This window comes from Marmota flaviventris, chromosome 10, assembly GCF_047511675.1.
Source record: "Marmota flaviventris isolate mMarFla1 chromosome 10, mMarFla1.hap1, whole genome shotgun sequence".
NCBI lineage: Eukaryota > Metazoa > Chordata > Mammalia > Rodentia > Sciuridae > Marmota > Marmota flaviventris.
This window is the reverse complement of record NC_092507.1, coordinates 114363114-114506091: the sequence shown is the minus strand read 5'-3', so window position 1 is coordinate 114506091 and position 142978 is coordinate 114363114. Positions and strand designations below refer to the sequence as shown.

Sequence of the window (142978 nt, the reverse complement as noted above, 5' to 3'; positions counted from 1 at the left end):
AGAACCAAAATTAGAATTTCTATTAATATGATATTACCCACAAGAAGAAAAAGAATAACTTAAGAGACACTAACAATGTTTTAAGAAAGAAAAACCTAAATAATCGGGAGATGAAAATATACTTACTTATATGAGAAGGAACACCCACCTCAAACCAATAGGCAATATAGGCAACCATTTGTATTTAAAGGAAAACTTTAGAGATATTTGCAGTAAAGGAAGGAGTAAGATACAAATGGTCACTACTACCACTGTTATATAATATTGTCACAATTGTTTTAGTGCTCAACAATAAGACAGAAATGTATAGCTAAGAATATAATAGAAATACAGATGATGTACTCCTATCAGGATAAATGTAAAGCTATCAGGAAAAAAAGTATTAATTGCAATTGATACAATTGCCTATCTTTAAAATCCAAGAATATTGTAAAAATAAACAAAGACCAAAGTAAAGGAAAACAGAACATCCAGTCTGAGCTTGCTAGTAGCAGGGGATCCGCCATCATCACTTGCATTTGGCAGTGTGAGGCAGACAGTGAGTAGGGAAGATTTATAGTGGGGTGTTAGGGTGGGAAAGATTTTACGTGTGCTCTCTGCAATATACTGAATGTTTGTACCCCCTCTCTCCCAATTTCATAGGTTGAGACCCTAATCTCAGTGTGATGGTATTTGAAGTGGAGCCTTTGGGAAGTAATTAGATTATGAGGATGGAGCCCTTGTGAATGATACTGGTGCTCTTATGTGAGGCCCAAGACCTCCCTCACCCTCCTTCTGCCAAGTGAGGATAGGAGAAGTCAGCAGTCCAAAACCAGACAGAGCCCAACTGTGATGGCATCCTGATCTCAGACCTCCTATCTCTGGATGAGAAATAAATTTCTTTTAATTGTGAGCCACCTAGTATGGTACTTTGTTAAAACCCCTGAACAAAAACACTCTGATAGATTGCTGTCATGGGGTAGCTGGAGATGGGCTAACTAGAAGTATCCTATGTGATTGATTTGGGAAACACATCTAGCTTTCTCTGGTTGGTCCTGAATTGGAAGCAGGGGCAAAAATTGGGAACCTGGCCATCATTAACAAAGTCCTGACTTTTCTGGGCTAGTTACCGCAGAAGTACTGGTTTGATTTCCTGGGCTGTTTGCCACAAAGCTTGCTGGTGGTAGCCCTATTGTCACGTATGGTCTAGCATTGCCTATTAGTATATTCAGTCTCTTAATATAACCAGAAATAAAAACAATTACAAAATAAAGTAATGCAATAGAGTTGTAACCCAGATTTCTGTCATCAGAATAGCCTCAAGTCATTTGAGGTGCTGGGGATTGAACTCAGGGCCTTGTGCATGCAAGGCAAGCACTCTACCAACTGAGCTATATCCTCAGCCTGCTTTAAGCCATTTTTTGATGATAGAATGCTTGCCTAGTATGCCTGAGGGTCCTGGGTTCCAACCCACAGGACCACCACCACCAAAAAAAAAAAAACAACCAGAAGATTAAAGAGTTGAATTAAAAAGTAATAATAAATGAACAAGTCAAAAATATAAAATCTTGGGTTTGGAAATCTATTTTAAACTATGACACCAAAAAAGAACACTTAGACTAGCTGGGCATTGTGTATACCTGAAATCCCAGCAATTTGGGGGGCTGAGACAAGAGGATCACAAGTTCAAGGATAGTCTCAGAAACTTAGTGAAAGCCTGTCTCAAAATTTTAAAAAATAATAATAAAACAGGCTAAAGATCTAGCCCAGTAGTAGAAAGACCCTGGATTCAATCCCCAGTTCCTAAAAAAAGGGTGGGGGCAGTGTTCAACCTCACAAGTCAGGACTCAGAAATTAAAATAAAATAATCGAATTCTATTTTTTAAACTGTAAACTGAAAGCTATGAAATGTTTAAATTATCCAGTCTTAGAAAGACATTTGGCTGGTTGATGTGAAATTGCGATCACTTTGGGGAAAGACAATTGATAATGCCGGAGAAATGTTCTAAATGTGTCACTGTCCTTTATAGTCCCATTTGTAGGATTTTAAAGGAGACAATTAGATATACGAGCATCACATGTACAAGGGTCTTTATTGCAGTGCTTATGTATAACCTGGGAGCAGCCCCCTCCTCTCTGCCACCAGAGTCCCTACTCAGGAGGCAGAGAAGCCATAGACACTATTTTACCACTAGCTATGGCCCCTTAATTATTGCTGATTTATTTAATGCTGTCTTGAGTCTTAATCCTTCAGCTGCCCTACTGACACTTTCAGTATTTGAAAAAGTGCTAAAAGGCTGAGTACCATGCTGCTGTGCAGGAACATCTTGTGACATGGGGACATGCCACTGATATTATTTTGCTAAATGAAAACATTCACTACTCAGTTATATGTCCATGGCATATTCTGCTGCTCCCAACTCTACTTCATTCCAAACTTTCTTTCAGCCAGTCCAACAGTAACCCAAGGATGTCGTTAATAGCAAACTCTATTGTGGAAGGGCTGAGGGGTGGAGTGTAATTACAGCACTGGGCAGGAAACCACCTCGCACTTAACATTAGACATCCCCTGCCACCACAGCTCCCTCCTGTTGTGCTCCTCCAGGGACTCGGCCCTTTTCCGTGTCCCGGAAATTCTTCCCCTCTCACCTTCTCACGTCTCACTCCCTGCCTCCTGGCCCTCATCTGCCCCCATCTTTTGAGCAGCCAGCAATTAACCTAAAGTTTCCCCCCTGCTTCTGTGAGGAGTATTTCATTACTATTTTAGTTTTGCCTCCTCTTTCCATGTCCTGGAAAGGGGTAGGAGCAAGAGGTATCCACCATTCATACTTTCTGAGGACCACTAGGAATGTTTCTAAATTCTAATGTCCTCTGAAAGGCAAAAGCAGATACAATCCTGAGGGGCGGGGGGCGGGGAGGGGAGAAAATATAGATCTCTTTTCCTTTATACTTCCTATTTACATATGCATATGATTAGAAAAAAAGGGCTCCAAAATATTAACAACAGTTTATTCTGATTGGATTTCTTTGTGCTGATATGGTTTTTCTCCAAGTCTTTCAAAATAAGTACATATTAATTTTACATTTATGGAAAACTGTTTTTGAAGCTAGGAGGTGTAACAACAACAAAATCATTCTTTGCTACAAAATTTTGCTAGTCAAATGTAAATATCTTTCACTTTATCAGTCTCTTTCACTCCAGTTCTCATTGATAAACTTAGAAGAAAAAGCAGGTTTATAAACAGCTACCATTAAAATCTTAAGTAGTATGTCAAAGATGTCAATGGGAAAAGAATGAAATAAAAAAGCAACTCTTTACTAATGTGCAACACTGAGACTTAGGTTCCAAATGTGGATGAAGTCTATCTTGGATTTACACCATGTATTTCCTAGATTTATACCATGGATAGCTTTTCAGTGGTGTTCAATCAAACTGTTAGACATTTGGCCAGATTCATAGCCCATGAATTTTAACTAGAGATAAAATTTGATAAAACCTATCAATCTCTATGTTTAGTTTTCCAAGAATATTTATGTCAGCCATTTATCTACATAAAATATGAAAAAGGACCACAGACTCTTAGATTGAGATCAAATATGTAGGAGATGTACACACTCTGGCGGAAGAATGTAGGTAGGTTGAATGGTGATCCTCCAAAACTCTTGTCAAGAAGGAACCTCAGAATGTGCCCTAATTTGAAAATAACGTCTTCGCAGATGACATTGGCTAAGTTCTCTATTTATTGTGAATTTAGAGAGAATCTGCCCAAGATATAGCAGAATGAGTGGTTAATTGGCAGGAGAGACTATATTAAGAACGCATAGAAGATGAAGTTCTTTTTGGAGTGCTCCTCCTTAGTGAGACAAGGCTTTGGGAAGCTGTTGGGGGACAAGCGGAGAGAGAAAAAAGGAGACAGTTACATTTTTGTTAGTGTAACTGAACTGGAGAAATGATCACTTAAGCCTAGGTCTGGGAGTCATTTAACTCATTCAGTAGGATATTCCTTTAAAGAGGAGAGCAAGAGAGGCCAACTGCACAGCCTCAGCAGCTCTTCCCCACTGGATGGAAAAGACAGAGGCCTCTGAAATCAGAATTGATGGGTGACTAAGAAGAATCCCACGCACCAAGAAGTAGTCTGGGGGGTGTCAGTGAAGGGAGAGGTGTGCAGATGTTTGAATGGTCTGAACATTGAACTCGCCACTTCCAGTCCAACTAGAACAAGACCATAGTGAGTGTCAACTTGAAATATGAAGCCACGGGTGCATGAATCTGAACCATACATCCCAACCCCAGCCTTGTCTGTCTCTGAAGAAAAATTGCAAATAACTCAGAGCTAGAGCTGTTTTCATATTCAATACAGTCTGCATGGAAAGTATTCAATTCATAAATGATTATAATGCAAAATCTTCTCCACCTTGAGAGAGGCAGACACTGGTGGCCTCAGAAGCAGGCAGACAATGTGCCTAGATTTGTTGAGAAAACTCTCAGCCCAAGGAGAGGTTTACACCAGATTGACCAATTCAGTGAAGCTACCTGACTAAGGATGATTCCAATCAATTCCCAATTAATTCCACTTGATCATGTGGATGACTGCCTTTGTGGATTATTATCAGTCTAGGGGAGAATTTCTCTGTCAGGTAGGCAGAACATTTGTGAAATGACACTGTGTGTAACCACACAATTTAACTAATAGTATAATCCAAGAGGTTGAAAAGAACATTTACTAACCAGGAAACACACACACACACACACACACACACACACAGGAAAATGAAGTATGATAGCAATGATAACACTATCACTTTGTTTTTATCATCGATTTTAATAGCATCATGCTATTTCTAAAGCACTGAGAGAATGTGGGGCAGAAGGAGAGAAGACCTCCAGTTTCTGGGCTGGGCAGCTTCTAGGTACCATTCACTGCTGAAAAGGAGGCAGGAGAAGAAACAATTTTGAGGTCATACTGGGGCATGTGGAGGAAATTGAGGGGAGTTGGGTTTGAAATTTAAGTGACATGGGAAGGAATTAACATTTCTTAAGCATCTACCATAACCCAGATTCTGTGCTTGATACTTTCCATTTATTATCTCAGTGACTTTTTGTTTTGTTTATTTATGATACTGAGGACCACTGAGTGACATCCCCAGCCCTATCTATTTATTTATTTATTCTTTATTTATTTCTGAGACAGTCTCACTAAATTGCCCAGGCTGGCCTTGACCTTGTGATCCTCCTGCCTCAGTCTCCCAAGCAGCTGGGATTATAGGCATGCACCACCACACTTGGTTTATCTCAGTGACTTTTCACAACCAGCCACCCGTTGGTGTGTGATTTTGGAGCAAGATCCCACAACCACACATGGGTCATAACTCCATTTCACAAAAAGAAAATCCAGAAGAGTCAAGTCTCTTCCTCAAGGTTACACTGCTGGGAAGTAGCAGGGCCAGGACTAGAGAGGTGTCTACCTCTCAGAAGAGTGCTCATCCATCCCAGGCTACCTGTACTAACCAGCTGATCTCCATGTTCCCAGCTCTGCAAGAGATGATTTCTGAACTCTGCTCTTGCAATATGTACAGGTTCATGGGGCATAACCCTAGTCAAACCATGGGAAGCCTCTCCCAGACAGAACTATTGTGCTGCCCCAGGGCCAGAGGCCTCATCCCATCCCCTCCTTGCCCCTCCTGGTTTTCAACCCAGCCCCCATCCCTAGGTCCCAGGTGAAGACTAACAGGAATACACCTCTAAAAATTGCTTAAAAAAAATGTGGCACATGCCTTGCAGGGACCACATGGAATTGGCTTTTTTTCTTCTTCTTCTTCATTTAATTGAGACAATATCTGCAGGGAAGTCACTGGTTTAAGCTGAGTCCATAGAAAAGTGGAAAGGGAAGACATTTTTCCTGCAAAGTATTAGGAATCAGCTCCCGTGGGGCTTTCAGAGCTGTGACCAGGATATGACTCCTTAATCTTCTCTTCTTAGCCTCTGGGAGCTCCTCATATCCTCTTTTGTCCCTGACAAATAGGCTGATGGGGTCCCTAGGATTTCTTCATAATACCAGTCCAGATGGTCAGCAGGGGCCCAGGTAAAATCTTACAGAATTGAAGGACACAGACCTTTAAAGGAAAATAGTGCTATGGTGACCATCTCTTTAGGATGCCCAGAGCCACAGGGACGTGAAAAGGATCTGGAGCAGCCAGGCTTCTGGCCCCCACTCAACCAGGGCGATATGGCCCTGGGAGGTGCAAGAGGTCACATGGAAATCAGGGCTGTGTGGTACCCACATCTTCAGTGTTCACAGGATCAAGCTGTGGCCTTTGGTGGCCTCCTACAGCCTCAGTGGGCCCCATAAGAGCCTGCTCTTTCTGGTTGCACAGCAGCAGCGTAACGGATACCAATCCAGACCCATGGAGAACTTGCCGACCCCAACAGCATTTCCAGGAGAAAAGTGGCTGATCTTCTTCTCTCTCCCCTACAGAGCTTGATTTCCTGAGAGCTGGGTCCTTCAGTAAACAAGATGAAATCAGTGATTTCCTCATCCCTTCCATTGGTTGGTGTTGAGACCACAGGAAGAGCTTTAGGTCACTTCCAGGCCTGGGTAAGCAGGGCCTTCCAGTTCTGTTCTCTAGGAGATCCCCAGTTGGGGAAGCACTTGAGTCAACCTCTCTTCCTGTCTTCTGTCCTAAGTTGCTGTAATGTCATTCCCATTCCTTTATCACCCCAGATTTTCGGCCCTACTTTAGGCTTCCTCTGCTCCGTCCCCACCCCTTGAATGTCCTCAATCTAGGGGTACCATCCAGCTCACTCCCCCACTTGAGGCTGGAAGAGCAAAAGGAATTGGTAAGCCCCTCCATTCTTAAGCCCCCTGGACACCTGGAAGTTCCAAGACTATAAACAGCACAGACTGTCAGCCCAAGAGGTAGGTGAGAAGCTGAAAGGCTTCAACATCGACCAACTTAGGTCTTATCACTACCCACTAGTAACTGCCTTTTTTTTTTTTTTTTCTTTTTGGTACCCAGGATTGAACTCAGTGGGATTTAACCATAAGCCATATCCTCACGCCTTTTAAAAATACTTTTTGTTTTGGGGCTGGGGGTTGTGGTTCAGTAGTAAAGTGCTCACCTAGCATATGTGAGGCATTGGGTTCGATTCTCAGCACCACATATAAATAAATTCATTAAATAAAGGTCCATTGACAACTAAAAAAATATTTTAAAAATATTTTTGTTTCAAGGCAGGGTCTCGCTAATTTGCTTAGGACCTCGCTAAATTGCTGAGACTGGTTTCAAACTTGGGATGCTCCTGTCTCAGCCTCCCCAGTAACTGGGATTACAGGATTGCATCACTGCACCCAGCCCGGCTGGCAACTACCTTCTCACAGATCTCCTTGCCTCTGTCTCCCGTCTCCCCAGTTCTCCTAGACTCAGTCTTTGTATAGTTCAGATCTTATTGTGTGTGTATGCATGCGCACATGCATGCATGTGTGTAAGCCTCTACCCGCCTCCTTTAAGGAAATCTTGCAATAATTCCTCAGGTTTTTAGTGGAGGAAGTCTGACCCTTGGGCCTAACCTGCAGCCTGCTTCTCTCTGTTTTTTTTTTTTTTTTTTTTTTTTGGTTTGGTTTGGTTTTGGGGTTGCTGTTGTTTTGGTTTTGATTCTGGGGATTGAACGTAGGGCCTTGCATATGATAGGCAAGCATTCCACCACTAAGCAGTACCTCCAGCCCTCTCCATTTTTTTTTTTTTTGGAACTGAGGATCAAACCCCGGGTTTTGCAAATATGAGGCAAGCACTTTTGCCACTGAGCTACTTCCCACCCCACCTCTCCATTCTTATTTTTCTCATTCCTCATTCTGTCCCTTGAGTTCCCACCCATAGTCCTGAGCACTGTGTGTTGTATGCGTCCTTTCCTGACCTCTCCTTGGCTAACTCCTGCGTGCCCTTCAAGACTCACCTTCTGCTCAAGGCCTGCCCAGCCCCTGCACATACCAGTCCAGCTGCTGCCGCATACCTCTAGCCCAGCATTTGTCACTGTGTGCCACTGTTCTGTTTGCTTTCCGTCTCTCCTACCAGACTTTGAGTTCCTTGAAGGCGGAGACCATAAATATATGGTCCCCAGGCCTGGCTCCACACAGACTGAAAGAGGAAACCATAAATGAACACAGAATGATGTCGTAATAACACCTGTCCTTGCAGCCTACTAGAGTCAGCCTGGTGAAGGGACTGACCCACAGGCCAGAGGATAAGGACCGCCTTGCTGTCCCCAGGGCTCGGGGCACCCAGCAGTTAAATAACCAAAGCTTTAATCCCAGGAGCTTAATTTAACATAATGGATGAAGTCTGTTCTCCAAGAAGTGGGTTGACACATGCTCCTTCTCATTACTGTCTTGGTGGATAGACACATCTGCCACCTACTTCCACTTCTACTCCACAATGTGTTCCTAGGCCCAGGCTCATGGTTGCCCCCAACTGTCAGGGATGATGCTTAGCCTTATGCCCCCTCAACCTACTGCTCCTCTGGGTTTCCTCTCTCTGGGGTCAGGTGACAACTTGGCACCAAAGACCTTGAGGCAGAGCCTCCTAGCCCTACCTCCCCGCCATACCCCACAAGTCTCACAGGGATCTATCACTGAATGGGAAGGGCTGCTGGTCTACCACCTAGTGCCACCTGGTGGTCAGAATCGTCACACCATTCCCCCCCAATCCAGCCTCCTTCCCTGGGGGTTTCATTCTGATGTTCATGGGCCTGAGACACTTTGGCCTTCAAGAACTCATTCCTTTACTTAAAAAGAAAAAAAAAATCTTCTATTTTACAGCTGCCAGTATATAGACAAATGTAATACAGGCTGGGTTCATGAATACATTCTCATTATTCTCAGTTTTGTGTGTGTTTTTAACACAAAAAGAACTTAAAACATTTTCATGGGCCCCCAAAAGCATCCTGTCCCTCAGTGCTTCCTGTGCTAAGATGTGTGGCCCAGGTGTGACTCACCGAGCACCCACCGCAGGGCTTAGGACCCCAGCAAACCTATTTCATGCTGGTACTAAAGCCTGCGCCCTCTGCCGGCGGCAGCAGCAACAGATACCCCAGGTACCATCTGGGTAAAGCCTGGGTTATTTTAAAAAAGACAAGGAGAGATTTTGACAGCTTCTTCTTTGCCCAGACGACCATGGACAACCTTCAAAATAAGCAGAACACCCTGGGTCTAATCCATCATCCTCGAATTGTTGGTTCCAGGATCCAAAGGTTTTTCTCAGGACCCGGATATTTGAGCACGTGTAGTTGCAATCTTCATCAAATTTCATTTCCTAAAAATAACAATCTGGAAATCTCAGGAATTCAGGGAAATAGAAGTTATAATTTACACACAGGTGGGATTTCAGCATAAAGGTAAAACTAAATAAGCGTGGGCCCGCAACACCTTGAATTATTCTTTCAGCTAATAATTTATCAAAGCAATCAACATTATAAGGCCACATATCAGTGGATTCTCATTTCATTGAAGCCTACACAGCTATTCAGCAAAGGTAAATGTTTCCAACCAAAATATTTGGCTAATCAACAAATCTATTAAATAAAGATTAAATAAAGCATTAACTCTATGGCTGAAAATTCATGAAAACATCTATATTTACTAATTAAATTATGTTTCAAGTGCACTAATATAATCGTCACTTAAGCACATCCATTGAAATTTTACAAATTTGTTCTGGCTTACTTTAGTAAATAGAACAGATAAATTTTAAATTGAAAAATAAATGAACTATTTGGTCTGTTAAATTATAAAGAGAAGGATTGTTTTGTACTTCCTTAGTTTGATAAACTCAAATAGAAACATATCAAGTTTCCTCCAGTGGGGAGGGATACACCTGCAAAAGATTAGAACTAGCATGTCTTGTTTTACATAAATAATTGTATTGTTTTTGAAATTGTGAAACTTAATCAGAGAATCAAACCAGTTGGCCTCTTAAGTCCCAGTTCCCACGTTTTTTAAAATGAAAGCTTGGACTTGGTCATTTTTAGCTATAAAAATACTTTTATCGAGTGAAACAATCTTAGTAAATGATAACAGTTAATCTTTGTATTTTTACATACCATTTCATTTTCACAACACTGCATGATTAGTGTCCTTATGTCACAGTTTCGTCAAGGGAAGAGGAAGCTAAATAACAGACCCAAAACCACCCAAGATAAAGAGTGAACCGAATTCAAACTCAGTTCTATTGAACTTCAACTCTTATGTGCTTCAATCTGCAAAGTCCTCTCTGCTTCTCAGAGAAGGAAATTTTGCTGACTGAAAAGGTGGGTGCTCCCGAGAGCCTCAAATCCACTTCTCATCCAAGGAGCTCAGTTTGGAAAATGTACAATTTTTTTTTAATTAAAAATGAATTTCAGCTGGGGTTTTAGCTTCGTGGTAGACTGTTCACCTAGCATGCATGAGGCACTGGGTTGGATCCTCAGGACCACATAAAAACAAAATAATGTGTCCACCTGAAACTAAAGATACATAAATAAATATTTTAAAAAATGAATTTTAGCCAGGCACAATGGTACAATCCTATGGTCCCAGCAACTCCGAAGGCTGAGGCCCTGTATCAAAATTAAATATAAAAATGGCTAGGAATGTGACTCAGTGGTAAAACGCCTCTGGGTTCATTCCCAAGTACAAAAAAAAAAAAAAAATCAACTGAAACTTGCCTTTTTGAATGGTCAAATAATTTTTTTCAATTTTTTAAATCAAGAGTATAACACAATTTTTTAAAAAGTCTCATTGTTACCTTGGATCTACCAAACAGATCCAGAGTTTTCCAAGAATCTGTAGACCCCAAATTTAAAAATTAAAGTAAAATTTGCCGTCTAGATCGTATGCACAATAATATGGCATACAGTGACATCTACTGGTAAAATGTGATATTGCAACAAACATCCTTTGGTAGGAAATAAAAAGCTGTTCGGTGCCGAATTCTACTAGTAGTCTCTGGTATAAGTAAAAATGAGAAAAAAATGTTTTCAGACAGAGAAAGCAAAAGGGAGATCTTGGAATCTCCCAGTACAGTTTGAAGTCTCATTCCTAATCCTGACTTTACCATAATTAGCTGTCTAGACTTGGGTAAGTCATTCAGTCTCAGGAGCCTCATCTTACCTCACACAGGATCATGCAATCTCAGAGGCTTTACAGTTGTGTCCCTGAAAGCAGTAAGGCCACCTGCAGAGTTCTGCAAGAGAGTCTGGGCTATAGGGTGTGGTTCCTCTTCACACCCCCACATTCACTGCATCTCTTTGTCTCTTTTCCTGAACAAATTTTTTGAATAATATTCTGTTTTCAAAAAGAATTCCACAGCATAGTACCAAAAAAAAAAAAAATACTCCATGTCTAGTGTACAGATATGACCAGCCATATCTTTCTTTTCTCTCTCTCTCTTTTTTTTTTTTTTTTTTTTTTGTGTGTGTGTGTGTGTGTGTGTGGTGCTGGGGATTGAACCCAGGGCTTTGTGTATGCAAGGCAAGCACTTTGCCAACTGCGCTATATCCTCAGCCCCCTCATCTACTCATTTCTTAACTAAGCATTTTTGTCCAATCAATTGTGAGGTTTTTTTTTTTTTTTTTTAATGAGAACACATCTCCAATTTTATAACACAAGCCAGTGGGAAAGAAAATTTTTTTTATAGTCAATCTTACTGAAGGCATCTTTGCTATAAAACTAGTGTTTCAGGAGTCTCTTGGGAAGAAGTCATGATGGAGCAGAGATCTACTGTCATCACTGTAACAGTGTCGCTCCTCATAGGAATTGAATGAGATTAAGAGACTCTTTTGAGTATCATCTGTTGCACTTAAACAAAGTATATAAGGCTCTGGTGTCCTAGCCCAGAAAATATGTTACACATCTTCAACCTGGAAAACATATAAGATAGCTACAAATTTCCCATTAAAAGTTCATCTCCACTTAGAAATCAAGTTGCCTGAGCTGGCCGTGGAGGCACGTGCCTATAATGTCAGCAATGTGGGAGGATAAGGGAAAACAATTGCAAGTTCAAGGGCAGCCTGGGTAACTTAATAAGATTGTCTCCAAACTTAAAAGGGGGGCTGGGGGGTGTGGATGTAGCTCAGTGATAAGAGTGTGTCCCTGGGTTCAATCCCCAGTGCCACAAAAAAGAAAAAGAAGGAAGGAAGATATCAGGTTATCTGATCTTTTAAAAATAAGGGAAAATACGCTCCTCAATGATCTGAGTAAGGTAATGATAATAATTTCGTGAATTATTAGTATTGATTAAGCACTTTCTCTGGCCCTGAAACTATTCTAACAGCTTATTTAATCCTCACAACATTCCTGGCAAGTGTGTTCTATTTTTATCAACATTTTACAGAGGAGGAAAATGAGGCACAGGGGTTACTAAATAATTAAGGAAGTTGAGATTGACCAAGTTAGCAGATTCAAACTTTCTGTCCTTGGAGAAGATACAAGAGAGAATCAAAGCCTGGCTTAGTGGAACACGCGTGTAATCCCAGTGGTTTGAGAGACTGAAGCTGGAGGACCACAAATTTGAGGCCAATCCAGGCAAGTTAGCTGGGGATGTAACTCAGTGGTACAGCACCCGAGTTTAATCTCCAGTAATAACACACACACACACACACACACACACACACACAGTACCTAATAGCTCCAAAGTCTATCTTTTACCCTCAAGGTACTATTTTGGCAATTGAAGAACCCCACCTTCTATACAGAGCCAGAAGTAGTGTGGGCAGTGCCTAAATATTGTCTAGCACTGTATGTAATAAAGAAAAGGAGTCCTTTCCACCTATCTCTGTTTCTTAGCATCCTGCACAATCTGTCTTATTGCAAACAAAAGTTTCAATACCCAATATTTAAAACGTTTTTAAATCAGAAGTGTCCTTCTGCTCAGATTGAGCTCAGATTGGGTGGTGTATTGGCAAAGTGATGGGAGTTTCAAGACTCCAGCAGGCTTAAAAGAATCAAAGAGTTCTTTTACTGTTCCCTTTTTTCTCCATCTAAAAAAGTCCAAGAAACACTTGATTATAATGTGAACAGTTTTCAGATCTGACTGAAGACAGAACTTTCTTTTCAAATATTTGATTATTGTAAGACCAACTTACCTACCCTACCCTACCCCCTTCTGTCCCTAAGACAGAAGCCACCTCAGACCACAGTCAAGTCCCAAGGGCATGATTGATTAACTCTCAAAGGAAAAGTGTCTAGACCTTTCAATTCTCCTTCCAATAATAAGGATGATGAGCTTGAAACTCTCAATCATAATTCACTGGCCATCTTAGACCTACTGCAAAGACAAGTCTGCTCTTGAAAGATACATCACGTGGCAAGCAAAGAACAAAGAGTCTTCCTCAGAGGAATTTCAAAATCACTATGTCTTTTCTTCCCTTCCTGTAATATGTATAATTTATCTTCTCTTGGAAAGGTACATACAAATGCAATTTACTTAAGGACAATAAGCAAAGTTACAACCTGCTAATCTCTTTTGTTTCCCAGGAGAAAGGAAAAAATCTTAACTTGGCATCCTTTGTATTTAAGGAGACTTCAGGTCCATTAAGGGGGAATTTAACTAGAGATTTCCCAAAAGGAAAGACATTCCTGATTTGTCAGGCCCTTAAGACAATAAAAAATATCTTTATGATCCTAAGACAGTCCCATCCTTGAAACACTGACTAAAAAGCTTTAGGTGACATTGAACAAATGGCACATATTTCAGGACTCCAGGATTAGAGAGATATACTCTCCTTAGCAGCAAAAGAAAACACCAGTCTCAGGATTTCTAGAAAGAGAGGACATTAAGGACATTGTTCAACCGCCCATCTGATGTATTTTCCCTTCGACAACATACTTGGAAAATGGCCAGCCTCCCTTTCTGTTGTCCAGAGGGTAAGAGGAAAAGATTGTCTTATTTGACATCAGAAATAAGTGCTTGTCCCCCAGAGGATTATAAATCCCAGGTAGCATTCAGGTAATTTCCCTTGCAACCAACCGAGTAGTCTGGGATTTTCTCAAGATATGAACTGGGAAACAGAAGCTGCCCATCTATTTCTATTTCTTCCTTCCTCACCAGACTCTGAGAGACAGCATGAATGCACACAAGACCCACTCTCCAATTTGAGAGTCAAAGTAATTTAAATAGATCATATTTTCAGCCCAAAGTGGCAATCTGAGTCAATGCATTTAATACTTTCCTTTCATGATTCCCAGCTAACATGACCTATGAGATAGTAGAGGACAAACTCTCCATGCTTCAGTGTGACAGGGACGAGAGATGAGTGTGGGTCACAAGGAGGTGACCCTCATTTTGAGGAGGGTGGGGCCAAGTTCAAACCCTAATGTTGTCTTGATCAGGTAGGTGACAGGTGCTGGAGTTCTCAAGGAGGACCAGGCGGTCTAAGCATGGAGAGTGAGCAGAGAAACTCATGAGGTGTGTTCTTGGCAAGAGCTGTCATGGCACCCAGAGGGGGACTGCTGCTTGGTGGGCAGCTATGACAGCCACGAAGGGAGCCCTGCAACCAGAGGTGAGGCCACCTACCCAACACTTCTAATTACAGTGAAGAAAATAGAAAACTTGTTTCCAAGATTAAAAGATTAAAAGATTTCCACAGCAATACATAATCTCTAAGAGAATCCCTATCCATTCCTGTGTTTGACAAGTACCGACTTTCCATTGTTAAGGATGAGAAAATGACCAGATCAAGAAATAAAGGGGATGATGTGAGAGTGTCTAACAAACTTAGTAAGATTCATCTGAATTTTTTTTTTGTGTGTGTGTGTGTGTGTGTGTGTGTGTGAGTGTGGTGCTTTGAATTAAACCCAGGGCTTTGTGCATGGGAGAAAAGCAATCTACCAACTGAGCTATATCCCCAGACCAATTCATCTGAATTTACTCTAGAAAACATTGAATGGCAAAGATCTTTTTCAACAATGGCCTAGAGCCATTCAGGTGGAAAACAAAACAAAATAAACTGTTTACACTGAGAAATGGTAGGGTTCTCTTCTGCAACCTTAAATGTCAAACAGATGACAAATCTATGTAATGGAAAATGTTACAGCAGTGAAAATGAGTGTGACTGAGTTGCGTGCATCAGCATGAATAGTATGCAAAGAAATTTCATAAAAACACATATACAGGTTGGGGCTGTAGCTCAGTGGTGAAGTACTTGTGAAGCCAGAATTAGACGGGCAGTCAGTATAAACAGGTAAATCGAGTCAGGTCAGACAAGTCAGGCCAATTTTGAGTCAGACTAAGTTGGAGACTGTCCCCTGAGGGATTGAAATGTTAATTCCTTCGGAGCCCTTCCTCCACCCTTATGAGAACCAGCCCCAGCTCCAACCTGTTGCTAAGGTAATCGTTCCCAGGATTGCCCCTCCCTGCAGGGAGCTATAAAGTTGTTAATTAATGTGTCCACTGCTGCACCATCCTGCCCTTCCCCCTTCAGCCCACCTGTTGCCCACCTTTCGGCCACCCCACCAAGCATTCCTGGGCCTAGTCACCTATGCAGGGAGGAGAAAGATAGGGGAAGAGGGCAGGAGAACCAAGGAAGCCTAGGACAAGTAAAAAGGGCAGAACATCTCACCTCTTAGGATACCAACTATGGCCCCCTTCTCCCTCCTGGGAGAAGTCTGTTACCCCTTTTTAAATAAACCCTGCTTGCCTTGGTGTGCTTCTCTAATGTTCAAACTTCAACATTGCCTTAGCATGCTTGAGACCCCGGGTTCAATTCCCAGTACCACAAAAACATTCTTTTTTTTTTTTTTTTTTGGCAGTGCTGGGGATTGAACCCAGGGCTTTGTGCATGCTAGGCAAGTACTCTACCAACTGAGCTATTTCCCCAGCCTCACAAAAACAAATAACATATGTAAGGGTAAAAGAAATTGAAGTTAAAGTGTAAAAGTTAAAGGGTAAAAGACCGGGCATTGTAAAGTTTCTGGGCTGCAAGGCCTGAGTTAAAATGTAAAGGATTAGGTATTGTTAGGTTTCTATGCTACATGCAAAACCTGAAATTCCTGTAGCTGTTAAGACAATGCTTGGAACCGCCCAGTAAATATTCCCCCTGACCATTTGGTTGTCTAATAACTCAGGGCTCTGTATGATCTTGCACGTAGGCATTGCAGGGCCTGGACCAATCAGTTTGAATGTAACCCCCTCCTTAGGAATGATCTATCATCCCCGCCTGACCTGTTCCCGCCAATGAATGAACTAATCATGTCTCAGAATTGTTGTTTGATTTTCCCGCGGTATATGATGATTTGTTAAAGGAGACTGTGATGTATGTAAAATCCCCGCCCTCCCAAAAAAAGTGTACTTAAGCAGTGCTCAGCCCCTGCTCGGGGCTCTGGGCTGCTTTCCCTTCTCGAGTGGGCACGGAGCCCCAGCATGCTGGTTCAATAAATCCCCTTCTGCCAATTGCATGAGTGATCACTTGGTGGTCTCTTTCTCTGACGCTTCGCTGGACCCTTACACATAAATGTGTGTGTGTGTGTATATATATATATATATATATATATATATATATATATATATATATATATATATAGTGTGATCCTTTTTTATTGGTTCTTTTTAGTTATATATGATAGTAGAGTTCATTTTGATAAAATTATACATGCATGGAATATATCTTATTCCAATTAGGGCCCTAATCTTGCAGATGTACACGATGGTAGGATTCACTGTGGTATATTCATTCATATGTGTACATAGGAAAGTTATCGCCCACTAGTCGATGGATTCAGGGTCACTCCCTGTGAACTGGGCTGGAACAAAAGGTCCACATAAACACAGCAATACCTTTTTAAGGGGTCAGGGATGGCTCTGAGACCTCAGGTGTCAGCTCCCATGCTGGACAGGAAGGGTAGCGAGGGAGTCAAGAGGCAAGAGAGCAAGCGCAACCCGAACCCCTGGTTTTATTTAGAGGATAGACATTCGATAGAAAATTCCATCCAAATAAGTCAAGGGATTGTGTTACAACAAACAGGGGGTGTAGCCCAGTCCCATTGGGTGACGCCCCAGTCCCAGAGCTGCACTTCCTTGCTCAGCGAAGGTGAGGTCCATCTGCCTCGTACAGATGCCAGTTCCACACCCGCAGTGCTCAACTCCTATTCAGGGCAGCCCCCTACAGAAAGTTATGTCAGATTCTTTATATGTAAAAATCAAAACACCATTATTGTTAAGGGATACAAATCTAAAGAGCTAAAACCACAAACAAACAGTGAGATTATACTAACTGAAAATTCAGTACAGTGTTTTTTCTTGGGTAAGGACAGGGATGCAATTGGAAACAACGTTTAGGTATTGGTGATGTTCTGTTTTGATTTGGCAGGTAACTGCATGGGGCTGTTACCTGACCTTTAAACTACATAAGTGCACATTGTTACCGCTGTTTACCGGTGTTGAGTCCTTGCTTCCCAGAATGCTGAAGTATAACAACAGAGAATCACCCCAGGCAAGGGTAGAGTGGAAAGTGGATGGCTTTATTAAAGGACAGCAGAAAAGACTCCCCTCCCCAGGAAGAAGGGGACCTGAAAGGCGGAATCCATGGAAAGTGGAGGTCTCACCTTTTTTATATCTAAGGTCTTCTTTTGTCCTCTCACATTCCTGTCATTTCCCTCTATACTGCAGTGCTAGGGGATGCAGGTGGGAAGGCCAAAAGGTGGGAGACAGGTGATGGGGCAGGAGGAGTGATCTGGGCAGGAAGGGCCTGGGGTGGTTTGATTAGCACTTCCCTGTTCTGCTGGGAGCTACTGCATTAACAGTTCTTTAGGATGGGCCTGGGGGGCTTGGGGACATTAACATTTCAATTTCCCCAGCTGCTGTTCTGTTTTCTCCGCTGGAATCGGGATCCGACTCCATCTTCTTCATGGACTCCATTTTCCATATGGACTCCATCTTCTTTATAGTACTCGATATTAGACCTGATTTACCTAACTACACTAACTACCTATCTTTAAATCTGGCTTCAATATCATAAGCTATTTTATAAACATAATGTTTCATATTAAAATTGTTTTTAAATTCAAGTAGAAAATAAATAATATATATTAGAGTTCTCCAGAGACTCAGAGCCAAGAGGATATAGATATAGATATACAAAAAGAGATTTATTATGAGGAATTGGTTCACACAATTATGGAGTTGGAGAAATTCTACAACCTGCCTTCTGCAAGCTGGAGGCCCAGGAAACCCACTGATGTACTTCTAGTCCAAGCTTAAAGGCCTGAGAACTAGAAGAGCCAATGGCACAAGTCTCAGTCTGAGTCAAAATGTCAGAGAACCAAGAGCGTTGATGTGGAAGGGAAGGAGAACACAAGTGCTCCAGCATCAGGTCCACAGCTCAGTTGTGCCAGGGCAGTGGGTGAGGCTTCCAAGAGAATAAAGAAAATACCCAGAGATTGCATATGAGGGAAAAGGCCTTTTTGAGAAATGCTTATGGAAAAAGTCCAGTGGCAATAGGCTGAGCAGATAGCACTTCTGTCCCTCAATGTGCTTGGCCAAGCAGTGCCTCCTCCTCTCTTTCATGTCATTTTTCCCAGTGGGTGCTAACTGAATAAGTGACACATGTCCTTCCCACAGTGCCCTCAGTTCTGCTCCAGTCACCACTGAGAGGGGTTTTATACATTAGGCTATAGCAATAGTGACATCATCAGCATTAGCTGGCATAGCTTGCTTGTGTGACCAGCATCCCAAGGAGCAACTATCCCAGTACACATGCAAGAAAGTAGCTTTCTACAGGTAACACTAACTTGCCCTAGTTTCCAGTATGCATAGGAGAAAGCCAGTGTCCTCCAAGACAATACATATCTGGACTTTGCAGCCCAGGCTTGCTCTCATTGTTCCTTTGATCTGGCTCAGCTTTGGGGAATGGAAAGGAAAGGAAGCATTCAGAGACATGGGGTTTTACTTCCCCTGCTTTCTTTCTTTCTTTCTTTCTTTTTTTTTTTTAAGTTGTTGATAGACCTTTATTTTTATTTATTCATGCGCTGCTGAGAATTGAACCCAGTGCCTCACACGGGTCAGGCAAGTGCACTACCGCTGAGTCCTAGCCTCAGCCCACTTTTCCCTTTTTCTTTAAGGGTGAGACACCCAGCTCATGAGAGAAAACGGATTTACCCTGTCTCCACTTTTTTTTCCCATTCAGACCCTCAATAAATTGGACAATACCTGCCACATTGAAAGGAGGATCTTAGTCTATTGATTCAAATACTCATCTTCTGGAAATAATGAGAATTACAACATACATACATTATATAATATATATCATGAGGATTATAATATTATACATACAAAATATTATATGTATAAATTAACTTTTTAAAGAATGTACCAGCTAATACAGTTAAAAAATTAAACATAAATTAAGCAAGAATTTTAGATGAAGTATATTCAAGAAAAAAATGGCAAAACACAATAGGTAGGGGGGAAATTTCAATAAACACACCTCACCTACAGAAAGAGATGCAAATTTCCTGTTTTTAAAAGAAAATTAGATTAATAGTGTAGATCAAGTAGAGTAGGCATTATTAGGATTTATAATAAAAATATACATGTAGCTTAGCATTAGAAAATCTCTTATTATAAAGTTTGATCCACATCATGTACAACCACAAAAATGGATCCTAATTGGAATAAGTTATAGTCCATGTGTGTATGTCAAAATATACTCTACGGTCATGTATATCTAAAAAGAACAAATAAAATATAAAAAAATAAAGTTTGAAATTTAAAGAAAAATTATAGTATCATTATATTGAAGTCATTTGATCTGATCAAACTCAATATATTACTGATATTAATTTCAAAAAATATCAGTGAACTATAACAAGCGTAAGTTTTTGACACAATGAAAAATGCTTATTTCATACTCAAAAGCCAAACACAAGGGGATTTCTATTAAAATCAGGTACAATATCAAGGTGTCTACTAGCGTGACCATTATTCAGAGTGATTATTACACTTTAGCCAAGTGGAATAAGACAAGAAAAAAAGAATGAGGAAGTGTACAAATTGAAAAAGAGAGGACAGGTTTATAATTTTTGCATGGTGATACAGTTACTTGAAAACTCAGGAAAGGGCTGAGATGTGAATCAACAGCAAAGCATTTGCCTCATATTCACAAAGTCCTAGGTTTGATCCCCAGTTCCAAAAAAGGAAAGAATTAAAAAAAAAAAAAAGAAGAAGAACCCCATCAAAATAATAATACGATGATTAGGAAAACTAATGCCAAAACAGTCATTATTAATTAGAGAAATCTCATAATGTGTCCAGCTGCAATATGAGTACATAAAACATAACAGCAATGGTTTTGACCTTAAAAGCCTGGGGGGCGGGGAGGGGGGAGGTGCAGGCAGACAATCAAAATGCACAAAGTACATGGGTGGGGGCATTCCCTGGACTATTGGAAACAACCGGTTCCCAACTCCTGCACATTTTTATCAACTAGGATTGTGACCCAGTTGCCGGGTAGCCTGATTTTTCAAAAGAACTTCTAAAACTAGATTTTTTGTATAAAATTTCCTGATTTGTATAAGCGACCAATTCAAAAATTACATGAATCAAATATATTCATAGGCTAGAAATGGCCATGGGCCTCCAGGGTATAGCTTTTGATCAGTACTTCATTACATGTACTTTACTATATAGCTACTCTGCAAATATAATGCAGAGAAATGTAAAATGAAGCAAAATTAGTTAACTTTTGAATAGTGGGTTGTTTGAAAGAAATAAAACTAAATTCCTACTTGTATCATATCCAGTAAAGTCCACAGATCAAGATTTAAATGTAAGAAATGAAATTAAACAAGCTTTAGAAAAAAATACATATGTATCTGTAAATATTTATATAATCTTGGGTTAGGAAATGCTGTTTAAAAATGACAAGAGGCCAGGCGCGGTGGCAGTGGCAGACACCTGTAATCCCAGTGGCTTGGGAGGCTGAGGTGGGAGGATGGAGAGTTCAAAGCCAGCCTCAGCAAAAATGAGGCACTAAGCAACTCAGTGAGACCCTGTCTCTAAATAAAATACAAAATAGGGTTGGGAGTGTGGCTCAGTGGTCAACTGCCCCTGAGTTCAATCCTCAGTCTCCTCTACCACCACCACCCCAAAAATACAGAAATCATAAAAGGAAAAACTGATCTTAATTATACATTTTTTAGCCCTTTGAAGTCAAAATATAAAAGCCTAACGGCAGGCTAGGAAAAATATTTACATAAAATATTTAAAACAATTAGGGTTAATGTCCCTTATATCCAGAAAATGATCTTAAAAATCAATAAAATCATCCTCAGTGAGTATTGAGTACAGGAGGTAGCAAAGCCAGTCACAAAATAAGAAATGCCAACCACCAATGATTATACTCTTCAACCTCACAGCTAAAGAAAGAAATCCAATCAAAATTTTCCCTATTAACTTGACGAAGATTTTTTTTTTTAGGATTATTTTTCAGGTCCGACGTTAACAAAACAAATGCATTTCTTTCTTTCTTTCTTCTCTCTCTCTCTCTCTCTCTCTCTCTCTCTCTCTCTCTCTCTCTCTCTCTCTCTCTCTCTTTCTTTCTTTCTACCAGAAATTGAACTCAGGGGCACTCAACCACTGAGCTATATTCTCAACCCTATTTTGTATTTTATTATTTTTATTACAAGGTCTCACTGAGTTGCTTAGCGCCTTGCTGAATTGCTAAGGCTGGCTTTGAACTGGCATTTCTCCTGCCTCGGCCTCCTGAGTCACCGGGATTACAGACATGAGCCACCAAGCTGGCCACACATGAATTTCTTGATGGTAAGAGTATAACACAATCTACAGAACAATTTGCCAATGTTTGACAGAACTCTTTGATTCAGCATTTCTATTTCTAAAGGTTTAGTCTAAGGAAATAAAAATATATACAAAAATTCAGTTGCCACGATGTTATTGATATACCAGCAGAACATAAAAACAAAAACAAAAACAAAAAACTGGAAACAAGGCAAATACTGAGAGATAATTAGCCAGATTAGTACATTCATACTGTGAAATTCTTGGCAGTCATTTAAAGTCTGAAGAAAATCTTGAAGACTTATTGAAAAATATTCACAATATATTGCTAAGGTTTTTTTAAAAAGTTTATTTTAAATTAAAGTGAATGACTCCAAACTCTACAGTGTATGTGATCTTTATGTGTCTGTATGAGTCTGGAAAGCTATACTCTGAGGTATGGTGACAGTGTCTCTGGATTGTGGATTTAGAGTTAACATGCTTCAAATTTCCTTTTTAAAATTTTTCCTTTTTTTTTTATAATGGACTTATTGTTTTGATAACAAAAGGGAAATTTTTATTTTTACTTGAAAAATAAAGTCCTCAAGGACTAATTGATTACTATAGTTATGTAGCCTTATTAGGTGGAACTAGGTAGAATTCATAGGGAAATTCGTACACGGTATGCAATTAGCAGGCCTCCCTTTCTACTCGTGTTTTGCTCAGACTGCTTTTAAAATGAATTCAAATGTTAAATGCTCATGAAGAGAACCACTCCAGAAATATGCAAAATGCCATAAGAGAGCTGAAGCAGGCTTTAGTTTAACACTACTCAAAATTAAATTTTTATGGCAAATAATCCACAAGGTGGATTCTCTGCATGGGGTTTATTAGAGTAGGCTCTAAGAACCTGGTTTTATCCATGGCCACTTAATATACTTAACTGATCTTATACAAATATTTACAGGCCCAAAGAGATTTATTGGCAGACTTGGCCTTCCCTCCAGGCTCAGTTAACAGTGAATTCCTGCCAACCCCTCAAATACACAGAAAGAGAAGCCAAAAAGATTTTGCCAATGATGTAAGCAAGGAAGTCTAGATCTGCAAAAGGTGTGGCATTTACTACATGAAGCTGAGAGTACATTCATAAACAAGAATGCAAATGTTCAAAATAAGCTAAGTATAACATATAGAAATTATACATCTCACATTAAAATGAGAAATTACAAATTTGTCCTTTACTTCCCAGATAGACTTCCTAATGTTGGATTGTCCAGAGCTCAGACTTAGGTATCATCCCAAGCAATCTCAGCCAGGCCCTTGCTTTTGAGTGACATCTATAATTTGGTGACTCCCAGATGTGTACTAAGATAGCTAACATCTCAAGCTTGACAGGATCAATTCCAAACTCTATATTCCTCCACTAATCTACTCCTTCTATCAGTCCTCAAAGTGCAGTAATGGACATTATTACCCATCTAGTTGCCTGAGCCAAAAGCCTAGGATTCATTTTGGATTTTCTTTTTCTTCTGCCTCACACCAAATCCATCAGCAAGTCTAGTCAGTTCTCTCTCCAAAATACAAAAATGTATTGCTGAATTCACTCACTTATCACCATCTCTACTACTATTACTCAGATTTAAACCACCTACTGAGTTTCCAGAGTATTTTTTATACCTTTTTTTTTTTTTTTTTGGTGGTGCTGGGTTTCTAACCCATGTCCTTGTGCATGCAAGGCAAGCACTATACCAACTGAACTAAATCCCCAGCCCCAGAGTATTTTTTAAAAGGATAATCTATGTGCAATTTTTTAAAAGCGTATTTTCTCTTTCCAGTGACTTTCTATTGCACATAGAAAAACAATAACAACAAAACTACTCCTCACTCCTTACAAATTGCTCTCTAGCAGCAAGGGTCTTTTTTCTATTTCTGGGATGCCAAGTTCATCCTCTCTGAGATCTGCTGCACTTTGTTTCCTATGTCTGAAAGGTTCCTGGCTATTCTCCTATATCAACTCCGTTAATTGGTTTTAAAAATAGTAAGAAATTAAGAAAACACATTGAGAGCATGCAGCGTGTAACAAGCAACTGAAGACTTGAGGGCCGGGGTACTTATCTCCCACTATTTTCAAAATAGGACACATGTGCTAAACCAATAATGATAATGACTGTGGTCAAAGTCAACTGAAGTGATTCTATGGCTCATGAGTTCCTCTTCCTTGGGACTAGTTTCAACAGTTAACTTCCTCTTGGAAATTTAAAAGTCAGAGACCAGAAGTCACCTGCTGTGGAATTCCTCAAACTGCCTGATTTCTTGCCTCGCCAGATTCCCCAGTCAGCTCCTTTTTTGGAGTTTATGAACTGTCCAATATTCTTTAAATTAGTTCTTTAGCTAAAATTGGTTTCTGTAACTTGTGACTGAAAAAAAAAAATTAAAAAGAGGTCCATCTTAATTACCTCGTTGTCCTCCTAGAATTCAGACCCATGAACTCTCACTGAGGTCTGTTGACTATTCCGGGGTATCTGTGGATCTCAATTCAACATTGATGTTGGTATACATGGGGCAATTTAATATGCACATATGCACATGTGCATCTAAGCGCATGCACAAACACACTTCTCCCCCCCCCCCCCCCCGCCCCTGCCGCATTCTAAGTCTCTTGTACTTTTCTCCAGTGTCCTTCAGGCTGGATTTCTGTTCTACCTTGATGTTTGCTCACAGTACATGTTTCCACCAATATACCAGGCTCCCAATTTTTATAAGAAAATAGTGAATTATATCTGCATACACGAAGGGGTCCTGTACATGCACCATCAATAAATCTGAGCTCTGAAAAGGAATCCTCTTTCACCTAGAAGGAGCTTACTTCTGTTGTCTTTCTTGGGTTTTCTTCTATTTCATTATCCTAGGTAGCTGTATGTACTCATCAGGGCAAGAGCAATAATTTTAGAGGTCAAAGATCCCTTTGATGAAGGCTACAGGCATTTCCCATAGGAAAAAGATGTACACACACACACACACACACACACAGACATACACACACACACACACACACACACACACACAATTTTGCATAAAACCAGGGTTCTTGAGCTTCTGATTAAGAATCATTGAACTGAGTGTATTAGCCTGTTTTTCATTATTATAACAAAATAACAGAGGCAGGCTAACTTTATAAAGAAAAGAGCATTGTGTTAGCCTTGCCTCAGTCTGGTGAGGACCCTTTTGGTACTGAGAGAGGGAGATGACAGAAAAGCCAGAGGAGCTGTGGATGCCACAAACCCTCCCAAAGACAAGCTCCCAGTGATCTAAGAACCCTTCACTAGGCTCCAGTTCCTAAGGGCCCACCACCTCTCATCACTACACTGAGGACCAAGCCTCCAAGACATGAACCTTTGGGGGTGGAGGACAAACAACATCCAAACCATAGCACTTCTGTGACCACTCGCCCTCCCACGCAGACACCACCATTAATTCTCACCCTTTTCTGGCAATAACTCCTCCAAGCCTCTGCTCAGAGACATTGATAAAATGAACCTCATTCCTCCCTCCTAGGGTTCATTTTGCTGAGAGAAAGAAAAACAAAAAGCATCCCCAACAATTAGAGGCAGTTACAAGTAGGAGTCATTAAACACTTCCCCTATTAGGACACTTCCCCTATTAGGACACTTCCCCAGGACAAACACTTCCTAATTTCCTAGATTAGCTCACCTTGCACAGGATAAGTTCGAATTGTTCTCCTTTATGAGGAGGCATTCTTGGACTCCCGGCTGAGATGAAGAAACAGCTGGGCCTATCAGCAGCACCCGTCCCAAGAATTTCTCAGGTGGGAAGATTATCATAGTGATTAATCTCATCCCCTTTTTGTTGTCAATTTCAGAGGGTGACATTTTTGGCCTTGTTCCCAGATTCTACAGATGTCGATTGGAAACCAGCAGTTTCCTGTGTACTATCTCTACCTTCTAATTAGAAAAGAGGTTTGAAAATGTTGGAGCTTTCTGGCTTGCCTTCCCCAAGCTAAATTAGAGTCTACAGGGGAAGAGAAAGAGGAAAGAGAAGAAATATGGAAAGAAGACTCAGTAGATAGGATTTAAAAAAAAAAAAAAGGCATAAAATTGAAGACAGGTCAACAACTGGACAGAATAGTCCATTTTTTCCCCTACCAATGCCAGTGGCTCACAAGACATATCCAGCTCAGTCTGACTCCCTGAGGGCTCAGGGATGCATTTATTTTGTTTGATTACTTGCTTTGCATTAGAGTCAACATGGTTTAGAGCAGAATTCCAAAGCAATAGACTAAATGTTTGTTTCCTTCCTAAAATCATACGTTGAAACCTAACCCCCATGTGTGGTGATAGGAAGTAGGGGTATTGGGAAGTGATTAGGTAGGTCATGAGAGAAGACCCCTCATGAAGATGAGTGTCCTTATAAAAGTGATTCTGGAGAGTTCCCTCACCCCTTCTGCTATGTGAGGACACAGTGAAAAGATGGCCATTCCCAAACCAGGAAACTGGCCCTTACCAGACACCAAATCTTCCAGAAGTTTCATCTCAGACTTCCCAGTCTCCAGAACTGTGAGAAATAAATTTCTGCTGTTTATATGCCACCATGTCTATTTTGTTATAGCACCCTGACAGATTAAAACACTCAATCTTGGCACTATTTGGGCAAGATAATTCTTTGCTACGGGGCTTCCCTGTGCACTGTAGAATATTCAGCAGCATACCTGACTGTAAGTCACTATACGTCAGCAACACAGCCCAGTTGTGCCAACCAAAACATCTCCAGACACTGCCAAGTGTGCCCAGGGAGGAGGGGAAATTGGCTCAGTCTGAAGAATCGCTCAAGAGAAGACAGACCTAGGTTCCGACTCTAGCTCCAACCCTAACAAGTCCATAACGTTGGGAGCAGTACTTCACCCCTGAGCCTGTTTTCTTGTCAACAAATAGTACTTACCTTAAAACCTGAGGATTAAAGGAAATGAGATGGAGCCAGGCAGAGTGGCACATGCCTGTAATTCCAACTCGGGAGGATGAGTAGGCAGTAGGGGATTGCAAGTTCAAGGCAATTTAGTGAGACCCTGTCTCAAGGAATAAAAGGGGCTGGGAATATAGCTTAGCAGAAGAACACCCCAGGGTTCACTCTCCAATATGAATGAATGAATGAATGAGTGAATGAGTGAATGAATTAATGAATGAATGAATAAAATGAGATGATGTCTAAAAAGCATACAGGCTTATTATAAGTACCCAACAAATGTTGGCTTTCCCCTATGCCCATTACATTTATTTATTTGGATTTTTTAATATTTATTTTTTAATTATAGTTGGACACAATACCTTTATTTATATATTTTTATATGGTGCTTAGGATCAAACCCAGGGCCTCGCATGTGCTAGGAGATGGATCACTCTACTGCTGAGCCTCAATCTCAGCCCCCCATGACATTTATTTAACAAACATTTTCACATACTTGTGCTGTATGGTAAAGACATAAACACAAAACACTTCTTGTCTTCCAGGAGCTAATGCACTAAGAGGGAAAAGGCAAATGCACAATTTAAAACAGCAAGCACAATTTTAGAGATTATATGCCAACTCCTCCAAGTCTGGCCCTCTTTTTCTTTTTTTCGTAATGGTAACTTTCTTTTTCCATAAACTTGCCATGTACTCCTCTTAATAAAGTTGGGTCTTGAAAAGTGGTGGCAGTTCATCTGACGACCCGGAGAGAAGCAAGCAGACGAGGCAGCGAAATAGCATTGACCAGGGCTTTGCAGCATAGCAATTTTAGGAAACTGTATTGTCTAATGGGCTAGAGTGAGGATGAGATGCAAGAAATTGATGCGAGAGGGAGGATGCTAAGGAATTTGGACTTCTTTCAGGTCATGGAGTACCCTAGGATGCTTTCATCAGGATGGTGCCACGATCAGATTTGCTTTTGAAAGCACATTGTGGCAGCAGTGTGGAGGATAAATGAGAGGTGGAATAAAGGGCGAGAGGAATGGAGAGCAAGACCAGTCAGGAGCTATCGATTCCAGATGAGAGATAATGAGGGCCTGCACTACAGAATTGGCAATGACAATGGCAAGGTGCCAGCAGGCTCCAGGGACATTAAAAAGTAGAACTGACAGGATTTAGTGACTGATTAGATTGGGGGAGGGTAGCCAAGTGGAGAAGAAGGAACAAGAAGTGATTTATAAACTTCTAGCTTAGAAAATTAGGTGGATACCGATGGCATTTAGAAATGACAGGCAGCGAGCGACTGTCTTTTCTTTTTCCCAGCTTCCACCATGGACACTGTGTAGAGAGCCCACTATTCCCAGCTCCCACTTGACAGACTCTTGTACAACTCAATTCCACAGATCTTGGAGAGTACTGTGGCATGCCCAAGCAGCTCAATGATACAGTGACTCCTGCCTGTCTTTACTTGGATCTGTGAAAACCCTGGAAAATAATACCAATGAATAAGAAATAACCCCTATTCCCGAGGAGCTCACAACCTAGATGGCATAGACACACCCATGAGAACTACAGTGCAAAGTGACCTGCACCATATAATGGAGATACTGATATATGCGAGAATGTTTCACAAAGGTCATCCTTAAACTAAACAGGAGCTGGTGAAGCAAACAAGGGGAGAAGGATATTATAGCCAAAGGAACAGCAGACACAAAAACACAAAGAGATAGGGCTGGGGATATAGCTCAGTTGGTAGAGTGCCTGCCTCCCATGCACAAGGCCCTGGGTTCAATCCCCAGCACTACAAGGAAAAAAAAAAAAGAGAGAGAGAGATAGTATAATTTGGTATTCCTGGAAGGAATATGAAATAGAGGAAGAGCCAGAAGATAAAAGGTCTCCTGGTCTAAATTAAGAATTATCAAAAGTATGATTAATCACTGAGCAATTTCAAGGAGGGAAGTTTCAAAGCCTCCAGTACTTATCCTGTGCAATTTCAGGTTGTGCAACTTTGTCTGGTTGATGGGTTAATGAAGTACTTTATGTCCATTTTCCTCTAATAACTTGAGTTAGTATCACCTTAGCATCAACCTCCTCTATTAGACTGGAAGTTCCTTGGAGGTAGGACTGTTGTATTAAACATCTTTATATCCCTAGCCTACCCGGCCCAAAGTAGGCTCCTACCAGACAAATGAATGACTTTTTCCTGCCTTCCCTACCTTCTAGAGCCCAGTGTGTCATCTTTGGCTACCTATAGCCTAATGTTAAGGGCAGTGAAGAGAAAGGAATAATAAATTTGGCTCCATATTAGAGTTTTGGTCCTAGTTCTAATATTTGCTTGTAGTGATAGAAAACGTAACACGTCCTCCAAACCACTTCATCTTAAATAGCACTCACTCCCCTCACCTGTCATCACCCTGTTTCTGCCATTTCTTTGTGACAATCATCAGAATCCTGTATTGCAGATGCTCTGTCTCACTCACAGCTACATCTACTTTGCCTAGAATAATGCCTGACACAGAGAAGATGCTCAGAGCCTTGTGTTTAGTAGTTTGGTAAATTAATAACATTTGCTGGATGAATGAAGTATTCCTATGTAATCAGCCATCATAATATAGAAAAAGAAAAGAAAAAGGCAAGGGATGTGGCTAAACAACAATGGCTTCAATTCCTGGTACAAAAAAAAAAAGAGCTTGCAGCTAGGTATGGTAGCACACACCTATAATCCCAGCAACTGGGGAAGTTGAGATAGGAGGATTGCAAATTCAAGGCCAGCCTCAGCAATTCAGTGAGAACCTGTCACAAAACAAAAATTTTTAAAAAGGAGTGGGAAAGTAGTGCAGTGGTAAAGCGCCCCTAGATTCAATCCCTGGTTGTGGGAGTTGGGGAGAATGACATGACTTGCAAAATCAAGAAGAATTGGAATCAAAAGCCCTGGGGTCCTGCATTGGTCTTCTATTAACCAATTTTTCAACTTAAGTCACTTGTTTCTAAGCTCAATCTTATCTGTTAAATAAGAATAGTAACATCTTCTACTCATCCCCATTTTACGAATCAGTATACTCATGGGGTCTCATATAATAATTTATCAGTGGAATGTTTGATTTTACTGCTAAATCGTCAACAATATGGACTTCATCTTTTCCCCCCTAAGTATTGGGGATTGAACCCAGAGCCTTGCACATGTTAGGCAAGTGCTACCACTGAGTTACATCCCCAACTTATGATTTGTCTATTACAGGACTTGACACATGACCAGCATCTATAAATAATTGCCAAAAGAATGGAGAGCAAAGGAGGTTAAAATTTTCCTTTGTTACATGAACTGAACTTCAAATATTCATCCTCCAAATTACTTTTAAATAGTCACTGTGTCGTTTCATTTTATATAGCATACATACCAATTAGCAGAATGTCTGAGCATCTAGAAATGGTCCTATTTAATTTGGTTTTTGTTTGGGATAATGAATACAAATGTTTTGACTAAATGAATGCTTCTTAGAGTGCTGAATAAATGCTTGTGTGATTGTGATATTTCTGACCTAGGCAGAAGACATGTGCTTCCATCTACAGAACACTATAAACTTTGAATGACCCCTCAACACAATGAAGAATTTAAGTGCTGGGGAGCTTAGGGATATAAGCCAAACCTCCACCCCTTAAAGTCAGCTAACATGTGACAAGAATACCCAAGCACAAAAAATGTCAAGCCTGAACCAGTTATCTGAACCAGAAATCTGCCTGTAAATCTTCACATATAAGAACTTATTATCTTTTCAAAGAACCAGATCAAGATTAGAAAGAATTGGGGCTAGGGGTATAGCTCAGTGGCAGAGTGCTTGCCACCTGGGTTCAATCTCCAGCACTACAAGATAATAACAATAATAATCACAATCATAATCATAAATAAAGTTTATAGTAACAGGTAGTTAAGAAAATTATTTTGCATAAATCCAAGTTCCTTCCTATATCCATTAGATTGGAGGGGGCAATAAGAACAAAAATAATTATATAAGAAATAAGGTAAATTGCTATGTAAGTTTAAGGTATTACTGAATGATTAATAAGGAAACCAGGGCTGAGGTTGTGGCTCAGAGGTAGAGCGCTTGCCTTGCATGCATGAGACAACTGGGTTCGATCCTCAGCACCACATAAAAATTAAATAAAAATATTGTGTCCACCTTAATAAATAAATAAGGAAACCAAAAGAATTGCAAATGGCAGGAAGAGGGAAAGTGAGGGAGTGGGGAGTAAGATTACTATAATTATGTTTTTATGTATATACAAAATGCCACAATGAAAGCTCCAACCCAATCCTGTATAATCAACATGCAACAATTTAAACATATAAGTTGCTTTTAAAAAGGCGCGGGGGGGGGGGGGGGTGTTGAAAGTAAAAAGCCAAAAAGAGATTTACAAAACTGGAAAGCAAAATTAAATGAAAAAGCTAAATCCCCCAAAAGATAAAATTAAAACACTTTACAAATTAACTTACTGTTGTGCAGCACATAAAATGTAAAATACCCTCTGAATCTCTTAAGAACACCTGCACTTCTTTGATAAACAATTTCTGGCAGAAATTTGGGGTCTTCTAACAATATCCTAAGAGAATGATCTAAAACATGAAAAATGTTTAAAGTTCTTTTTAGAATATTAAAAGTTGGATGTAATCTCAAAGGTCTAACAGTTGAAGAATGACATATTTATAATGTGAACATTCATGTGATAGAATATCATTTAGCAATTTCAATGCTAAATATGAAAAGCAAATAATAATAAGTAAGTAAACTTTTAAAAAATAGCCAGGGAGCAGGACACAGTGGCACATGCCAATAATCCCAGCAACTCGGAAGGCTGAGACAGGAGGATCACAAGTTCAAAGCCAGCCTCAGCAGTTTTGCAAGGCCCTAAGCAACTTAGTGAGACCCTGGCTCAAAATAAAACATAAAAAGGGCTAGGGATATGGCTCAACACTTAAGCACCTCTGGATTCAATCCCTGCTACCACGAAAAAGAAAAAGAAAAAATAGCCAGGGATACAAATAAAGGCAAGAGACAGGGAATTCTATTTCCCATTTCTTCCCTTCCAATTCTATCCAAAAAAAATTTAATTACAAAGTAATAATTTTAAAAATTATTAGTATAAAATAATAATTTAAATAGGCAAGAAAGCCATAGTTGGAAGGCCACTGGTTAAAGAGACATATATACAAAGAGCCCTCAAGATAAGACCTAATATGTGTTATGCGACTAGGTATTATAAGAAAAGTCACTGTCCTCAACAATTGACTGCTATTTTCATCCATACAGCAGGCCATGAACTGCTAATTTTTCCTTCTTTCTAATGCCAGGTCCCAAAAGATATCCACCAAAGAAATGCTGATGGTAATAGAATTCTTTATGACGACTAGTTCATAGACATTTTATTCTCAAAGACTTCTTAATGTCCGAATTGACATAAAAATTCTACTTCTCTGGAGCGTTTTGTTTGTTTACAGGTTTTTTTTTATTTTTGACATAAAAAGAATCTTTTAAACCACATTGAAGATGTGATTTTAAAACCACAATCACTAAGTCATACTCATATATTTTAAAACCACAATCACTAAGTCATACTCATATTCCTAACATTTTAGAATGTTAGGAAGCCCCAAACATAGATGGGCTTTTTTTTAGAAAAAAAAATTTAGGATGCTTGTTCCAACAATTCAGAAAGCATTTTCCATCAAAAATAGTGTTAAGGGAGACATCTCCGCCCTCTAAAGCCTTGTTTTCCCGATCTTACTGGTCTAGGATGTTTCTTGGGATGCGGCTTAGGCTCTGCAGGAGTCTCCCTCAAAGTTCTCCATTTGCATAAGGACACTTCGTAAGTGGGGTGTTTTCAAGCTGAGGAATGCCTTATTAACAATTTAACTGGGCTGGGGATATAGCTCAATTGGTAGAGTGCTTGGCTTGCATGCACAAAGCCCTGGGTTCAATCCTCAGCATAAAAAAAAAAAAAAAAAAAAAAAAAAAACTATATATATTTACAATACAGCCAACACTTGTTTAACTTAAAATCTGGGTGAAGTCTTTTTAGCAATCAAAAAGTTAAAATTAGTTAAAGTAATTTTAGTACACTAAAATATCCTAATAGTTTGTGTGTTTAAGAGCTTAAACATCAAAAGCAAGAGGATGTTTTTTAAAAAATGTAATCACTCAAGTCTAAAGGTGGATGGATTTAAATTTAATTCTTTTTGTATAAAACCAAACAGTAATCTAAGATATAAAACAAATTATAACTAAGTTATATAAAACAAATACATGAAACATGATTACAAAATTTGTTGGGTTACTTATCTTTTAAATCCCCACAATTAACATGAAACTTTAAAACTTTCCCAACTAAGCACTGTAGTACTATTTAATGCCTCACATCTTAAAAACAACAACAACAAAAACCCTGCACTTTAGGAATACTTTTTAGTTTTCACAGCAGTCAGAAAAGCTTCATAAAGAAAAAGTGGGGTGTTGAAGATAAGACACAGCTTAAGACAGTGGCACAGTACACTTGAAACAAATACTGGCTTAGACCTTATGTCTCTTAATGACAAGAACTTTAAGCATCTGATAGTTTCATTAGCCTTTGCATGTTCAAACAAGTAACCTTTACTTCCCATTGTGTCCCAAGTAAAAAGTCCTAAGATTTTTTTACAGGGTGGACCTCAATTATTGAGTCCTCTTTATATATAAGGCAAACATTGGTTTTAATTTCTGTTGGAACAAGGCAACTTTCACTAGAGCGCTTAGAATGTTCAAAAAAAGTTTCCAAAGCTCTCTTCTAGTCCATACAGAAAAGTCAATGTAACCTAAGTGGCAGAAGATATAGAAAATACATTAGTCATATTTGATTCTCTCTCTCAAGTTTTCCTCTTTGTAATGGGAAATAATCTGAATCAGGATACAACAGTTGATGAGAAGAAAGAACAAGCCAGCTAACCAAATAAACAGAAAGGTGTTCTTTCCTTGAAACTCAAGGACATAGGCAGGAGCCAGCCATAAGGCTTGCCCTATAAACCATAACATTAGGAGGAGGACAGCTCTTTTCCAGGGTATCCTCACAAGTGGCATCACAAGGGGCAGAAGACAGAGATACCAAAGAAAGTACTGGGAGGTGCAGACTTTGTTAAAAGTCACAAAAATGGATGTATGAAGAAAACAACAAAAGGCAAGGTCTCTGTAATAGGCGAAAGACACTGCTGAAAGCAAGATGAACTGTGGCAAGAATGCAGCAATTCCCAAGGTAAAACTCCACTTGCTCTCTGCAGTCAAATACAGCATGTAGAAGTATGGAGAAAAGTTATGACGGATATCCCGCCTAGTCAGGTGATAAAGGTAGGTATGCTCCAAAAATTCCCAACCATATTTATAGTAGAAACCGAAGCTCAGCGCAAAAAATGTGAGTCCAGCTACGGCTACAAAGAGCAACACTGCCCGATTACACAGCCTCTTCGAGAATTCGTACAAACGACAGCGGAAAGAACACCGGGATTCACGATGGCCTTCATCGTTGTTGCGTTCTGGCAGTAAGTGGAGAACTATGGGCAGGATGTAGGTCACTGGATACATCTTCATATGCACCGCGAAACCATAGAACACAGCAGCACCTGCGATGAGTCTTCTCTCTATTAGATACAGGGCCATAAGTACCAGGGAGGCGACAATGGAGTCCGCATTGCCTCGGCTGGACACTGCCATAGGCAGGGGGTTAAGAAGCCAAAAGACACAGTAGCCACAAGCCTGCCGGCGCCCCAGCCCCTTCAGAAGCAGAAGGCGGTATAAGAGGAAAGCGGTGAGGAGGTCACAGCTGATGAAGAGAAACTTTCCAAAGAGTTCGCTGAGGTAGATGTTGGGAGTGAGGAACCAACCCAGCAACGGGGTGTAACGATAGGTCGCCCTCAGATAAGGGGAGCGCCCTTGGGTGACGAAACGCGCGGCATCGGTGAACACGTGGTAGTCTACGTCCGTATACCTCAAGAGCAAGGTCCGGTCCTGGAAGACCCCATAGAAAACCAGGGCGACCCGGGCGAGGAAGGCCACGCCAAACACTCCGGCGGGCGGCACCCTCAGGTTCAGGAACCATTCTCCCCAGGGTTTAGTGGAGCCCATGATCTTTCCGAGACAGCCGCTCGGCGCCCCAGCTCCAAACTGCGTTCGTATCTCTCCAAACCTGGCTTAGATTCCTTGCCTAAGGTGGCCGGCGCATCTCCCACGAGCGAGGGCGCCACCAGACACAACAGAGGGATACTTCCGGCGCGAAGCTCCGCCCCCGCACCACTTCCGGTCTCCAGCCCCGCGCCGGGCTCTCCGTCGCCCCAGCCTTCCTCTGGATTGGCTGTCTTGCTGGCGCTTCTTCCTCCGGCGGAGGCGGGATTTCCGGTCGTAGGATAGCGCGACTTCTGCTTCCCGGGAGAGCTGTACTGGCCGGAGCCGAGTTATGTTTGTGAGTGACCGCTCTCCTTCACGCTCAACTCCAGTCGGCAGAGGGTCGGCCTCTGACGCCAAGCCAGCCGCAAGCTTCGTCCTTCACGCCTGGCTGGAGCCCCAGGAGTGAAAATGTAGGAATGAAAGGACAATAAACCTAAGCTAGTTTCTCGTGCCGTGCCTCCCCTGCTCTCCGGTATCCATTAGGGGTCTGTGGGCCCATAGAGCGGGCCAGGATGAGTTGAATGAGACCTGAGTGGGTATGACCCATGCAGTATTGGGGGAATACTTAATATTTAAAAATTATTAGCTGTCTATCTGAAGTTCCGATTTCAGTAAGCAGTCCATATTTCATCAAGCAACCCTAGGTGCAGGGGATAGGAAAGGAGGCCGGGAAGTCTCCGAGATTCCTAAACTGTGTCAAACCCTCGTGTCTCAGTACCTTTGTGTTTGCTATTCCTTCCACCAAGGTTGCCTTCTTCTCCCCAGTCACTCTGGCAAACACCCTCTCCAAACCTTTATGCTTCATCTCAGTTATCCACTCCTAGAGGGGTATCCTAGCCCTCAGTCCACTTCCTCATCACTTAGAATGATTTTGATACCAGTCCTCTCAATCCTTTGATCTGAGAGTAGAAGGACTGGGACAGAGGCCCTCTAAGCGCCAAAAAATTCATTCACAGAGAAGGCACTGCCCTATAGATAAAAATCCTGCCCAGTATCTGTCATTCCAGTGCTCCGATACTCCCTGTTTATTTTATTATTACAGCATTTGTCTTGTTACTTAGTAATTCTGTTTCCTTCTGGATTTCATCAGGACTCTGATTTGCTTGAGAACAGAAATTATACGATTTTTTTCTGTACCTCAACATCTAACATAGCACCTGACTTCAAATTAGTCATTTCAGTAACAGTTAATTGATTTAGATATTCCTCCTACTAGAAGACTACTAGAGTGGCATTCCTGGAGTGCTCTCAGCTCTCTTTTCCCCTTCAAATATCTTTTACCTTTGTCAATGTCTGCCCTTCACCCACCCAACTCAAACCTGATGTCCAGGACTCACCAAGGACTCCAGCCCATTAGCCTTTTCCCTTCTGCAGTCACATATTGCACTATTGTAGTCTGCATTGCAGAATTTGATACTTTTAGATTGTATTTATAAACCTTTCAGTGAGATCAGAGGGGTCTTTGGAGTAGAAATCATTATCTTATCCTTAATTTATTTTAGTTCCTCGCTTATCTATAATTCATAGAGGAAAAGAATAAATCAAAGATAGAGTCATAGTGACAGATAATATTAGGATAATTCATTGCAGTCTTAGACACATGGTAAATGTTCAGAAAAGTCTGGTCTGATGTGGTATACACCAGCTACTTGGGAGGCTGAGGCAGGACAATCACAAATTTGGGCTAGCCTGGGCAACTCAATCCGAATCCTGTTTCAAAATAAAATAAAGGCTGGGGATGTAGCTTAGCAATACAATGTTTACCTAGCCATGTGAAGCCCTGGGTTCTATCCCCAGTACCACACATATGCACACACACACACATATGCACACACAGTGTTTAATAAATTCCAACTGACTTGATTTTACAGATGGAGCCTGCTTCCTAGAGGAAGTCTTCCAGTCTAGTTAAAAGAAAGGAGGTGACTCCATCTGTTTTGAACATGGAGCTCTTGGGACTACTTCTCTCATCCATTTGAGAGTTAACATTTATTCTTTGAATGAACCTTGCTAATGTTTTATGTTCTATATTCACATTCTGCTATCTTTGTGTCCTTTAATGTGCCTTGGGTATAATTGTATGCCTTAGATCGATAATTACTTCTATGCATTTTTTTCTTGCAGTACATTAGCCACATATTCAGTGGCAGCACATCACCATTCAGATAATTATAATTATGATGATGATTTGTAATAGCTGGATTTGTTGAAGGCTTTTTTGCAATGTACCAGGCATTGTGTAAATACTTTTCTTTTTTAAAAAAAATTTTTAAATTTTATTTTTTGTTGTTGTTATTTTAGGTGGATACAATATCTTTATTTATTTTTATGTGGTGCTGAGGATGGAACCCAGTGCCCAGTGCATGCCAGGCCAGCGCACTACCACTTGAGCCACATCCCCAGCCCCTGTGTAAATACTTTTCATGTAAGGTAGATATTCCTACCTTTACAAATGAGGAAAATAAAGGCTTATGAAGGATAAGTAATTTTCCTAAGTCATACAGACAGCTAGTAGCAGAGCTGGAACTCCAACCAGTTCTATCTGACCCAGAATATCTTTATCACTGTGTGACTGACTTGCAATGTTGATTACAATCCCAATTTCCTTCTCTGTTTCCTCTCATTAAGCTCTTGTTTGAATTATCCTGATATTCTCTGTCACTATGACTCTTTCTTTGATTTATTCTTCTCTTCTATGAATTATAGATAAGTGAGGCTGAGTCCCAGAAGGTGAAGAATATATAGAGAGATGTCTGAGGATTAACTAAATTAGGGGTCTTCTGGCTGGGTTAGCTTAGGTAGTTTGACAGAAAGGCCTCAGCCAGTCTTTGCCCATGTGGCTAACTTAGTAGAGAAGGTAAGAGGTACCATAATTGGGCAGATATGGAAACACAGTTAATCAAAAGAAAGCGTGTCACTGAAGTCAAAGGTGGGAGATATAGATAATAGTTGTGGAAATGAAAAAGGGATGGAGTCCTGTCTCCTGTCTCAATTTTACTGCCAGATTAACATTCATAAAAGCATTTCAACTAGATTTTTTTTCCCTCAGACTTCTTCAGTGGCTCCCAACTGTCCAGAGGAAAAATAATAAATGCTTCAACTTGACATTTAATCCCTCCATTATCAGGCTTATCTTACTTTTCAACTTATTCACCTATAAAGCCCTGTATTCTGAATTTACTGTCTCCTAAACATGCCTGGTGTTTTCCTCCTCCTCGTGCTGTACTGTCTGCTGAGAAACTTATTTCAGTTCACTTACCTAAATGCTGTTGATCCTTCAGTGCCAAACACAACCTCTACTCCTCTGTAAACTCTTCCTAAACCTTAACCAGTAGAAATAGGCTCTTTCTCCCCCAAACAGTGTATTGTCTTTTCTATTTTTTAACAGTTAATGATGCTATGCTTTGTGAAATGTGTTATCTTAATCTTTTATGGTTTTTTAACAAGACATACCAACTCCACTGGGTACTAGCCATGTGAATTTTAGGCAAGTTCTTTGTCCTCTTTTCTTTCATTCCTTCTTGCTATATTTATTGAGTGTCTTTCATGCCAGGCACTGTGCAAGGTTCTGAGCTATACTGGTGACCACAAACACTTGACAGGAATCCCATCCATGTGTCACTTAAAGTCTAATGAATAAGATAGACTGAATAAATCCACAAGTGATGTAAAATGGCAGCTGTCATTAGTACTGGAGCTTTTCGTGAGATTCATTTGATATAAGATGGACATCGCCAGAGTGAAGAAGTCCAGAAGTTGGCAGGAAGTATGGAGAGTTCCCAAGAGGAAATAGCAGATGGAAAGCTATAGGTCTGCACATCTCCTGTTTGGTTTTTCTTTTCTTTTCTTTTTTTTTTTTTTGTACTAGGGATTGAACCTTTTTATTTAGAGACAGGGTCTCACTGAGTTGCTTAGCACCTCGCTTTTGCTGAGGCTGGCTTTGAACTTGCAATCCTGCTGTCTCAGCTGCTGTGATTATAGGCTTGCACCACCGGCCCCAGCCCCTTTTTTAATATTTTATTTAGAGCCAGGATCTCACTGAGTTGCTTAGGGTCTTGCTAAATTGCTGAGGCTGGCTTTGAACTCGAAATCCTCCTGCCTTAGCCTCCCAAGCCATTGGGATTACAGGCATGTGCTACCATGACCCACCCTCTACCTCTTGATGGCATGAATCATGTTTTATACTTCTTTGTTAGTCAGATGGTACTGTCCACACATTAGGAACTCTGTATTTGCTGACTTTTCTTGAATCTTATGTCAAATGTGTCCTAACCAGACTTCTTCTTGTTGTTTTTTTTTTTTTTGTGCTTCAAAACTTGTTAGCTTTATTAAACTTTATTTTGTTCACACAGCTTCTTTACATGTTGAGTAGCACTGATGAACGAACACATTTACAGAAGTCCTCTCACCATAGACAGTCTTTTAAATGTGCTTCAAATGTTTTAGCCACTTATTTAACAAGTGTTTGATATTAATATTAAAGAAATAAATGGCTAAAATACATATTGGTATATTTTTCTTTTTTCTTTTTCCTTTAAGAAAGAGGTCTATTTACCTCATAGTATTAGAGGCTGAAAGTCCAAGATCAGGAAGCCTAAGTATTTGGCCTCTGGTGAGGGCCCCCTGATGTGGGCCCTCTGGTGTGTAACATCAGGGCAGAGAAGCAAAAAGGAAAATCAGACCTCTTAGACTGATATCAGTTCTTGCCTAGAGTCTGTCCCTGTCAATGTTTTCCACAGAAATCTTATTCTTTTTAGATGTTAATTCTATACCTAGCATTAGCATATGCTATTTGTTATTGACCTTGTTATTTATATTTGTTTTTTACTACTCATTATTTTCTTTCTCTTTCCTCAAGTTTGTAGGAACTATAGACTTTTAGGAACTGTATTTTATATATATCTTATACATTTCATAGGTCTTAATCCCCTGGTGTTTTCTAAATGCTGTGGAATTTTTAAGGATAATAAGAAATCTAATTTGTCCCTCCTTTCTCACTTCTATCCCTCCAAAAGGAACAAGAGTCAGTGACTATAGACTCTTGCTTCTCATCAGAGAAAATTCAGGGCTGGATAATGACAACCGAGCCTTTCTCAAGCTAGTGATAGATAAGTAGAAGAGAAATCCATTTCTTTGAGATTTGGGGGAAGAAATGCCTGATGATTAAGGAATTGCCTTATAGAGCCTTGAGGATATATAAGGAAAACCAGCCAACAAGTCGACATAGTAACATGGAAGGAAAATTGGACTCATGGTCACTGCTGGAAGGGATTCAGAGCAACTTGACTTCCTGGATTAAGCTGAGCCAATGTTCAGATTTCTGGATCTTACTTTTTTTTTTTTTTAATCTTATCCTTTATGCTTTTTGTTTGTATGTTTTGAACCCAGGGCCTCACAAATTCTACCATTGAGCAACATCTTCAGCTAAATCTCTTCCTTTAAAACCAAATTTAAAAGGTATTTGCTAAAGGATCCTAAAGTTAATAAGGGAGTGTGCATAGAAGGAGTGGAAGAAATGATGTCACTAATCAGAGAAATTCAACAGAAGAGGACTGGCTACATGGTCAGAAATTCTATCACATCTAATTCATTCCTCCTCTTCGAGGCTTTCATAACAGTATGGGTTTAGATTTCTAAAATAAGCTAGAGTTAAGACCAAAGATTTATCCATTTTATTTAGTAACTTGTTTTGAACAGTCATAAATAAACCAAAACTCTCTCGTACATCTTTTTTTCCCTATGTAAATTCAACCTTGCTTAGTCTTTAACACAATAAATGGGAGAAACCATCCCTAGATACTTTTTCTTGGGTAGAGTGGCCATGGACCAAGTCTGGAGGCCCAACTCACTGCAGCACAATCAGTATGTTATTTTTCAAATAAACTAGGTTACCTAGGAGGGGTAAAGAATCAAGGTACTAGCCTTGGAGAGGGTACAGTGTCCCTGGCTTGTGCCAATAGTATGACTGGCTTCCTTCCTCTGCTCAGACCTCATAGGGAAAACCCTGGATGGTCTTATTAGCTGACCAGAGTCCAGGGACTGGGGTGAGTAAATGAGGTGAAACATAGTGTAGAGATTCCAGAAACCTCTCATGGAACTGTACCATCCCCTAGAGCAAGATGATAGCCCCCCCCCCTAGTTTCATACAGGAGCTTCAAAAGCCAAAATATCCCCATCCATACAAGTGCCAGGACTAGGATGCTTCTGGCGTGGATGGCACTCTCTTTAGGCAATTTGCAGCCATATAGAGGGCTGGGTCTCTGCCTTGGGAGGATCTTGGGCCCATCAGCTCTTTAGTCCTGGCATTTGGATTCTAAGGTTGAGGCTTCCCTTTAGTCCCTCCCAGATACAAAGGTTTTCAGCTTAGCTTAATTCTGGGGACTGGAGCTGCAGTTGTTCCCATCCCTGTGCAAGAAGGGAAAATAAAGCTTACTTTGAGAGAGGAAAATAGAAAAGAAGCCTGTGTGCGTTATGTATTTATTTATTCATTATTTAAAAAGGTGCTACAATAGCAGAATTCTGCTAGGGATGGGGGTACATAGTTTAAGTAGTAGATTTTCCTAGATTCGCATGGATAGAGTATCTCCCCCACCCATTTCCTCCTATCCCCCCTCTTCCTGGTCCTATCAGTGGCAGGAGCTCATCAAAACCATCAATGGATGCCTCCTTATTTCTGAAAAGAAGGTTTCATCTCTCTGTTTCCCAGCACCAAATCTGAAATCCATCAACCATCTCATTTCCATGTTGAAACCAGGGTCACTATAAGTCTGAAATTTTGGGTGTCATACTCCACAATCAAGGCAAAATATCTGCCCCCTTTTCTAAGTTCTCTGAATACTTAGTTTCTGTACATTCTGTATATTTGGGCATATATACATCTTTATACATATCTCTGTATATATTATCTCTTTTTTTCTCCTTAGATAAACCTTTCATATGTATCATATCCTAATTCCCCAAGACTCTACCCATCCCTTGTTTGCCAGCCCAAGAAAGTCTCAAGGGTTTCATTGATTTCACCAAGTCCTTCAGCCCCATTCTTTCTTATCTTCACACCCTGCGTATCCTTTCTCATCAGTTGTTTTTTACCCACCTTCTGAAATCTCCCCCTTAACATTTATGGCTATTATGCTGACATTCCAAGTCTATGGCTGATGTAGATGGGGCCCATTTCTCACCACACCCAGCTACTTCCAAAGATTATCCTAAAGCCTTGAAAGAGGATTCCAGGACAGAGGAGACAGGCTGAAGTCTAAAGAACCATTTAGGGCTGAGGGTGGGATAAACTGTTGGGGAAGAACGGGCTTATTGGAGAAGATGCCAGATTGCACTAATAGGACAGTATGATTTAAAGTGCAACTTAAAGCAAAGCCTGGGATAGCAGAGGAGGTTCAAAAAAGATTAAATCAGAAAATGTTCTCTTTGCACCTTGTTATCCAGGAATCTGAGAGCCAGAGTGGGGCTTAGAATAAGACAGCAGGGGAACAGGAAGAGAATACTTCCTTCAGAAGGAAAGCAGCAGTGCGCAGAAGAAACCAGATGGGGAACAAATAGATAAGAAAACACACACACACACACACACACACTGCAGTACATTTTGTCCTTATATGTTGAAAGAAATCAGATAAAGTTTAATGTTGAGAGCACAGAAGCTGGCTCCTTGCCTTCTGTTCTTTGTTTCAGATTTTCAAGTTTTTCTGGTTCTTATTTATATGAGGGCTGGAGAGTAATGGTGTGGTTTACAGTAAGTGGAGACTCAAGGGTCTTCATTTTCAAGATAAAGTTAGTTGAGTTCAAGGAGAGATCAATATGAGAGGAATATGCCAGTTGAATAGGTCCAGCCTTGAAACTGAGTGAGATTTTCTGCAAGGTTCTGCACAGAGAAGCATGTATACACTCGGTATAAGTGTGTAGCTTATAACAATTGGTCAAGTTCATCTTAAATAAACTGCCACTTGATTCATACAGGGATTCTATGCCAAACAACTTTGAAGGGGTTCCTTCATACATAAATGAAACCAGAAAACACTCATAGGATTTGGGACGTTACAGAAATTTCTGGTGTCTATATGCCCTTCCAGGACCTTTGCCATACTCCCCACTAGGGAACAAGGGATTGCCTGAATCATCTCCTAAAGAGGCTTTTTAACTTGCCTGAAACTGGCCCCATGGTAGAGGAGAGTAGAAATTATACTGATTTTCATGATTTTATACCAAATCTCAGAGTAGCTAAAGGAGATCATGGGTATTTGATCTGGAGGTATAATTTCCTCCCCTCCCAGTACTGCCTGGTGAAATAACTGTCATTTTTCAGAAAGATACCAGGAGGTGTAACAAAATAGTGGTTGCTAGCCAGAGAATTCTGCTTCTGCACAAACCTTAACAAAAGCATCACCAATACCCAGAGGCTCTGTAGAGCAGTTTAGAAATCTGAGAAGTTGCCCATCCCATGTGGTTGGCTTAACTTTCCTGGGGAATCTATACCCTGTGGATCTACTTTTAGTTGAGCATCTGTGTTAAAAGAAGGAAGTCCTCACATTTCTCTTCCTTTCTCTAAAGGGTTGGGGTTAAAGGAAGAGGGGTCTGGGCTAAATAGGAAAGGAAGAAGAGAAGCCAGGTACAGTGCAATCTGAAGTATCATTTTCAGACCTTTTCATAAGGCTTGGGCACTGGACTTATTTGAGGGAACATACTGGCGAGGATCCTCCCATTCAGAGAACACAGGGAAACAAATTTTCCCAGGGCTGCCTGGAGGATGTGTTCAAAGTTTTGGACAACAGCTCCAAAACTGAATATTTAGAATCCAGAATGGGTGCAAAGTATGTTGGTCATGACTATATGTTTCTCCAGTTAATCCTGATTCTCTGGGGGACAGAAGCTATGAGAGAACTGGTTATCCTGAGAATGTCCACTTGAGAATAGAAAGGGGGAAATGGTAGTATCCAAGGACCCAGGTTATGACCAGAAGTTACCAACAAAAATTAGATACATCATGACAAATTTTAGTTGCTTTCAACAAGGGTTGGTAGAATCCCCAAGATATACTGATTTCAGGTTCCTGTATTTCTGAGCACAGACTACAAGGTGACCATTAGAGAAAACCTTTCCTTAAGGAACTGGCTACATAGAAATGGAGATGGAGAGGGCTCCAACCTCAAGTCACCAAACACTTGTGGTGGCAGAAGGAAGGCACAGTCTATCCATCCAACCACATGTCCCTTCTAAAGTAAGTCTCCAAGCATGGCTGAGGCCTTTTAAGCCACTCCAGCCGAATCTTCCCTCTCCTTCACCCATCCTGGCATAAGGGAGTTGTGTGCATTGGGGTAGAAGCAGGGGGAGGTGGGGGAGACAAAGGGAGGAAAACTTGAACTCCAGTTGATTCAGACTTCCAAAGGCCTCTGGGTTAAAGAAGGGAGAATGGAGGATGGATGCTTCTGGAACTCTCCAGTGACCCCAGGTAGTATCCCTTGCCCAGGGCTTCAAAAGAAAGGAAAAGAGGCCAGAGGGCTGGGAAGGTGGAAACAGGCCCTCAGACATTGCTGATGCGCACACTTAGGGCACTGCCCTCCTTCTCAGCTTGTTCCCTTAATGACTCCTCCAACTTGAGCTTTTCAGGATCTCCATAGCGAACAGTGCTGTCACGGAGGCCACTAGGAGAGGCCACTTTCACAACCTGGTCAAAAAGGCTGAAGTCAGCTATGTATTTGCCACTGGCCGACAGTGAGATGGCAGGTGTGAATTCATAGCCCCAAAGGATCTCCTCCGGCAGGTAGGAAGTGCGCACCTGGCAGGTGGCACTTGTGGACTCCACTGTACCACTTAGGATCAGCACCAGCTCAAAGTCACCTTCACCACTGCGAAGGGGGAGATCTTTCAAGGGACTGGTCTCATCTACCACATGGTAGAAGGTAAGGGGCAGAATGAGGAAGGGACTATCCGAGGCTGTGTCTACTTGGAAAGTAACATTGACTTGATTGAGCCGAATGTTCTCACCCTCCTTTGTTTGATGAGTCTGAAGCAGTTTTCCTGTCACCTGGCAGCCAATGAGAAGGCTCTTACGCATATTGGCAACCCGGATCATAAGGCAAGGCTTCCCATTGTGCGAGGCTACAACTGCATGCTGGCTGAAACGGATGGTCTCCGCACGCTTCTTAGGCCGGGCAATCTTTGCCAGGAAAGTACCTGTAATAAAGATTTCCAAGATGGTGGTAAGCACCAGCTGGGCAATAAGAAGCACGATGGCCAGTGGGCACTCCTCACTAATGTAGCGGAAGCCATAGCCAATAGTGGTCTGGGATTCAAGGGAGAAGAGGAAGGCTCCAGTGAGTGTGTGCACCTGTACCACACAAGGGGTGTGGTTGGCAGGGGGGCCCAGCTCCAGCAGGTCCCCATGGGCCACAGCCACCAGATACCACACAACACCAAAGAGGAACCAGGTGCCTGCAAAGGTTGCAGAGAAGAGCAGGAGCTTGTAGCGCCACTGCATGTCGATAAAGGTTGTCCATAAGTCCTTGAGGTAGAGGAAGCGCTTGTCAGCAATGTGTTCCATTCTCACATTGCTGCGGCCATCTTTCGTGAGGACTCTCCGCCGTCGTATCGGTGGGCCCACTAGGGGCCGGCTTTCTGTCTGAGTGGTCTGGCTGTAATACACCTTGGCAACTGATGTCATCTGGAGGGGACAAGACAGCAGAAAGGTTATTGTAGAAATCCAGCCAACTCCTAGATATCACATAATAAGAATGAGGCATTAACATTCATTTTGGCCCTACTTATTTGTTCTTTTATTAGCAAATATTTATTAAGCACTTGGTATATTGCAGCCATTGTGCAAGGTGCTGATGACCAAAGGTGTAAATAGAATCACCCTTGCTCTCTAAGAATTTGAAGTCTAGAGACGAAGATACAAGTTTAGTAAGCAAATAATTGCAATACAATCTGATATTTGAAATTTTTAAATAAGAGGTAGAAAATAAAGAGTAGTAAGTTCATGGTTCCTTGAAAGTAGGGAAAGACTAATGAAGGCTCTACTAATCTCCATTCATCACAAAACCAGTTATAAGCAAGTATGTAATTTTGAAATAGGATCCTAACCCATCCTCACAAATATCTATTATAAGGCAAGAAATGCTATTCCACGGAAATCCTTCTAGGCCAATCCCTCATAACATACACATATGCCCTTAGTTTCTCCATTCTCTCTCCCAGTTCCAAGTTAATAACCATTTATGATACTAAGATACTCATCTGAGTAAGGAAATAGCAGAAACTGCCATTCTTCTGCCCTCCAAGATGCTCTTCAAGTATCCAGCCCATTTCATTTATTATTATCATCATATGTTTGCATCATCTGGGGAAATCAGGTCTGGGTTAGGGTCTCAGTTGTTAGGTCTCAGTTGTCTCAGGAAGAGCACAGACAGGACTTGAGCAAAAAGCAGTGATAGAAGAGAAATAACATATTGAAGCTTCTTGGTATCCTTGGAACATTACCCCAAAAATTGGTAGGAAGGCCAGAATGTAGGTAGCAAAATTGTCTTGACTGAGTGAAGCAGGAGAGTTACAAGGGCATATCAGTGGCTATGTCTGCACAGGATCAAATTCAGGATTGCTATTTTCCCTGATAATAGAAAGTGAAACAAAGATCTGAAATAGGAGACAATTTATTTCACAAGGTCCCTGGCATCCCTGCCCAAGGAATAACTTGTACTTTTCCATCAGACAAAAATTCAATCACTAAGCCCATGGACTCTGGATTTGATGAACCGGATCTTCTGGGAAGGAGTAGAGTGATCTCTAGGGAGTTTGACCCTTTCTGGAGATCATAGAGGGTCATCATTCTTCATTTCAAAAGCCTGAGCTGTTGCATTTTATCATTCTTCACATTTCTCCCCTCCCCTGTCCCTGGAAAATTCTAAATTAGTTTGGTCCATTCATATTCCCATCCAGGCAAACACTTGAAATGGAGATCACCAATGGATGAGAATATTGTGAATGTTCAGAGGCAGCTAGGATGCCCGTTTACCAGTCCACAGTCCATTTGGAATTTTATTTACCTAAGAATACTACTCAACCAGACTTAAATGCTATTTACTGCCCAATGTCTTTGGCTACTTTGAAGCAAAAAACAAAACAACACCAACCAAACAAACAAAAAACTCTACAACTCTGAAGTTTGGAGAATTCCCATTTAGGGCCCAAAGACCCTATTTAGTACCTATTTAGTACTCAGTGGTGGTAACAATAATAAACCCCACCACAATGCCTATGCATAGGTTCCATTTTAGAGTTCAACGTAAATCTTATTTGATTGATCCTTGAACTCTTGAAAAGAAGTTTTAAAACCTCCATAAGAGACTCTGAGGAATATTGGAGAACAGAGGAATTTCCAGAGAGTTAGAGATGGGTTAACATGATTTTAATTTTCTTTTTTTTAATATTTATTTTTTAGTTGTAGTTGGACACAATACCTTTATATTATTTATTTTTATATGGTGCTGAGAATCGAACCCAGGGCCTTGTACATACTAGGCAAGTGCTGAACCGCTAAGTCACAACCCCAGTCCATGATTTTAATTTTCAAAAAGAAAAATGAGGTATGCTTTGCCAACCATAGACAAATAGGTAAGATAATGATCCTAGGAAAGATTCTTGAATAAAATTTTAAGATTCTAAGCAGGATGGGAGAAAGAAAGTTATCAATAAGACTCAGTGTAAGTCTACAGAAAACAAGTTGCATCAAAATAACTTAATTTCCTTCAATGATAAGGTTGTTAAATTGACAAATCAGAGAAATTCAATTAAGCGTACTTAAGCTTCAGCAAGATTTTTTCACCAGATCTATCATATGTCTTATCCTGGAGGATGAGAGAGAGATAAATGAAAGAAGGATAATCCCATTAGGTGACTTAAAAGTAGAAAATTAGTTGTACTGGTGAGTGGACCATCATGGCCTAGAATTAGCTTTCTATTAATGTACCAGAGTGCTTTATCTTTTGTCTTGGCCTATTCATGTTCTAAAGACTAATTTCATTCAAAACCAGAGAACACCATGGCTATCAATTATGTGGATGACATAAAGCTGGGATGGATTACAAATACAAGAGCTGGGCAGAATTAGGATCTCAAAGGAGCCAGATGAGTGAGCCAAAGTAACAAAAAGGATTAACACTGGATTATTTACTTGGGTTCAAAAATTACCTGAACAAGTTCAAGACAAGGAAGATGAATGTAACCTGGCTAGCAGTACCATGAAAAAAAAAAGAAATATTTTAGCAGAAAATAATCTAGCAGAAGTTCCCTTTTGCCAAAAGAGAAAAAAAAAGCAATACAATCTTAAGCTACTTTAAAGTCCCTAGAATAAGAAAGTAGTTGGTTCTACTCTACTCCCTTCATCCCACGTCTACAGAATAGAGTCTCAAGGAGTAATCAGGATTTGAAAAGATTCAGAGCCAAATCACATGGCAAATGGTTGAAGGAAAAAGGGAATTCAATCAGGAGAAGAGACAAGGTAAGGATGTAACAGACGTGTGCCATTATTTGGCTTGAAGGACTATCATGTGAATGTAAGTTTGGTCTAGTTTTTTGGGCTCCAAGAGGAACAACCAGATCACTGAGTTCAAACTACAGGGAGAAAACTTCTAATCTTATATTATAAAGGACACTGTAAGGATCAGGACAATCCAAATGTGTAAAGAGTCCCTTAAAAGGTGGATGGTATCGTGACCCTGACAGCGTGCAAAGATAGTTTGGACTGGCACTTTACAGAGATCCTATGTAGAAGATTAAAGTTTAAGATGGGGGTTGAAAGATTGTCTCTAATTTTGACTTCACTCATGGAGGATCAGGATGCCTGTCTCCTCCCTGATTCTGAAACAGGGGCACTTTACTACTGAGCTACATCCCCAGCCCTTTTTATTTTTTTTAATTTTGAGATAGGGTCTCACTAAATTGCCAAAGCTAGCCTGAGCATCATGCTCCTGGGATTACAGATATGCACCATCACACCTGGCTACCCCTGCACTTTCTGTGGTGACATTCAGGGATTGAGGGAAGATTCTGCATATTGGGGAGATTGGAAGCTCTTAGGGATCAAGGAAAGGCTTGTTTATCATTCTTAAAATAATAGCCTATGATTACTTATTACTTTAAAATATGTAATTTGATCTCACAACACCAAGTAGTTAGGAAAGACATCATTAGAAACTAAGGCTCAGAGAGATTTGCCTCAAAATAGATGAGTGACGGAGTTCGGACCTGAACCCAAGTCTTCTGTCTCCTGGTTCAGAACCTTGAAATTGTAGTAACTGCTTCTGTGGACCCCAGGTTCATTTTATAGATCTCATGCTCTCAGAAGGTACCTGTGTAACCCTGTACCAAGGACCACAGTTGAGACAGAGAAGACAGAACCTGGAGCTCCTGGATCCCAGCGTTAAGGTCATCAGCTAATTGGCACTGGAGATTTTGGCTACTGGCTAGTCTCTTTGTTGCCCCCGGCTGTTGTGTTTGCCGCCTCCAGATGTTATGCCTACTGTTGCCAGCCTTTATTTCTGCCACCTCCGGCTGTGATCTGCTGCTCCCAGCTGCTGTGACACCTCCCACAGCCAGGCTGCTTTGTTCTCCAGGGTGGCCCCAGTCAGAGCAGATAAACAATCAGTACACTCCACCCCCAAACTGGCCAAGGCCCCTGGGGAAGGAAGCAGGCCAAAATTCTGCCGCTGCCCCACCCAAATTACACATCCTTCCTCTAGAGGGTGCTATTTCCCCCCAAACAGGCTCAGTCAATCACCAGAGACCCCATTATCAAGACAAGACCAGCCTGTGAGCAGTGAAAGAGACAGAAACAGGTTCATCCGCTGTCTCCCTCCTCTAAGAACTAAAGGAATGATTCTTTCCCTAATACAAAAGCCAGTCACACCTACAAGAATGTCCAGCATACTCCTTCAACAAATACCAGTTCCACATACTGCTCGGTGCTGTAAGCTCCCTAGAGCTGTGTTTTATTACCTGCAAGCTCATTTATTTTAATTGGAAGTCACTTATTCTCCAGAATGAATGAATTTATCAAAGACTTTCTTGGATGCAGGACTGATCTTGAGTTCTTTTTGTTGTTGTTGTTGTTATTATTATTATTATTATTATTATTTAACTACTGGGGTTGAACCCATGGGCACTGAACCCTATCTCCAGCCTTTTTTATTTTTTATTTTGAGACAGATCTCAATAAGTTGCCCAGGCTTGCTTCAAGTCTGTAATCCTCCTACCTCAACCTCCCAAATTGCTGGGATTACAGGTATGAGACACAGTGTCCATCTAGGACATGGCTCTTGTGACTTTTCTAACTAAATTGGCCAAACCTCCTCCCCATCCCCATTGCTTCAGGGTAAACTTCATGCCTCTTAGCACAGCATTCAAGGCCCTTAATGATTTGTCCTCTGTCTACCTTACTCTTGGTAATCTTGCACACATGCCTACACTCTAGTTCTATAAAGAACCTCATGATCCTTTCTACCTTTGAACCTACTTTCATACTGCCCAGCTCTGTGCCTACCTGATGACCATCTGCTTACCTTTTAAAACCCAACTGAAGTGTTAGTGATGCTCTTGGGAGCCTTCCCCGCCCTCAGAGAAATAGATTTATCTTCCCTGGGCTTCCTCCCAACCCACCCCGACATAGGTTCACGAAGCATGCTCTTGTGCATATTACCATTTTACAACACCATAGTGCTTTGAAATGTTTGTTTACCCTCCGTGGTCTCTTAATTCAAGGCCACAGACTGCCTTGCATCTGTTTCCCCAGAACCAAGTGTAGTTTATTAAGAAAGGCAGAATGGAGGGATGAATAAAAGTCTTGGCTTGTCCAGAGTGAGTAGGGTTGCAGCCTCAGTCCACCTCTCAGGAGATAACTAGTGGCTGTGGCTCTGTGGGAGGGGACCCAACTTTACACAGGCTTCACTAATGCTGCAGAGGCTTACAAATTCTTTTTTGAAAAGGGGGAGAAAGAAAGCCCCTAGATATCAGTGCCAGCCCTCATCTGGGTCAGTGGCCTTTTGCAGCAGAGTGCTGGAGTTGACTATGCTAAATTATGTGACTAGAGAAGATGCATCAAGCCCCTCCCAGGAGTAGTGAGCAGAAAGGCAGGAAAAAGCTGTGCACCTTCTCCCCAAACCTGTCAGGTTGGAAGAAGGGACCCCAAGGAAAGAGTAGTATTTGTTTTCTCTGTAACAAGAGCAACTCGACTGAAAAGAGACTTGGGAGACAAATACTAAATGCATCATTTCCAAAAGTGAACAAATCCTCTTCTCCTATCTGTTCTCCTCTTTTGATTCCCTAAATCATTAAAGATGCCCTTATCCTCTCCGCTAGCTACAAAGTCTTGGGATCATCTCATACTCTCCTCCATCCTGTGGATGTATTCCTTGTGCCTCTTCCCTTCATTTCGTTGACTTCCTTTTGGTCTTTCTTTCTAGCCTCCTACTTACCTCATATCCATTCTTTCTCTCCTCAAATCCATCCTACTTTGCCACTGGATTACTCTTCCTCATTACACCTCTGATCATAAATCAGTGAACATTTATCCAGTACTTTACAAAACACTTTTGCATTTTATTCTCATGACTATCCTAGAAGATATTAAGCTCATAGTTCCTATTTTAGGAATGGGAAAACTAAGGCTCAGTGAGGTGATGTGAATGGGTGCATGGTGGAGCTGGACTTATGCTTAGGTCCTCTGGCTCTCCAACTCTTCCATTTTTCTTTACAATATAATGGTCTCAGTTCTTTCCCTAGCTCAACAAAACTTTAATGTCTCATTAGTTACCAAAGAGAGGTCAAACTCAAGCTAGCATCTAGGGCCTTCCGTGATCTGATCTGAAACCTCCTTTCCAGCCTTATTTCCTATCACTCCTTACCTTTAGCACAAATCAGAGGAAACAAACAACTCCCCATTCCCTTCTTTCCTGCCTTCATATGATTGTTTATGCTCTTCCATCTTCTTGGCCTCTGAGCCCAGTTCAAATGATCCCTCTTCCACGAAGCCTTCTCTTATATCCACAGCTTTAAGTTATAGCTCTACTTTGTGGATTTCCACATATGCAACACTTATACACATCAATACCCTTTAAGGCACATCTCTTGGTGCATGTCACATCAGTTGACTTCTACTTCAAATAAGCCTATTGAAAGAAGACTCTAGGAATAATATATCTTGGTTGTCCTAACAATTAGCACAATGTACAGCACATAGTAAGTGCTCAAGAAGTACTTTATGAGTGAATGAATGAGAAGAAGGGGCTCCAAACCCCTCCAACATAGGGGTCAACAGAGGAGAACTAGAAGGGACTCTGACCTCATAGTAGGACTGAGGACACTTGCAAACTCTTGTCCTAGACAGAAAGGATGAAACTTCACTTTGTCCTACATCCTTTGGAGCTTTTCATTCCCCCTTCCTGTTTGTATCTTCTCTTGACTTTTCTTATAATGTTTTCTCTTTTTTCATGTACACATGGAAATCCCAGATAACTAATTAGAAACACTAATAGATATGCAAACAAACCAAATGTTTTCTTGTGTGATGATGTTGCCCACCATGCACAGTTGGAGTTGTGTTTTCATGCGTTCGTTACAATAAATATTATTTAGCATCTACTGAGTACCAGATTCTAAACAAAGCACTGAAATTATTGATGTGGATCAGATAAGATTCGGTCCTTAAACACCTTCCAAGCTGATCAAGGAAGTGATTATAAAACAAGAAGGAAGTTATGAGTGCCACAGAAGAGGTGTCAGTGAAGAGCAAGGGGAGTTCATGAAGAGAAAAGTGACATCGAGCTTAAGGAATCAGGGTTGGAGAGGTAACTAATATGTCTTAGCTGAGCACCTAGGCACTGGACTCAATTGGTTTTCTCTTTTAGTGTTAACTCTTATAATTCTCCCAAAGAATCCTTTAAGAATTTTATTGTCCCCATTCAGACCAAGAAATATATTTAGTGAGTAAAATCATATGCTGAGATTTTTCTTCCAAACCTAACAGCCACACTCAGGGAAGACCATGAAGAGAGGTAACATTGGGACTGGGCCTACAGGATAGGCAAGATTTGAAGATTGAGGTTTGTAGGGGAGGATCAAAGAGAAGGACCTTACAATGAAAACAGCATAGAGGAAAAGATATAACATTGAGGAAATCCAGGACTACTCAGGGAATAAGAAGGCATTTGATTGACGTATGGGACAGCACAGGAAAGACCTCAATAAGACAAACTGGAAAAACAATGATGTGATCTGATCCCACAACAGCCTCCTGCTTTGTAGCCTGCTTCATGCTTTTAAGGTTGGGCAGCAGCCACAGCATGGGTGTGGAACCACAGCTCCCTTGTCCCTTTCCCTGTAGAACTCAATCAAGGCTGCTGGGCATCCTCTCACAGAAACACTAGGTGACTTTCATTTTTGACCATGGAGTACTTCCTCTTTCAAATGTTTATTTGGGGGATATGGAAGGAATGAGGGTCAATGCCATTTACTGAAGGCCTACTTTACATTAACACTTCACATTTCATCTTTGCAATATTCCCTAAAGCATACCTTACTAACCTTAAAATACTGATGAGGAAATTGAGGTTCAGAAAGCCAGAGGGCACAGCTTCTAAGTAGCAGGGCTGGGATTTGTACCTGGTTCTGATCATATTTCAAAGTCTTTCCCACTGTAGATTCAGATTAATATTACAGGGAATTTTCCTTCAATGATCAAATCCAACATTCCAAAATTGGAGAAGAGGACCTTAAGTGGTTGGCAGGAGCCTAACTGGTGAGAAAAAAGAGTCACTAGCAGTGGTAGCTGGGTGTGGTGGTGCTTGCCTGTAATCCCAGCTACTTGGGAGACTGAGGCAGGAAGATCCCAAGTTGGAGGACAGCCTTAGCAATTTATCGAGACTGTGTACTGAAACAAAAAAGGAAAAGGGCTAGGGATATAGCTCAGTGGTAGAGATTCCCTGGGTTCAATCCCCAGTACTGAGGAAAGAAAGAAAGAAAGAAAAAAAAAAGAACCCTAGCAAAGATTCCCAGCATGATACATCTGGTGATTAGAAGCAAAAATCTTTCTTTGTGGCTGCTTTTCCCGGCAGTTCATGTCTATATCCTCTTTCCCCATCTCCGTCTCTGTTAGTGTTAACTCTTATAATTCTCCCAAAGAATCCTTTAAGAATTTTATTGTCCCCATTCAGACCAAGAAATATATTTAGTGAGTAAAATCATATGCTGAGATTTTTCTTCCAAACCTGAAGAAAAGTGCTACCCCACTTGCCCCATCTTAATTTCATTTTGGCTGTTACTAAAATGTTTGCCCCCTTCTGCTCTCCTTTTCACCCTCCATGTTGTCTTGCTACTCTCTACACATCTTTCTGGATCATCCTTCTTCTTATAATTTCTCCATCCTCCATCCTAGAGGTCTGATTTTTTAAAGATGGTGATATGGAGGAATAATGCTATTCTATCCATCTAATCTCAACTCTCTCTTTTATTTATTTGTTTACTTACTTACTTTGGGTACTAGAGAGCAAACCCAGGGATGCTCTGACACTGAGCTATACCACCAGCTCTTTTTATTTTGAAATAAGGCCTAACTTAATTGCCCAGACTGGCCTCAAACTTGCAATCTTGCCATAGCCTCCCAAGTCACTTGGATTACAGGCATGTGTCACCACACCTGGCTAATCTCAACCCTTATTTTGAAATTCTTTATCCTACTATTCTCTTATTTCCCAAGACCTACTTGTCCACATTAATAGAGATACTCTAAGTGCTGGATCCTCTTGAGCATTATCCCTATTTTTTTCTGGAAAAGGGTCTCTAGATTTAAGGATTTGGGAGTGGGATCAGAAAAGAAGGCAGTTTCCAAGAAAATAGGGGTAATGCCCACTATGGTAATTAACTCATCCAACTTTTTTAGATTGGAAGGTATTTCTGAATCAGTCACTGTTGGGTAGATAGAAATAGGGAATTATGCCAGGTGTTGTGGGAGGCTAAGGCAGGAGGATTACAAGTTCAAGCCTAGCCTGGGCAACTAGTGAGAACCTGTCTAAAAATAAAAAATAAAAAGGGCTGGGGATGTAGCTCTGTTGCAGAACACCCTTGGGTTCAATTCCTAGCACAAGAGGGGAAAGAGGTAGAAGAGGGAGGGAGGGAAGGAAGGAAGGAAGGAAGGAAGGAAGGAAGGGAGGGAGGGAGGGAGGGAGGGAGAAAAAAATATATAGATAGCACCAGCTCACTCTCTGTCCCAGAATCAGTCACCATACCCAGGTGCTAGGTATTTAGAGAGTCCTATTCACAGGAAGAAGGGTTTTGAGCCTCAGAACTGGAGGCTAGGCTGTCTCCAAACCCACACTTATCTCACAGTTGAGCCAGGTATGTGTCCATGCATAGCATTCTGGAGACAAATGAGACAATCAGGCACAAGGATGGATAAGACCAGGCCCAGCAAAAAGGGGCAGCAAGCATTGCCAGGAAGAAAGTGCACTGCACTGGGAACCAAAAGACTCAGATGCCAGTCTCAACTCTGCCACTGACTCACTGTGAACTTGGGCAAGTCCCTACTTCTCTCAGCTTCATGGTTTTCACTGTGGAAGAAGGTTGTATCAGTTCCCCCTCCAACTGGAGCACACACCCTTGCACAAGAGGCACTAGAGTCACAGGATTCACTCTAGCCTATTTTCCTCAGATATCAATGTTAAAAATCTTGAGGGAAAACAATATTTTAATATTATACAAGTGCAGGCACAGTAACTCACACCTGTAATCCCAGCTACTCGGCAAGCTGAAGCAGGAGGATCACAAGTTCAAGTCCAGTCTGGGCAATTTAGCAAGCCCCTATCTTAAAATAAAAAAAAAATCAAAAGGACTGGGGATATAGTGTGGTGGCAGAGTGCCCCTGAGTTCCATCCCCAGTACTGAAATAAGTAAGTAAATAAATAAATAAAACACATACATATAAACAAGGAATGCACAACAGAGTAGAATGAGACATTTATATTACTTAAGACCAAAACAAATCTCAAGGGCATCTAATGCATGGCACCTGCAGCTGGTCTCTGCAGCTTCAGAACACAAGCTCCTTCTCCTCTTTCATCCAAAAAAACATTGCTGGGTCAGTTTGGAGGTGCTATGTTAGAAGATGACTAAGGTCACTTCTTCCTACTATGGTCCAATCTCATTCTTCCCACTGGCCTCAGTGGAGGGAGGAAACAAGTACTCATCTACCTTCCATCAACTGTATTATCTTTTTTGGATACCAAGGCCCACTTGAATAGTGACTTTTGAAGCCTCCAGAAAGAGATCAGCTGCACTGGGAACTGAAAAGATGCATTTCCAGGTTTCCAAATGTGTTTGTTGTTGTTGTTGTTTTTTTTTAATTGGTGGTGGTGGTACTGGATTAAACCCTGTGGGCCTCATGCATGCTAGGCAGGAGCTCTACCCTGAGCTCTATCTCCATCTCCTTCCAAATGTTCTTAATGAGAGAAGGGGGAAGTAAAGAGGAAGGAGACATTAAACCCTGTGGGCCTCATGCATGCTAGACAGGAGCTCTACCCTGAGCTCTATCTCCATCTCCTTCCAAATGTTCTTAATGAGAGAAGGGGGAAGTGAAGAGGAAGGAGACGGGTATAAGAGGAAGGGCAATAAGAAAAGCTCACAGGATTATGTAAGCTCTCAAGGTTACAAGAAGAATGGGGTTGGGTTTGGGGTTCTTTTCAAACTTAATGTCTTTATTCATCAATCTCCCTCCTGTCCTACCCCAAGGAAAATAAACAAATGGAAATGGAGCCAGATGCACACAAATCTTGAGGTGGGGAAAAAGAGGGCAGTGTGTGTGTCCAGAGGCCTGACTTTCCAGCTGGGTCACTGCTGCCTCTGTCTCCCACCCTCGAGTCTCCTTCCCCTTGGCCCTCCCATCCTCTGGCCCCAGCCTGACACCAAGACTCTGGACCAGGAAAGAATAGGCTTTTCTTCCCTTGTGTCAACGTTTGGAAAGTTCTCATAGTTTGATCAAAAGAAAGGATAAAAGCCTTCAAAGCATTTCCTGGGAGTCTGTGACCTCTGCCTGGCCCTTCTGACCCCCCTGTGTGTTTTCTATTCCAAGAGAAGGAGGGACAAAGAGATGGGGCCATGTCAGATGTTCTCCTCTGTTTAGGCACCACCCCTGCCTGTTATTGTAAGCTGATTGGGACCAGTTCCCCTTCCTCCATCCCAATCCCCAGGCAGTGCCTTCTGTCCCCTTCTGGGGAGAAGTGTTCTTGCAGAAAACTGCCCAGAGGGTGACGTGTTAGGGACCCCCTTTTCTCCTAATGGGTGGGAGGATGACTTCCGTGGCATACTGCCTCTTTGTGCACCTGCTCTCCCAACCGTCCACAGCATCCCCAGCATACTTCCTCCCTAAGTGACCACAAGTCATGGTGTCTGCTCCTAAACATCGTCTGGGACAGGAAGGCTGCACCATCCTGGGCTCTGCAGAGAGTTGGTCCTTTGTGAGGAGCTTGGCACTGTGTACAGTTCAATTGAGGACAGATGCTGTACCACTTCATCCTCAGCCCCAGCTCCACTGATCCTGGGAGCCTGCTAGCCTGGCCCCATCTGGGTCTTCCACTCAGAAGAACATCTACTTGGAGATGTTAACCCAATCCTCCTCACTTTGAAGAGCCAGGAAAATCATTTATTAGTGCTAAGATTCAGCTAGAAGGAGTGGTATATTTAGGAATAATTCCTATTGTTGTTGTTAACCTATTGTTATCAGTTAAGACATGAGATATTGAAAAGGTTCCCAGGAAATTGGGGAAAATCTGAGGGTCGGGCTGGGTTAGAGAAGAATTGAATGAATATGTCTGTTTAGGATCTCTCCTTCATTTGTCACCTCTACCCTGGCTCTGCAATCAATCATGGCCTGGTCTAGGTCCTGGGGTTCTCTATAAGAGGTCTCTAGGTTCAACTTCTCTCCAAAGATATTGATTGAGGAATCAATTAATTTAGATATTAAAAATACCCTTCCAAACAAAGGCACCTCAGGACAGTTCACCTCCACCCCTGTCTCAGCTGAGTTTCCAGCAGGGGGACTGTCAGGACTACAGATGGAGGGCAGGGGTGTTGAGATTTGTATGACTACCTACAAATCTCAAAACTTCAGAGCTACCTGCCACTCTCCTCCTTGAGCTGAAGAGTTACCTCCCTACCACAAGGGGGCAGGGCTCCCCAATCCCTCAGAGTGCCTTTGCCTGAGCAGCCTGCCCTCTTCCACAAAGGCTCATCACTGCCCGTATCAACACCCAAGCCCACTCCCTTTACTATTAGGCGGAATCATATGAAATTGCCAGTTAACAATAAATGGGTCTAGGGGCTGGGGATGTAGCTCAGTGGTAGAGTGCTTGCCTAGCATGTATGAGTCCCTGGTTTAATCCCCATTCAAAAAAAAAAAAAGTCATAATTGGTAATATCAAATAATTCAAATAATACTAACAATGAAAATAATAGTAACTCCCACCTTCAGAATCTAGGGCTTTGCAGCCTACAAAGCACTTGTACAAATTCAGAATAATTGCATTTGATTCACACAGCCATACTGGGTGGCAAGTAAAGCAACAGGAAGCTCACTTCAAGGTCACAGCTGATCTTCTAATCATTAAATCCATCCACAGCAGCATTTGAGACCAATGACCAGTCACGCCATCCTTCTTCTTCTTGTTGCTGGTGATTGAACCATGGGTGCTTAACCACTGAGCTACACCCCTAGCCTTTTTATTTTTTATTTTGAGACAGCATCTTGAGCTTGCAATCTTCCTGCCTCAGCCTCCTAAGTGACCAAGATCAGCCTGTCCATTCCTGACTTGCTCTCATTTGGCTTCTATTGCAGTGAGGTAGGAATTCACTGATTTTGTAGACCTCAATTAGCCACTAAGGCTAATCTAGTTTTGTGATTTGGGGCAAATCAGTTAAATCTCTTAATTTCCATTTCTTCATCTACAAAATGTTCTAATAATACAGAGGTGTTGGGAAAATTAAATGAGATCATGCACAGAAGAACTCTTTATGAGTCAGGAAGCACTAAGTATGTAGAGAGTCCTTGGAATGATTGATTGGCCTCTGTTGACTTTTGATGGGTCTGTTTTGCTGTGGTTCCCCCCTCTGCCCCATCAATGTTGGTTCTTCTCAGGTATCTGCCCTAACCCCTCTATCCTCCCTTCTTCAAATGTTTCAACCACTCCCATAGATTCCACCTACTTCTGCCCTGTATGTCCAGGCTCCCTCTTTCTAGGATCTTCCAATTTTAACATGCTCGGTCCCATGTCCTCTCTCCTCAACAGTCTCTTTCATGTTGCCCTTTTTGTTCACAGAATTAGTGCCCATTTAGCGCCCAAGCTCAAAATCTTAGAGATGGGCTGGGGATACAGCTCTGTTGGTAGAGTGCTTGCCTCACATGCACAAGGCTCTGGGTTCAATCCCCAGTACCTCAAAAAAAAACCTTAGAGTCTCGCCTGATTTCCCTTCTGCCCCTTGTCCAGTTGATCACTAGATCTTATTAATTCTGCCTTTGCAGGTATCTCTCCATGTCTTTGAGGCTGTCCTAGATCAGCTTTGTATTCTCTTTCACCTGAACTGTTGCAATGACCTCATGGTCCAACTGCCCCAGGCTCACCTTCCTCACTCCCAGCCCCTTGGCTGCCACAATACCTTTGTACAACACACTCTGATCCCATCACTCCACTCTGACTTGTCCATTAGAGGATTGGGCTCCCATGGTTTTTGTGATGAGACCCAAATGGCTTGACATAGTATTCAGAATCCTTCACCATCTGACTCCACCTCACTTTTCACAGCCTCTCCTTTTGCTCCTTCTCCAAATTCTAGCCAAAGAGAACATGCTGCACACTCTCCTTGCCTGTCCATGCCTTTGCTCCTGTATCCCCCTCCCACCTAGAATGTCTCTCGCTGTCCTCCCAACTCCTCCAGGCCCCCTTTCTTCTATCCAAAATCCCTTTTATCCTTCAAGGGTCTGTTTCAAAGTCTCCTCTGCTGTGAAGCCTTCCCCTGGCTCTGAGATAGAAATATTTAGTCTATCTCTGTATTCCTGGAACGTTTTGCTAGAGAGCATCCTTTATCCTTCCCAAGAGATTGTGAACTTTTTGAAGGCAGAGATTACCTTTGAGTTTTAACTGATTCTTTTGAATTTAAACTAATTGTTTAGAATAGAAAAAAGACTTAAACATGAAATCTCCTGGTGATCCTAGGCTAGGGATGGTAACTACATAGCACATGAATCACTACTCATTCCCCACCCCTCAGCTGATCCAACTAGTTCATTACAGTGCCTTTTCCTGACTGAGCCTCAGAATCTTTCTTAACACAGCAAAACCATTTCCAATCGAAAGGAGTAAACCTAAGAAATGAAAAGTATTTTTTATCCTGCTATGACTGGGTCACAGCCAAAAGTCCCTACCTATTTTTCTTTGCCACTATTTGTCATCCCAGTCTATTTCATGTGTCAGCTAAGGGAACTTCATTCTAGGTGCCCTTCAACAGATGAATGGATAAAGAAAATGTGATATTGAGATACACACACACACACACACACACACACACACAAAATCTCTTAATCTTTCTAGATTTCTTCATCTAAGGAGACTATAAAACTTCATGTTGTACAGGATTACTTGAGAGAAATAAAGTGTGTGGAATCTGTAAGTCCTTTTGCAAATAAGGATATTATTATTATCCTACTTTGGAGATGAAGAGAAAATCCTATGGAAGTAAGGCAACTAAGACTCACAGAGGTAAGGTAACTTGTCAACATATATTTAATAGCAATTAAATTAAAATTAATGGGACTCTGTCTCCAAGTCCCATTAATTTTTGTTTACATTGCTTCTCTAGACCCCAGTGGGCTTAACGATGCTCAAGCTAACCCCCTGCCTTATTTCTGTTTTCTCCAGGGTAACAGTGATTCGTGGAATAGGATTTACTACAGTCACAGAATGTGAGAAGGCTTCGGACTCCTGCTCTCTTTTCCACTTCCCTATCATTCCCAGGATGAGGCTTCCTTATTGACCTGTCAGCAGGTGAGAAAGACATGTGGTGAGGATCCCAAATAGAGCAAAGTCCCTTAGTTACTATCCTCTGGCCCCTGTCATCTCACCTGCCCCCAAACTCAGGGACTCCAGGAAGCTGGTAGGATTCTTGAGGCCCAGCATGGCCAGGCCCTAGAAGATAAGGTTCTATTGCCTGATCTGTCACAAGAGTCTGGGAAACTAGAGAGGGAAGAGGCTACAGCCTGGACTTTTTTCCTTGGAGGTTCCAGGGTCATGATGGGGATCCCTACCTTAGAGAGAGTAGGATACTGACAAGTTCCCAGCTGAAGGCCCTTCTCTGTACACTTTCTCATTTGCCATCTTGGATAGTGACAAGGGAGGGCTTGAACCTAGTTGGTAGATGCCCAGGAGGTAATATAGGATGCTTAGGGAGGCAGAGCTACTCCCCAGAATGCAAACATTCCTGGGGCAGCTGCCATAGGCATCTGCCTCCTCCTTCCAGGAAAGACCATTCTGTCTTCCCAAAGAGAATATTTCCTGAACTAATCCTTAACTGTATCTTGTTCATTTTTGTGTCCTCCTCAGTGCCTGGTATTTCTGGATTTTTTTTTAAAGGTTACTGGTAATTGAACTCAAGGGTGTTCTATCACTAAATTATGTCCCTAGTGTTTTTATTTATTTATTTATTATTTTTTAATTGCAAGGACTGAACCCAGGAATGCTCTATCACTGAGCTCCTTCTTCACTACTTTTTATTTTTTATTATTTATTTATGTGTTTACTTATTTATTTATTGTGGGGATTGAACCCAGGGTGCTCTACCACTCAACTATGTCTCCAGCCCCTTTTATTTCTTTTTGAAATAGGGCCTCACTTAGTTGCCCAATTGGCTTCAAGCTTGCAATCCTCCTGCCTCGACCTTCCATGTTTCTAGGATTACAAGTGTGTGCCACCACCTAGCTATATTTCTGAAACTTAAAAGAGCCTGGGAGATTGATATTCTCCATTATTTGTCTTTCTTTAGGTCCTCTTTCCAACTGAGTATCATGCTTTGTCCTTGGGAAGTCCTTCCTCCAAGTTTCCCATTGAACTTATAGCACTGGGAGATACGGGCTCAATTCCCCCCCCCCCCCCCATCAGCCTCTACTCTAGACTGGGGAGCTGTCTTCTCTCTGGTTTCCCTCAGTTCTTACTCCATACTATCCTCAGCCCCACTTCAACCACACCATCCCTACTGTCACAGTGAGGATGGCCATATGGGGAAACAGGCTCACAGTCAGCACACTGTGATTAGCAGAGGTGCCCCAGTGCCAGACATACAGAGTCTTCATCAGAGAAGACACATCTTTCATGATGGGAAAGGAGAGAGACAGAAAATGTCAGTCCTGGGCCCAAACAGCTACAGAGTGCAGAGTCAGACAGCACTGAAGCTGAAGCTTTGCTTTGGACCAATAGATCCTCCTAGGGGCCTCAAAGCCTCCAGTGCCTATCTGACCAAGACAAGAAGGATGAGTCTTAGGAAAAAGAGAAAGAGAAAAGTTGGGAAAGAAGGGCAGAAGAGAAGCAGAGGGACTCCACCTGCAAAGTTCTAGAAGGACAGGTAGGACAGGTGTATCGTCAACATGGTTTCTGCAGACCTCCCCAGCACTGATAATTCTCTGTCCTCCATCCATCCACCCCCTCACATGCATACTCCATCCCCCAGCCACACCAAATTTCTCTTGACCTGGAACTTAGTATGCTTTTTCCTCCCAAGAGTACATTGCAAATAATGGAGCCTCTTCCCTGGACCCTTTTCCATTCCACTTTCCCTGGTTAATTTCTCCTTTAGTCCTCAGCTTAGATACTACATTCTCTGGAAAACCTTAAAAGATGAATCCAGAGACCATGTGAGCTGCACCCTTCTCTATGTTTCTAGAGTAACCATGAACTTCACCTGTCTCAGTCCCTTCGGAGTTCCAGGATTGTGCTAAGTGGTCCACACAGTGCATCATCCTGTCCCCTCAGGGAGGTCGCTTATAGCATTGCTCTCACATAAAGTATGGAAACTAGACTTAGACTAGCTGACCTTCCCAGGGGGACTGCTAGTAAAGAAGAGATGGCACTGCAAGTTGGACCCAGGGCCACTTAAACCAAAATGTGCTTGCCATCTTGCTGCTCAGCGCTGTGTCATAGAATATCGGTGCTCAGAGGCCCTCCATGGCCCGTCATTTCACAAAAGTGGAAGCCAAGGGCTAAAAATGGTGAGGAACTTTCCCAAGCTAACTAGTAGGGCATGTTATTTTATATCAGAATCAGAGTAATAACACTGGCCTTCTTCATCCCAACTTCCTTCTTCCTCCAAGATCTGACCCTGGGGTCCCAAAGTGCCAGTTGATGTGGAGCCAACCTTGGACTCCACGGAGCTCTTCCCCTGTACATACATAGTCACAGTGGGATGTGATCCATCTGACCCTCCCATCCAAAAGATCTCATGGGTGTCCTTCATCCCCCTGCAGCAACTGGTCCAGAAATAAGCCAACAAATTAGAATAAATGGCAAATAGTGAGATCCCTGGGAAGTGGAGGGGACACATTCACTGATGTTCTCATTGGGGACCATGGAAATGGTCAAAGGAGTAGTACCTCGGAAACAGTTGGAAATCCCATGGTTCACGGGGGCTCTGAGAGTCACTGAAACTATCTCCCAGGCCACCCAAACTTTGTTCAATATGAAGCAAAAAATGGACCTCTCCTCATCTCTTCCGTCCCTCCCCTATATCCAGAAATATTTTAAACCCAGGAAATGTTTCCTGTTCAGTCAAATGTTATCTGTGGCCACCTAAGCAATTTACTTTTATTTGCATCCTTGATGGAGAGGGAGATCCATAGGTACTCTGGACCTATAAATCATACTCAAGCCACCTTCACTGACAGGTGTCCTCTTAACTCCCTTTCTTCTTTAGAGCTACTGTCTAGTATGTGGAGACCAACCTCTGACCCTCTCACAGAGAAGTCCAAGAGGGTCCACCATCACCCGTTCCTAGCTTTCCATTTATTTTTTGTCCACATTCCTCACTTAGGAGAAGGATAGGGGCAGGAGTGGCATACAGACACTGACCAGATACTGAACTAGATTCAGAAGTGACTGTCTCGCTTTCCTCTCTCCCAAAATAACTAACTGCCCCAATACAGCAAGGGAGTTGAAGTTTTATTTTTGAGCAGTCCTCTTTCTCCATCAGGGGACATTTAAAAGGACATTTGGAGGCAGAAAAACCACAGCAAAGCTGGGAGAGAAACGAGGATAGATAGATGATGCAGTGCAAGCAGAATCCAGGAACAGGGGGTGGGGGGACATCTAGATAAGGAACAGGGAAAGCCAGGTGCAGTGGAACACGCCTGTAATCCCGGTGACTCAGGAGGCTGAAGCAAGAGGATTGCAAGTTCGAGGCTGGCCTAGGCAATTTAACAAGACCCTAAGCAACTTAGCAAGACCCTGTCTCAAAATAGAAAAAAATTTTAAAAGCACAGGGGATGTGGTGCAGTGGTAGCACCCCTGGGTTCCTCCAGTATAAAAAAAAATGCAAATGGAGAGAAAGAATAGAAAAATGCTGCAGCCCTTTTGTGTAATTTTCATGTAAGGGAAACATCATGGAGATAGGTGCTCAATAACTTTGACAGAGGAGCAAACTACTATCAAGTTAGCTGTGACCTATCCACACTCCCAGGTCTCCATAGTGGAGTCAGTCCTCAAGTCCTTGGGATTCCAATGGGCCTTCTTCTCTTCTTTTACATCATTTGCTCCAGGCTGCTAGAAGATGCCCAAACTAGAAGAGTAGGAGAGTCAGACACACTCCTCACAGCTTCTTGTACAGACATAGGATAGTCCCTGGGAAGTTCAGACCTGGGCATCTTGAAGTACTTAGTCACAGAAGAAGGCTATAAAGTTATTCCCTTCAGTGATCCAGAGTCAGAGCAGGAGTGGGGATGGTGGGAAGGTAGGAATTGGAAGGAGGGAGGCTCACTCTGCCTGCACCATGTGGAAGGGTCAAAGTGAACTTTTAAGGTTCTTTCTAGACCCAGAAACCAATTTAAGATCCTGATGTTCTTCTCCCTACTCCCAACTGCAACCATGTCCCCATTTTTTCACAAAGGTAAGTAAAATATAGTTCTGTTAATATTCTACAGTGGTACAGGGTCATCTGAGTGGAGCCAAGAGATAACTAGCACATGCATACACACACAAACCCTAGGGCAAGAGACCAGTCTGTCCCAGCCTTGCCACCAACTGTCTGGACTCATTGTCTCACCTCTCAGAGCCTTTCTGGGAAAATACTGACTGTCTCACCTACCTCATAGAGCAGTGAGAGAACGGAATATGCCAGAGTGCGCTGGGCAAATGCAAAGGCTGGTCACCCTGGGCCTGTACTGGGTCAGGATGGGATTAGTATTCACAAGTCCTTCCATCCAGTGTGTTTGACTCAGCACTGGAGTGGGGGTCCTGGCCTACTAGATTCTCTCCATGGGTGGAGAGAGCCCATGCTCAAGAGTTCAGCAGAGGCTGTGTCTGTGGTTAATGTCTGTGGTTAACGTATAAGCAGGTGTGGTCTGGGGCAGCAGGACATTCTTCGCCCCAGGGCTACATTCTTGAGGTCACAACAAGTGCAAACTTGTTATAACCTGTGTTGGAGCAGCAGAGGGCAGCTGGGGCACCACGGGGGCGGGGCGGAGTGGTGGGGGGGTGGGGGGTGGGGGGGATGGTGCTGAGATGCCTGGGTGAGGTGGGCAGAAAAAGTGTGCAGGTGCATGTGTTGGCAGGCAGGGAGTGTTGACGTGCCAGTCTGTGTGCCCGGCATGGCACGTTGCATCTAGGCACATCTACTTGGGCGTGTTGGGGGAGCTGTGTATGGGGCCGCATAGATGAGTGCGTGCCTGTGTGTCTCTGCATATATGAGCCTAAGGGTGTCCCTGTGGTGGGAGGAGTAGGGGGTTGGGCAGCCACAGGCCCAGGCTGGGCATATAGAAGGAGGCGTGGGCAGGCTGCGAGTGCCCCTGCCCGGTCTCAAAGAACCTGCATTCCAACTCCATCCACAGACTGCCCCCACCGCTGCTAGCAGGGCCTATCCCCTCCTGTGCCCTCCGCAGTCTGCTGCCCTGTCAAATGCCCATCTCACCAGCCTGCCCAGGGAGTGGGGGGGTCACCCTGCCCATTCCCCCTGGCCCTGGGCCCACTCCCCCGTGCTCTTTGGGCCCTCCGGACACTGGGGTGGTTGGGGGGTGGTGGGGGGAGGCTCTGAAAGCAGGTGACTGTTTGGGGGAACTCAGGGACAGAGCCCCCATTGTGCCCGCCCCAGAGCCGCCTCAATGGAGCTCTCTGGCACAAAGGGGCTTTGACAATGGGCAGGACATTAGTATGCAGAGCCAGCCCCTCAGCCCTCTCGCTGTCCCACAGCCCAGGGGCGGGAGCTGGGGGGCTGCTGGCAACTAGAAAGACGGGGGTGGGGCAGGACTGAGACTGAGGAGACCTTTACCCACAGGGGCTCCCCTGGGGGCACTGCCCAGGAGTCAGGACAGGGAGACTTGATGAGGGCCCCCAAACCTGCCACTTCCAGGAGAGGACTCTCTAAACGAAGACAGCCACGGGGACAGGAGAGGTGGGAAGGGACTGTAGGAGACCAGGCCCCTTGGTCCCTGGCTGATCTGTAGAAGTGGGTGGGCCATAGGAATCCACCTATTCTTACCTTAGTTTTCCATCTAGTCCAGGGCACGTGTGGGTAGAAGAGCAAATGCAGAGCGCTAAACAGCAAGATCTCAAACCAAACCCCAGAGCCACCACGGGGACAGAGGCTGTGTCTCAGACTGGTCAGGTTTTGGGGAGTAGGGGGGGGATCCCAGCCCCCAAAACCCAGAAAGAATATGTTGTCAGGGTTTGGGGATCTTGGGGCTTCTGCTTCCTTGGGGGTGCCACCCTCTTATAAGACCTCCAAAGCTGTGATGGGAGAATGAAGAAAGCACTAGGAGGAATCCGGCATGGTGACTAGGGACAACAGCCCCTACACCTCTGCCAAGGCGTGCAGACCTGATAAGGGGGAACAGCTCAGGGGGATTCTGCTCAAGGGCCATAAGCTATGACGAGCCCTTCCTTGGTGTGTGTGTGTCTATCTCCCCATCTACCTCCTCCCTTCCCACTGTCTGCTCCCCCCCAGGGATTCCCCCAGCACACCATCTGTCTTTCCCAAGGTGCCATGTTCTGTCCAGTGTCACAGCACAAAGGGCAGAGAAAGGATGAAAGGGCTCAGGGTCAGGTGGCAGAAGATCTGAGAAGAGGGCAATGATTGCAATGGGCTGCAGAAGATGGACACTACCTGAGCTATAGTATTGCCCAGTCACAGACTTCTTCTCCCTGGGGCCAGAAGAGACAACTAGAGCACTGTACAGGGTTGCTCTTCCAAGGCAAGACAGAAGAATCTCCTAGGTTTAGAAATGCCTTCCTAGATTTCTTTCTATTCTTTTCAGATGTTATTGAGGTCAGGAAGTCTTCCCTGCCATCTATCCTCAAGGCTTTCTGCTATATTCTATGGGTCCTGTGGGGTCAGCTGGGACTGCTGGGGGATAGGATATATGGGCTTTCTTCACCCTCTGGAAACTCTCCCTCATAGAGTCCAGTTGAGAGAGCACAGTCAGACTCCTGGTTCAGAGTTCCACAACCCTGTTAACTTTCCCTGGGACCTTGCACTAGTCACTTGCCCTATCTGAGTCAAGAGGCCCCCTGTGTAATATGGAAAGATCACCTCTGTGTCTTTCTACTCTGGTCTGATGAGCAATGGATTCAGGGACAAGGTTCAGGAATTTAGTAAGAGTTCACATTACTGTGCACTTTTCTAATGTCGTATCATTTCATTATCAGAAACTCTAAAAAGCCAGCACTTTGTTAAAGTCCCATTGTACAGATGACAAAACCAAAGCACAAAGATGCTAATGCTTTGCCCAACATCACATAGCTAGTATGTGGCAGAACTAATATTCAAACTCACTTAGGTAGTTTGCCCCCAGTACCCACATGATTAACCATTACTCCCATACAATCTCCCTAGTGAAAACATTCAAAAGACCTGGCTGAGGGAAATCAGCCAGGAAATTTAGATTGGCCCAGGGTCCTTGAAAATGTTTGCAGAAGCCAGGCATGGTAGCACATGCCTGTAATCCAAGCAACTTGGGAGGCACAGGAAGATCACAAGTTCAAGGTCAGCCTCAGCAACTTAGCAGACTTCTGTCTTAAAGAAGAAGAAGACAACGATGACAATGACGACAAGAAGAAAGAAAAGAAAATGAGTAAAGCCTAGGCACCCTTGAGGTTTCCTGAAATATTTTCAGAGGTTTTATGAGGTCAAACCTATCTTCATAATAATGTTATATTACATTATTTGCTGTTTTCACTTTCATAATTTCAAGAGTGTTAGGTGGAATTTTCTAGAAGCTGTATGACATACATTACAGTGTATTGAATATAGCAACAGATAGGAGAAACCAACTTTTTAAAATTAAGCTATCCATTAAACAGATGAGAAAATGTAAGACAACGTCACTCTTACTAAACCTGTTGTTTTAGAAAATTTAGGTATTTTTCATTAAGATGTGTCATTTGTGTTAACAGGAAGTAGAGTTATTGCTGTTATATTTTCCATGAATTAATAATGATTTTAAATCTCCCCAATGTTCATTTATAACATGGTAAGTATTGATGTGATTCATACAAATTTTTTGAAAATCTTCAGTAACTTTGAAGTGTGAAAGGGTCCTGAGATCAACAAGTTTGAGAGTCACTACACTGCTCTAGCTAACCTCAGAAGCTCTCTCCTCACACCAGCTGCTGGTGTCTTTTTTTTTTTAATAATAGGGTCATCCAGAAAGATTTAGACATGGTAAGAAGGTGTGTGCCTGGGTCTAGAAAGGGGACTGGGACCGCGGGTGGAGCTAAGGAGGCCAGTCTAGAGACAATGTAACACTAAAAGGCAAGGCCTATACCCGGAGGTGTCCCCACATCTCCTACCTTGCAAGCCCCTGCTCAGAGGTATGTACAAGACAATGGAACCATCCCAAGTCAGACTCTGATCTCTAACCCCTGTTTCCACTCCAGACACTGGCTGACAAGCCCGGCATCAGACTGGAGTCAGACCTCCTTAGAGAAAGACTCTGTGGGGCCTGGACACCCACATGCTTTTTGTGTGTATTTGAGCCAACAATGCTTGGAGGACAGGAAATTGGATGTTCCAGGGGCTACTGTTTGCAATCTTAGGGTGAAGCCATCTCTTCAGGATGGGGAAGTGGTAGGAAAGAAGTCTCTCTTGAGGATCACCAGAGAGTTGGAAAGTGGGGTCTTACATATGCCCTACGATAGAATGCCCAAAGAAGCCTTTAAAGCCAGGGTCCTCCCCCAGAATAAGCAAACAGAAAGGTTTCCTGGCTAGAGTCAAGCTGGACAGTAGCCACTCTGCGTTCTCGGAGCCAGGCATTTTGCTGGGTGCCAAGGAGTCTGGGGAGAGAAGAGATGCCTTGCTTCAGGGAGTCCCCTAAAGGGGCATAGGCTCTACTCTAGAGGAACCCCCAAATCAGATGAGGAAGACAAGATGTCTCTTCCAACATCATCATGCATAGGGCATCCTGGGCAAAGTCATATTGTAAGGGAAAAGCAAGATGGCAGAGCAGAGAGGGAAACAGAAAGAAGGTGGTTTGCAGGAGGGGTGGGACTTAGAATGGCCTGTGTGAAGGTCCTGAATTGGGGAAGAGTGTGGCCCAGAGACTGCCCTTGAATATGGTCCCCTAGAACAGCTGAAGAACACAGTCCCAAGAGATATGGGTGCTGCAGGGAAGAGGGAAAGGCAATCTTGGAAACCTTGATTGGGAAACTTTTATCTGATGCCAATGGAAAGGGCAAAAACTGATACTTCATGAGGACAGTTCTAGTGTTAATTCCATGGTGGAGCAAAGGGAAGGAATCAAGGAAAGAGTCTGGAGTTTTCAGGAAGGTCATCAAGAAGGTTGCCATAGGCAAGCAGGCTGAAGGGATGGACAGGCTAATCAGAGGACAGAAGAAGAAGACACTAAAACCTGAAACAAGTTGGGGCAAACTCAGAGCAGGAAGAGGACAGACAGGATGAAGAGGAAAAAAAAGAGACAAAGTTATGTGGGGAGTGCAGGCGGGAGATGTGGGGATAGAGAGAAGCTGGTAGAAGCCAGAAGTTACTGGGAATGAATGGGAGAGAAACTATTTTGGGGATGCTCAACAGCTCAGTTCACATTTACCAAATCTGAATTGAAGACAGGACATCTGTTTAGTAAAAATTCATAGGAAGAATGACTATGAGTGTGGAGACCCAGACTCAGGTGACAACCAGCCTGCTGGAATAAAATAGGAAACTCATCTTAAACTACTTGATCATTCTTCCATCTTCCCAAACTCCAAAGGAGTGGAAGATAGAGACCTAGGACAGAGTCTAAGAAAAACAACCATGCCAGGCTGGGACAAGGCCCAGAAGCCAGGAGAGATGACAGAGTAGAAAGAGAGAGGTGGGAGAACCCTAACAGCCAACAAGAGCAGTTTTTAACATGCTAACTACCTTCTAAGCCCTTTACAAATATTGACTCTTTTAATCCTCAAAACTATTATTAACCCCATTGTATGGATGAGGTGATTTAAACCCAGGAAGTCTGACTTCAAGGCTGTGATCTTAACCCAAAAGGAGGTCTGGGACAGCAATGTAGTCCAGCCATCCATAAGAGGCCCCTTGACTGTTGTCAGAATAATCTCTACACCTGTGAACTTCAGAGCACCTCTCAGATGAGCTCTTTCCATGATGAGTTTTTATGTTTAGGGGTTATTTTTTGCTCTTATTTTAAATTTTTATTTATTTAGTTCCCCCCAGAAGTTTCTCTTTCTTTCTTTCCTAATCTTCATTTCAAATGTCTTTCTTCTTATGGGATGTGCTTCCCAAAATCTAACCTACTAGAAGAGCTGCAAAAGGGCCATATACTCCCTTCCTACATTGGAGACCTGAAGGCCACACAGTTCAGTTCTGACTTCTCTTCCACATTCCAGAGCCAGCCCCTCCCCTTCCCCTACCACCTCAAATCCAGGCTCCAGGCTGGCAGACACCCACGGGAGGGTTTCTCCCACAATCCCATTCTCTTTGCCCTTTCAAGGTTCTGATGGGGGAGGGGGCAAAGAAGAACCACTCAGGATGCACTCCATGAAAAAGTGGCAGCGACCAAACTCAGATGAAGAAAAAAGAGCATTTAACTTCAACCTGAGAAAGAGACTGAGATAACACAGTAAATTCAAGAAGCTGTCATTCTCCGGAGCTGCCCCAGTCAACCGCTTTTCACTGGGTGCTACAACATTTGGATTCCAAACCTCTGTCCAATCTTTCTGCAGTTTTATCTCACTGTTGTCCCTTGTTAGGACTTCTTATGTTAGGACTTCTCTCCGCCCCTTCTCTCTGTTAGGACTTCTCTTGTGTTAGGACTTCTCTCTGCCCCTTCCAGGGCCTCAGTACTGTCCTGGACAGCTTGGCTTCAGCCTGGACAGTAGCACTGACCAGTCAGGCAAGAGAAGAATCTAGGCCGGGAGAGAGAAGGAAGAATGGAAGTTTTTTCTTCCGTCCTAAATAACTTTGGGCAGAAAATTTTAGGGGCTTCATCACCTAATGTCTCCTTCACTCTCCACCAGTGTTAGAGGTCTCAACCTATTTTTCCATCTTATGCACAGAAACCAAATCTTTTGCTAGGAGGCCCAAGAATGTCCTTTGAGGAAATAGGTCTTACTCCCAAGAACCCTAAACACCTTATCCAAGCAATCCCAAGATAACTCCAGAGAACTTCATCTGAACCCACCAAGATCTGAGTGTCCCAGCCTCCCAGGTCCCTAGTGAGAACAAGGAAAGAAAGGTCCCTGGGTCCTCTGCCAGTCTCTTCCCTTCTAGCCCAAGCCAGCAAAGCTGGAGCTGTAAATGAGCTTCATGCAGAGTGGTACAGTTGGGCCACACAGAGGAGGTGGGGGAATGCCAGCAGAGATAGGTGATTCCCCTACAAGCATATGCACCCATACACTGGATGTGGGGCAATGTTGGGGAGACAGATTTTTCCCTTTTGGGGTAGGGGGCAGCAGTGAGATTCTGCATTAGAGCTGTAGAAGAAATGGGACCATAACCCTGCCCCCCTTGCCACTCCCACCCCCCACCCCCCAGTCAGTAGAGTCATTGCCATTTGATATCCACTGAGACAACTTGGCTGCTCTGGGCTCTGGGTGGGGGGTGGGGGGATGGCTCAGAAAACAGCAGCTCCTTTCAAGGCCCAGGTTGGCAAGAGCTTTGGGAGGCTGGACTGGCCCAGATCACCCCCAACTCCCCCTCCTTCCCTCCCTCCCTCACCACACCACCAAAGGACTCTCGGGGCAGGGGGGAGTTGGCACTGCCGGGCCATGCCTATTGCCTCCACAGTCCTGCCCTGGACCCTCTCCCTGGCTTGATGCCTTCCCTCCCTCTCCTCCCCCTACTCTCCTTTCTGAAGAACCAGCTAGGAGCCCGGACACCTGGTTCCTTCTAGACTTGGTCCCCCGATCTCTGTCTACACCCTGAGGAATTAATGAGTCCTACCCCTTGGCCCAGAAGGGCGCCCATCATCATGCCAGGAACATGTTCAAAAACCCTTGGAGATCAGGGAGAGAGAGTTTCAGGATAAAACTAAACTAAACTCATTGATGGCTAGTGGCCCATTCTGGGGCTGGTTTCCTACTACCCACTCCACACCCTCCTCAGCACCCCTAAAAAGGTGGGCACCAAATTTTTCACTATCACCTCTCTCTCAGACTACCTGAGGGGAGTCCCAGTGGGGAGAAAAATAATTCAAGCGCCACAGCAAGAGCAAACTGGCCAGAAATCTGTAGCCGGAATTTGTATTGATATACAAGCTTATTGGGCTTTAGGCTTTGGATTCTTTGGGGGTCCAAATTTAAACTGGCTTCTTCACCACCCCCATTTCTCCATCTGCCACTGCCTGCCATTTACTGGAATAAATCTCAAGATACCAGAGGCCCTACCCCCACTTTTTTCTAGTTTTGTCCTTCTACCTATCCTAGGGTTCAGCTCTCCTTCACCAAATCAGGAAGTTCCAACTTTCATGTCTTTCCTAATACAAGCGCCCTTGGTTAGTTCCTGGTGTGGGGAGGGATAGGATGGGAAGGGGCATCTCCCTTGGGAGGATGAATTTATAGATCCCAATCTCCTCTCTTACTCTAGAAGGAGTTGCTCTGCTCCTTTTTTCCTGGAACTCTTGGCTTGAAATAGCTGGGTGTGGGTGGGGGGCAATAGGGAGAGGTCTTCAGGTGAGAGCCAAGTTGGAGTGGAAGGCAAGGGGCGGGCAAGCACACCAGGCGGCTGTCTCCCTCTAACCTGTGTTTTTTTCTCCCCTGTGTGAACTGGTTTTCAGTGGGTGTCACTATGAGTGTGTCACTGTATGGGGGAACATAAGAGTAACCTTTCCATATTGAGAGGAGGGGGCACAGTCTGTTTGCGAGTGTGGGGCGGTGCATGGTTATGTGTGGTTGTTGCTGTAAGAACTGGAAGAGCTGCAGGTCTGCCAGGGGAGGGACATGAGGAAAGGTCCTTCCTTAGAAGAAAGGACTGAGGTGACCAACCTGGGTAAAGTACCCTGTATGAGGAGCCCTTCCCAGGAGGGTCTATTTGGGACTACCCAAGGTGGAAGGAGGGGGAACTGGATGTATTGCTGAGGCCAGCCAGGGTAGGAATCAAGTCAGTGTCTCTGAAGAGTTAAATAAGCAGGACCCCGGCCAGGGCGGCAGCACTCCTTCATCAGGGCCAGGGTCTTACCTTGGGTCGAAAGTGGAGTGGTCCCTCGGATGGACTGCGGGGCAGCGGGACAGATGGACCGACACGGGGAGGGCAGGAGTGAAGAGCGGAGCCGTGCGACGGGCTGGGCCAGGACTCTTAAACCGGGAGCTGGGATCAGATAAGGGCTTGTCCGGGGGCCGGGGCCGGGGTCGGGCCGGCCGGGGGCAGAGCTGGGCCGGGCCGGGCCGCCCCCTCCCACCGCAGCACAGGAGCCAAACTTTGTGTGAATGGAGGGGCCGGGAGGGGGGCCGGGCGGGCGGGGGCGGAGGGGCCCTGAACCGACCAATGGGAGAGTGGAGCGCCAGGCCCGAGCGGTGGGGATTGGAAGGGCTTGGCCAGGAGGCGGGGCGTAGAAGGCAAGGAAGCGGAGACCCAGACACATGGAGGCGCAGGAACACCCAAAGACTGAGACCCAGACAGAGTCAGGGAGAAAGAGAGATGAAGGGACGATATGCGAAGCGATAGAAGCCGACCTGGCAAGATGACAGGGGAAGAGAGAAGGAAGAAAAGGGAGGCGGCCCTGTCAAAGACGAGGAACCAGAACGCGAGCCGCGGGGGCGGGACTGGGGCCGAGTTAATGAGGTGGAAATGAATTCAGGACTGGTCCACTGGCCGGGCGGGCTGCGCCTGGGAGTGAGATTGAGCAAGCTTGGCCTGGGCTCCCGGGCTACGGGGCTATATTATTCAGCTCAACTTTTGTTGTTCACCATTTCCTAAATAATCCTTGCCGTGCTGGGTGCGAAATGAGAACATCATCCCCAGTTGCAGCGGCTTCTCCTGGAAAGGAAGCTAAAGCCGGAACAGGAGCAAAGTGTGGGAGATTTTGAAGGCTGCAGAAAGGGAAAGGCCACCGTACTTAAGGGGCTCCCAGATGTGGAGGGAAAAAGACAGGCATCTGCTGAGGGTCCCAAAAGATGCAGAGGATTTAGGAGATAGGAAATGGTGGGGAAGACACTTAAGGCAGAGGAACAACCTAAGCAAAGTTTTGAAGGGAAATGAAAATAAAGTCCATTTTGGGAGGGGGGAAAACAGCATGAGATTGTTCCATTGGATTAGGGTATAGAGAAGTGGTTCTCAGCATTATCAACATGCGCAGGACTTCACTTCATCATCAAGATTTCTTTCATTACCTGGATCCGTGTTTTTAGAGTTTTTTTTTTAATCCATAATTTCCACTCTTGGCATGTATTAAAGAAGAGCATAGTTGTTTCCCATTTTCATTCAGTATGGACATTTAACTTCTCATCAACAAGCAGTGTTACCATATTCAGTTGGTACAAATCCAGAGACAAAACCAAAAAGACTAGAAATTAAAGCCATATATGGGTAAGTGTACCTTTCAAAAAGCCTTCATTGGGGAAGAAGGAAGGACTGGGCTAAAGTTAAGGCACCATTTGTATTGAGGTGAGGGCAAGCAGGTTTGAATCAAGGGGAAACAGTTAGCAAGTAGACTAAATAGAAAATAATTGTTGTAATTCAGGCATGAAGATATGCGAGCCTAATCAAAGTGGTAACAATGAAAGGTGGAATGGATAAAACATATTGGGGTTCAGAAAAGTCAAAAGAAGACAAAAAGCCAGACACAGTGGCACATGCTTGTACTTTCAGCAATTCTGGAGGCTGAAGCAGGAGGATCACAAGTTCTAAGCCACCCTCAGGAATGGCAAGACTCTGTCTCAGAATGAAACAAAAGGACTGAGGATGTGGGCTGGGGTTGTGGCTCAGTAGTAGAGCACTTGCCTAGCATGTGTGAGGCACTGGGTTCAATCCTCAGCACTGCATGTAAATAAATAAATAAAATAAAGGTCCATCAACAACTAATAAAAATATTTTTAAAAAAAGAAGGAAAGGGGCGGGGGCGATGACGTGACTCTGTGGTACACCGTCCCTGGGTTCAATCCCCGGTACCCCAAAAATAAAAAAAGAAAACAAAAACTTAAGGATCAACTTGACAAGCAAAAGGGGAGGCTTCAGGGATCATCCTAAAATCTGAAATTGAGCAATCAGGAAAATTATGAGATCCTTAATGGACGTAAAGAAGCTAGGGGAGGAGCCAATCTGGTGAAAGGACTGAGATGGGGAAGAAGAGACCATGAGGTCAGAACTGGGAGTAGTGGAGAAGGGTTGGAGCCAGAGAGAGACGGAGAAAGTTGCTGCCAAGGCAGGGTGGGCTGAAGCCATGACAGCGAGGTAGCTTGCAACAAAGACTGAACAGTGGAAAGACAGCCTGACACAGAGAGTGAGGAATTCTCACACTGGGAAACTGAGAAGGATCCCCAAAGAGTACCAAAGACTCCACCAGACAGGCAGACAGGAGTCAAAGAAAGAGTCAAAGAAAGAGAAACTGCTCAGGAGGAGGTTGTAACAGTGTCGGCAGGTGAAAATATTTGGCAATGAGAAAGCCACTAGTGACATTTGAAAGCAGTTTCAGAAGAGTGATCAAGGTGGGAACTAGATTACAAGGGGTTATCATTAGAAAGTGAGAAAATGTTGGCAAGTACAAGTCACCCTTCAGAGAACTTTACTCGAAAGGAGAGAAATACAGTAGGCATAAGGACAATGTGCTAGAAACTGTCTTCTAGGCTTTCTTCAAACTCCCCATACCCTCTATTCCTGCAAATAGAAATGAGGGGCTGTGTTAAGGTGTTCTAAACGCCACTCTGCAGGGCTGCTCTAAGATCTTGAAGGCAGTAGGAACGGAATATCTAAAAGATCTCTAAAGAGCCCACAGTCTTGACATTCAGAGAGAGAGAAAATTTGGGGGCTTTGGTAAAACTACAAAATAAAATAAACAACACCAGAGAAAAGAAACCAAAGAACTATAATGATTTATAGAATCATTAATAGACATTCATTTTGTATTTATATTTTCCCAAAAATGTTATCCAAGCATTTGGCTTCAGTTATCATCCATGTGTCAGTACCTCCAACCCACTTGGATATTCATTTCCAATTCAGCACTTTAAAAGTAGAACTTGTCATCTTGCTCACATGAATGTTCCTCTTCATTTATTTCCTTCCACAGTGAATATACTATATAACCCAACCAGAAACACAGCAGCCTGCTAGACTCTTCATTTTTCCTTACTTCCTGTTCCTTTTCTAATCAATACATTTACTTTCTCTCTCTTTTTCCCCCTTCTATTAGGGATTGAACCCAGGGTTGCTTTACCATTGAGCTACACTTTTTATTTTTTATTTTGAGACAGGGTCTTGCTAAGTTGCCCAGGCTGACCTTGAACTTGCAATCCCCTTGCCTCAGCCTCTAAAGTAGCAGGAATTAGAGATGTGTGCTACCAGTCCAGCTAAAGTTATCTGCTTCCTAAATCACCTAAATATTGCTCCTTTCCTCTCTATCCTACTATTTTGCAATAACCTGGGACACCATCTCACAGGATTACTGTAGCAGCTTCTAATTGGTCTTTTTACTTTCAGTCTTTCTCCACTCTAATAATCCTTTAGATCATGAATTCTTTTATGTAGAGATCATTAACACCAATAACACATATCTCTCTGAAACACAAATCTGACTGTGTCACTTCTCAGTTCAAAAACCTTCAATAATTGCCAACAGTCTATAAGTAAAATGCAAGTTCCTTAGCATGCGACAGAAGGCCCGTTTTAACCTGGACATGGCACCATTCCACCCTCATCTTCTTCTACTGACCCTACCTATACCTCCAAACCTAGAACAACTTCCTCCTCCAAAACCCATGGATCAGTCTTTTTATATCCTGCTCCTGGAGCCTCTGTGACTTACAGTGTCTCTGAGCAATGCCCAAATCTCTCTCTTTACCCCTGCACTCTCTTTGGAGCTACATACACTTCCATGATTCTAGTCACAGGGGATTTCCATGTCCACTTGACAGGCCCCAAACCAAGCTTGTCCTCTCCTGGGTGGGAATGCTCGTGACTTCCTCGTTTCTGTGTTACTCCTGGTCAAGCAGACTAAAAGTCTAAAAATAGTCTTGAATCTTTACCCTTACCCTATGCTCCATCTCATGGCATACCAATTAAGCCACCAGAGTTTTGTTAAGTCTCCTTTAGTTATATCTCTCTAGGATATCCTTTTTCATTTTCATGACCTCTGCCAGGATCAGGAACATCTCTACCAGCCCAGGTTCTGGCCCTTCTGCCCTTCACCTTTCTCTCCAGTCTCAAGGGAAGAGGCAGCCTGTTTTCATTATATCAGTCCCCCAAACAGTGCCCCTTTTTACATCTCACAGTCTGAACTCCTTTGTTGGGCACTTCAGGAGACTCCTCTGTGAGGGGAAAGAAGAAAGGACCAAAGGGCAGTAGCAGAAAGAGAAACCTTGAAGATATCTCTGAAAAAAATTCATTTCAGATAGTCTATATCTTCTTTGCAGAGCAGAAGAGTCATCTGGGAAAACTCAGGGTGGTAGAGGAAGGGACTGTCCAGTTAGAGAGAGTTTAGATATTCTAGAACAACTGGGGTGCAAGGCTGTGGAAAAGCACACAGACAGCTTTAAAATACTATAAAGTTCTTGTTGTGGGGGAGTACTGGGGATTGAACCTGGTACCATTGAACTAATTCAATTCCCAATCCCCCGCCCCTTTCAAATGTTATTTTGAGACAGGTCTCTCCAAGTTGCTAGCCTCAAATTTGCCATCTTCCTGCCTCAGCCTCCCAAGCAGCTGGGGTTACAGGCATGTACCACCACACTTGGCTTATAATATTCCAATTTTAAATTAATGAATGAAATTGAGTTTTCATTCTTCCGTTATATCCATCATTAATATTCCTTCATTCATATGAAGTGTCAGTTTAAATTTTTTACTTCTTTTATAAAAAAGAATATGTAGATTAGTCACTAGGAACCCAATAGGGAATCAGTGATAGGGGCTTAGGAAATTAGTATTTGTGTTTCCTATGCATGATCAATCTTGAGATAGGAAAATCAAGATTGAGAGAGTTTGGGTGGCTTGCCTGGTAGCATAGCTAGAAAGCATTAGATCGGTGATTTGAATCCATGTATGTTTGACTCCAGAGTTGTCTTAGGGTAATACTAGAGAGAATTTGTATGGTTTAAGCACAGTCTTATTTTTCAACTAGAGGCTATGACCCGTGGTGATACATAATATAAAAAAAACTTCCCTGGGTCATGACATCTAGTGTCCACCATACAAAAGGACAAAGGAACGCTGTCCTTGAGGATCTCTCTCTCTTCTCTCCTTTGGCAACTTATATCTTCCTGATCTTGTTTGTTGCCCCTTTCAGATTTATTCCTCCAAACTTTGGCCTCCTCCCTTCTTTCACCTCATTCATAATGGGGGTAGGGCCCCCCTCAGGAAGAGTGCAGGGGTGAGCAGACTATTGGAGGAGAGTCCACAGATGTGCAGCAGTTTGAGGGGCTTTTGCTGGGAGAAGCAAGAGTGGAGGGAAGCTTTGTGTTGGGAGGCCTGGCAGAGGCTCAGAACAGGGAACAGTTAACAAGTCAGAGGAGTTAGCTGGAAAGAACAGAGGAAGTGATAGGGCTTATTTCTGGATTCCATCTGACACGTTGGTGCTGAGGGCCCACAACGCTAAACAAATCCCATTAGGGCACCTAGAAGCAGGATGTCTCTGGTCAGGAGGAGTGATCCAAGAGAGGGACTGAGCTACACCCTGCAGTCACTAATAGATTGCTATTTAGGTAGACCACTTCCTTTAAGTAAATGTCATATACACAAACACACATTTTATAAGACATATACTAGGGAATGCCTAATTACATTGCAAAAGAATTCTTCCCTTCAAAGAGAAAGAAAATGTCTTTAATGATGTGGTTCTATTACTGACTTTCCAACTGGGTTCATTGATAGACATTTCATTAATACCCAGTACCCTGTGGTGAGAGATTGGAACAACAGGGAATTAAGAAACGACCAGTGTGGTCATGCACACCTGTAATCCCAGTGACCCAGTGCCTCACACGTGCTAGATAAGCGCTCTACTGTTCAAGGCCAACCTCAGCAACTCAGTAAGACCCTGTTTCAAAATAAAAAGGGCTAGTGATGTAGCCCAGTACCAGAAGGAAGGAAGAAAGGAAAGGAGGGAGGGAGGGAGGAAGGAAGGTTGGAGGAGGGAGGAATAACCAGAAGCCAGGTGTGGTGGTGCACACCTGTAATCTCAGTGACTCAGGAGGCTGAGGCAGGAGGATTGCAAGTTTGAGATAGGCCTCAGTGACTTAATGAGACCCTGTCTCAAAATTTAAAGGGCTTGGGATAATAGCTTGGTGGTAGAGCACCCTGGTCACAGGAAAAAAAGAAAAAAGATGGGGGCGGGGAGGGGGGAGAAGAGAAAGAAAGAAGTGACCACACACCTGGAGTTAGAGTTAGGTACTCATTTATTACCTGTAAATGAGGCAACTCCTGGACCAGCTCTAAATGTCAATGTTTAAATCCCAGTCTATCTCTTCCCAATCCTATAGAGCAACCCAGAACCATGTGTGGGAAGGCTTCTGGTCCTCTTGCTGTGCTGAAAATACCAGAAAGGCAGGAAGCACCGCAGCCTCAGGAGCCCAGCCAAGACTGTTGGTCCTGGAGCTGTGCTGTGCTGCTCTACATTTCACTGGAGTCTCCAGCTGTGGTTCTTTGGCCATATCCTTCCTCTGTCCAGAGTTTTCTAGGGCTACATCTCTTTTGAATTCATAGACATTGATATAATCTACTAGATTGGCCTCCCTGCTCCACCAAGCTTATTTCCTCAGCCTTTCATGCTTTCCCTCCAATCTCCAAGCTTTTGCCCAAGAAGGCCCAAGATCTTGCCCAAGCAAATCTTCCCAGATGGACTGACCCCAGGGCTTGCCACAAAAACAACAGCTAATGGCACAAGAAAAGGGCGGACCCCCACCAAGCTGCCAGTCCTCCCACCAGAACCCAGAGCTGGGTTTGGTGGAGGAAGGGAACAACTTATTTTCCCAAAAAAAAACCCACCTCTTCTCCAAGCCACATACCACAAGGACGGCATTACCCAGTGGGCTGCTTTTTCTATTTTGCACCAAGTTTCTGTGTAGACCAGCAGAGTGGCCTCAACTGTGCCCTTCCTGTCCTCAATATATTTCAGTTGCAATCTCTCATCACCATAACTGACATATTTGGATTGATTCCTTGCAAAGCTGCTTCATTCTCTCAGTACCTACAAGTATTATTGCCTATTTTTCTGCTATCCTGGTGCCTAGGAAAAGTTTTATTTTTCTCCTACCTCACTTCAAGCTCAGTGATAAACAAGGAATTGAGGCTAGATAACAGGTAAAGTCTAAAACCTGCAGATCAGTAAATCAATCAGGTGAGAGTAGCATGGGCTCCTTGTCAGAGAGGCTAGGTTCAGGGCAGCCAGGACTGAGGCAGGGGGCTGACTGAAAACACCCTCTGACGGGCACTGCCAGCCCTGTGATTCCCCCTTCAGCAAATGGGGCCAGCTGTATGCAAATTCGTTTTGCCCAGGAGTTTGGTTTCTTCTCTCTGAGCTCCTGGCACAGTAGAACCAACGTGAGCAGCCACTTGGCAGGACAGAGAAGGGCAGACTAGCAGTCTCAAGGCTCAGGTGACAAGGCGAGGCCCAGGAGACAGGGATGTTGACTGGGGCTTTAACAGCAGTCTTGATGCCAATCTCAGGCTGAAAACTCGATATTTCCACTTGAAACAGCAAGAAACACAGGCAGAAGGGTTGGGCAGAGGGCAGTGCACCAGGAGTGCCCCCTGCAGGTCTCACTGGGTGGTGCCAAGCAGAGGAAGGTGGCACAAAATGGATGAGACTATCAAAAGGTCCCTAGGATGATGGTATGATGCTGCTGGCTATGATGGTAAAAGAAGGAGGAGGAGGAAGAGAGAGAGGAAAATAGAAGCTAGCATCTATGTGGTACTTACATATTGGGCATTGCTTTATGTCATCTTTGTGACAACCCTCAAGAAATGGATAACATAGTTATTCTCATTTAAAAAAATCCCTTGGAGTTGTAGATGGACACAATGCCTTTATTTTATTTGTTTATTTTTATGTGGTGCTGAGGATCGAGCCCAGTGCCTCACACGTGCTAGGCAAGCACTCTACTGCTGAGCCACAACCCCAGCCCCTCTCATTTTTTAGATGAAAAATATGTAGAGGTCTAGAGAGGCAAAGTAAAATTTTCTCAAAGTCACCCAGGTATCAGAGGACAGAGTTGAGATTTTTAACCCACGTCGTTGCCCCGTAAGTTTATATTATTCAGCATCCCCCACTGCCTCCCAACTTGCAAATTCATTCCAGAAACATCTAGCCTGCCAGTGTTCATTTTTTACATCTTTCTGCTCCTCCAATTCATATTTTCTTCCAACTTTAAAAGATCTATAAAATAATAGATCTATATCTTGGATATAACAATAGAGAAAACAACAATAACACCTTATATCTGTATACAACTCTGCTTTTAATTATTTCCCTGGAACTGGGGCTGGGGTTGTAGCTCAGTGGTAGGGCACTTGCCTATCAGGTACAAGACCCTGGTTCAATCCCTAAACTGAAAAAAAAAATTTTTTTTTAACTTTTCTGAGGGAAAATGGACCTTGAAGTATTCCATTTTCCCCAAGATTTTTTTTCCTGATTTTTTTCAGTGCTCCCTTCAGCTATTCCCATATAAACACAATCAACTTATAAGAACATTTAGTGATGTGCTTTTTTACATAACATTCTATCTATACACACATTCACATACATAAACATGACTGTCACTTTGATTTCCAACATACTAACCTATTATATTATATGCCACGGTTATTACATTACTGCAGAAAAAGCATGGAGTTGACAATATCAAATGCTGGCAAGGATGTGGAGCCACAGGAACAGGAATTCAATGCTGGTGGGCATGCGAAATGGCAGAGCCACTTTGGAAGACAATGTGGTGGTTTCTTACAAAATTAAACATATTCTCACCACAGGATCCAGCATTCGTGCTCCTTGATTATTTACTCAAAGGAGTTGGAAACTTGTTTCTACACAAAACCCTGCACGCAGATGTTTATAGCAGCTTTATTCGTAATTTCCAAAACTCAGAAGCAAGCAGGATGTCCTTCAGGAGGTGAATAAATAAATAAACTGTGGCACATCCAGACAAGGGAATATTATTATTCAGCACCAAAAATAAATGAGCTATCAGGCCATAAAAAGACATGGAGCAGGGGCTGGGGTTATGGCTTAGCGGTAGAGCACTTGCCTTGCACATGTGAGGCATTGGGTTCGATCCTCAGCACCACATAAAAATAAACAAACAAAACAGCAAAATTAATATACTTTAAAAAAGAAAGACATGGAGCAACCTTAAATGCACAAGTTAGGGCTGGGGGGGATAGCTCAGTGGTGGAGCACTTGCCTAGCATGTGTAAGGCCCTGGGTTCAATTCCCAACACCACCCTTCCCATCAAAAAAATGTATAAGTGAAAGAAACCAATCTGGGGAGCTACATATTATATGAAATCCAACTATATGACATTCTGGAAAAGACAGAACTATGGAGACAGTAAAAGAAATCAGAGGTTGCTAGTGATTAGTAGGAGGAAGGGATGACTAGGCAAAGCACAGAGGATTTTTAGGGCAGTGAAACTACTTGGCATGATACTGTAATGGTGAATACATGTCGTTAAATATTTATCGAAAGCCACAGAATGTACAACACCAAGGGTAAATCATCATGTAAATCACCTATGGACTTTGGGTGATTATGTTGTGTCAATGTAGATTCATCAATTGTAACTGAAGTACCACTCTTGCAGGAGGTGTTGAAAATGGGGGAGGTTATGCAGTGCAGGGGCAGAGGACACATGGGAAATCTCTGTACCTTTCTCTTGACTTTTGCTGTGAACCTAAAACTGCCCTAAAGAAATAAAATCTTAGTCTACGGGTATAGCTCAGTGGTAAAATGTTTGCCTAGCATGCAAGAGGCCCTCAGTTTGATTCTCAACACACACACACACACACACACACACACACACACCCACACCCACACACAAAATGTCTTAGCAAGATATGATGTTGCACACCTATAATCCCAGCTATTTGGGAGGCTGAGGCAGGAGTATCGAAAGTTCGAGTCCAGCTTCAGCAACTTCATGAGACCCTGTCTCAAAATAAACTAAAGAGGGCTGGGAATGTAGCTCAGTAGTTGAGTGCCCCTGGGTTTGATCCCCAGTACCACCAAAAAAAGAAAAAGAAAAAAAATTTTAAAAGCTGAAGGATAAATAGTTATCACTAATACTAACCTAAACTTTTCTCTCTGTTGTATATCTGGGTTGTTTCTCAACTTTTTGATATTAACAAAATATATTTCAAAGCCCTTCTATTTATATTGCCTGACTTGACCTGCACACTGTGTGAAGTAGGTAGAAAGAGGCTGTTTGCGCATGCACATATTCTGGGATAGATAAAACGACTGTGTCTCAGAGAAGTAAAGAGACTCCTATGGGTCACATCACAAATCAGTGACAAGGATTAGAATCCTGACCCTGCCTCCCTTCCCTGCCTCCAGTGGATATCTTTTCCCTGTAGCAGCCTCTTTCTGGATCAGAGGCCTCTCCAAAAATAGAGGCTGTGATGGTGGCCTGACCCCAAAGCAGTACCTGCAAACAGAGGACCCTGTTGGCAGTGGTGAGCTCCCAGATGGCCCTTTGAAATTCCAGGAAACCAAACATTTTATTCCCAAATACCTCAAAGCCCATAGTTTCCCAGAGTAAGGAACTCACTAGGAAAAGACCAGCATGCAAGCATTTGTTTTTCTTTTCTTCTCTCTCTCTCTCTGTCTCTCTCCTTTGAGGGGGTGAGGAGGCAAGCTCTGAGTTGTCCAGGAGGAGGGACTTTGACTAAAAATAGCTGTGGCGCGTAGATCAGCCCCTAGTGGTACCCAAGACCGGGGGAAGGAGGGGGATGCTCTGGAGCTGTCGCCAGACTGGTTGCCATGGAAACGAGAAAGGAGCAGGGGAGCCTGGGAAGTGAGGATGACACAGATAGCAAGTCCTAGTCGGAGCTGCCGCTACCTTTAGGAGAAACAGCAGTGTCTGCGGCTCCCATTCTCCAAGGGGGCCCATCGGGGTGGGGGCGGTGTCAGGGGCATGGACGGCACCCCCCCAGGGTCTCTGCTGCTGGCTACTCTCTTCTCCACGAGCTGTGAGTTGAGTTGTGGGGGACTTGGGGTTTGGGCCCCTGTATGCAAGGCAAGTGGGGGTTTGGGAGGAACTGGTTTCTGAGGGAGATTTTACCAGATCTCCTTCCAAAAAATGAGTCCCCTTGCTGCCCAGCACCCTGGAGGGGAAGGAAAAAGAGTCCAGGAAAATGTGGTGCTGGGATATTCTAGAAAGGGGTCATAGCATGCCCAGGAAGTAGGAGTAGATTTGGAGGAACTAGAATTATTGGAGGGAAGATGCAAAAGTCAAGTCCTTGATCTTGAGACAGAGGCAACAATTACACACCTTTCCTTCCCCATGACAGAAATACAGCCCCTCCTCACTCAGGAAAACGGGACATGGGACACATTCAAAAGAAGGCGCACTATATCCCTAGGACAATGGAGAGCAAGAGAGTTCTGGGGGTCATCAGACATTGGGGTCCCTTGCTCAAGCCTGGACATAGAGATGGAGGTCAGATTACCCAAACCCTGAGAGAATGTCTGGAAGCCACTTTGGGTTAAAGCTAGGATGCATCCTACCTGGCTACTTTACTGCATGACCTGGGGTCTCAGAGCCAGATCACTTCTAGGACATCCTGAGCTACAGGGAAGGGAGAAGAAGCCTGTTGTTGGGGGAGGGGGAAAGTTCCTAATCTGCTATTGCCAAGGTGCCCCCGGATCCTCCATGGAGTTAGTTGTCCCATGACTCCATGGAAAATAAATGTAGGAGTGCCTCTAAGTTCCAAGTCATCTCTTTTTCATTTCTCCTTCTGTCCTCTACCCCAACACATACATACTCTCTCCAAAGGTCTGGGTGCAAAGCACTTGGCTCCAGAGTTTAAAATCCGGGGTGTTGGATTTGCAGTTATATGTCCAGCCAGTTTCTCCCCAGGAACTGGTCAAACATCCAGGCCATCTGTGATCTTTTTTGCCACACTCCTGCTTCCCTCCCCCACAGCCAGCCCAGGAATTGGGAGTAGAGGACAGTTCCCAGGAAAGAGGAGGGAAGGTTGACTGTTCCTAACTCCTTATTCTAGACTTTTCCTTTTGTGGTTCATACTGCTTAGGAGTCCCTGGGTGACTAAGAAAGGACTTCAGACCTCTGTCTCTCAGGGCAGATTGCAGCTCAGAGAGCTCCTCAGAGGAAGAATTTGAAGCAAAATCAGGTGGGCTTCGCTTGGAATGTAGGCTTTGGGGCATATGGCAGGTGGGAGTGGGGTTGGCTTAGGATAGTGAATGGGAAGTAGGAGGCTGTGAGAAAAGAACTAGAGCAGGCAGAGAAATAGATGAGGTGCTCAGTGCTTCACTTGGTCTGATTTCATCTCTCATGAGGAATAGTGTGTCAAGGGCATAACTCTGGATGAGCTCAGTGGGTTTCATCCTCTACTTTCAGGCTGTCTCCAAGGGGAGAGCACCCAGGGAAAATGGCATGACACTAGAGCAGCAATGATCATAGTTAGGCCTCCAGGGGCATTTCCAATGGGAATGTCCTACTGTAAAAATATTCAATCCTTGCTTGCTACAGCTTACATTTCTTTCTCCTTGGTAAGTCTGTTGTGGGGGAAAAAAAATATAGGGAGGAGTGGATAGAGTGAGGTCCAGGGAGGGAAGAATGGGAAAGGCTTTTTGTGCATCCATCTTGCGTTGAACTTTAAAAGAGCCTTCAGGTTGAACCGTAGAGAATTCAGTGGGTGGTTACACTGACCAAGCCAGGGGAAGGGCGGCAGAAGTCCTTAGATCAAGAAGAGAGGCCAATCAACTGCCTGCCCCCTAGGAGCCCACGTCTAATGATTTCAGAAATTCCCTCATGGCCTGAGTGTTTGTCTAGGGACTTTCCTGTGAGGTGCTGAACACTCCAGCTAGAGGTGTTGACCCAAGGTTTAGGTCCTGGAGTACCTCCTTTTCCTGAAAAATAATCGTTGAACTTGCATTACTATGAACTATATCCAGTTCATGTGCATTTACCATTTAATCAACACAACTTTTTGAGCTTAGGGGCAGATAGCGTTATGTGCATTATTCCCCTTGTACTGATAGGAAAACTGAGGCAAAGAAACACAAAGGGAGTCCCTCAGGGCTACTCCACTCGGTGCTGGCCGGGACATCTCGAGTTTCCCCCATCCCGGGAAAGTCCATTAACTCGGTAAACTTTTATTAAGCCCCTCCAGGACCCCCGACGCCACCGAGGGGCCCCCGGCGGTCTCCAGGCTCGCTCTGTGCCTGCACTGAGGACGACGCCCGCAGCCTGTCGCCGGTCGCCTGTCGCCCAGCGCTGTCATGGCACAAGAAAATGCGGCCTTCTCACCGGGGCCGGAGGAGCCACCGCGGCGTCGCGGCCGCCAGCGCTACGTGGAGAAGGACGGCCGGTGCAACGTCCAGCAGGGCAACGTCCGCGAGACGTACCGCTACCTGACCGACCTGTTCACCACGCTCGTGGACCTGCAGTGGCGCCTCAGCCTCCTCTTCTTCGTGCTCGCCTATGCGCTCACCTGGCTGTTCTTCGGCGCCATCTGGTGGCTGATCGCCTACGGACGCGGGGACCTGGAGCACCTGGAGGACACGGCGTGGACGCCGTGCGTCAACAACCTCAATGGTTTTGTGGCCGCCTTCCTCTTCTCCATTGAGACCGAGACCACCATCGGCTACGGGCACCGCGTCATCACCGACCAGTGCCCCGAGGGCATCGTGCTGCTGCTGCTGCAGGCCATCCTCGGCTCCATGGTGAACGCCTTCATGGTGGGCTGCATGTTCGTCAAGATCTCACAGCCCAACAAGCGCGCCGCCACGCTCGTCTTCTCCTCTCACGCGGTGGTGTCACTGCGCGACGGGCGCCTCTGCCTCATGTTCCGCGTGGGCGACCTGCGCTCCTCGCACATTGTGGAGGCGTCCATCCGCGCCAAGCTCATCCGCTCGCGCCAGACGCTCGAAGGCGAGTTCATCCCGCTGCACCAGACCGATCTCAGCGTGGGCTTCGATACCGGTGACGATCGCCTCTTCCTGGTCTCCCCTCTTGTCATCAGCCATGAGATCGATGCTGCCAGCCCCTTCTGGGAGGCGTCGCGACGTGCTATGGAGAGAGACGACTTCGAGATCGTGGTCATCCTAGAGGGCATGGTGGAAGCAACGGGTGCGGGCGAGCTCCAGGAGGGGAGGGAGGTCGCGAAAGGGAGGGCCTGGGAAGTTGCAGAAGGATGGACCAAAAGATGGTGAGGTCAGATATCGAGGTTAGATAGTGCAGCCTGGCACCGAGGTGGAAGCTAGAAGTATGAAAAGAGGGAGGGCCGGGGGACCCCTACTGGAGCAATGTGTCACATGAAGTAAGAAGAGTAATAATAATCCATAACACTGGTAATACTTGCTCTGTGTGATGCACCATTCCCCCCCCCCACACACACACACATACCTTTGTGTGTGTGTGTGTGTGTGTGTGTGTGTGTGTGTGTGGCACTGGGGAGAGAACCCAGGGCCTCACTCATGCCAGGCAAGCACTCTAGCACCAAGGGACATCCCCAGTCTTCAAAGCCCTTTATACCTTTCAGTTCATTTAATTATAGCAAGAACCCTCTGAAGGTAACTTATTGTGTTCATTTTTCAGAGATGAGATAGCCCCAAAAAGAGTTTAAGTACGCATTCCACCGTCATAAGCCAATAAGTAGCTGTGCCTGGATTGGACATATGAGATCTAGCTTCAGTGCTTAGTGATCCCTAGTTGGAATGAAAGTTTAGGTTCAAAATTTTTCTTGTTGCCAAGAGGTCTGGGCTCCTGGAATGGGATGGTGAAGGTTTTCCCTGGCCTGAGTTATTCCTGGAAGAGGACCTTAAGGAGAGGCTGATACCTAGTTTCACTTCTGTCTTGGTATCCCATCAATTCACCAAGACCCTCAACTTCTACTGACAAGGAAATAGATTATGGTACTGATTCTGGCCCCTTCCCAGAAGGAACTGGAGACTCACATGTGATGTCAATATCTTCAGCTTGGGCCTACACAGTGAAGTGTTTGGGAGCAGGTATGAATAAAATAATATAGGAGCAGTACATTTCCTTAGGACTTGAGATCTAGAAGTTGGATGAGAATAAGGAAAATACAGGTGAGGAATAAAGGCCCTAGGGGGCGCTGCAGCTCCTGCTACTAGGGCCAGGGCTGTAGCTCCCTGCTATCATCTTATGATAAGCTGGTGCTTTCAGACCCCTTCCTTGGCCCCTTCAAACTGAGAGGAGGCTTCAGCCCCACCCCACCCTTACTAACTCCCCTCTCAATGTTCTCATTCCACCTTCACTCAGACTGGGCTCACTCAGCTCTCTCCCTTCCCCACTCACCCTATTCCCCCTCCTTTACCTCTCCAGCTGTCACTCCTTTTTAGCCAGTATCTCAGGAAGGACCCTGGGAACCTCCTGTTCTGCTCTCTTTTCCCTTTGAACCTCAGCCCCTGCCTTTCTTCCTATCAGCCCCCATTTCTGCAGTGACTCTTGTGCCTTTTCTCCTCCCCAAAGGGATTCTTCCTATTCTAGCCTTCCCCCAAGATGTCTCAGGGCCAGACTTTCAACGTTAGAACCAGTCTCTGGTTAGTTAATAATAGTCACTTTCTGTTTCCCCCTTGTTTGGAGATGAATTGGGGAGAGACCCTGGTGTAGGAGGAGACTGACTGGCCCTGGGCGTGCAATAGCCCAACAGGGAGAATTGGGGAGGGTGAGGTAGAGATGATAGGGATGGGAGCTTGTCTGATTTTTCTAGAGCAATAAAGCTGGGAAGGATGGTAATATTTTAGGATTTAAAGTGCTTTTGAAAAACAAGAATAATGAGCCAAAACCCAACAAGATGACATTTTAAAGGAATAAATATAAAATTCTACATTTAGGCTTTAAAAAAAAATCACTTATGTAAGCACAGCATGGAGCTCTGGTGAAAAAAAAAAAAAAAGAAGTGGGGGTTTTAGTTGGCCACAGGCTTATGTAGCAATGTGATGCAGCTTCCAGAAGCATTTATGTAATGTAATCACAGGCCCTATTAGCTGCAGCATCCTGGCCAGAAGCAAGAGATAGTGAGCCTTCTTTTATGCATGATTCAGGCCACAACTGGAGAATTTATCGCACTCAAAGGGACACTTCAAGAGTCCTCTTTGGCCTTACTGGTTTGCAATCAAGAAAGTAAAATTTTTCGCCAACAGGTCAGGTTTGGGATACTTAGTTGGAAGAAAACAAAAGGGAACCTGAATCCTGTTTTTATATACTCAAAGGGGTGTCAAATAGGAAGAGAATGAGACCAAGGGGTAGAAATCCCAGGAGAAAGATTTTAGTTTAAAGAAAAACAACCCAAGTATTAGAGCAATCACACAAAGAAATGGGCTTCTTCTGAGACGGTAGGCCATCGATCCTGGGAGGTAATCAAGTAGATGCCCATTGTTGAGAACCCAATGCGGAGTGGGAAATTGGAATAGACAATCCTTAAGATGAGTTTCAAGGCTAAGGAGGGGGAAGCATGAGCAGGAAATGAAATGTGGGTAGACAAGAACAGGAATTGGAACGGGGAAGAAAATAGGCTAGACCAAAGTGAGGTGGGGGCCTGGGGGAGAGATGGCAGGGAGGGTGCTAGGAATGGGACTGTGGGGTAGAGACAGGAGAGAGAAGCCTGGGGCTGGGATCCCCTGACCTATGCTCCTTTTCCCCAGGAATGACATGCCAAGCTCGGAGCTCCTACCTGGTGGATGAGGTGTTATGGGGCCACCGCTTCACATCAGTGCTGACCCTGGAGGATGGCTTCTACGAGGTGGACTATGCCAGCTTCCACCAGACTTTTGAAGTGCCCACGCCCTCATGCAGTGCCCGGGAGCTGGCAGAGGCTGCAGCCCGCCTTGACGCCCATCTCTACTGGTCTATCCCCAGTCGGCTGGATGAGAAGGTGGAGGAGGAGGGGGCAGCGGAAGGGGCAGGTGGGGAAGCTGAGGCTGACAAGGAACAGAATGGCTGCCTTCCACCCCCAGAGAGTGAGTCCAAGGTGTGACCAGTTTCCTCCAAACCCCTGTAGCAGACCAGGGGCCAGACACAGGTACATGGGGAGCTGGATGTTGGAGGTGGAAGAGGAGCTGGATGCTGGAGGTGGAAGAGGAGCCAGGTGAGGTCCCAGAGAAGGTGCTAAAGTTAGAGAGGTTCCTTGAGAACCTTAAGTCCAGAATACAAGGGAAGGGAAGTTCCCTGATTTGAGGAGAATGGAAGATGGGGATGGGCAAACACACCATCTCTCTGTGTTTGACTTTCGCCATCTGTTCATGGGTGGATAGATGGGCAGAAGGATGGTATTATGGGGGTTAGATGGGAAGATGGTGACAAAAAGGCAACTGATGGATAGGTAAATGAACCAATCAGTTGGTACCATTTATCTGGACAGCTGGTGCACTCAGGGCTGTAGCTACCATAGCACACCTTTGTGCAAATTCTAAAAAGGCATCTTTTTCCTCCAGACACATGCAGCCCCAAACCAGGATGCTTGGCTTGAGGAACAGTGTGAGATGGAATGCAGTCCCCACTCACCTCCTCGGCATCCTCTCTGTGTGTGACACACCTATCTCAAATGAATAGAGTAGCCCAAGCCGAACCAGAGGAGAGAAAGCCAGACAGGTGTAGGCACAGATGGGGACCACCCCCCAGCTCCACCCTCCCGCTGGACAGACTCAGGAGGAGGTAACTTGCTGTGAGAGCTCAGCAAGTCTCAGTGGCCTTGGTACTCAGGTGTAGGGCAACAGGCAGTGAGGACAGATGCTGGGGCTGGGGCTCTGGAGCAGGTCCTGGGAGGGGGGATCCAGGGATGGCTATTTTCTGACAAGAGATAAGATTTTGCGGGTACTACTGCAGAGATAGGATGGGAGAGATTCAGAAGCAAAGGGCCAGGGGAGAGATCTAGAAAGTGCTGTCCTGGAGAGAGATGGTGGTTCTTGGGGAAGCAGAGTTTGTCCTTGAGGCAGAGTTAGGCAGATTGTCCAAATCACTGATTGAGTGCTAGGTGTGGTAGACCTTCAAAGATCTCATTCCTGTTGCCAGAACACAGGACACATGGAACGAGCACACATACAGCTATGGCAACTGAACGAGGTACCGCTGGCACTGAGAACCTATGCTGTCTCTTGGAGCAGGGAGTGGGCGGCATTTGGTGATCAGATAGTAGGAATTGAGTCAGGCAGAGAGAATGATGAAAGGCCAAAGTTGTACAACTTTTCTGGGCATTAGAATCACCTGGCGGGCTTGTTAAAACGCACAGTGATGGGCCCCACTCCCAGATTTCTGACTCAATAGGTCTGGGGTGGAAACCAAAAATGTGCATGTCTAACAAGTTTCCGAGTCATGCTGACGCTGCTGGACTGGGAACCACACTTTAAGGGGTCAAATAACCTGGGGAGTAGCTGAAAAGAAACTGAGACTCCTGGGGGAGCCGAGAAATGTGAGAGGTAGAGTTTTTTGTGTGGGAAAAGAGACCCAAGCCCAGGCTAACGAGTTTAATTTTGGGACTAGGGATTCAGTGGGAACTGGTCAATGACAAACTGAGGTGGTGTTTGGTAAGACAACTGGGCAAGACACATAGGACAAAGTAGTTGGAAGGAAGGCCTTTTGGAGACTCCTAAAGAGGTAATGGGGAACTGAAGCAGAAAGGGCTTCAAAGGCAAAGGACCAAATCCCCTGTAGAATTGAAAAGGCAGAAGTGACCATGGGAGGAAATGAGAGTCCAAACATCTGGGTGTGTTGACTGCCTGCCGTCAGGCCCCCCCCCCCCCCCCCCCGCCCCGAACAGGAATCCCTGGAGATGCACAGTCTCACCCCAGTCATCCCAGGATGGCAAGGGGAGAGCAATGAAAAGTTGAAAAAAGGCAGAAGGTTGGTTGAGAGAACCTGAGGTTGGCTTCCTGGAGAAAAGTATGGCCCAGGCGAGCGCGCCCTGAAGGGACCTACCAGGACCTTCATCTCCCACCCTGACTGCGCCCCACTCACGTCTCTGAATAACAAGTCACAGCCCCTTGGGGGAAGGCAGGCACCCTAGTCTGCTCATTCCAGGCTGGGAAGCCAGGATCCTAGTGGCACTGCACCTTCCAGAGGCAAGAAGGAAGACCTAAGCCTCATCCCTTCCCTTCAGTCTAGGCATGGGTGTCTGCCTCGGGTCCCAGGGCCACCTGGGTCACCCTCAGTCAAAGACAAGGTCCTATAATGCTGATGACAGCTATTCTCCCAAGAATAGATATTGGGGTAGGGGATGGGGAGCAATCTGGGTTTAATTCAGTGGAACAGGTGAAGTCTATAGTGGGGGTCTTCTTGGTCCACACACACACACACAGCACTGAAACCACTGTAATTGAACAGAAAGAGAAACTGAGGCTAAAACAGATCCCTCCTTCCCCTGGAAAAGTTGTGGCCACACCTGTCCTCACCACTGTCACCACTCAGGATACCACTGTACAGTGCAAAGAGTCAGGAGACCTGGGTTTTAGTGCCGACACCGTCACTGACTCGCTCTATGACTTGTTCACATCCCAGAGAAGTGATGCTCATCAAGTTTCATCACTTCTAAGGGCCTCAGTTTCCTCATCTGTGAAAAACGACACTTAGCAAACCAGCTATGCTCAATAAATGTTAAATAATTAAATTAAAAGAGGTAGACTGGATGCCTCTATAGGGGCAGAACAGGCCAGAAGTTTAAGATCAGAGGATCCTTAGGCAAAGGGTGAAAGTAGGCAGGGTGGGGAAGCCAGCAGGGTGGGGTATGTAGGGGTAGCAGCTTGGTGGACAAAGTCAATGGAGGCCCTCCCCTGAATGCTGTTGTCCCTGTTCTAGGAAGCCTATTCTGCTGTGTCAGAAAGCATAATTAAGGTCAGGAGGAAAAAGACTGAGGCCCCAGGGCTTAGAGGGAGGAGACAAGTTTGAAACTAGCTCGACTAGGAAAATGAAGACAGGCCGAGGGCTGTGGCCAAGTCAGGGGAGCTCAGAAAGGCGCTGCACCTGGAAGTCCCTGCCCATAATGTGGGAGAAGGGTCCCCTCCCCAAACAGGAGCCCCCTTAGGAGTTGGTTCAGCACTGACAATTCAGGCAGCAGATGGGACCCAGGTGTCTCCTCCTGGGGTGGGTGACAAGGCCCATGGAGGCCAGATGGTGTTTATGGTGGGAAGAGAGGCGTGGTTTGCCCAGGTTATCAGCCCCCAACAACCTCCCTACTGCATACCCCAGCCTTTTACAGCTTCGTGGCAGGAGAAGACACAGCTAGGCCTGGATTTTATAAAACAAATTTATTCACATTTTAGAAAAACTAGTTCAAGGACATGGAATAGCCTTTTTATAAGACCAAGAACAGAGGCCAGAGGGAGGAGCCGGGGCAGGAAAGTGTGGGGCATGGGGCCATGTCTCCCACTTTGCATGGGGGTAGGTCAAATAAATTAAAGGAAGGGTGGCCAGAGGGAAAGGGTATCCGGGCAACCAGAGGAGGACTTGGAGCTGGCTGGAAGACAGTTGACACCTGCAAGAACTGGAGAGAGAATGCAGCGTGGACTGAGGACAAGCCCTAAGTGCAGCTCCCTCTCGGCCCTCGCCCCACTAACAGGATCCTACAGAACCATGCTGGTTGCTCCTCCTCCAGGTGGGGCCCAGGAGGAAGCCACTCATCAGTTTGGGGAAGCCTAAAGAAGACAGGGCTAAGGTTTCTTCCCCTCACCTGTGGAGCAAGGAATCACCGTTTTCGGAGCCTCTTCATGAAGCAGCAGGTGATGGTGGCAAGAATGGTGGCGCCAGTGACTAGGGCCACTCCTGTACCCACCAAAAGGGGCACAAATAGGGTGTCCAGAGCTGGGTGAGAGAGGATGGCTGTGTTCAGGGGGAGTGCCATCGTTCCCCACCCTCCGTCACACTCTCGCCTTCAGGTTCTCTGAACTCACCCCCTACCTGCACAGAGAGCCCTCCCTGCTCCCTGCCTGCCCTCTGCCATGGCACAGATGGGCACACAGGGGCTCTTCATGCGAAATGATAGCAGCAAGAGGTTGGGAAGATGGAAAGGGAAGAACAGGACAAGGGCTGGGAGGAAGCAGAGGTATGGCAGGTGGAGGGAGGGGAGTCACTCACCATGCATGTAGGGGTAGACTGTGACGGGCCCCGAGCGGGCACTGCCTGCCTGGTACCAGCTGTAGTCAGCATGCTGCACCCAGGCGCTGGGGGCGCAGTGGTACACACCTTCGTCCTCAGGCCCCAAGCTGTGCAGTCTCAGTCGATGGCTTCGGGGACCCACCAGCTCCACGCTGACAGGGCCTCCACCTGGCCGGACCCCCAGCTCTGCCACACCATCCTGGTCCACACCGCCTACCAGCTGGGCGGGGCCAGAGCTCAGCTCCCCCTCCTCTAGTCGCTCCACCCACCAGCTGGCAGCCAGCCGCAGCCCTGGGGGGCCGCCACGCACAGAGATGTTGCACAACAGGGATGCAGTCTCCCCACGGTACACCGTGCCCCCTGCTAGCCATGCCACAGCCTCCAGTGCCACTCCTGCAAAATGAAGGACATGGGATCAGAGAGCGAAGAGTCAGGATTTATGGTGTCAGGGTTAGTGTTGAAGCAAGTATCCAGAAAACTCAGGTTATTCCCACAATCCTGATGGAAGAGTGAGACTGAAGAACGGCAACAGCTAATGAACTGGGATAGGGGCACAGAAATAGAAGGAAAGGGTCCTAGAAGCCCCAAACCCTGCTGAGAACACAACCCCATCTCACCTTCCTCCCGTACATGCACAGGAAGAGGCCGGGAGCGGGCACTGGCTGCTTCTCGAAGCCGCGTCCCAGACCCTCGAACGTAGGCTTTGGCAAGACAGCGATAGGTACCCGCATCCCCAGGCCTGGCAGCCTCTAGCCGTAGACGGTAGGTTCTAGATGCCACCTTCTCCATGGCAATGTGCCGGCCCTCATAGCCAGGGCCCAAGCTGCCCACGCCTTCTGTGTCCAGCTGGGCTACCAGGCGGCCAGGCCCAGGTGCCCCTGCAGGGGCCATCTCCCAGCCCACAGAGTATGCAGCATGAGGGCCTGGTGGGGGCAGTGCCCCTGACACATTGCACAGCAGTTCCAAAGGTTCCCCTGGGCCAATCCGACGTTCACCAGGCCCCACTGTCACTGCCAACTGGCTAGCTGAAACATGTGAGGAAGAAGGGCGTCTCAGAGGTGGGGACCCAAAGGCACCTGATTCCCCACCTGTAATTCCTTCCTGGATAGCAACAATTTGCAGGCCTCCTGTCCGCCCTTCACTTGGTGTGACCATCTCCCCTGCCCAGAGGCCTGAATCCTGCCTTTCACCCATGGCCCTTCTATCTCCATGCCCAATTTCCAAGTAAAGAAAATCTGTCATGGGTAGAGAGGAGAGCAGTGCCAACAGTGGGGCTCACCCTATGCAAGACAAAGAACTCATCTATGCAAGATGAGTTCCCTGGAGTCAGGCAATGATAATCTACTAACTCTGGGACCCCACTGAGACACCCCCTTCTGTGGTAAGACGTGTGGCACTCACATAGTGTCTGCACATCCACATGGGCCAGGACAGCCCTTTTCTCTGCAATCTGTGCCCAACTGCCATCAGGATCCTGAATCCACTCAGCAGCAGTACAGTGATAGGTGCCTGCATCTCCGGCCTGGGCGCCCCCGACCACCATGCGGTACCGATCAGCCCCTTCCTTGCCAAGCCGCAATTCCCCTGCAGCTAGCCGCTCAGCATAGGGGGGTCCAGCCTCCACAGCCAAGTTAGACCGGAGTCCCACCACTTCCTGCAGAGTGGCTCGACCCACTGGAGCCTCAGGTACAGCTCGTCCAAAGGACACAGCCAAGTGTGTGTGCTTCTCTGTGTTTGTCCGTGCCAGGCAGCCCAGGGCCAGCTCCTGCCCCTCGTGCACCGACAGGCGTGGTGGTGAGGTCGGGGCTTGACGGCCTCGTGGCCCTGGGGGAGCAGCAGACACCTGCAGCATATCTGGAAGAACTGGAGAGGACAGCTGGCATGAGGGAAGGCTGGGAGCTGGCTTGTTACTATTTCCTGTGTACAATCCATCCCCTGAACTGCCTGAGCTCCAAAAGGCAAAGATTGCATGTTATATTATTTCTTTTGTAACTCAGTGGTGCCAAACACAGTGCTGGGCACACCAAGGCGCTCAATAAATACTTGTTGAATTTCCCAGAATCAGCCCATTGCCTCTCCCTGTTGTGTTAAAGACTGGCACCTATTTGAAATACTTGGAAAACTAGCCCTGTTTTCCTTCTCAGAGGACAAACTTAAGAGCGTAAGAATATCCCATGGCATAATTCCTACCCATCTATACTTTTCCCTCCCCACATCTGGGTCCTGGACTCTCTAGGAATAGAGTATTCAATCCATCACACTTCCCCATCCAATCCAAGAGTGGGACTAGATAGTGAAGGCCACTTACTCTTCTCCCAAAAAGTAGTCTGATAGAAGAAAAGCAACGGACTGCGAAAAAAGAGATCTACGTTTGGTCCCACAACAGCCAATGACTCATTGGGTGACTCTGAGGTCATACTTTGGTCCTCAAGTTCCTCAAATGCAAAACCTGAGGGTGGATATGGCCCATCCCATCCCAGTGCCCAGTACCTCTCAGTTCCACTTTGCCACTGTAGCTGCCCAGGTATTGGGCATCTGTGGAGGGAGTGTAACACTCGTAAATGCCAGCATCCTGGGCCTGCAGGCGGGCAATCTTGAGTACCACGGCATCACCCTGTAGACGCTGCACCTGCACTTCACCAGCCGCCACACGGGGCCCAAACACAGCATAGGAGAACCGTGTATCCCTCGTGCTGATGATGCCCAGTGCGGCCTCTGGGGCCTCAGGCCTGTACAGGAACCACTCAAAGTCCTGCTGGGCAGGGCCCTCGTAGCCACTCACATTGCAGGAGATGGAGACAGCTGTGCCAGCCACTCGGTACAGGGGCCCCATGGGGACCAGCACCTCCCGGGCACAACACACGACTCCTGTAGGGAAAGGCAGAGGAGTAGGAGGTATCTAGGTCCCCATTCCATGTCCAAGACCACCAGCACCATTCTTGACCCTGACTGTGAAAGGAAGGGAAACCCAGAGAAGGTTGGTACACAGAGGGCCAGCCTCTGATCAAGAACAGGGAAGGGATGCTGGGTCTCAAGAAAGTGACATAGGCCCAGGTTTGCCTTAGAACTCAAATACATCCCATTTCTGGCTGGCCAGAAACAGAGCACCTATAAGCATCTGATTCCCTGACTTTACCTGTTTCATTTCCATGTAGACCTTACCTCTCCTACCCCATTCCCCACTTCCATGTCTGCTTCTACTTTTTTAGGACTTGGTCAGGGGAGCCTTCTGGTTCAGGAATCCCAAGACCTCCTTTGCTGGAGGGGATCCAAAAAATATTGCTCAAGGGCTTATTGGCTTATTAGCTATGTCACCTAGGCCAGACAATGGAGCCAGTGGCCCTCTCTGGACAGGGCACAGACCCAGTCAGTTCTCATCACACAATGCCCTCCCCACTCCAGCTGTGCCATGAGCTCACTGCTTCTCCTACCCCACAGAGTTGCCAAGGCAGCTGGGGCTTTTGCTGCAAGAACCAGGCTCTGCCCTGCCTGGGGCAGAAGATTCCCCCCCCCCCCTGCCTGCCAATCTTCTGGCTAGCCCAGCTGATGTACACTGCACCTCCCCCCCCAACTCCCTAACAAAGCCTTCATTTGCATATGATATGCATCATTTACATATAGCTCCTTTTTTTGGAAGGCCCTAAGCCCCCAGCAGCCCATTTTTTCTCCTCTACACCAGACTCCATCCTGTCCCAGGAGATAACTTAGACAGCCTTGGATCACTCAACTGCTTCCTTCTCTCCCTTCACCTTTCCACAGCTCCTATCAGATAAGATCACAGAACCCCAGGATGTAAGGAGGCTGCTTTGCTCCCAGCTTACAGATGAGAAAAGTAAGGCAGGAGAAATACAGTGTTTTGATCAATATCCTACTATCCCGGAAAGTCCTCTGCAGAGGGACAAAACCAGGGAGAAAGATGAGGAGACTCCAAGGGCAGGCTCCCAAAGGGACCTTACCAACCACAGTCATTTCCAGGCTTCCCAGGGGTATTCTAGAGCCTTTCTGCTGGGATTGTAGAAAAATACCCAGGGGTCAGCTCCACCCTCCAGCTCTAGGCCCCTTTCTTCTCCCTCAGGCTGAGTCACGGGGAGAACACATGGTCAGTAGTTAGATAGGCCACAAGCTAGCAGGAGGTGGCTTTCGGGCCCATCCTCATCCCCAGTGGTTTGGTCTGGAACCAGTCCCTTCCTCTTCCAGGCTTCAATTTCTGCACTAAAAGAGAACTGAGAGCTTCTACCTCTGACAGCCAGCTAGCAGCTAGTGAGGGTGTGACTCAGGAGGACCCAGCTCCAGGCACATTTCATAATCAGGGTGAAGGCAAGGTAGTCAAGCAGATATCTTCCCAGGTTGCCTTAGGGCAGATTGCTCAGGAGGCCCCCTCCCACCTTCCTGGCTCCACAGCTGCTGATGCTTGGAGATCCCCGTGGGAAAGTCACCCCCACAACCTTAGGAAATCAGCTGCTGCTCAGTTCCCTCTCCCAGCAAGGTCCTCTCCCCAGCACTAGCCAGAAAGCAGAGACCTGCTTTGGAGTCAGATCTGGGTTCAAATCCTGGCCCCAACACTCACTAGATATGCTCTCTAGAGCAGGTTACTTCATTTTCATTTTCCTCATTTGTGGATGAATGTCAGCGTCACATGCAGTGGGCACTCAGATCCCAACAGACTCCTGTCTCTCTGCACCATCCCTGGGCTCCTCCCTGCTCCACGGAAAAGGAGCACGCGCTAGGCAACCAATCCCCACAGCTCCTTCCTCTTTGTACATGGAACTGCCTCTCCACACCCCCACCCCCAGGGCCCCAAGGAGAGGTCTCACTCGGAATGTGAGGCCGAAGGACCTGCAACAGGGGAAGACTGCACTTGGCACCACTGTGCAGCTCAGGGCACCACAGGCCTCTGCCTGGACTACAGAAGCTCTGGAGTCCCACCCACCTCCCCTGCAGCACTCTTATTTCAAGGGCTTCAGTCTCCTTTTAAAATCTGTACAGGTAGTTTAACTATTTCCATGCCACACTCTTCCCAAGACAACCTCCTACAGGGAACCCTCCAGTTCAGGCCATTGTCACTATCCCAATGCATGGTTGGTTCCAGTACACTCCACATGAACCCACCCCAGAGACACTGGGAACTTGGAGATCTCAGGATCAGTCTCTCTGAACCTGGTGTCTCTTGAAGCAGGGAAACTGGGACTAAGAGGGGGGGGGGGTCTCACAACAGGCCAAAGTGCTGTGTGCCAGAGGGGAAGAAGGGCACCTAGGAACTCAACCAAGGGTGGAGATGGGGGCAAGGGAGGGAGCCTCAAATGATGAAGTGTATGGGGAGCAATTAGTGGAGACTTACTTCAAAGATGTGGGTAGAAACAGCCTCTGGGCCTCCAGCCAACTCTGGGGCAATTATGAAGACCGTCGGGCACTGCCCACACAGGGCAGGCACCCAAGGCCAGGCCTGGAGCTGAGTGTGAGACACAACTGAGTCGCACCATTTGGACACAACGACCCCAGCAACTGGGTCTGCAGGCTGAGAAGTAGGGCCTGCCTCCGAAGACCTGGCGGTGCCTCGGGCAGCACCTCCGTGGGTCCTCACTGTGCCCCCGGCTACGGAACTAGCCCTGGGGAGCCCCTTTTCCGCGTGACTGGTTCGGCGGGCTGCCGCAAAGGGAAGCTGGGCGCCAAGCCCGGGGAGACTGGAGACACACCTGACGGAGAAGGGGGGTTGCGAAGAGCTCCGAAATGCTGGGAAGGCGGGCCCGGATGGGCGCCGGGTGGCCGGCACCTGCCTTGCGGTGCCCGGGATAGGGCGGGGACCCAGCTTACCCAGCATTAGCAGTAGCAGCAGCGTCGGCTTGGGACCCGGGGCGCCCATCCTGCGCGGCCGGCTTTAAGGAGGCTCCGGGGGGCTGCGCGGGCTCTGGAGGGCTGGGGGTACAGGGGGCGCATGCCCAGGTGGGGGGCAGGAAGCGGAGCAGTGAGGCGTGGGTGCGCGGAGCCGAGCGGAGCAGGAGGCGCCAAGTCCCCTCCCTCCCCCCTTCCTCCCACCGCTTTCCCTCCAGCCCTAGGGAGCTCGGGAGACCGTTCCCGCCCCGCCCCAGCCTCGGCCCCGCCCACGCCTCGGCCCCGCCCACAGCTTGACCAGGCTGCGGCCCCGCCAGTCTCCAGCCCTAGCCCCGCCCCAAACAGGGACCCGCCCATACCCCGCCCTACTGAGGCCCCGCCAGTCTCCAGCCCTGGCTCGTCCCCGCCTCAAGATCCGCCCTCCCTAATCCCCTGACTCGGCCGGACTCGGAATCGAGCGGTGGCTCCGCCCCAGGCCAGCGGCGGGCAGAATTGGCCACGCCTCGCCTCCGCTAATCTCCACCCACCCCCGCCGAGATCTCACCCCGCGGAGCACCTGTGATGCCGGGAGTCGGGTGCAAGCACTCAGAATCCAGTTAGGTTCTCTGAGCCGCTAGTCATCGCTGCAAACCCTGCTGACTTAAGTGGGGGTCAGAGGGACAAAGGAGCTCGGAACGCGAAGGGTTTGGGTCCAAGAGTGCTTCAGGGCCCGGAAGGTCATGGGAGACCTGTTTGCCAATCCCTCAGAGGGCAAAACCAAAGGAAAACGTGCTGGGCAAGTGGACCATCCAAGAGCCGTTTCTTACTGGCTGAGGGATCCTGCACCAGTTGCTTAACCTCATTCAACCACAAATTGAGCTGAAATTGTTGACATTCACTCAAGGGGTTACAGTGGTGATTAATTGAGGTAATGTACACAAGCTGGTTGGCACAGGGCAACTAACACGACATGGGAGGGGGTGTTTTGTTTTTGAATTAATATTTAAACTGCTTTCTAAGTAGTTTAATTTTAGTTTAGACCTAAAACTTAGGGGAATTCGCTGAAGAAGTTTCTATATTAAGTGAGAAGAGGTGGACATAGCCCTGTGTTTGGAAGTGTGGGACCTGCCCTGGATATGGTGGAGGCATTCTACCTAGGTTCTTTGTCTTTCCCTGGACTCTGGAGCAGATGGAGAGTGAGGAGGGTCAGGAAGGGTGAAGCAGGTCTGCAAAGCCAAGGCTGTCAAAGTGGCCGTGGATTGTGACCCCAGAGTTTTTCCAGCACCCTTCACCCTCCACCACGCTACCTGTCTCTTCTCATCCCCCTCCACCCTTCTACTTAGGTGGCATCCTTTACAGACTAGAAAACTGAGGTCCAGAGGCAGGAAGTGGCACAAGCCAAACCATACCTGCCTTGACTGGTTTCTTCAGATCCATTTCTCTAAATCATCCACAGTCCATGTTGAGCTGTGTGAAAATGAAAGGCCCAGGGAGGCATTTAGAGGAAAACCATTCTCTCCCTTTAGTTAGAAACTGAATGGATTTAATGCCTTCCTGATTATTATGGTTTGACAGATGTTAAGATACCATTATCATCATAATAGATTTATGGAATGCTTGCACAATAAGGGCAGTACTCAAAGGGGTATGATTTCTAGCCTTTACAGTCTGTTTTACAAGATGGTGTCGTTTAACAAAAGAGGAACCTGAGGCTCAGAAGGGTTAAAGCGTCTTGCCCAAGGCCACACAGCTTTCAAGTAATCAAGGCCCGACTTGAGCCCAGGCCTGCCTGTCCCCAAATCTTTCTATACTGCACTGTCTCTCCTTCCAAGCCTTTTTCTATCCTGTTACACTCATTCATACACCAAATCTGATTGGGGAGGCCTTGTGCTAAACAAGACAGTGCTTTGATAAACAAAGTCAAGGCCATCTTGGTCCCCTTCCCTCAGGGAAAGTAGCCATTGTGTTGCAGGGAACATACTGTAAACAAATAATAACCAAACCTCATTATGGGCATTATGAGGGAGTTCTTCAGGGATCTGAGATACTAGTCCTCCTCCCATGGCTTGGGGCTGGGAAGGAGCTGAGAGCAGGTAGGGATGGAGGACCAGAGGGCTTGAGGCAAAACTTCTTCCACATGCCCCTCCCGCAAATGTGGGTTCCAGAGGTGGCCAGCAGGGGGAGCCCACAGCCCGGGACTGACTCGCCCCTCAGCTGCTTATGTAACTGGAAAAGCCGGGGGAGGAGAGGAAATGGCAGGCACGAGGCTCATCACACACACAGACGCATGTACCCACCGTAATGGAAAGGGGTTTTACGCAGAAAGGTGCTGCACATACACCCAACAGAGTGATGCACAAATACACGCACACTCTGCAAAAGAGGAATGTATTGTGTAGACTCTGTCCCCATCTGTCACATCCACAAGAAAACACAGGCTCACCTAGGCTGGTGCACTGGGGCAGGGGTGAGTGCAGGAAGGAGAAAATGAGGTTTAAGTGATCCTCAAGGCCAGACTAGGACATTCACAAGGAGGGAGTCTGGGATTACAGAGAGACACAGGTGCAGTAGTGACCGTGGGGACCCTGGCACCTGCTGGGCTGTGTTGTCACTATACCATCACCAGCTTCCCATCCCCCATACCCCCCCCACTACCAGATGTGGGCATATGTCAAACACCAGTCTTGTTTTACATGTTAATTTAATTCATTTCACCTCCAAACTACATGGTACAAAGTTGGTACTGGGTTCTCATGAGTATTATTAACAACCATTAAAACCCATGTTCTCCCCTAAAACGGTTTATAATCTGGCCGAGATGTCACATACGGCAGTCACAACAGAGGAGTTATGTCCCTCAAAGAGGAGCACACCCAAAGACTGGACTGTTAAAAATATCCTGACCTGTGCCAGGTGTGTAACATGATCTCATTGAATCCTCAACAGAACTTTGTAAGGTTAGTGCTATTATTATTATTATCGCCGTGAGAAAACTGAGACATACAGAAGCTAAGGAACTTGTCCAAAGTTAATGGATTAGTTACTGTCCAAACTTGGATTTGAACCCAGGATTTTTTTAACCCCTGTTACATTGTTTCTTAAAGGCAAACATCACTAAAGAACAAATTTAAATCTGAGCCCAGCATTTATAAGTACTTGCTATGGACACAGATATTACTGTGGAGACAAAATGACAAACATAACAGCCACTAACACACATGGAAATGATGGAGACACACTAGGAATACTCAGCTCTCTCCTTCAAATGAGTACAAACCCAGCTTCTTGGGGAGCTAAGGATCCCACACAAGAATGTCCTGTTTGTGTGTGTTTATAAATCCTTGACCCATACTGCACTGAGAAACTGGATTTTCCCACCCTCCCAAAGAGAAAATTCTCACTGCCGAATTGCTGAGAGGCTCAAGCAAAGGGTCAGAGGTAAAGCAAAAACCTACACTCACCTGGACAACAAACCAGGGCAGAGATAAACACACAGACACTTGGCCCACCCCAACATAGTCATGGAACCACAAAGTCATCTCCCCCACCCCAACCCATACACACATCTGCACCACACCTTCTTCCCCCTTCCTCCCCAGAACCAAGATCTGCACCCCATGGTGGACCCTGTGTGTGTGTGTGTTCTAAACCCTCCCCTTACCCTGGCTGAGCCCACACTCCTGCCCCAGTTCTTAAGGCCTATGCCAAGGGGGTGGCACAGTTGTTCAAGAATAGGGGAGTCACAATGCCACTGGGGCCTTGGCACAACCTAGCCCTGACCCCTGAGAGGACCCTGTCATTTCTGCACCCAGGAATAGTGCCAGCTGCCACCTACTCTGGAATACCATGCATGGATCCCTCTGAGCTGGAATCCCCTCCGACCTCCCTCCCCTGACAAGTTCTTTTGTTTCCCCAGGCCCATGGGGTGGGTGCCTGGGCTCCTTCCCCATTCTTGTCCTCTGTTCCCAGCCAGCAAGAGGGGACTGCTGGAGCAGAAGTGTCTGGAGGGAGCAGGGGGCTGAGGCAAGCCCCACTGTGTGATATCACTTCTTCCCCAACCTGAGCAGCTTGGTGGGGGTGGGCAAGTTGAGGGTGGCAAATGGCAACAGTTTGGGTAGACAAAAGTCTAAGGGTGAGTATTGTAGATGAGCCTCAGGGGGCGACAGGTGGTTAGCACCAGGCGACTGCCCCTTGAGTCACCGAGGTTAAGCAAAAGGCAGATTTGGAGAATAGGTCATTCATAGGTTTGTCTAGACACAGCTCTGAGTGAAGAAAGAAGGAAGTGATAATAACTAACACTTACTGAAAGGCCGCTTTGTATTGGACACTGTCACCCACATTCTGCGCACATTTACTCATTTAGTCTTCACATAAAACCCAGGTGGTAAGAACAACCCCAGGTGGTTATCGCTAATTTACAGATGGGAAATAGGTACAGACAAGTTACGTAATTCACCTTAAGTTCATACAGAGAGTGAATGGTAGCACCCAGGCAGGCACAGTGGCACATGTCTGTAATCCAGTAACTCAGGAGGCTGAGGCAGGAAGATGGCAAGTCCAAGAAGAGTCTTGGCAATTTAGCTAGACCTTGTCTCAAAATAAAGAATACGAAGGGGCTTAGGATGTAGCTCAGTGGGAGAGCACCCCTGAGTTTAATCTCCAGTACCTTGCCCCCAAAAAGGTAGCACCTAGATGCAAATGCAAACTGACTCCCAAACTCAAGTTTTCTGAACATTCTTCCTCCTGCTTCCCTAACCTGCACACATTTATTTATATGTTCACATATGTGCATGTGCGTGTTCTCTCTCTCTCTCTCTCTCTCTCTCTCTCTCTCTCTCTCTCTCATCTGGTATCTATACAACCTTTTGAACTAACTATCTTTTCCCATTAATGTGCTCCAATTTCTAGCACATAGTGAGTGTTCAATAAATGTTTTGTTGAATTAATGAATCAATGAACAGTGTCAGAGACCCAGGACATGAGGAGACCATGAGGTCATGTGGTGGATTTGAGGGAGAAAGACTAGGAAAGATTTTATGCACACACACCTAGCCCTCCACCTTGGATAATGTTGAAGACTCACTTCCAACTCTGAGGCCTTTCAAACTCACCAGGTGGGGAAAGAGCAATGGAACCCAGCTTCCCAGGATGCTCTGAGGAGAAGGGGCTCCACTCTCCCCTCCAATCACAACAGAAGGCAGTGGGGTGTGAGGAGAGCTCTGGGAAGATGGGAGACATGGTCACCCCAGACTTCTCAGCTCAGTTCAGTTCCTCCTGTGTTTTCAGCCTCCCTGGGGGCTGCAGGCTCTTTCCTGGCCTCCCTGTGGCCAGCTCTTGCTTCCTCCACTTGTCCACCTGGGCCCTGCAGGAACCCGGCACCCCTGGGCTATTCTGGCTGAAGAGTGGACAATTCCCTTTTTGCCTCGTCCAACTGAAACAAGTGTGGAATTTTTCCAAAGCCTCTCTATTAGAAAAGTAAATGGAAAACAAAGCCAGAAATAAAGATTGCAAAACAAAGAAACAGATGGAACAGTGGGGGTGAGTGAGCCGGCCATGGGAGCGAGTGTGATCCCAGCGTCCTGATGCTAAGTGACTGACCCTCGCTCACTCCCCCCCCCACAGCACCCTGTCCTTGGCCCCCCTTGCATCTCCCACTCTGTGTTGTAGTTAAGGAGGCTTGTTTCTGTCTGCCTCTCCGTCTTGGCGGTGAGCTTCTCAAGGCCACGGTTAACTCTCTTCTGCTCTGTCCCCATGCCTAGCCCAATTGCCTAGCAAGGACTAGAATCTCCCCAGACATTTACAGAATGGCTGGCTGAGCCAGGGAGTGAGCAGGGAGTGGGGGACACGAGAGGGAATCTGGGTCTTTTTCTCTTTGGTGGCCATATGGCCTCCATAGTGGGCACCCCTCTTTCCCAAGTCCATCTTCACCGGCCACTTCCACCCACAGCTGAAAGTTTCTCCTTTCTCCTCTTTCAGAACCCAAACTCTCCATCCCTCAAGAAATAACCCAGGCCAGCTTCCTGGGCAGCCGAGGAAGGGCTGGGCTCTGTCCTCTGGGGAGGGAAGGTGCGGGAGATCGGATCCAGCTGAAAGAGAAATTGCAATCCAAAGGCCACGACATTGGAAATAGAGGGCAGAAAATAATGGCTAACATTCATCAAGCGTTGCAGTTCTCAACACAATTGGATGAGTTAGAGCTAGCAAAGAAATCGAAGCTCAGAGAAGCTAAAAACAAACAAATGTCCAATTAGTGGCCGGCCTAAGATTTCTTTTCTAGGCACTTCTAACTCCACAGCACAAGTTCTTAGCCATGTGACAAAGCTTCATCTTGCCTAATTCAAATCATCTTAGGAAGAAAGAGCGAGAGGGGGGAGGGGGTAACAAGGGTGTGGAGGTCCAATCAGCTGCAAGGCCAAGGTGATGGGGAATCCAGGACAGCAGGACTGACCTCTCAAGGTGCTGCAAATTGTCAAGGAGGACCCCAGTCCCAAAGTATTCCTGGGGAAAGGGGACAAGACAGAACAAATCTAAAAGTTAGGGGATAAGGCGTGTTACCCATCAGGAATTTAGGTGCAAGAAATAACGTCTCTTTGTACCCAGTTAAGATTTTAAAAAATCTGTGGAGCTGGGACTTCAGAACCAAGCAGCAAAACATTGCACAGAGCTGGGTTTCCCAGCTCTGTATCCTGGATCCCACTACTGGCTTTCTCTAGCCTTAGTTTCACTTAAGTTTTCATCATATTTAAAATAAGAATCATCGTAGTACTGAGTTCATCATTTTCTGAGGATTGCTGTTGAGGGAAATGATGAAAAAAGCTGGGGCTCAGGGGTAGAGTGGGATCCGTGACCAGGAGAGGAGACCCTTCTAAATGGGTCTTTCCATTTCCTGTGATCCCCTAGGGAGAGGGTAACCTAGACCCCCCTGCTTCCTACCACACCCTCCTCAACTCTTCACAATTTGATTTCTAAATTTGACCTACCATGGAAATGTTTTTTTCAAAGGCCAAAAAAAGTGCCCAACTTTCATTTCTCCTTAGCATCTGAAATCTGAAATTGATAGGGTTTCTTTTTGCCCCTTAATCCTTTTTCTCTCTCAGCTGTCAGGTCCCATGGCTTCATCTAGTTCAACCATCTCTCTGCCCCTCCATATTCCAGACCTTCTGTTCTACCCTAGGTGTTGCCCAGAGTTCTCTTCAAGACCTTTGACCTCTTGTCCTCTGGCTCCTCTACCTTGGCAAGTCTCCTCCTGTTGAGTGGTCACCTCTGTGGAGGTGACTTCCGTGGCCAGTGTTCTCTCCCAAGCTCTAGTCTTCATTCCCATCACTCACTGGTCACCTTCTCTACCTGCCAGGGCGACCTCAGACTTAACAACCCAAAACACAACTTGTGGCTTCTCTCCTGAGTGACCTCCTCTCTTCCCTACCTTGTTTGAGTTGACTTTGCATCCCCAACTCCCTGACCCCCAGCTCCTTCCTCCTTTACCCTGATATCCAATCAGCTACCAAGTCCTAAAATCCTGTCTCCTTGAAGATCCTTCCCATTCACCCCTGTCTCCTCTCTGTCATCGTCCCATCTTGTCCTCCAGAGCTTTACCATCTATAGTCCCCACCTGTCCCACCCTTTCAGCCCCCCACACCCATGTATGCACACACTCATGTACACACACACACACACGCACACACACAGCAATCAAACGAGCCTTCCTGGGCTACAGTTTGAATGAGATTACGCCCCTGCTCAGAAACTTTAAATGGTTCCATATTGTTTATAGCGATGTTTCTCAAACTTGCTTGATGGTAAAAATACAGACTCCCACTGCCCACCTCCACCCTCATGAATCAGAATCTCTGAGAGACGTGCCTGCTGTTTTATATTTTTAACAAGCATCCAGGTGACTCTTATCATCAGAGCCTTTTAGGAAACACAAGCGTTTAAAATGACAGGCGTTCAGGGCCCATGATTTGGCTCCAACATCCTCTTCCAGTATCTCCATGTTTCTCCTTTGGGCTCTGGGTACTGCGCCGTCTGCCTGTGCTCAGGCTGTTCCCTCTCCTTTTTCTCTCTGAGCCAGATCTCTGTCATGGCCTAACTAGAATGTCACCTCCTCCACGAAGACTTTCCTGAATCTTCCAACTAAGAGCCATCTTCTCCTTCTTGCCATCTTCCTGTGGATTAAAAACAGTGTGCAGCCAGCACCTGGCAGGGCCTTGGCTCACGGCTACTGGGGATTGATTGGCCCTCTTCCCTCCCCTCTATCTTCTGGTACACTCCTCCTGTCATCTTTGAAGTCAGGGATTTCTGCTCATGTGCTCCTGGAGACAAGGACCCAGAGTGGATCCTTCTCTTCACAGCATGAAGATTAAATGTTCAGACTCTGGAATCAAACTGACTAGGTTTGAATCCCAGTCCCCCTTAGAACTACTTAGAATTTGTGTGTCTCTGCTTCCCCATCTGTTTTTATGAGGACCAAATTAAGCAATGCATGCTGTCTCCCTCCCTTCTGGAGGCTGGGAAATCTAAAGACCAAGGTGCCAGCAGATCCCATATCTAGTGAGGGAGGGATCACTTCCTGGTTTACAGATGGCCCCCCCCCTCTCTGCCATCACATGGCAGAGAGCAGAAAGGGAGCAAGCTGTCTCCTGTCCCTCTTCTTTTAAGGGCCTAAACCCATCATGGGGGCTGCACTCTCATCATCTAATTACCTGTCAAAGGCCCCACCTCCTGACACTCTCACATTAGGGGTTAAGGTTTCAACTGGGGGAGGTGGGGGGAAAGCATGTAGTGTCCTGGTCGACTCACCATTAGCTGTGATGAGCTAGAGATCTCGGTGGCAATCAGGCTCAGTGACTCTCAACCCTGCCTGCCCATTGAATCATCTGGGGAACCTTTGAAAAATGCTTAGGCTTGGGCCCTACCTCAGACAAATTGAAATAGGATCCCTAGGGGTGAGACCCAGGCATGGGGCACGAAGATGCTGCTACAGATGAGAATTCTTAGCTAGTCCAACTACCTCACTGAGTTAATGTGAGGTAAAGGATCTAGTCAAGCATACAAGGTATGTTTGTGGTGGAACAAGTCCTCATCAAAAGCCTCTGCCCACTGTCCCATCCAGTCCAGAGTGACTTCCAACGTGCCAGGGCTGGGTCTTTGCTCAGGACCAACCTGGGTCAGGCGAGGACCAACCTCAGCTGTATCAGACCATGGTGGGGACCCTAGAGAGGGGCAGGTGGGAAACAGAGACATGGAACAGCCTTGTGCCTTCAGTGCTCCCTTGGATCCACCAAGATCTCTAGCTAACGGTTAGTTGACCAGGACACTCCAGTACCCAGAGCCCAGAGGAGAAACACGGAGATACTGGAAGAGGTTATTGGGGCCATATCATAGGCCTTAAAGGCCTGTCAGGCTTAAGGAAATGGGGAAAGGGAGTCCTCAAGAGCTAGGAGCTGACCCTGAGAAGACTGGCTCAGGGATGGGATGGAGGGATGTGGTGACCTAATGGCATGGGATTATGAACAAAAGAGCCGTGAGAGTGGGAACCTTGCTTGCCTGGGTTGTAATTGTCTCTCAAATACTCACATAGAATATGGTATACAGTAAGTGTTCAGCACATAGACTGAATGTCTGAATGATGCAATAGCTGCCAGAAAGAGAATGTACTGTCGACGAAGTCACACACACACACACACACACACACACACACACACCCGAGAAGTGATGGGAACTTCCAGACAGGAGCACTAGAGCAGAAGGATCCTGGACTTTCAGAGAAACTGAGGTGCCGAGGAGGCCAAGCTCCCTGGAGTTCGAGGAAGAGTCCATTCTGTGGGAGGAGGGCCATGTCTTCGCGTGCCAGATGTTTGCAGGGCATCCTGTCCTAGTTGGGTGTCCAGAGGCCAAAGGGAACAGGCAGATAAACAGAGCTACATCCTGGGCTAAGTGGAAGGGGCTGGTAAGGGAGGAACGAGGAGGTTGGGGACCAAGCCAGGCTGCCTCTTGATAGGCGGAGCAAGGAGGCGGGGTGCTCCGGGCCAGGGCCTGGGTCAGATCTCTGGCCAAAGCAAACCTTCCTCACGGGCTTAGGGGCCAGTTCCCTCCCTGCCCAGATGGAATCAAAGGCAAACAGGAACCCTGCAGGGCCCAGCTGTGACCCTTGCCCCCCATACTCAGCAAGATCCAATTAACCCGGTCCTCCTCCTGTGCCCTAACATCCTCTTATTTGGTATTTGCTCGGTGGATACCAGCCAAGAGCCCTTCTCCCCAGACCCCATCCCCCCCCCTCATGGTGTCTCCCTGTAAGAGACCAAGGCAGTGTTAGCTCAAGTCCTAAGTCCTTCTTGGATTCTATGCCAAGAGTTAAAGGGACAAGGCTCGTTTCTGTGGGCCACATGCAGGTAAACAGGGCAAGAGCACTGCGCCCTGGTCTCCTTCCCAGCAGGTCTCCAGGTAGCGGTTCTCACGCAGGTAACTTTGCTGCTCCCTGAGCTGAGGAGACGGCAGCCGAGAACAGGATCGCGGCATCATCAGTGCTGGAAGAGGACCTTCAAGGTGTCCCAGTGCTGCTCCTTGTCACTCAGACAAAGACACCAAAGCCAGAGTGGAGCAGCCTCTTGTCCAAGCTTGCTCAGGTGACTCGTGGCCTCGCTGGGACCAACCTCAGCTGACCTGACTGTAAAAGATCATGGGGGGGACCCTAGAGAGGGGCAGGTGGGAAACAGAGACGCAGAGCAGCCTTGTACCTTCATGCCTGGGGAGAGAGGTTGACACCAAAGACTCTTTCCTTTTCCTCCCTTGCATTTCCACCTGCGTGTCTAGGTGGGAACACAACATGGAGCTCTCCAAACCCAGAAAGGAGTAAGGAATGGAGCAGAAATAGAAAGACTGAGGGAAATACTCCTGAGTGCTTTCTTCCCTTTCTGTTTTCTTCCCCAGCCCACCCTACCCGCAAGGATTGAACCCAGGGATGCTCTGCCACTTAGCTACATATGCAGCCCTTTTTATTTTATTTTGAGACTATGTTTCACGAAGTTGCTGAGGCTGGCCTCCAACTTGCGATCCTCCTGCCCCAGCCCCCACAGTTGATGGGATTACAGGTGTGCACTACCATACCTGGCTTTTCCTCCTCTTTTCTAAATTCTAGGTAAAAGGCTTTCACCATTTAAAAAAGACAATAAAAATAATCTGACAGACCTAAGGAGAGACATAGGAAAAATGACAGACCTAAGGAGAGACAAAGGAAGAGTTTCTAGAATCTTGTTTGATGGACTAAAAAAAATTAAGGACCAGGAAGAAAACAGGGACAGTCGTAAAGGAAGAGACAGACAGAAAATCCAATGCCATCCTGGTGGGCCAGTGGGGAAACTGAGGCAGCAACGGGCTAAGACAGCTACTCTGTGGCTCTGAGCCCACCAAGAGTTCACGACAGCCTGAGGGAGTGGGAGGGCAGAGGACAGGGAGGAAGGGGGGATGAGAAGGCATCTCTCTTGGACATTAGTCGAGGCCACCCCTGGCCTTCCCAGATTCCCACATAACCCATCCCCTAAAGATGGCCTCCTCTTGGAAGCAGAAGACTCCACTATGTCCTCACAGGGCCCAGAAGCCTGGTCACAGTGGCAAGATGACAGCCCCTAAAGAAGAAAGGGAAAGGAAAGGTTGGAGGGTGGAGGAGGAGGGGGAGAGGGTGCCCAGCAGCCTGGCGCAGAGGTAGCAGCGCCCAGGAGTAGTGCTGGCTCAATCCAGGACTGGGGCAGAGGAGTGGGGTGAGGATGGGAGGAGGGACTGTGGGGGTGACGGAGACTTCCAGGCTTCCTTCCCTCCCTCCATCCCTCCCACTCTCCTTTCATGATCTTGAAACAACCTTCAAGTCTGGGCTGGAAGCCCCAGGAGGCCAGTCACTTAGGAAACAGAACTGTTTCTTGGAGACCTTGCAGCCCATCTGCAGCTGAGCAGCGCCCACCCCTCCCCCGTGCACAGACTCATTCTCCCATGGACGCTCACGTACGCCCACGCCCGCCCGGCTGCACCGAGTTCCTCGCTGGCCCACACACAGGCACGCACGCCCAGTCACACGTGGCAGGCCACACACTCATACACAGATAGCTGATCTGTAATTGATTGATCACTCATCCAAGAGAGTGCTGCCCTTTTCTTTGGACTTGGAACGTACCCACAGACAGGACTCTTGTGTCCCTCACTCATTAACTAGCACAGACACACAGCCAAATGCATTCCTCTGCCTCTCTGACTCCCCGTTACTGTCCCAGCTCTCTGACATGCACACATCCCTGCTTCCCAAACCTTCCTCTACCAACCAAGCAACTCTCCATACTGCCCCATGCGGACCCCTTTCCAATCTTTCTGATCTGAGACTTTCTCTCCAGTGTGGTCATCCCGGCTCCCCACATCCTGCCTTAGAGTCTTTTTGTCTCTTTCCTTTGCTCCTCTCAACAACAGGGCCTTGATCCAAATGGGCACCTCTGTCTGGGTTCACAGGAAGCAGCAGCCTGACCCAGGCACTAGATCAAAGCACCGGCTATCTGCAGCAGCTTCTGTCCTGGCGTGGGGTTCATGGTGGGCAAGCAGATGACCTCCCAGAGCCTCAGCTCTCGTGGGCAGGGGATTGTCAGTGAGGCTTGGGCGAAAAGTGAGCCTGGGGTGCCCTGTCCACCTCTCACTTGTTGGGTCCTCAAGTTTGCGAGCAGCAGTAACCTTGAGGGCATGGCAGGGCATGGCAAGAAGCCCAGCAGGCTGTATGGGCAGAGGAAGAGCCAGCCCTTTCCGGTATTGAGCCTGGCTCCAGGGACCAGAGCCAGGGCTTGGGAAGGACTGGGCAGTACTTGGAGGTGCCAGCAGGGATGAGAGGGGTGGAATACCAATGGCTGGAGTCCAAGCCACATTCAGGTTCTGGAACTCAAGTTTTCTCTTTTGTCCCACCTGGGCCAAAGATGACCCAGGAATTCTAAGCCAGGAACCCAAGGCGCAGGTGCCTCCTAAAACCCAAAGTTATCATCTCATGCGCACCCAGCCCCAGGGCAAGTCTGCCCTGCACTGAACGCCCCACTGCCTTTGGGCCATTCTTCCAGTGACAGAGGCAGCCTCTCCTGGTGTCTAATCCCAGAACTTGCAGCTACAGTCTTCAGCTGCCTCCATCATGCTCCAGACCCAATTCCAAGGTCTGGAGAGGGACTATCTGCTCACTCTACCCACCCTCCTGCCGGAACCCTGGAGGAGGAAACAGGTCGCAAATGGGATGTGACCTTCCGGGTCCCTGTAATGGAAAATCTCCCGCTGCAGGCCCCAGAGGGGGTCAGTTATTTAGGGAATTCAGATGTGAGCCCTGTGCCCTGAGAGTGGATTTGCAGAAGGAGAAGTCGATAATCCCTCTGCAGGGAGTTCCCTCCGGAGCCAGAGAGGGACCCAGCCCAGCCAGCGGGTACCTTAGGCCTCTGAGCCAAAGCCCCATCCCCTCCCTCCGGTCCTCCTCCTTCCTTTTCCTTCAGAGCTTCCAGAACTGCCCCTGTTCTGCTGGCTTCCCTTCATTCCACCCCTGTGTCCAGAGAAAGGGGGATACTCCAGCAGGTGTCCTTTGCTCCTAGGAGAAAGTAAAGGCAGGGTACTTTTCTTCTCTGCCCCTTGTGTTTCTCCTTCTCTTTGCTCCCCATTCTGTGACTCTTTCCTCAAGTGAGTAGCAATGATCCCCAGGACTAGCTGGCCCCGTCCTTGGTCATCTCTTCTACCCATTTCCATCTGGAATAAGGTTAAAGACAACACTCTCAGCCCAAGATGAGGCCCTCTATCCGCGCCCCAGGCTTCCTTCAGCAACTGACCAATACTTCACTGCAGGAGGCCTCTTTCTGTCTAACTTCCATCCTGCAGGCTGCGGATTTGCCTTCCTTCACCTCTTGAGGGAAGGACGAAGCTGACTTGCCAACCTCTTCAACAGCTATGAAAGAAGAGTCATGTCCAGGGGCTGGAGTTGTAGCTCAGTGGCAGAGGGCTTGCCCCTCATGGGTGAGGCCCTGGGTTAGTGCTCAGCACCACATAAAAAAATAAATAAATAAACTCAAATAAAGATTAAAAAAAAAAAAAAAGAGTCATGTCCACTCCATAAGCAAAATGCAGATATGTCCTCAAACACCTGCTACTTTTGGATGCCATTTCCAGGAAGGCAGCCCCTCAGGTCCCATATCCCTTGCCTGCTCCTCCTCACCTGCCTCTTGACCCCAGAGTCTTGATTACCTTGGAAAACTGGGGTTACAGAAGGGCAAGTCTGGCGCTTGGGGAGACCCTCTCCCCTCTATTCCTGTCTTCCTGCTTTCCTTTGACTTCCACAAGCCCCCCCACCCAGATGCCTCAAATGTAAGGGCCATCCTCGGGTTCCAATTCTTACTTTATCTGGGCTTCAATATCCTCGCAGCCTCTACAGTGGAGGAAAGAGTCTCTGCTTCCCTTTCTGGATGGAAGGATGTGTACTCGGGAGACCTGAGTTCTGGTTCTTTACTCTCAGCTCAAATTGTTCAGTTCCTCTAAGCCTCAGTTCTCACCTGGAAAAGTAGGAAGGGTTAGGCCACCACATGGCCTCTGGCATCCTGGCATCCGGAGCTGAGTGCTCCCTGAGGGGCACATTCCCCCACTCCCCTCCCTCCCTTCTCCTCTCTCCCTTGTGCTGCCGCAGGCCAGGGTGGGGGTGGGGGTTGAGGGGAGCCAGGGGGGCACTCCACAGCAGGGACAAAACGGACCATCAACAGACCAGTTGCTAAAGGGGCGGGAGGGGAGGAGTCCTCAGGGATCCTGTTTCAACAAACGTTTCTTTTTGGAGGAGGGGAAGGCGGGGGCGAGGGGGAGAGGGACCTATTTAAAGCTACCCTGTTGCTGCGGCTGTCTCTGTCTGTCTGCCAGGGTCTCCGGCTGCCCCAGACGGGTGGTGTGGGCTTGGGATCTTCCTGGTGACCTCTCCAGCCTAGGTCCCCTCAGCCACTCTGCCCCAAGATGGGTCGTGGGGTGAGTATCCCCAAAGAGCAGGGGCCACTCTCTGGAGGGTGAGGGAGGCAACCGAAAGAACGAGAAATAGGAGTGGGAGGGAGGGGGCGAGAAGCTGACCAAGTGCGATAGTTGGAACTTGGAACTGATTCTCCCAGCCACACACACGTACAGATCCAGACACTGACACTCAGGGGACACTGACACTGAGGGGCCTAAATGCCTCTTCTCAACCTGCCTCCGTCCCTCCCTTCCCTCCCAGGACTAGCCGTGAAGGCCACCTTGCACCCCTCCAGCTCTCCCTGCACCCCGACCCCACATTTCTGTGCATGTCTTCCTCAGGACAGTCTCTCTCGTCTCTCACCCCATTTTTGGGCCTAAAGCTGACACTATTAGATCTCCCTGCCTCTGCTACCCTCTGAAAACATCCACTCCTCTGGGAGTTCCAGCCCGAGACAGTGGGGGTCCCCTCTGAGGTTGGAGAGAAGCAGTGGAGCATCCTGCTCTCTCGGAGTCACCAAGCAGTTCCCAACACCAGCTCCAGGGGCCTTGCGTGCCAGGGACAACTGGGAGGGGTGTGAGGAGGAGGAATGATGTGTCCCCAGTCCCCACGCTGGCACTCCTCTGGATGTCCCCAGCAGCACTGTCCTCCCCTCCAGGCCATGGGCTTTGAGGACTTTCCCAAAGGCTGGTGAGATCTGTGCCCCTCCGGCCCCAGTTCCAGTCCACTCCTGCCTATGGCTCTGCCAAGGGGAAGATTAACAACCATGTTGGGGCAGGCAGGGACAGGGCTTAGAATTTCTTGGAAATGAAATTCCCATATGGAGGAAAGTGACCCAATGCCTTTACATACTGTGCCTGGCTGCTTTCCTTTTGTGGACCGCTGGCAAAAGAGGGCACAGAGGGAAAGGGCACGGAGAGCCGTGAGAGGGTATGAGGAAGACCGAGCCTGTGGGGAGCTGTGGGCCAATTTCTGGGTCCCTGGCAGAGGAAGGCAAGGACGTGTTATTGCACTGAGTTGAGCTCCTGGGAAAACTCTGAGCCTGACACCAGGGTTCCTGAGCTGGGTGGGAGCTGGAAATAGAACCAGTGCATGAATGTGCGCTTGTGTGCGTGCCTGCGTGTGTATGCGTGCATGTGTGTGTGTGCGCGTGCGCATGTGTCACGGTCACATGTTCCTCATAGGCTGAAGTGCTGCAGGTATTCAGGATGAGCACCTGTACTTGTTTCTCAACGGATGAAATGTGCAAACTTTTAAGCCTTGGGCACATAGACATTACTGTGGGCTGGAGCCGGTGTGGGTCTGTAAACCCGCCCTTAGGAGCTGTCTGTGAGGTGAAAGTTTCATGGAGGAAGAGGTCACAACCCCGGGATGTTCAGCTAAACCTTGACATCTCTAGCTCCCTATGGAAAGGGAGTCCCCAAATGAGGTGCAGAGCCTTTGAAGAGAGGCCAGTGTTGATGGGGTCAGGCAAACCTCAAGTGGAAAGAAGGAAGTAGGGTACCCCCCTACCCTGTGCTGCGTTAGACAGTGTCATCCCCGCTCACTCAGAGTCCTGCCGGGGAAGCTTATTTGATTTTGACTTCTCCAGTCTGTTCTTCTCTCCTGGGACTCCTGCAGCCCCCTGAGCCTTCACCCCCAGTAGTTATGGGTAAAGCAACAGCAAGATGAGTTAGAAGAAGACCTGGTCTCTTTGGCATCAAAGGCTGGGTGTGAAGTGGGAGGACTGCAGCCCTGGAGCTTAGAGTCCTACTTAAGGAGACCCCCAAAGAGGGAAAGCACCCACTACCCACACCCTGTTCTCGGGTTTCTGTCCTTTCCCTGCCTCTCCACTCCAGAGCCAGGCCTAACACAGTCCATCACCGTGTGGCCCTGAAGGACGGTGTAGGAGTTAGGAGAAGGGTCGACACTGGTGGGAGGGAGCCCAGCCTGCTCCAGCTGCCATAGAGGCTGGAGGGGGTGGGGAGAGCTGGCTGATTTCCAGCTGCCCCCACTCTGTCCCAGCCTCTGGCTTTCTCAAAAAGAACTCTCTGTTCTCCTTCAGCATTCAAGACCCAGAGAGAGGGACTTGTGGTTGGGGGAGGGAGGAGGAGAGGGAAGAAGGGGGGGGGGGTCCTTGCTTCCTCTTTCTTTTTTGCCTGGGTAGCCTCTGGCCCCAAATCTCCGCAGGCTCCTGGCTGTGGAGCCTGAGATCTTTGCCAGGGCAGGAGGAGGGGGATGTCCCAAGCTCTGGGTCTGTGGGAGAATGGGGTGGGAGCTTAGGGAAAAGAGGCCCTGCATGGAGCGACTTAGGAAGCATGTATTTGATTCTAATTTGTATTACTTTATTTCATGTCTGAATGTACTAAAATTTCTCTGGGCTTTGCTCCTCGGCTCCCAACCCCAGCCCACCCTTGACGCATGCCCAGGATCTGTTCCCATCCTGGAAGCTCCAGGGTGTGGGGTTGTCTATTCTCTGGTCTGATTTCTTGCTTTCTTGCCTCTGGTCCCTTCATTGATTTTCATCCTTTTTTTTAAAAAAAATTTTTTTAGTTGTAGCTAGACGCAATATCTTTTTATTTATTTGTATGTGGTGCTGAGAATCGAACCCAGTGCCTCACACGTGGAAGGCAAGCGCTCTACCACTGAGCTACAGCCCCAGCCCCGGTTTCCATGCTTTATCAACCCTGTCTCACCAAAGACAGAGTTAGTAAATTCAAAAAATTTTAATTCATCCAATTAAATGAACCCTCTGACCTGGGGCAGTGGCACACACCTATAATCCCAGCTATTCAGGAGGCTGAGGCAGGAGGATTGCAAGTCTAAGGCCAGCAATTTAGTGAGATCCTGTCTCAAAAAATAAAAAGGGTGAGATCACTCCTGGATTCAATTCCCAGTGCCACCCCCCACCCCAAAAATGAACCTTCTTAAGTCACCTAGGGAAAAGAGAAGTGGAACTACTCCCAAGTCCTTCCCCACTTCTTCTGTTGAGCTACTTCTGTCTCCTTGATATGATCATCCCTTAGAAGGCTAGAAATGGATTGGATTCAAAGATGTTTCAGATGAAGACAAATGCATAATTTATTGGTCACTTTTTCTGAGAAGATCACTTCTGAGCAACACAGCCACCAAGAGCTCATATGCTTTTAGGTCACTGCATCTGCATACCTGGGAACAGGTATATCCATCTTGCACTGTACCTCCTGCAGATGACCTTGCTCCTGATTTCAGTGGCCAGACTTCTGCTTCTCAGTGGGCTATATTTGTGACCTCTTATGATCAGGGTAGCCGCCATATTCCTGGGACTGCTCCTAACTACTCTTTGATGGTCAAAAATTGCATTATTCTGCTGGGCATGGTGATGTACACCTATAATCCCAGCAGCTTGGGAAGCTGAGGCAGGAGGATTGCAAGTTCAAAGCCAGCCTCAGCAACTTAGTGAGACGCTAAAGCAATTTAGAGAGACCCTGTCTCAAATATTAAAAAGGCCTGGGGATATGGCTCAGTGGTTAAGTGACCCTGGGTTCCATCTGTGGTATTACCCACCACCACACACCGAATGCATTATTCTGGAGCACAGGGGATGTAGGGTGAAGAGCAGTGAACCTGTTCCCTGTTATATCACAATGGTGGATACGTATGAATATACATGTGTTCAAACCCATAGAATGTACACACCCCCCAAGAATGCACCCTCATGTAAGTTGTGGACATTGTATGATTAAAAATGTGCCCTTTGGGGACTGGAGTTGTAGCTCAGCGGTAGAGTGCTTGCCTTGAACTTGTGAGGCACTGGGTTCGATTCCCAGAACCACATATAAATAAACAAATAAAATAAAGGTCCATCAACAACTAAAAAAAAAAAAAAAAAAAAACTGTGCCCTTTGGTGCTGGATGGCAATTGTGGGGGAGGCTGTGCAATTGGGGGGCAGGGAATGCATGAGAACGTCCTTGACTTTCCACTCAATTTAACTGTGAACCCAAACAAAATGACTCCCCAAGTCAGCCTCTAATTAATTAATTAGTTGCAGAGCTAGGGACTGAACCCAGGAGTGCTCTACCACTGAGCTGCTTCCCAGCCCTTTTTGTTACTTATTTTGAGACAGGGTCTCGCCCAGTTACCTGGGCTGCTGGGATGATGGTCATGTGCCACTGTACCCAGTTCAGTCTATTTTTCAAAACAATCTCCCGCCCAAACCTGAATAATCCTGAAAAAGAAAATCAAAAACTTTGGCTGTCGATCCTACCAGTCTTCATGATGGAAAGAAGAGTCACATCGGGGTATAGAAAAACCCCTTCCTGAAAGCCCAGCGTAGCCTTCAGGATCCAGTGAGGAACTAGAGGCACCAGGCAGGAACCAAGCAGCCCGTCTGTGACAAGGACACTGTATCCTGAAGGAGGGGAGGAGAAATGGGGAAGACGGTGGAGTTTCTCACCCACTGTTCTTGGGCACTAGCCACAAATGCCAGGCCTCACCCAGCACCCCCTAACCTATCACTCTAAACTGGGCTGCTCTTGGACCCCCACTCTCCCCAGAAGTTCCCTGTGAGACCGTGGAGGCCTGGTAATGACCCTGAAGAGAAAGAGGGAAATGGGGGCTTCATGAGTCTATAGTTAAAACGTCCATCCGATCTCACAGATGGCCCAGGAAGTGGCTAGATCTAAGACTTACATGAATTTGAGTTTTCGATTTACTCTCAAATGCCATCTCTTGTATTTTGGGACAAGTGGAACCAAGTTCCCACTTAACCCAATTGTGCTTTGGGACACTGAGACCTGAGAAGTACCTTTTCCAGTCTCGGGCAGGCCTGGTTCTCTTGGCCTAACCCCGCCTGTAAATCCTGGCCAGCAGGATGGACGGTGCTCCCATCACCCCTGTGTACTCATTTCCTGGGCACGTGCTGACCGTCCAGTCACAGACTTGACTCAGTTCATCGGTTCTGCCCTTTCCACTGGCACCATTCCACCACCAAACTTTTTCTCCCCTTTTCTGCCCCAAGATTTGCTCTTCCAAATCCCTGACCATCTCTCCTCTTCTCTAAATACAATAACTATGGTGTTGGGCAAAGACATTCTTACAGGGTGCTTCTACTCCCCTGTTCCACCCCAGCCATGTCTACTTCCTTCCAGAATTCTCCGAAATAGCATAGGACGGAGGTTTGCAAAATTTTTATGTCAGTCCTTAAAAATATATATATATATCTTAGTAGAAGCCTACATACTACATAGCAAAAGTGCGGAACTCTAGTCTTGAGCCCCGTGGCCTTCCCTGAAGTTCAAACATGGGGACTCACATGTCTGTAAACTGAGGGTCTAGGCCCTTCCAGCCTCTGCACCTTGTCCTCCCCCAAAACAGTCAATGCCTCTGAATCTGTGGCCCCCACCCCCAGGCCGGCTGGTGGGGACAGAGCTCCAGCCTGTCCCTCACTGACCCTCTGTGCTCTCCTTCCTCCTGCAGGATGGCCGGGAGTACTCCCCTGCCGCCACCACTGCAGAGAATGGGGGCGGCAAGAAGAAACAGAAAGAAAAGGAGTTGGATGAACTGAAGAAGGAGGTGGCCATGGTGAGGCCCACAGCCCAACCAGCAGGGTCATAGAGAAGGCCCTGTGCTGGGAGAACTGCCCCATAGCCCCGTGCACCCAGAGAGAAGCTCCGGGCCCTCCCCCTCGCTCCTCACCTTACCCCTGTGCCCCGAGTCCCCTCAGCCTCCTTCCTCAAAGTAACTCCAGTTCTCTTTCTTCCCCAGGATGATCACAAGCTATCCTTAGATGAGCTGGGCCGTAAATACCAAGTGGACTTGTCCAAGGTGAGTGGACCCAAGAGGTGAGAGAAACATGTATCAAGCGGGAGAACCTTGAGACTATAATGCACTGTTCTTACAATTACAGGTGAGGAAACAGGCCCAGAGATAAGAGAGTTGCCCATGGTCACGTGGCTAGTTGGTGGCAGAGTCAAAACTGGAATCTGGACCCCTGCTTCCCAGTACAGAGCTCTTACCCTGTGATCCCTGGAAGCCAGGACTCCTTAGGACACAGGCCTCTTGGCAGGGCTCTTTCCTTGGCCCCAAGAAACCAGTGACACACAAACTCTCACAGAGCCGACCCACGTGGAATAGTAAGGTGGCCCATTCCTGTTAGGACAATAATTTTCTGAGTCCTGTTACAGACATAGCACAGTGACATTTCCCTAATCCTTGCAACAACCCTATGGAAATATACACTGTTGGCCTGGTTTTTAAAGCAAGGCAACTTAGAGAGGGAGAGTAACTTCCCGAGGTCACATAACCAAGGAAGTGGCACAATCAGATTGTCAAGCTCATCATTTTGAAATCTTTAAAGTATTGTTAATCATCTGGGCCTCATGGTTGCACACCTGTTATTCCAGCTACCAGAGGGTCACTTGAGATTTAGTTCAAGCCCAGTCTGGGCAGCATACTGAGACCCTCTGGTCTCAAAAAAAAAAGTGTTAATAAAAAAGATTTAGTAGGTCAATATATCCTCCTACATTCCACTCCTTCTGGATTGCCCTTCTTTTTATTTATTTATTTTTTTTTGCGGGGGTACTAAGTACTGAACCCAGGGACCCTCGACCACTGAGCCACATCCTAGCCCTTTTTTTATTTTTTATTTTGAGATAGGGTCTCCCTAAGTTGCTTAGGGCCTCCCTAAGTTGCTGAGGCTGGCTTTAAACATGAGATCTTCCTGCCACAGCCTCCCAAGCCATCCGCTGCCCTTCTTAAAATTCCATGCCCCCATACCTTTACCTTACTTTATTTTCCTTAAAACACTTTGCACTCCTTGGCATTAATATGCATTTGTTTATTGTGCTCATAACCTCTCTAGATCACAGGCTCCACAAAGGTAGGGACTTTGCTAGTCTTGTCCATCACTGGATTCTGCACAGTTCCTGATACGTAGTAGGTGCTCAATATACATTTAGTAAATGAATGAATGAATGATAGACACAAAGATAAATAAAAAGAAATTGCCTGTAATCCTAGCAGCTTGGGAAGCTGAGGCAGGAGGATCACAAATTCAAAGCCATCTTCAACAACTTAGCTTAGTCCCTATGCAATTTAGCAAGAACCCATCTCAAAAAAGCGGGGGGAACTAGGGTTGTGTCTCAGTGGTTAAGTGGTACCTGGGTTCAATCACAAGTATATCCCAAAAATTAAAAAAGGAGAAATTCCTGATCAAAGTTTAGTAAATAGTAAATAAGTTTAGTAAACAAGTAAATAGAATTGCAAACAGAATTTTATTACTATATTATGGGAATACAGAAAAGGGCATCTGACCCATGAGCCTGGCACCAGGGGAACAGCGCCTGGCCAGGTTTTCGGTGGAAAGTTGAGTAATACTGATGGTCAGTGATGTATAGCCCTCTTTGTAGCCTTGGTAACAAAGGGGAACTTAAAAAAAAAAAAAGAGAGAGAGAGAGCGATGAGGAAGAACCAGATGAGGTCTCCTTCCAGGGGGCTTATCTCCAGCCTGCCTCCAGGGAGATGTTTGGTCCTAACCAAAATGTGTCTCAATCCCAAAACAACCAGAGGTGGAGCCACAGCCAAAATCCTCTTGAGCCTGCAAGGTCTCCAGACCCCTCACAAATGCCACCTCCTCTGTGGGGTCTCTGCTCGTGTTCCCCAGCCCCTGCCAACCAGGTGGGGTTTTTCCTTTGCAGATGGACATCATTTCCCTGCCAAGGAGCTGTTGGGCTGTGGGGAGGGCCTGTTGGTTCCAGATGCTTCCACACCTTTCCTTGTTCCCTAGGGCCTCACCAACCAGCGGGCTCAAGACATTCTGGCTCGGGATGGGCCCAATGCCCTCACTCCTCCCCCCACAACCCCTGAGTGGGTCAAGTTCTGTCGCCAGCTTTTCGGGGGCTTCTCCATCCTGCTATGGATTGGGGCCATCCTTTGCTTCCTGGCCTATGGCATCCAGGCTGCCATGGAGGATGAACCGTCCAATGACAACGTAAGCTGCACTTGACCCCTGGCCCAGCTAGTGGCCCTGTGTCCAACTCTAAATCCCCAATACAGTGGTGGGGAGGGTGCAGGGAATAGGAGCCTCGCAGGAGTCACAGGTCCGTAGCTGACCCTGAACCTCAGGCAGATAAAGGAGTGAGGCTTCAGTACGTATCTATAACGCTCTCCCCAACACACACACTCAACGCTGCAGCCCCTCCCTGTTCCTCCCCCACGGATGTGGGCTTGTCCTCTTCCCTGGGTCTTCACCCCTGGAGGAATCTTAGCCCTGGGAACTCTCTGAGATGTTCCCTGCCCCTTCTATCCTAGGAGATTGGGAGATGGAATATCTAAGGAGGTTGAAAAGACTTTCCCCTGCCATTCTTACTCCCAGGCACAGGTGAAAGTCCGAGCTCTCCTATGGGATGAAATTGAGTATTCACTCTGAGTGACAGTTGCCCCTCTAGGGTGGAGAAGGTCAGATCCCTCCAATGCCCTCTCCTTGCCAGGAGCAGGACATACACCTGTAATCCCCGTGACTCAGGAAGCTGAGGCAGGAAGATTGCAAATTTGAGGACAGCCTGGGCAATTTAGTGAGACTCTGTCTCAAAAATAAAAAATAAAAAAGGACTAGGTATATGCTCAGTGGTTAAGTTCCCCTGGGTTCAATCCTCAGTACAAAAAAAAAAAAAAAAAAATATCTTCCCTTATCAGCTGTATCTAGGTGTGGTGTTGGCAGCTGTGGTCATCGTCACTGGATGCTTCTCCTATTACCAGGAGGCCAAAAGCTCCAAGATCATGGATTCCTTCAAGAACATGGTGCCTCAGGTAGATGGCAAGGCCGGGGCATAAGGGTTCTGGAATGGTCCAACTTATGCCCCTCTCAACTCTTGTGCTCTGTGATGGAAAAGGATAGAAACGACTCTCCAGTTCCCTCCACCAGGACCTAGGTCTTTAGTTCTGTTGTTAAGAGTGTGGGGGCTTCTCCTCACCCTTGGTGAGGTTGGAGGAGACCATCAGGAGGTAAGAGCAGGGATGGAGACAAGCATTTCATGAGATGCCTATGGCCTCTCCTCAGCAAGCCCTCGTGATCCGGGAGGGAGAGAAGATGCAGATCAACGCAGAAGAGGTGGTGGTGGGTGACCTGGTGGAAGTAAAGGGTGGAGACCGTGTTCCTGCTGACCTCCGGATCATCTCTTCTCATGGTTGTAAGGTGAGGAGGTCACAGCAGAGCAAGTGGTTAGATCTAAGAAGTAGACTGTACAGAACTGAGAGTGGCCCACTTGGAGGTTTAAAAATTTGGAAACGTAATTCCAAATGTCAACTCCTCCTCTGTGTCTCCCAGCTGAACCTTCTAATGGCAGATGGTTCTTTTGCACTGTTGCCTTGTTTCTGTGTGTTGTGAATGCTCTGTATCCTGGATATTTATTTGATTGCCCCTTTACAGTGATCACGTATTGTGTACGAATTATGTGTCAGATTCTTTACATAAGTTCACACATGCTATTTGACTGCAGTATGAAAGAATGGTGCATGTGACCCCACAGGTTAAGCCCTGGGAAACCTCAGGAGACACCATTTGCAGACTACAAATAGTGTTAGTGGTGCCCCCTGGAGGTAGGCAATGTAGTGATTTTGTTCCCTTTCTCCATTTTATTGATGAGTAAATGGAGGCTCTGTTGGTTAAGCAAATAACCCGAAGTCACATAAGAAGTCAGTTAGAGCCAGGATTCCAAATCAGAGCAGGGACCATAGCTGAGTAATGCCATAAATATGTGATGAGGCCAAGTGTAATTTTGTTCCTCCTGTCGTGAAGATTAAGGGTGGTTGGAGCAGGTTCAGGAGACAGCTGCGTGCACACGAGTGCTTTCTGCCCAGCTGATGACTACACACTTTTTCCTCTTCAGGTGGATAACTCGTCCCTAACAGGCGAGTCAGAACCCCAGACCCGTTCCCCCGAGTTTACCCACGAGAACCCCTTGGAGACCCGCAATATCTGTTTCTTCTCTACCAACTGCGTGGAAGGTAAGGAGCTGACCTGCTAGGGGAGCTCCTCGTAGCACAACGGAATCCCAAATCTGGGGGCTGTGATGTCACTTACTTGGTAAAAACTCTGCCATAGAAAGTGGCATTGAGGAGTTGGAGGCCCTGAATATTATAGAAATAGCACCCTCCAGAGTGCTCTCAGAACACTGGCCGGGGCAGTATGACTCCATGGGAAAATCTCTGGCCTGTCCATCCTGACACTGAGTGGTTTCCAAAGCTTTCAGGTATTGGGTCAAGGACCCCCCACACCTACCTGCACATGGCCGGGGGTGGTGGTTCTCACCTGTAGCACCAGCTACTTGGGAGACTGAGGAAGGAAGGTTGCAGGTTTCAGGTTGACCTTGGCAACTTAGCAAGAGTATCTCAAACTGAAAAACAAAAAGGGCTGGCACTCTACCCCTGAGCTAAATCCTCAGTACCACATATACATGCACAAACAGATTACTAGTCATCGTTGGATTCAACTAATGATGCCTTCTATTGATTGTGGTTCCGGACTAGTGGCTTCCATCTCCTCACTTTGACCAGAGCTCCAGACTGGGGGAGATTGAGGAAAGCTTTCAGGTGAACACTTGGGTCCCTCTTCAGGCTGCATTAGGACTCACTTTGAAGAGGCTGCCCAATCTGCCCATCCCTGTTTGGGATTCTAAAGATGGACAGCAAAGGTCAATAAGAACTCTGGGAGCTGCCATTACCTAAAGGCAGGGGTCCAAACACAATTGAAACCTGTGCCCTCTGTGGTCAAGCCAGTGAGCTGAGTCAGGATGACTCGGGGAAGGAGCAGGCAGTAAGGGACAGCAGGGGAAAAAGACCCAACTAGACCGCAGGCCTCTGAAAGTGGGACAAAGGAGACCTTGTGTCCAAATTCCACACCTTTCCCTTCCTATCACTCATTTCTCCTCAGGCTATTATGTTTCCCTGGGGTTGTTTTCCTCCTTCAGCAAGTTGGAATTACAATAAAAATAACCATGCATTAAATTTCCTGAATTTTTAATATGCTGAGATTCTGAAATTTACATTTCCCACAATTGATTTGTTCGGAAATGCCTGATAAGATATTCATATTGTTGATTCTGCAACTGGCTTTGAAGAAAGGAAGTGAATGGAATTAATAGCTGTTGATTGCCTACTGTGTGCCAGTCACTGACCTAGGTATATGATGGCATTATCTTTTTTTTTAAATTTCTTTTGTAATTATAGATGGACAGAATGCCTTTTTTTAATTTTTTTTTTATTTTTATGTGATGTTAAGGCTCGAACCTAGTGCCTCACACATGCTGGCAAGCACTCTGCCCCTGAGCTACAGCCCGAGCTAGTGACATTATCTTATTTAATTATTAAAACAACCTCTAGGTGGGAATTCAAACCTAAATTTGGCTGACTTCAACTTTCATACCCTTTACACTATACCACACTTCCTTTCCCCAAAGAATCCCTGTAATATCACACAAGAGTTAATAATCACCTAACTCCTTTTACAGAAATTCACGAAATGTGAATCAAACATCAAAGAAATCAAGTCTTGAGATTACACACACACACACACACACAAAAAAAAAAAAAATCCATAATGAGTGCTTTGTGTTCACAATATGCTTTTGGATAGTATCAAGATTGATTTTACTAAAATGCCGCAGGCAATTTTTACTTCATTTATCGGATCTCCTCCGTTTGAACTTCAGAATTATTTGCAAGGCTGATCCTGGGGGCCCAAATATAAGAGAAAATAATTTGCTCTTGTATCAAGTCTGGGGTTGGTGACCTAGGCAGGGACGGTAAGCCTGTGCGAGGGGCCACCGACTGAAAACGGGCTCCAGGATCTGAGTTCTCAGGCTCATGGTTTTCTTTGCTCAGAAACATCCCTGGAAGCCCCAAGGCATCATCCTGGCGTCCCTACCTCTGTTTCAGGCACTGCCAGGGGTGTGGTGATCGCCACAGGTGACCGGACAGTCATGGGCCGCATTGCCACTCTGGCCTCAGGCCTCGAGGTTGGACGCACACCGATAGCCATGGAGATTGAACACTTCATCCAGCTCATCACCGGGGTGGCTGTGTTCCTGGGGGTCTCCTTCTTCGTGTTGTCCCTCATCCTGGGCTACAGCTGGCTGGAGGCAGTCATCTTCCTCATTGGCATCATCGTGGCAAATGTGCCCGAGGGGCTTCTGGCCACTGTGACTGTGAGTAATCAGATGGAAGTACCACCAGGGAGGCCCTCATGACCCTGTCCTCAAAATGACAGAGGCACAAGTGCTTATTAGCACTCAGCATTTTTTTTTTTTTATATTGAGTGCCTAAAGTCACATATCAGGTGCTGTACTGAGAGATCAGGTGATAGATTCATGGTTCAGAGTTTGAGTCTGAAAAATCTCAAGTTGGAATATATCTGGGCCCTTGAATTTCTCCTCTGGAGCTTGTTATGGTCACCTTTTCTCACCACGTGCTCATCCCTCTGCTGCCGTCTGGGGCTCCTCCTGCCAACTTGCCTGCAAAGGCTTTTTCAAAGGTCACAGATGACTAACAAGCAGATCCAGTGACCTTTTCTGAGCTCCCATCCGTAACTCTGCAGCTGAAATGGATACTGCTGTTCATCCTCCTAGAATTCTGTCCTCCCTCCAGTGCTGTGGTGGGTCACTTCTCCTCCATCCCCTACTCTGATTATGGGGCTTCAGCCTTCTGCTCTTCTCCTTGTACCCCCAGCATGAACCCATCTCCTCCCACAGTTTCTAGTGCACCTTCTGTGAGGATGGCGGTCACATCCCCACTCCCTTTCTGGAGTTCAGTCTAATATCTTCAACCCCCTGCTGGGCACTTAACCTTAATATACACCTACGATCCCACTCAACACATCTCAAGTTGAACACATTCACTATTCACTGCAAGGAGGAAGGAAGACAGAATAGAGCCATGGTCTAGGACAAGGTCATGAACATCCGCAGCTCCAAACTTAACCCTTTTTAATTCTCCTCTCTCTCAATCAGGTGTGCTTGACCCTGACAGCCAAGCGTATGGCGCGGAAGAACTGCCTGGTGAAGAACCTGGAGGCGGTAGAGACCCTGGGCTCCACGTCCACCATCTGCTCGGACAAGACGGGCACCCTCACCCAGAACCGCATGACCGTCGCTCACATGTGGTTCGACAACCAGATCCATGAGGCTGACACCACTGAGGATCAGTCTGGTGATTGGGCACTCCAGGGGGACAGAAGGGGATGGAGGGCGTCACAACGGCAGGGTGGCTGGGGGTGAGATACGGGTTCTAAAAGGGGGGCAAAGGCAGGCATGGTGGCGCACACCTGTAATCCCAGCAATTCAGGAGCCCGAGGCAAGAAAATTGCAAGTTTGTGACCAGCCTTGGCAATTATCCAGACCTTGGGTCAACATTTTAAAAGATGGCTTGGAATGCAGTTCAGAGGTAGAGTGCCCCTGGGTCTAGTCCCCAGGACTACACACACACACACACACACACACACACACACACACGGAGCCAAGTTACTGATTCTCCATCATTTCTTCCCAGGGGCCACTTTTGACAAACGATCCCCAACGTGGACAGCCCTCTCTAGGATTGCTGGTCTCTGTAACCGTGCTGTGTTCAAGGCTGGACAGGAGAACATCTCTGTGTCCAAGGTAGGGAGTCAGCCAGCCACACGGCAGGTGTGTTGGGGAGATGTCTCCCCTGTGATGCCCAGCTTTCCCCCTCACACCCTGTGGGGCTGCCTTGGGGACTTGAGTGCCCTCCTCTCTAGTCCTCCACTCCCTTCTCCCCCTACAGTGACACTAAATTCTCTTCTCTTTGGCAGCGGGACACAGCTGGTGATGCTTCTGAGTCAGCTCTGCTCAAGTGCATTGAGCTGTCTTGTGGCTCAGTGAGGAAGATGAGGGACAGGAACCCCAAGGTGGCAGAGATTCCTTTCAACTCTACCAACAAGTACCAGGTCTGGATGGGCTTCTGGGACAGAGGGAGAGAAAGGGAAAAAAATTATGGAGAGTATCTATAGCCAAAGGGGATCAACAGAAAGCATGAATGAGGCCTCTGAAGGTCATGTCCTCTCATCCCTGCTCACTCCCAGAACCACTTGCTTGATGGCATGTCTGGTTGCAATCACCCACTAACCCCCAAACTTCACCACATCCCTTATACCTGCAGACTGTCACTCTCCCAACTCGTCTTCCCATAGCTCCCCATCCATGTCCAAAGTCCTCCAGCTCTGCCATCCCATTTAACTGAAGCACGCTTCTCTAATTCCCTTATGGTAGCCATCATCAGTTTTTAGACATCTGCTAAATGCTAAGAACAGCCTCAGCTGTAATGTCTATGATCTGTGAAGGTAAAGCCCCCTGGGCCGGTGCAGGATGGGGGGATGTTCCTGAGGCCCATCTGTCTGCTAGCACAGGGCCTGTCTTAACTGATTTTTAATATTGAGACAGGGTCTCACTAAGTGAGTAAGGGCCTTGCTAATTTGCTGAAGCTGGCTTTGAACTCACGATCCTCCTGCCTCAGCCTCCCAAGTCACTGAGATTACAGGTGAGCGACACCATGCCTGGCTTCTTAACTGACCTTAATAACTATTTGTTGAATGAATGACTGTCCTACGGAAGCAACTCTCAGATGGCAAGAGCTGGGACTAGAAGCATCCTTTTACACACAGAGATTCTCCCTGTGTTGACACTGTTTGATTGGATTTTTTAAAGGAGATTTCCTTACCAGAGCTCACTGCTCTGAACCAAGTCCTGTGCTGGGCAGTGGAGCCCACCAAGACACATACAGCCCCTTCCGTAACTGCCTTCCCCCTTTCCAGCTGTCCATCCATGAGCGAGAAGACAGCCCCCAGAGCCATGTGCTGGTAATGAAGGGGGCCCCAGAGCGCATCCTGGACCGGTGCTCCACCATCCTGGTGCAGGGCAAGGAGATCCCTCTCGACAAGGAGATGCAAGACGCCTTTCAAAATGCCTACATGGAGCTGGGAGGACTGGGGGAGCGTGTGCTGGGTGAGGGGCCAGAAAAGGGGCCCAGGGCTGAGAAAGGGACTCCCAAGCCTCTGCGGTGTCCCTGGGGCAAGGACCCCTGGGGGTGCCCAGGCAGCTACTCTGCGGCCCTCACTCCTCCCTTCCGCCCACCCCCAGGTTTCTGTCATCTGAATCTGCCTTCTGGAAAGTTTCCTCGGGGCTTCAAATTCGACACGGATGAACTGAACTTTCCCACGGAGAAGCTCTGCTTTGTGGGGCTCATGTCCATGATTGATCCCCCGCGGGCAGCTGTGCCAGATGCTGTGGGCAAGTGCCGAAGCGCAGGCATTAAGGTAGCGGCCTCCCCTCCTCCCCTCTGTCCTCACCGCCCTCCTGCCACAGGTCAAGGGACTGCAGTTAGCTGCTGCGCTGAGAGACACAAGCCCACGGGGTCCTTCTGATTTCAAGCACAGTCAGGCTCCCCTACCTTGAAGCCCTGGTTGTCTGGCCTTTCCCCAGTCTCGAACCATCTGCAATGGGTCTGCCCCAGTCACTGAGCCCGTCACCCCACAGACATCTGCATGCCGTTCCCAACTGCACTGGCTTCTCAGGGACCACTCCTTCCTCCGTGCTATGTTTGTTCTTCTCAACAAATATCTGTTTGCCAACTGTATACCAGGCACTGTGCAAGGCACTGGAGTCAACAAACAAAACCTCTCTCCCATCTTCTCACTTTCCTGTTTACCATCCCCCTTTTCTGGTCCTCCACTCTGGTACTCTCACTCGCTCTTCTTCTTTCAACATCTCAGATGCTCCCAAATGAATGCCACTCAGGCCGTCTATAGAGGGCCAGGTCCTGTGGTAGCCACTGACGATACAAAGATGAATGAGACACAGGGCTCGGCCTCCAATCTCTGGTCCCTCAAGGGAGTCAGATGCATTTACAGCCCATCACAGGACAAGCAGAACAGTTAGACCATCGAGCTCCTATTATGGGTCAGGTACTCTCATAAAAACAGTCAATTAGGGCTGAGTCTGGGATTCAGTGGTAGAGTGCTTAAGGCCCTAGGTTGGATCCCCAGCACTGCAAAAATGCAGTTGTTTAAATTTTTACATGACTCAGGCTCTATTATAAGCAATAAACCTCCACGATCTCATTTAATCTTCATAATAGCCCTCTGAGTAGCCATTAGTGTTTTCCATTTTTCACAGAAAGGGAAACTGAGGTGAGGAACAAATCCAAGGTCACACAGATAGTCATAGAGCCAGAATTTGAACCAAGGCAAATCCTGCTATTTTTTAAAAATTTATTCTTAAGTTTTAGATGGACACAATATCCTTATTTTACATTTATGTGGTGCAGAGGATCGAACCCAGTGCCTCGTGCATGCCAGGCGAGCGCTCTATTGCTGAGCCACAACCCCAGAGCCCCCTGTTGTTTCTTAACCATCGCACCGGAGGACTTGGTACTGTGTGTATGTGTAGACTCTGAACCCCACCCTGACCACTCGGTCTCTAAGGGAAACATCATTAGCTCCATTTAAAAAAGAAATGAAAACTCAAAGTGGATAAATAGCTTGCTCAAAATAGAACTGCTGAAAGAGGTAGATTGGAGAACATGAAGTGTGGCCGGCTTGTCTGGAAGCCCTGCTCCTCCTCCTGGCTCAGATGCCTCAATCATGGTGGCCTGGGCAAGGACTCCGGGGAGGTCAGATCAGGGAGAAGTTAACTCAGAGAGCTGGACAATGTTCGACACAGGGGATGACACTTGATCTGGGCCTTGAAGGCTGAAGGGTATTCTGTAAGGCAGTCAGAGAAGGGAAGTCAGGGCAAGACCCGGGGAACAGCATGTACCCTGACATGGCTACATTGTATGGGACCAGAGCAGGTGGATGGGGCAGGGTTGGGGGAGAGATGGCAGAGGATCCCTGGGGATGGAGATGGGAATGTTGGATCAGGACCAGTTGGAACAACTTTACTTAGATTCCAGATTTGGCCTTTATCCTGTATGTCACAAAGGGCCCAGATGTCACCGGCCTGGCTTCAAGGCTACTAGACGGAGGAGGGACTGGATTAGGGGGAGAGCTGAAGTCAGGCAGACAGGTTAACAGGCTGGCTGGGTGCCGTGGCTCACACCTGTAATCCCAGCAGCTTGGGAAGCTGAGGCAAGAGGACCATGAGTTCAAAGCAGTTTAGCAAGGCCCTGAGCAATTTAGCAAGACACTCTCAAAATTGAAAGGAAGGAAGGAAGGAAGGAAAAAGAGCTGGGGCTGTGTCTCAGTGGTTAAGTGCCCCCGGGTTCAATCCCCATACCTCAAGAAAAGAGGAAGCTGCAACAAGAAATGGTGTCCCGAACTAGGACAGCAGCAAAGGGACTGGAGAGAAATAGTTGCAGTTGAAAACTGTTTGGAGAACGTGGTAACTGCACTGATGTGGGAGGGAAGATGATACGGGAGAGGGGAGAGGGAAGATGATACGGAGGAGCAGGCCTGGTGGGGGTGGTAGGAGTAGAGATAATGAGTTCAATTTGGACCCTAAGTTTAAGGCATCTGCAAGAAACCCAGAGATGCAAGGGACAGTTGGAATATGGTTTAGAGCTCAAGAAAGAAGGTCACAGCTGGGCCTGGTGGCACACACCTGTAACCCCAGTGACTGAGGCCACTAAGGCAGGAGGATTGCAAATTCAAGGCCAGTCTCAGCAACTTAGTGAGACCCTGTCTCAAAATTTAAAAATAATAATTAAAAAAAAAATGGCTGGGGATGTAGTTCAGTGGTAGAACACCTCTGAGTTCAATCCCCAGATCCAAAAAGTAAAAAAAAATCTAAACAATCCTAAAGAATTGAGGCTTCTCTTTCAGGGGATCCTCCTGAACTTGCACTCTGTCATAGACGCTTTCCCCCCATTTAAACAAACTATCTCAGAGTCCCTGAACACTATGCAATGTGTCATGGTCTCCCCCATGCACTGCCCACCACTTTCACTATTTGGACTGGGAGCCACCAGCTTCAGATATCTAATTGTCTGTCTTTATCCAAGTTTGGGAAAGGACTAGTAGGTGAAAATGTCAACAATGCTCTCCTTTTCTTCCTATCCTTCCCACCAGGTGATTATGGTAACTGGTGATCACCCTATCACAGCCAAGGCCATTGCCAAAGGTGTGGGCATCATATCAGAGGGTAATGAGACCGTGGAGGACATTGCAGCCCGGCTCAACATCCCTGTGAGTCAAGTCAATCCCAGGTGAGGCCTTTGCAGAAATCCCTTGCTCCTAATCAACACATCCTCTCCCACAGAGCTCTTGAAGTTTCCCTGGGAGTGAGTGTGTGGACAGCATCTCTGGGACCTTCAGATGAGGGCCTTACCTCTGACCTGAGTGTGGGTCCAGACTTTTCCACTAACAATCTGTGTAACCTTGAAGGCATCAAGGTTACCTTCACTTTACCTCCCCAAACCTCTATTTACTCAATTACAAAATGAGGGTGCCAGCAGGGCATGGTGGCACCTGCCTGTAACCCCAGCTACTCATAGGCTGAGGCAGAAGGATTCCAAGTTCAAGACCAGCCTGGGCAAGTTGGCGAGATCCTGTCTCAAAATAAATAATAGAAAGAGCTGGGGGTGAAGCTCAGTGGTAGAGCACTTGCCTAGCATGTGTGAGTCCCCGGTACCAAAAACAACAACGACATCATCTGCATCTACACGCAGGGTTACTGCAGGAGTAGGATATGCATGAGGGGACCAGCACACACCTGGCACACTGGACTTATGCCCATGGTGATGCTGCATGAGGATGTAGTGTCACCTCCTCAGAGAGAAATGGGGGAATTGAGCATTCGGAGAGAGGGGCATTGAAGCAATGAGGGAGCCCAACTTAGCAGGAGCTTGGGGCCCAGAGGTGGCAAGGGGATGGAGGGGGACTGGCTTGGGCACAAGCTTTGAGTCCCTGCTCTTCCCCTACCCTCCAGAGAAGCCAAAGCATGTGTGGTCCATGGCTCAGACCTCAAGGACATGACATCGGAGCAGCTGGATGAGATCCTCAGAGACCACACCGAGATCGTGTTTGCCAGGACCTCTCCCCAGCAGAAGCTCATCATCGTGGAGGGGTGTCAGAGGCAGGTGAGCAGGGTGGCAGGAGACAGGGACAGGGAAAAGTCAGGGGTCAGACCAGCACGGACTTGGTCCTCAAGTATCGGCCATATCTTCTCTCCAGGGAGCCATTGTGGCAGTGACAGGTGACGGGGTGAACGACTCCCCTGCGCTGAAGAAGGCTGACATTGGCATCGCCATGGGCATCTCTGGCTCTGACGTCTCTAAGCAGGCGGCCGACATGATCTTGCTGGATGACAACTTTGCCTCCATCGTCACAGGCGTGGAGGAGGGTGAGGAGGCTGAACGTGTTGGGGCAGCACCTGGCGTCTGAAGCCAGCATCTCTGCTTCTCGTACCTTTTACCCCCACGAAAGGGTCAACCCAGGGTTCCAGAAGGCAGCCCCATCCTGCTTTAGGTTCCCTCAAACATAAAACCTTCCTCTCTCAGGAGAAAGGGCAGATAGGGGTGGGAAGGGTTCCTCTAATCTCCCTGACGCCCTCCGGACCTCTCCACAGGCCGCCTGATTTTTGACAACCTAAAGAAATCCATCGCTTACACCCTGACCAGCAACATCCCTGAGATCACCCCCTTCCTGCTGTTCATCATTGCCAACATCCCCCTCCCTCTGGGCACCGTGACCATCCTCTGCATTGACTTGGGCACAGATATGGTGAGGCCAAAGGAAATAGGGGGCAGACAAGGAAGTCATGTCATCACCGTGGGTGGCTGGGTGCTAATGAAGGAGAGGTGCTCTCAGGAGGCTGGCCGGTTAAAGAGAAGACAGGCACAGGCCACAGGATAATGGGGTGTCAATACATGTGGGCTGAATTGTGTCTGAGAGTCTTCACTGCTAATGGGCTGCTGTTCCTGTCATCTCCCACATCCCTTCAAATGCCCTCCCTTCCCTCCTTCCTACCCACTCAGGTCCCTGCCATCTCCTTGGCTTATGAAGCTGCTGAGAGTGACATCATGAAGCGGCAGCCACGGAACCCCCAGACAGACAAGCTGGTGAATGAGCGGCTTATCAGCATGGCGTATGGACAGATTGGTGCGTCAGGCCTGGGATTGGGGAGTGAAGCTCAAAGGCTTCTTTTTCCAGCATTCAGGAGGGATGAGCCTCAAGAAAATTTCCAGGACAGGGACTAGCTCTCTGAGAGTCAGGGACTTCCATTTCTTTCCTTTTTTTTTTAAAATAACTTTATTTTATTCTTTTTTTTTTTTTTAATGTGGTGCTGAGGATTGAACCCAGTGCCTCACATGTGCTAGGCAAATGCTGGGCCACTGAGCCCCAACCCCAGCCCGAGGGACTTCATTTCTGGCCCTGAGGAGTTGGCCCCTTCTGGCTTCCTTCTCTGACCCAGGCTCTGTCCTTTGTCCACCACCCACAGGGATGATCCAGGCCCTGGGTGGCTTTTTCACCTACTTCGTGATCCTGGCAGAGAACGGATTCCTGCCATCGAGGCTGCTGGGAATCCGCCTGGACTGGGATGACCGATCCATGAACGACCTGGAGGATAGCTATGGCCAGGAATGGGTGAGTGGGGCTGTGTGATGGGATGCACACGTCCGGAGGGCCAGGGTGGTGAACACCTGGCTGGAGTGGCCATGGAGACCCGCGGGGACTGGGGACAGAGTGTGGATTGGATGCCAGCGTTTAACAGGGCCATGTGAAGCCTGAGGCATGTCGTGCTCTGGTCCCATCCCTTCCTCTGACACTCACCTCTCTCTGCCGCCCTCCCCAGACCTATGAGCAGCGGAAGGTGGTGGAGTTCACATGCCACACGGCCTTCTTCGCCAGCATCGTGGTTGTGCAGTGGGCTGACCTCATCATCTGCAAGACCCGCCGCAACTCCGTCTTCCAGCAGGGCATGAAGTGAGCCCCACCCCAACCGGCACCCACCCACCCAGGCAGAGTGCGCTGGGCTCGCTCTCCAAGCCACAGGCCAGGCATCCAACGCCAGCTCACGTGACTCAAACCCCTGGGCCCAGGTCTGCCAAGGGGGCATCCGATTTTAATTACCCAGAGATTATCCATAGCCAGATTTGAAATAGATGAAAGACAAGGAAGGAATGATAGGACTATTTCCAATGAGTTCAGATTTTGCTCCTGAAGTTACAGTCTCTTCCACCTTCCTTCCTTTCTAGTTTCTCTCTCTCTCTCCCGCCCCCTCTCTCTTTCTCCCTTTTTACGGTACTGGGAATTAAACCCGGGATGCTCTACCACTGAGCACATTCTCTGCCCTTTTTATTTTTTAAAATTATTTTCATTGGTGCCTTATAATTATACGTAATAGTGGGATTCATTTTTGCTGTATTCATACATGCAGATAACATAATTTGATGCCTTTTAATTTTGAGACAAGGTCTCACTAAATTGCCCAGGCTGGCCTCAAACTCGTGATCCTCTTGCCTCGGCCTCCTGAGTTGCTAGAACTACAGGCATGCTCCTTGTAATCTCTTTATACTCTGCTCCCTTCCTCATCTCTTACTTGAGAGCCACCCACCCTCACCCTTTGCCCAGCCCTAAATCCAGGGTCTCCTGTGCTCCCACCACCACTCAGCAAGTCATCTAGTGTACAGCACTTGCCCTGTGATGCTACTGTCCACCTGAAAGCATACCCTGGCCTTCTCACAGTGAGACCTTATGCCTGGCGCAACGCTAAGTTTCTCACAGACACTCTTAGCCTCACAATAGATCTAGGAAGGGGATCTTATTGCTTACATTGAATGGTCAAGAGGCCCCAGGAAAGTTAAATGGCCTAAGGCCATCAGCTGGTAAAGACCCACCAAGCCCAAGCTCTGGGCTCCCAGTTCACCATGTGATCTCTCACCCATCACAGAGCCTGGCACCTGTTCAGAACTCAATAATTTGTGATGCCAGCGTGGATGGGTGTTGAGGAATGCTCAAAGTATCAGTCTGGTGATCTTCATTCTCTTCTACTGAAATTAATTGTCATGATTCCCCAAGTGAGTTTTGTCCCAGAGAGTCTAAGAAATTGAGTACAGTCCTGGGGCTTGGAACTTATTATGCCCCAGGCTGATACAGGAAGGTGAACCATAAGACTGGCCAAGTCCGGCTCATCCGAGGGGCAAGTGGGAAAGTCCAGCTGGGTATAGAGAAGGAATACCATTACCAACAAGTCACCTGGCAGCCTCAGAGCACGTTGGCCTCACCTTAGGTCCAGAGACCATTGGGGGTCCTCAGAGATGCTGTTTGCATTATTTTAAAAAGTTTATTGAGCCAGATGCAGTGGCATACACCTGTTATCCCAGCTACTCAGGAGACTGAGGCAGGAGGATCACAAGTTTGAGGCCAGCCCATACAACTTAACAAGACCCCCTCTCAAAATAAAATAAAAAGGGTTGGGGATATAGCTCAGTGGTAGAGCATCTCTGGGTTCAATCCCCAGTTACCATAAAAAATCTTTTTTAAACCATCAAATGCTTACCTATGAGAAGGCAACCAGGCTTGCCAACATGTTCTCAAGCAAAAGTAAAAAAAAAAAAAAAAAACATGATGTTCAGTGATTGCTTGTTAATCCCCAGTTCTGCTTGGAAGCCGTGACTATATCTAATAAGTTTTAAATGGGGAAATATATTCATTACTTATTAACTAATGCAACTGAAGAGACAAAGATTAATTAAAATGTGGGGTTTATGGAAGAATTAACAAGGTAGTCCTTGGTGATCACACAGTTGGGGAGTCATCAAGCCATGAAGGGGTACTGTGCATGAGACTACAGAAGAGGGAGTGACAGTATGACCAAGCGTTCTATGTTCCAGAGCTTTCCAGGTGGTGTTCTCTTATTTTCCCCAGAAGTTCCATGATATAAAGATGAAAAATTCTATTCTATAGAGAAAGAACATGAGACTCAGAAGTTAAGCCTTGTTTATCACCCAAAGCCAGGAAGTGGCAGAGCTGGGGATAGACCCCACCTATGTGACTCCAGAAACTGCCATCTAAACCTTATTCTGTCCCGCTTTTCGGTCCTGATGTAGTGGGCATGAGCTTCCCCTGGGCTAAGGACTCTACAACATCCTCTTCATCCAATAGGACATACGTAGGCTCCGTACCAAAGGAGTAGCTTGCTGGGGAGATGAAAAGCTTTCCCAAACCATGTGCCTGGAGCAATGATAAGATTTATGCTGCCTGAGGGCAGCCCCATGTTGGTCACTGCATCACAGAGCACATCATCCAGCATATAAGAAACAATTATTTAATGAAGGAATATGCGTGTGATAGACAACCAGTGCAGGTCAACTCAATAAGCAGAAAAAGAAAAAAAAATTTTTTTTTTTTTTTGTTCAGTTTGAGGCAGGATCTCACTAAGTTGTTGAGGCTGACCTAGAACTTTCAATCCTCCTGCCTCAGCCTTCTGAGTCCCTGGAATGACAGGCGTTTGCCACCACACCTGGAGAAGAGAAAATCTTTCTTTGGTTTTATAAAGCATGAGGGTTTTGAAGAGGACACAGGAAGCTGTCATTTATAGTCCTTCCTTTACATTTCTCCTCTCTTCTTCCATCCCCAGGGGTATCCTTGGATCTCTCCCTCTTGATCCCCCTTAAAATGCTACATATGCAGGCTGGGGCTGTAGCTCAGTGGTAGTACACTCGTCTGGCATGTGTGAGGCACTGGGTTTGATCCTCAGCACCACAGAAGAATAAATGAATAAAATAAAGGTATTGGGTCCATCTACAACTAAAAAAGTGTTTCTAAAAAAATGCTTCTTAAGCTCCTTTTTTTGCCTTTTCAGGAACAAAATCCTGATTTTTGGGCTCCTAGAGGAGACAGCATTAGCTGCCTTTCTGTCTTACTGCCCGGGAATGGGGGTTGCTCTCCGCATGTACCCGCTCAAGTAAGTGTCTCTTTGGGTGGCCTGAATGAGTAGTGGGCCCCTCCAGATTCAGACTCTATTTGAATCCTACTTTGTGTGACACCCTGCCAACCCTGATGCTCCTGACACTCTCCTCTGTTGCTTTCAGGGTCACTTGGTGGTTCTGTGCCTTCCCCTACAGTCTCCTCATCTTCATCTATGATGAGGTCCGGAAGCTCATCCTGCGGAGATATCCTGGGGGTAAGTACCCCACATGCCCCACCTGGGCCCCCAGCAAAGCTGTCCCCCACTATGGGTTGGTTACCTCTTTCCAGGGCTATACACCCAGACTCCACCCCACCAAAATCCCTGCTTCTGTTCCTCAGAGCCCCCAGATCCTGGGGTCCCAGGTATCAGGAGCCCTGACTCTGGAACCCACCCACTCCCTGACCTCTGGGATTCTACATCCCACCTAATTCATTCTGCCTAATTCACCATGTCTCTGAGACTCCCCCCTTCCGCCTGGAATCACAGAACATCAGAATCTGAGGGGCCCTTTGAGGTCACCTATTGACCTCCATATTTTACAAAGAGAGGAGACACAGAGGTGAATTTGTTTAGGGTCATAAAGCAAGGAATAGCAGAACTACAAACTAGGTCTCTGAATATCCAGGCACCAACCAACAAGTTGTGTGTTTTTGTGGGCAAGCATTTTTGATGGCTTATTAAGTTAAAAATGAATGACCTACAGTTCATGGATAGTGTTTGGTTTCACGTGTCCAATACGGTGTGTGGGGGTGTGTGGGGGAGGGGGTGTGGTTTTTAAATTGTTCCCATATAAAAAAAACTTAGGGACTTTGACATGAAATCTAAATTTCTGATTTCTGAAAAATCAGAAGAACTGTCGATCCCATGACGGAGTTGCTCACAGCTCCAGCGGGCTGCTGCTTCTGACATTTAACTGCTCCCTGAACAGCCCAGCTGGAATTTGCAACGTGACCCACCAGTGGGTTAAATGCAAGTCTCCCCTGCAGGCAAATTCTCCTTCCCCCTCCCTCCTTCTGCCCTTAGGCAGTTGATCTCTAACTTCCCTTTGAACTGATAGCAACCCTCACCCCACTGTCTCCAACAGGCTGGGTGGAGAAGGAGACATACTACTAAGCCCACTGGAAGAAGAACCAGGCCCAGGAGAGATGGGGTGCTTCGGAGGTGTTGCAGAGATGGTGATGGGGACGGATGGAAAAAACTGGGGTGGTATTTGGGGGATTTGAGAAAATGAGACAACTTAGTAGCCTCAGTTGGCGGGGTAGGTAAATAAGCCTAGGGTGATTGCTCCATAGACCTGACTGTGAACATGTGGACTAGACACTGCATGTCAGTGTCCCCTTCCCCAGGTCCTTTCTCGTTCCATTCCATCATGTTGTCTATTTTGTCCCAAGGAATTGAGGGTTGCCCCAGCCCTCCTGGTGCCCTGTCCCTTCACTCCCACCTCCTACTTTAACAGATCAACATTCAAAGGCAGGGGGCTATCTAATCGAGAGGAGGAGACCCTCTCAGGTTTTCCTAGGTCCATTTATGGCTCCAGCCTCGCCATCCCCCCACTTTTGCCCTCCTTCACATCTTTCCTGCTCTCTTCCTCTGCTTTCTCTCAGCTCTTGAAATCAAAGTATCCTCCTGTGAGCGCAAGAGCCTGAGGCCATATAGAGAAGCTGGTTGGAGAGGTTGAGCCTATTCCCCAGGACTAGTTAGGGACCTGGGCAGGCAAGTGGGAGACTAGGGTCCTGACTGGAGGAGAAAAATAGCTAAGGAAGAGGGGCAGAAGAGGAGAAGCAGCTGTTTGATGTGTCTTGAGTCCTCAGGTAGACAGGTGGGCTCCAGGTCTGTGTCCTGACCTTCCAGAATACCCCACCAGCAGACCAAATTCACACTCTCAGAGTAGCAGCAGAAGTAGGACCAGGAGGCAATCTGAGGAGCTCCATTGATGCCACGCTGTGTGCCCTGTGTGTCCTACTGGCTCTTGGCTAATGGTCTTCTCAGTCCAGCAGGCCCAGATGTCACAGAAACTCCAGCTGTTTCATACACACACACACACACACACACACTTGGCAATATCCCCCCTAAGTTTCTGGTCACTGCATGTGCTCTGAGACCACAGACAGCTGCCAGTTCTCTCCCAGCCTTTCCACTCTTGCCCCTTCATGCCCGTCCTGATGAAACCATGTCATCCCTGGCCCTGCCAAGCCAGCCCTGGAAAAGGCATTCCCTGGCCATTGGCTGGAATTGGGGTGGACAAGTTCCCAGAACATTCCTGTCTTTCGGGGACACACAGAATCAGCATAGTTCATGACATGGCCAGAACCTTTGGACATCGAGAGGGAAAATATTAAGAAACTTGCCTTTGACCTCTCGGTTGGCAGGGATACTCCTCCCAGGCAAGCGCCCTTCACACTGATGATCACTGGGCCCACTGCCCTGGAGACAGGTTTCATGTTCCTATGGCAGAACTTTTCTTTACTCCCTCTCCACTTAACGTGTTTGCTCTGCAGGCAGCTCTGCCCCTTCTCTAAGCCTGGCTCAGAAGGCATTGGGAATGCACTGGGTCACCTGCCTGAGCCATGCAAAAGAGAAAGAGAGATGCCTGGGGGAAAGGGGCGGCCTAAGGCAGAAAGGGAGCAAGCATAAAAGACAAACATTGGGTCAGGCCTATAAACAGTCTGCCAACAGCTACCATTTCATTGCCCTGGAAGTTTGTCTTATCAGAAGCACCTTGAAATAAGTGAGTCATGGCCTTGGGCTTGGAAATCTGAATGGGAAACCATATTTATCTGGGTCTGATTAATTTGAAATTATTGACTGTGGACAAAAGTTCATCTTGCACAATCAATAAATACGACATTTTGTTTAGTAAATTAAGAGCATCAATAATATTGCTAGGAGTGGCATATTTACTCTCCCTAAAACAATACTTTTCAGGCACTTTAAGAACATCCATTTAGAAGTAGCAAATGCATGGGCTAATTATCATCAATCCTGACATAATTGTTAAAGAAACATCTACAAGGTCTTTACTGGTGACCTTTTGTAAGACATTAGTTTGAGGTACTACATGTGTACTTGAAAATAATAAAGTTGCATTTCTTTATGAAAAAAAAAGTCTTTCATAATTGATTTTTTTTAAAGAGAGTGAGTGAGAGCGAGCGAGTGAGAGAATTTTTTTAATATTTCTTTTTTAGTTTTCAGCGGACACAACATCTTTGTTTGTATGTGGTGCTGAGGATCGAACCCGGGCCGCACACATGCCAGGCGAGCGCGCTACCGC

General features: G+C 46.2%; 5 protein-coding genes across 5 annotated transcripts; 2 read left to right on the top strand and 3 right to left on the bottom strand.

Annotated features, from left to right (window-relative positions):
• Positions 1 to 32880: 32880 nt before the first annotated feature.
• Pigm (phosphatidylinositol glycan anchor biosynthesis class M) lies at positions 32881 to 34969 on the bottom strand. The gene has a single exon (XM_027950731.2). It carries the CDS (start codon positions 34821 to 34823, stop codon positions 33552 to 33554), a length of 1272 nt encoding a protein of 423 aa, XP_027806532.1. The 5' UTR covers positions 34824 to 34969; the 3' UTR covers positions 32881 to 33551.
• A 9422-nt stretch (positions 34970 to 44391) lies between these two features.
• Kcnj10 (potassium inwardly rectifying channel subfamily J member 10) lies at positions 44392 to 45531 on the bottom strand. Its single transcript, XM_027950836.2, has one exon. The coding sequence runs from the start codon at positions 45529 to 45531 to the stop codon at positions 44392 to 44394; it is 1140 nt and encodes a 379-aa protein (XP_027806637.1).
• A 41680-nt stretch (positions 45532 to 87211) lies between these two features.
• Kcnj9 (potassium inwardly rectifying channel subfamily J member 9) lies at positions 87212 to 90933 on the top strand. The gene is made up of 2 exons (XM_027950830.2): positions 87212 to 88061; positions 90602 to 90933. The coding sequence occupies exons 1-2, from the start codon at positions 87212 to 87214 to the stop codon at positions 90931 to 90933; spliced, it is 1182 nt and encodes a 393-aa protein (XP_027806631.1).
• Positions 90934 to 94225: 3292 nt separating this feature from the next.
• Igsf8 (immunoglobulin superfamily member 8) lies at positions 94226 to 101062 on the bottom strand. The gene is made up of 7 exons (XM_027950751.3): positions 100854 to 101062; positions 97533 to 97910; positions 96444 to 96905; positions 95660 to 96067; positions 95022 to 95435; positions 94618 to 94748; positions 94226 to 94431 (listed from the first exon to the last, which is right to left on the bottom strand). Exons 1-6 carry the CDS (start codon positions 100900 to 100902, stop codon positions 94633 to 94635), a joined length of 1827 nt encoding a protein of 608 aa, XP_027806552.1. The 5' UTR covers positions 100903 to 101062; the 3' UTR covers positions 94226 to 94431; positions 94618 to 94632.
• A 14685-nt stretch (positions 101063 to 115747) lies between these two features.
• LOC114104553 (sodium/potassium-transporting ATPase subunit alpha-2) lies at positions 115748 to 142754 on the top strand. Its single transcript, XM_027950728.2, has 23 exons — positions 115748 to 115847; positions 121265 to 121369; positions 121553 to 121612; positions 123573 to 123776; positions 124481 to 124594; positions 124845 to 124979; positions 125674 to 125791; positions 127721 to 127989; positions 128791 to 128989; positions 129329 to 129438; positions 129612 to 129746; positions 130611 to 130800; positions 130936 to 131111; positions 133863 to 133999; positions 134722 to 134872; positions 134967 to 135135; positions 135361 to 135515; positions 135770 to 135893; positions 136234 to 136379; positions 136588 to 136718; positions 139600 to 139701; positions 139829 to 139920; positions 140792 to 142754. The coding sequence occupies exons 1-23, from the start codon at positions 115836 to 115838 to the stop codon at positions 140818 to 140820; spliced, it is 3063 nt and encodes a 1020-aa protein (XP_027806529.1). The 5' UTR covers positions 115748 to 115835; the 3' UTR covers positions 140821 to 142754.
• The last annotated feature ends 224 nt before the right edge of the window (positions 142755 to 142978 follow it).

Coding starts and splice junctions, on each gene's coding strand:
- Pigm (XM_027950731.2), bottom strand. CDS start 34,823: ATGGGCTCCACTAAACCCTGGGGAGAATGGTTCCTGAACCTGAGGGTG.
- Kcnj10 (XM_027950836.2), bottom strand. CDS start 45,531: ATGACATCAGTTGCCAAGGTGTATTACAGCCAGACCACTCAGACAGAA.
- Igsf8 (XM_027950751.3), bottom strand. CDS start 100,902: ATGGGCGCCCCGGGTCCCAAGCCGACGCTGCTGCTACTGCTAATGCTG. Junction 97,911..100,853: donor GCTGCTACTGCTAATGCTGG/GTAAGCTGGGTC, acceptor CTTTCCCTACAG/GAGTCGTGTGTTGTGCCCGG. Junction 94,749..95,021: donor AGTCTACCCCTACATGCATG/GTGAGTGACTCC, acceptor TCTCTCACCCAG/CTCTGGACACCCTATTTGTG.
- LOC114104553 (XM_027950728.2), top strand. Junction 125,792..127,720: donor CTCTACCAACTGCGTGGAAG/GTAAGGAGCTGA, acceptor CCTCTGTTTCAG/GCACTGCCAGGGGTGTGGTG. Junction 130,801..130,935: donor ACTGGGGGAGCGTGTGCTGG/GTGAGGGGCCAG, acceptor GCCCACCCCCAG/GTTTCTGTCATCTGAATCTG.
- Kcnj9 (XM_027950830.2), top strand. CDS start 87,212: ATGGCACAAGAAAATGCGGCCTTCTCACCGGGGCCGGAGGAGCCACCG. Junction 88,062..90,601: donor GGGCATGGTGGAAGCAACGG/GTGCGGGCGAGC, acceptor CCTTTTCCCCAG/GAATGACATGCCAAGCTCGG.